This window comes from Anomalospiza imberbis, chromosome 4, assembly GCF_031753505.1.
Source record: "Anomalospiza imberbis isolate Cuckoo-Finch-1a 21T00152 chromosome 4, ASM3175350v1, whole genome shotgun sequence".
NCBI lineage: Eukaryota > Metazoa > Chordata > Aves > Passeriformes > Viduidae > Anomalospiza > Anomalospiza imberbis.
Genome location: NC_089684.1, coordinates 1,443,137 through 1,562,940, shown reverse-complemented (window position 1 = coordinate 1,562,940; position 119,804 = coordinate 1,443,137). Strand labels below are relative to the sequence as shown.

Genomic DNA, 119,804 nt, shown 5'->3' with positions numbered 1-119,804 from the left:
ACTGGTGGTTTGCTATTTACCTCTGAGCTGAGAGATCTGCTGAGAATGCATAGTCCAGGTCACATTGTTCTCCAGAGAGGCTCCTTTCTCAAATATTTTTCCAGCTATGATGTGGCTCAGGTACCTGTGGCTTTGTCTCACAGCTACTCACTGTGCATACAACACCATTCACCCCTTTTGCTGTCCAGTGGGTTGAATTTCTCATACTTAAAATCAGACACCTCATGTATATTTGTGTTGTTTGTTACAACTAATTAGTAGGCAAGGGTTGCAATTCAGGCACCAAAGAGTTCAGTGACTTGTTTGGAAGTTGTTCTTGACCTTGCTAATGAATTGTTAATATTGAAGTTGGGAGCAGCCAACCTGCAGCTTTGAAACTGAAGAGGATTTGCCAGCACTTCAAACCCCAAAACTGCAGTTGACCAATGGCAGGAATACTCTGACTGTAGGAATTGCCTGATAAAACATGAATCTCTGAAGTGGAAGAAAAGAGCAACTGCTGAGGTCAGTTCTGGTAGACTGCCCGGGACATGGCTGTGAGTGAAAATCTTCCCCACCCTGCTGCAGAGCTGAGGACACTTTCAGGAATCTAGTCTTTCCTTCTGCCTGCAAACTCACCAAAATTTCATTTAAAGCTTCCTTTGGGGAGACCAGGTCACATGAAGCACCTTGGCAGCTCCATGTGACCTGCAACCATAAGTACATCACCACTGAAAACCCAACCCTGTCTTTGACACAATGGTACCAGGGGCAGGTTAGGACCATGCTAAGCATTTACAGCATCTCCAACATTCTCTCAGACACCAACTGCTCTCTCTCTCCCCTAGTTATAAGGCACACACATTTTTGTTTCATAGAGCTGAGGACAAGCCTATCTGAAAGGTTTTGTTTCCGTTTTTGTTTTCTTTTTGACTGGATAATTAAACATGCTCCAAATTGTCAGAAGACATGAAACAGTCACAAGAAACCCCACAGTGAATTAATGCCAGACTGCTCTGTACTCTACCCCTTCAAAATGCTTTGCAAATATGCTGAATATTTAAGAAGTGGGTGAATCAGCAATTCTGCTAGCCACATGTCCAACAACTGATAAAAATAGTTTAAGAATTTTGTTTAAATATCTATGTAGGCTAAAGAACATTGGAAAAAAGATTACTACACATTGTAGTAACCTAGTTTCTTTTACAGGCAAGTTTAAATAGCAGTTAAGGTGATTGCCAAGCTACTTGTACTTTCTGAAAGGTCTCTTATTTTACTCCCTTGGAGTCCCCAAGCCTTTCACATTTTCCCAGTTGTGAATTTGACAGATTGTATCACAAAGGTCCTTTTTCCACTGCATTTTTCACTATGCTCATGTTCTACTTTTGGAAAGACTGAATTTCTTTCAAGTCATAATACAGTATGAATAATTGAGTTTCCTTTGCTGCTACCCATCTCTGAAGTTTTTCTCAGAAGTCCTTATACAATAACATTTTCACAATCCACATTTACAGATTGTTCTCCCTTCAGTTAAAAGGAATATCAGGAATGTCAATATCAGGAATGGATTTCAACAAATTCACAGCATGATAGAGATATGGGCTTCAGTCATAGCCATGGCTGAAGGTATTACAGTTTCAAACTTCCATATCACTTCCAAGGGATGTGGGAAAATAGGTGCATCAGTTTATGAGCACTTCTGTTGATAATTCCAGTGATGACACTTCAGAGGCTGTTTATGCTCAAAATAGTTGAATCATCATCTGACTCACTTTCAGAAACCTGACTAAATTACATGAATTATGGATGTGCTGTATCAAAATACAAAGCACTTTTAACAAATCCTTGAACATGCTCTCTCTGAAGATGTGTTGCAACCCAAGTATCATGTTCCAGTTTCAATTGCAATGCACAAATTTTCAAAACTAATTTTTTCATACTGCAACAAAGTTAAATTCCATTTGCTCTTTACTCATTACTCATTCTTGCTGAGGTGTCTGTGTGTGCTAAGGAACTGGGAGATGTGAAACAAATCTCTCAAAGTAGAATGGGACCACTCTGAGCCTATAGGAAGTCTTACTCCTCTCTCATGGAATGCAACAGAGACCCTCTTTGGACCCTCCCTCAGCCATCCCCTGCTATGGATCTATTTAGGATGTGATTTTCCAGCAGTTCTAGGTACCTTAAGTCAGGACTAGCTGAGGTATCACACTTTCTTTATCCTCCACTCCATGTGTTCTCATGACCTCTTTTGTGCCTTAATAGTGGCCACTGTTCACATGAAACAATTCAGAGAAATGTTCTGGTAACAAAATAGCAAAGAACCAAGTTAAAAAAAAAAAAATCCCCCAAAACATCAGAACTCAAAAATCCACACAAATTCCTGGTTCAGCTGATCAAATCATGACAAGTTTCCATGCTAGCTGCATATCTAGGAAGCTGTTGGAAAGAGTCAAACACCAGTCAACATTTACTGCTGTGGGACTGCACCCTTTACTACATCAGAGCATGTGCAGGGACACTTTTGCACAGAATACAATAATGTTGTATTGACACTGGTGGCTGTGATGATTTTAGACCCCATTTTTCTCCAGAGCTATTTCTTCTCCTTAAGACAAATGTGTTATCCCTTAAAAAGGGGAAGCTTTTCCAGAAAGGAATACTGAGACCTCAGCTCTTATATAATCCCATACTGATGCATTACTGAAGTGCAGAAATCTCACACCACCAGTTGCCTCTTTAGAGTGTCATAAATGTTCCTCCCACTCTGATATTAAAGAGTTAGAAATAGAAACTGGAAAATAAAGGGAAAGAATGAGTTGTTCTGTTCTTTTATGTTTGTAGAGACCAAGCCCAAAAAAACCCAGAGTCTCATGACTTTCACTCTTTTAGATTTCCATTAGAAATCAATTCTGTAATCATTAAAGATCAAAGTCGACTTCTTAATATAAAGGCATTTTTAAACAATAAAAAATTTAAAAAGCATGCAAAGCAAGAATTAATTTGGCTTAGCCAGGTATTGACCCTTCATATAATCTCTTCAAAGGAAACTGAGAACCACTTCCCAGAATATTGCTTGAGGGAAATGACAAGTGCAGTCATAGGTTGCCTCTACTTGATGTTTTGTTTTAGAAAAGAAATCTGATTCAACATTTTGCATCTCCCATGAATGTCTCCAGGGCAGCTAGAGATGAAAAACATAAATTGCATTTTCTAGTCATTCCAGTGATGCATTAATACTGTAATAGAGGAAAATGGATTTAATTCTGAGCTGTATTTTTAGTGTCCTCTTTTTCATCTGCTGGAAGGAGAGTTTTGGTTCTAACTCACGTCTGGATGGGGAATATTGTTCATGCTGCAACATGATTCTGAGTTAGAGCTGTGCTCAGACAGCACATGACTTCATTGCATTAACAAGCCCACAAACATGGGCCTCACAGTCTGAACAGACAAAAGAAAAGCTTTTTCAACAGGGAATCTTTTTCATGAACTAAACTTAGAGATCATTTCTGCATTTATTCTAACTCTATATTCATATCACCTTCAGGAACCATTGAATTTCAAGGCACTAACCCTGGGAAAACGGCACAGTCCCCTGTTATGATCCATCCAAGTCCCACTGATGCCCACGATCGGTTGTGTAGCCAGGCTCAGAGCAGCCCTGCTCTCTTCAAAGATATCCCACAGCATTATCTTAATGCAAAGCTCCAGTCTGGTGTCAAGGGACCCGAAACCTATGAACTCACCGTAATTGTATTTTTCTTAGAAGTAGAGATCAAGCCTAGCTTTAAGTAGCTGATGCATCATGCTGATAATATAACTAAAATTATTATAATTAGGGGCATAAAAATACCATGGGAAGTATCAAGGCTCTGAATGCACTAGCAAGCTCTAATGTCCCTGATCAGCCTCATCTGGAGCCTTCACCTGCACACACGGGTCCAGGAGTCCTATTGAAGATCACACTCGAGGCTTTGGTCCCTGCCGGAGCCATGCTGGAGAAGTGCTGGTCTGCAGCTCAGACAAAACTGTGCCTGGTCATGAGCCCTTTGATCCAGAGCTCAGTTTGCAGACCATTTCCCTGGCTTGCCCTTGGCCCTGCCTCCTCAGCTATGGACCTGCAGCATGACCATGGACCCCTCCTGCTGTGGGATCCCCTTGGTGTCCTGCTTGCCTTCCCTGAGGGAGGGGCTCTGCCTTTGCTGCTGCCTGACAAGAAGGTAATTGGGTGGGACTCCACAGTTCTCAACAAATGAATTTTATGTAATTATTCATTAATTGCCTACTCTCAGAAAGTGTCAGCATGTGCAAAGAAAAGCATGACCCTGGTTTACGGTAATTCTGCAAGTGGCTCCTAATGCAGCTTGAGGATGTCAATAATTCACCAGTTGGCATAAAACTATGCAGACTAATAAAAGGAACTGGGCTCTAAATGGTCTAGCTTTCACATTTGACCTGACAATCCACTGCATGTGACACTGTTTTGTCAAATAGCAGCACCTGTTTACACAAAATTTGCTGTGAAATATGGCAAAATGTACAGAAAAGGAAGTGAAAAGTCTACATTAGCCTTGGCAGGAATAGGTGTTATATAGAAACTGCATGTAGCTGATAAGGAAGGAAAAGAAGAGGAAATAAGACAGTGCATTATATTACAGGTGACAAATCTGTTTTATTCAGAGCCCAGCCCTAGACCTCACCAGCTGCAGAAAATTACAGTTGCCATGCAGAGTCTGAAAGGAAAATAAGTACATGATGATTAGGAGGGGGAGTTCAACAAAAACATCCAAAAGGGAGGGAAAAGAGAGGACAAGTGGGCAATGAGACAGCCTAACCTTCCAGGAGAATACAGCAAGACAGCCTATGTGATAGAAGTGAAGACCAGAGTGAAAATGGTTCTGGGATTACTGAGGTGAAAATGAAGCTGGTCATAGCCAGGGCTGAGGACAAAAGACAGGTTAAAAAGGTGAAACAGAGCAGCATCTGATATAAAATGTCAGGACTTGCAGAAACACGCTCTACTGAAGGGCTCTCGGGATCATGTACAAACTTCATGCAGCTTAGCCCTCAAGTAGCAGCTGGAAAAACAAAAGGCAAACTAAAGGCATTTACTGCAAATTTCTACTAAGTGATAAAATTGGAGCAAGTAGTAAAATGTCCCAGATCACACATCTGAGAAGAAATCTTCTGGAGCACAGAGACTTCAGCAAGCTCATAACAGAAAGGAGGAAGTCAAGAACTGAGGTGTCAAGAAAAGCTAAGGTCAGCAGAAATACTGAGTGTGATGTGAGCCCTATGTTCTCTTAAGACACCAGGAACCACTCCAGGAAGGCTTTCCCTTCTCCTCTGCTCTGGCCAGGTGCTACTGAGTACACACCAGAAATGGCATAGGGTGGTTGTGGCTCCTATTTCTGTGCTGCTCGGCTGCAATACAAATTACAAAAAGGGAGAAACAACTCTAATTTCACCAAAGACTGTGATAAAATTTACTTTAAAAAGCCATGCAAATGGAAAACTGCAGCCATAACCTTTTCTGTCCTGGAACATCCTCAACACACCTCATAACCCAGAAATAAGAAACTTTTTTCAGGTGTTTGCATGTCATCTGACACAAGTAAGGAAAATCCAAGGTTTTGTTGGTTTTTTTTTTTTCTGAAATGAAATTTGTTACAATGTCCCTATGTTGCTTTGCTCTGCTTGGGCTTGAAGAGATACTTGCTTAAATCAGAGCTCTGATAAGATGAAGTCTTCAGGAGAAGGTGGACACCAAATACCACAGCAACAAGGCACTTGCACTGGAGTCAAGAAGGCACTCAAAATGAGGCACTTAGAAAGGAAATTAGGACTGGCAAATGCCAATTGCAGAAATACAGTTAATACACAGGAAAAAAAAAGACACCCAGTGTATGAAAAATAGATGTGACAGAGAGGAAGTTTCTTGGGAGCTCTTTGAAACTCCAAGTGTGTAGACAGATCACTTTTTACTGTTGATCTAGATTGCTTCACACAGAACTGCCCAATGCTGCAAGTAAAGGGGTCCCATTTCTGCAGGAGTCACTGTCAAGACACTGAAGTTTGCTCAGAGACTTTTTCCTGGAAGGTCAATGCGGTCACACTTGAGTCCCAAACACCTGACAGATCTAATTCCAGGTCCTTTGAAATACTTCATTCAGCCTAAGGAAAGGTCCTCTACTGTACCCCCAACAAGAGAAACTTAATTCCCCACTGCCTCTGCACATCAAGCCAGAATGACAAACTGCACAGATACCCTTTCAGGTCTGTCTTCACAATGCTTGCTCAGAAGTTGAGTATTTGTCGACTGTGACCAAAAAGACAAATATAAAGTTTTTTAATGTGCCAAATCATTGCCTCAGAACAGAAGCTTCTGGAGACTTCAGTGAAGTTCCACAAACTTGTGGAGATTTCTTGTAGTCAGTACTTCTATCTCCCGGTCCTTATAGTTAGGACAGAAAGTTAATGAATAGTTTTAACTTTGTAAATTCAAGAAGGGCAATATAGAAAAAGGAAAAGGAATTCCAGATAGAGCAAGACAAACTGCAGCAAGAAACTTCCCACCTGGGTATTGCAAAATAACATAGATGAGTAAAGAGGCTGAAGTATGCATACATCAGGACGCCAAGCAAGTTATTTGCATCTGATGAATCCGGGATGTAAGAAAGGATGGACAGGCAGATCTCTCAGGCTGCTTCCAACTCAGCTAGTCAATCTACACCACATGTAGATTACCTAAATTGCTCCGCTGCGGGCACGCCCGCATCAGCCAGTCGGCACAGTCTCCATTAGAGATCCAGGTGTTAGCTGTGAGCAGGCTTGTAAGCCAATACAGCACTAGGTGAAATACTAGCTTAGGTCTTGGAAGCAATACAGATGTCTTCTTTAGCCTACACTCATTCATTTGCTTGTCTCTACCTTCCTGAAGCAGCTTCCTCCCTTGATATATTTTCAAAACAACCGTCTCCTCTCCCCAAAACCAGGCTCAATGTCCACAGGACACATTTGGAGATAATAAATTCATGCACATTGCAGGCTGAGGAAGAAATATAGCTTATTAAAGGAATGGGAACATCCCTGAGTTTTATTGCAAAATTGGAAATTTTATTAAGCTTTTTTTGCTATAAAGTTGTACATTCTGAAAGAATTTGAAGCAAATGGCTTTGCAATACTTCTCAGGATTTTACTTATGTAAATATACTACTAGTTCTTTGTATTTGCTCTAGTCTGTTTCTGTATGAATAGTGGAAAGTATGGCAATGCATTTACTGTTAGGCAACTTGTAAACAATGATGTGTATTATTTTAGGTAGACAGCCTATCTCTGCACTCAATCCATAAATGTTTGAAATTACAGCAAAGACTAAAAAATATAAGGGATGGAAGACGTTGAAAACAGACTGGAGTGGCAAAACTAAGCTCTCAAAGCAATCGAATGCACTGCACTGAACACCTATGCTTGTTGTAAAATGAGTAATGTGGCAAAAACTACCTGCAAACTGAAAATTATCATCAAATCCCACCCACATTTGCACCATGAAACCTGGCAGGAAAAACAGAGCTTTGACTGAGTATTTCTAGCAGGCTAAAACCTCTGAGGAATCACAGAAAGAAATGGTCCATTTGAGATGAGACATGAGCCCCTTCACATTTAATAACCCCCTCAGATTTCAATTGTACAGTCTGATTTTTTCCCCCAGAAGCTAACTTTTAATGCTTTCGTTAATTAGAAAAATTAATAGGTTTAAAAATGCAAACATTTACCAGTCTCAAACAAGGTCTGCCACACCTTCATGTCTCTGCTGAGGAACAGGACAAGTTCCCATATCACTGTTTGTTTCTGGGTGCAGCACTGCACTTTCAGCTGTGCCAAGTGGGAAATGACTGATAGTGAGGTGATGCCATTTAGTTTGCTTGTGAGGGAAAAGGCACTAAAACCTCCTACAGTGCCTTGGCATCGTGCACTCAGGTCATGCATCACAACAGTGCTCAGTCACACCTCCAGCTACAGCGTGGCTATGCTCACTACTGATTTTCCAAAAAAGCTGGGATGAGCAAAAGAGGTGTACAGTGCTACACCACGGAAACCAAAAGGAAACCTAGTACTCGAGGAATTTCACAGAATGGAATAAAAATCCAGAGCTAAAAAAATCCCCCAAATAAATATTTTTTAAAATCATGTCTGCATAGACACCATTAGAAATACTGTTCAGGGTGATGCTTCTGATACACATTTCATTCTCGAGCAGAGGAATTTGGAATAGTTTTTTTACCCTTTCAGAGTTTTTTGTTATGCTTCCAGACATACTTGCCAATGCAGACAGTTCCTTTTCTTCCAAAACAGCAGGCTTTGATCAGGAGTCAGCTAACCTCTCTGAGACGAGCAGTTGGAAAGTGAAACAGGTACTACTGACTTTAGTAGTTTGTGCATCTGCTCTTGGGGCTTTGTTGCTACTGGTGTAAGGGTTTTTTTTGTTCAGGTTTTCTTGTTTCCTTGTTTGGGTTTGTTTGGTTTGGGTTTTTTTTTTTCCTGTTCCTAGTTAGAGATTGCTGACTTGTTTACTCTGCACAGTTTCTTACTCCCACCATCCCCACAGAAAATTCTCATGCTGTCCTGTCATCCTCCATTGTCGCTGGAATATGATCTGATTTTCAGGTGCCTCTCTCCCCTCTCTTGCTTCTTCTACTCTACATTCAAACTGACTCAAAATAAAAGCAGCCTTTTTGTTGACAGTTGCCATGCGAAAATTATTTGGGACACAGTGAAAAGGGTATGTGTCTGTCTCAACCCAAAGATACCACCTTGCAGAGGAATGTGTGCAGTAATGTATCTATAACCGCCAGTTCAAGTTTCTCTTTTTCCAGTTTTAAAAACAGGAGTGCCATTAACACCTCTGCTCCGTGTTCAATCACAGAGCTGGATTCAAACTCATTTCTGCTTCCCCCTGGGATTTCTGATTTGCAGAGCAGCACACGTGCCCCTTAAGCAGCGGGATTTTGCGGTCTAAAGCAGCAGGTGTCGCGTTCAGAGGAAGGAGAGATGCACACGCTTCGTAACAAAGCAACGTACGAACTGCTGCCGCTCAGCAGGGGGAGAATTCGAGTTTAGCTCCGCTAGAAGCAGGGGGAGCCCGCGCAGTGTGCGCAGCGGCTGGCGGCGGCTGTGGGGCACTCACCTCAGCCCGCTGCTCGCCTCGTCATCCCAGGAGAAGGCGCCGCTGCAGATGCTGCCGAAGGAGTGGCTGGGCTTCAGCTTGGGCTCCTCACACTCCGAGGCGGGCTCCCTTTTCTTCCTCTTGCCGAAGAGCTTCTTGAAAGGCTGGAACTTGCCTGCCTTTTTCTTGTCTGCAGATGACAAGACAGAGGGCGCGGGGCTGAGGGCTCAAAGGAGCAGCGGGGTCAGAGAGCGAGGCGGCAGCGCCGCGGCGGTGCCGGGCTGCGGCTCGCTCCCGGCCGTGCCGGGCTGCAGCCCGCTCCCGGCGGTGCCGGGCTGCAGCCCCGGGCTGCGGCTCGTTCCCGGCTGTGCCGGGCTGCGGCTCGCTCCCGGCTGTGCCTGCTCCCGGCCGTGCCGGGCTGCGGCTCGCTCCCGGCCGTGCCGGGCTGCAGCTCGTTCCCGGCTGTGCCGGGCTGCAGCCCCGGGCTGCGGCTCGTTCCCGGCTGTGCCGGGCTGCAGCCCCGGGCTGCGGCTCGTTCCCGGCTGTGCCGGGCTGCAGCCTGCTCCCGGCCGTGCCGGGCTGCGGCTCGTTCCCGGCCGTGCCGGGCTGCAGCCCGCTCCCGGCGGCGCCGCACCGACACGGCGCGGGCAGCAGCGTTCAGACCGCTGCTCTCGGCTCTGAGGATCGGCAGCCAGACTTTCGGACCGGCAGAAGGGACAATTTTGCAAAGCCAGAGCATAACGCTGCAGCGGTTTTAGGGTTTAGAGCACGGTTTTGACCATTTTGGCAATAGGCGAACACCGCTTTGGTCACCTCCCTTTGGAAGGGGATGGCTCCTCTGCCTTGAATTGAAAGCAGCTGAAAGCAAACAGCTGTGTTTTAGTTAAGTGGACTCATAACTAGTTATTTACAAGTTACACAAGCCAATTTACAAAAGGATAAGTTTCTGTTGGTTTGTGTTGGGTTACTTCAATAAACACCCAGCTTTATATCAGCAAAGTCAATACATTTCTCTGACTTTTTTTTCCACAAGCAACTGAGGACAGAATTTGGCCAAGCATTTCTTCCTCGAGACACTGAAATTTTCAAAGCTGCACCAAAAAAAGCACAGCAAAACCACAAAACACACATGAAGGGAGGAACAAGAAATAAAAAAAGTTAACCAGGAAAAAGTAACCTCTTTTCTTCCACCAGTGACTGGAAAAAAATAAAGGCAGCTTCAAACTGCTATCTCCCCATCTATTAAAAAGAAGTACCATTACTTTCTTATTAACCGCTGTCAAGAGTGGGTTAATTTCTCGGGGCTGGGATGAATCAGAGAATGCATAAAACATAATAACTGTTAAAGCACTGTATGCCTCTTAGGCTTTACCTTAATTTTGCATTAAATCTACTTAAAACAAGGTAGTTGGGTTTTTTCTTTGTTTGTTTCTTTCTTTAAACCCCAGCATTCAGCCTCCTATCATAATCTAATTTGAGAAGCATCATGTTGTACTGGTGACAAATATTTTCATGAGCTAATTACGTTCCTGTACGTGCTTTTCTCGCAGGCTGTGTGCACACTGCCTCGGCGTGCTCTACTCTTCCTGAGGACTGGGGCTCAGCAGAAAGCCCTGGTTTAGTTGCAAAGTACATTCATGTAGGAACTTTTGACCAGGAAACCTGGAGTATCTTCTGTAGTGCAATAGCATTCTTTAATTCCAGCTTGGGTTTTACGCTCCACTCTGCTATACCTAAGCAGGGTAAAGCTACATCTGGGTAACCCACCTTTGTAGTCACTGGAGGAGTATCTGCAGGGTTTTCAGAGGGAAAAAATGTGCCCGAGGGTACTTTGACCTGGAAACCAGTGGTTTCCAAACTAGCATAGAACCAGAGAGCCCAAGTTGAACTCAGCGTGGCATCGAACTTGCACACAGTTCATCTATCTGTACCTGATTATGGATGAAGTAAGAAATCTCATTGAAAGTACAGTCAAAGACACAAGAGATAGTAATTCTGCACTTTCTTTACAGACCCATAAGAAGTTCACACAAATGTAATTCTTCTTCCTGGGAAGTCAGAATACACAGCATTTGTGCAAGTTCATTAAAACATCAGAGCATCCAAGTAGCAGCATAAAAATAAAAAGCTGAATTTGAACTTCAAATTCAGGCCCAGCATCAGAACTTTCCAGTCCAGAATCACTGACTCAAAATAAGCAGATGAGAAAAACAACAACTGGAACAGCAGTTTTACCAGTGTAGAAGAAAACAAAAGATATTGAAGATTACCTGTCTCCCAGCTCTGCTTTCCATAAGCATCTCCAGCCAGACCAATTGCTTGCTGCTCAGTTCTGACTTTAGATATATGTAGAATGTATTTATATGTAATAGAATGTATTCCTATATGAAACCCCTAAAAGACAGGCAGGCAATCATCCAGAGAGAGAGAGAAATTATTGCTCGTGGCCACAGCTGCTCTGACCCTTTATGCACTTCAGAAACTGACTGCAAAACACCAAAAATCAAATGGTAGAGAATACAGGACAGAAAGCATCAGTACCAGACACAAGACTGCGTGGAAGAGCTATTTGTTCAGAGTTCTCACCTCGCTTGTTTCCTCAGCTTTCTTCAAAAGGGAAAGCTGCATGATGCCAATTTTGCTGGTTAATGCAATTTACTGCATAAATCAATTCAACTACAGCATTTTTTATAAAAAACTTTCATCATGTCATTCATCCACATTACTCTTGTCCCCTCCTCTATTTGAGATCTTCAGATATAACTGTGAATTGCCTCATTGACTCTAAATCTACAGTACTGATTCACCAGCTCTGAGTCTAGTGTTGAATAAATGTAACAGGTCAAGACAGCTTTCATTTCATCAAAATAGGTGAAAACCAACACACTTATCTGCAGCCAAGATCTGCTTTTCCCCATGTGACATAACATGTCCCTTAGCTGTTTCCTTGCTGCACACCCATCATCACAGCTGTCACATTACTAAGCATGAATTCTTTAATTCAGGCTTTGTGACTCATTCCAAAGCCAAAGAACACCCTGCCCTGTACAGGCTGCACATGCTGTTCTCCATCCTGCCAGGTTTCTAAGGAGTGCCTGACTGCTAAGACGGAGTCTGTTTATGTAAATTTTTCACAAGATCTTATGGAGGAAGATGTGGGATGATATCGCACGGTGAAATGCTTCCTGAAACAGTAAAACAAGTACAAAAAGTATTCCAAACATCACCGATGCAGCAGACAATTCTCTACATAAAAGCCTTTTGAGTCTGTAATTCTCAAACACATCTCATCCCTTCTGTCCATCTCTACTGCTGAGAGAAAAAAGTGGGATAAAAAAGGATTAAAGTTGGGACATTCAACGGTGTCAACTTGCAACAAGGAGAATTGCTGGGAGAGCCAGGAAACAAGTCAGCTTACATATGCCATTTGCTTCTCTCCTTAATCACTTTAATGGAATCCTACAGAAACAGCCCCAGGAGACCGGGGGAAATAAGCAATTAAAACTTTTTTCCTGTCTATTTGACAAGTCTATCTTGCTCAAATCACTGTAAACAGTTAACAGTAAACCAGTTTTGAATCACAGAATAACATAAGGTGTGAAGGCGACAGATAAACAAGGTTGGACGCACCAGCTAGGATAACACAGCACATATGGTAGGCACTCCTTTCTCAGATACCAGAAGAGAAGCAGAGCAGACTAGAATAATCTGTAACCTGTCATATAATTTGTCAGATGCACAAAAACATGCAGTGTGTAACTTAGAGCCAGTTAAAGCGGAGAGAATTGGCATCACGTAGGCAGCACGTGGTGCCTCCACTCCCGATGAGAAAGGGGAGCAGCTTTTCCTCTTGCTGTCTCTCTTTGTGCTCTCCAAGAAGGATGAAGGTGGGTGCAATGGCCTTTATTGCCAGGAAATCAGGCACAGCGTTTGGACTCCAGCTGGCAAAGTCTTATCGACATGCCAGCTGAAAATTCCCCATAAAATAGCTTGCAGTTAAACTGCTCAATTCCATTGGGATTCCCAGGCTGTGCTGCCCTTCAAAAACAGCACAGAATCCTCAACACAAGCACAGGCCAAACAAAGACTTAACTACCATGATTATAGAGGGAAGAGATTTAAACTACTGGAAAGGGAGTGAGCAGCATAATCCAGACAACAGGCACGGGTGAGGTTATGCCACTGAATGGGATACAGGAGAGGTCAATGCCCCTGGAAATAGCTGAAAAACAGTTTTCAAGCAAAGCAAACTTAATATGAGAAACAGAAAGACTCACATAATCCTAGAAGAGACACATAAATATTTAACAGGGTGTTGATTCCTTGCAGCTTTTCCTATTTGCTGCAGTGCTGGGGGCACACACAGCGTGTGGGTGAGGAAGTTATTATGACCAAGATTTTTCAAGCCCCAGTTTTGAAATGGGATTTGTAAAGATTTCACAGAATTTTTTTGCTCATTATATGAAAAGCAGCACCTGTCTATGACACTTCTCATAGTATGAGATATTGCACAGGAGCTGTCTCCAAAATTATGCATTCTTTGTTAGTGAATTTAATGGCTATAAAATATGATGAAATAAGTTAGATTAATGAGAATATGAATTATTTAATGGAATAGACATTTCTATGATGAATTTAGGGAATGGAAATCCATATGGATGTAGCATTAAGAACTGTGTGGCAGAGAGAGGACAAGTGGGTAACTGGGCTGCAGGCTCAATGCAGCAGCCAAGGTGGAAAAGAGGACTTAAAGGTATTGTTAAGACGGTAAGTTGACTGACATTTCTCATTACATCTCTACAACAGAAAAAGGCTGCTATGGTACACATTGCCAGTATAACGTCAAAAAAAAAACACCCAAATTTCAAACTAATGGTTTGACTATTGAGGCTCTTTTTAAAATAACTCGGGATGTATCCCCTACAATAAGCACTGCCCTGTTGAGCCCTGGGATTGCTGGGCATCTGCAAAAACTTCTTTGCTTTTCAGGTCCCCACCAAAAAAGCTACCTTCCCTCCTCCTTTTCCAGTCTGATCTAATAGCATAGAGCTTCTCTGGACAAACTAGGATTGGCACTTGCTTCCACCTTTCCCACCCACTCCACATCTCAGTGCATCCATTTCTGTGAGACGCCAGAGATGTTCGTTTTTGCTGATAAATTTTCAGCGCTCCCTGGAGAAGTGTTTCCACTCCTCCAGAAAAGAGAAATAAAATTGTTTGAGATCAAGGAGGAAAAGAGCAGGCTTTGCTCTGCTTAACCATGTTCCCATATCTTAAAATAGGTGTGAGCTCCTGCACCTGTGGTAGCACATCTGATTTTACAGTGAAAATTGATTTCTGGACATTTTCTGCCTTCATGACCTGCCCTCAATCCATTGCCCTCTCTTCCACAGGTAGCTGGGGCTTATTGATGGACACAGTCCAGATATACAAAGCAGGCAGAAACACGAAAGAACCCAAGGAAACATTTAAGAGAGCACACAGGGAATAAAGACTGACATTAAAAAAAAAAAACAACAAAACTGATGCTCAGATTCAATAATGTAACTTCCAAGAATTGGGTTCACCTCTGTGAGACATTTAGTGATAGCATATAACAGTCATAAAGTTGACAGTGTGCAATAGTCCCATGCTGACAAGGATAATATCACCTGACATAACATCAATACCTGAGAAACATTAAATGAAAGCAAGATTGAGAGGTGTCGAAGGCATCAAATTGGTGTAGCCACAGTGTTCTAATGAAACACCTAGGCAAAGCAAAGGAAAAATAGTGGGCCATTGCTTACCTGTTTTTCCAAGAGTATCAGGTGATCTTACAAGAGATACTATTTCTTGCAAACCTTGTCCCAGAGAGGATGAGGTATTCTTGGATTACCTGATATAAACTAGTAATACTACCTAAAGTATCCATAACACAGCAAGAATGAATCTTACTTTCCAGAAACATCTATTTTCCCTTGCCATCTGCAGAAGCAAAAGCATTTCCACAAAAAACAGCCCATTTTGTGGTTTTTCTTCCTCCCAAAGACCATATTTTCCACAGAAGCCATACACAGATGAGACAGTCAGCTGTTAGGAGACACTTATGAATCATCATAATAGAAGTCTATTAATGTTCAAGCAGCATATAATATGCTTTATCATCCAGAGCAAGGAAAGAGCTATTTTAACACTTCTCTTGATACAACAAGGAAATACCCTCTTGAAGGTAAAAGGACTTAATCTCCACTGCATGAGGTTTGGCACAGTGCTCTTTAGAAGCAACAAAGAAATATGAATGAAGAGGAGGAGTAAATAAAATTTTTAAAATATTTGGATGACAAACATTTCTTCTTAAGAAGAAGAATTAGAGCTAAGTTGTCAGAACCCAAAATGTCCCTTGGACACTCTTGGATGCTCCAGGCCCAGGTCAGAAGCATTTGAGACCCTGGAATGCAGCCACAGACCCCTGTGGCTTTGAACCTGATCCATGGAACAATTTACCAACCTTGCAGGAAGAACAAGAAATCACAAAAGTTCAGATATTACAGTAGAAGTAGTGACAAAGTGAGAGGAAGAGTTTTTGAGTGCTGTACAGGGGGGTTTAGGCCTTGTACAGAGGGGTCTGAGTTTTGTACATGGGGGACAGACGTTCTAAGATGGAGGAACTTGGGTGTGCCCTGTCCTCTTTCCTTCTTCTTCCTAACCTCCATGTTCTTGGTGATGTTGGCACTCACAGAGTGGTTTAGAGTAGAAAGTCACTGTTCAATAGAGGTGATGGGCATTGGGGAAAAGCCATAAACATTTAACATGCAATGTATGATATAAAAGAGGGCACCAGCCCCCTGGGAGTCAGTGTGTGCCTTTGTCTGACTGCTGAACGGACTGCAGCAGCTCAGGGAGAAATCTTTTAGATAACATACAATAAACTACCTTGAGACCGGACGACTGAAGACTACTGAGTCTTTCTTTGGAGGCACAGGTTGGAGGAGAGACTTTTCCACCTTCCCGGGCTCACCCCAACCGGTATTACACTAAGTAAATATCCACTTTCAGTCTCATTTTCTATGGCAAAATTCTCCTTTCATTTCTGAGCTCCTGTTCTCCTCTTTTCCCCACCTTTTAATCAAAGACTTTCCAGCCAGTCTTTGTATTTCTGTGCCTTCTATTTTCATCAAGCCTCACAATGAGTGGTCCTAGATGTCAGAAAGCCTCTTTCATCCAACCCTGAGTTTTAACACTGACATTCTGCCTTCTTAATCCATCCCACTGCCATCCTTGGGCAGCGCCTTTGGGACAGAGAAGACACTGCCCTCCAAAAACCACAACCAGACTTGGAGCAGATAGCTCACTTTGGGAATGTGTGAGGTAGGCTGGGGATAGCGGAGACTCCCATCAGGGAACACAATATGAGAAAATTAGTATAAACGTCAGGAGCAAATCCTACTGCGGCCCAAGAGGTCCCTTCTTCCAGGGGAAAACTCCAGTTAAAGGCTACACAGTGAGTAGCCAGAGGGTGTAAAAATAGCTGGAATTCACATCTGAGGAGAGTAAGAACAGGTAGTGGAGTTCATGCCGTACGGACATTTGAGAAAGGCTTAAGTAAATGGAATAGAAGTTCCCAAGATGCTGGGCTGCATTGCAGAACACACCTGATAAGATAAAACCTGCTTATTATAGCTCTGGGTGCAGTGATGCATGTAAGACTTTTAGAAAGGAAGAGACTACAATAGCTTCTGATTCACCAACAAAATATTACGTAACAGAAGGGAGAAAGCTTTGTTTTACTAGTGCAAGGCTTACTAACTCACGTTATTAATGATGGGAGACCCTTTTGGTGTGCTGGGTTTTACCTGAGGTTTCCAGAGCTGATTTAAACACTTGATGTCAATGCAATAAAGAGATGTTGGATCATTATTTTCTTATCAGAGAAAAAAAAAAAAAAAAGGTAAAACATGGAATTCCCTCGGCAGGTTAATTTCTTACATGGGAAAACTCCTGAAAGAAGTCCTGGCCATGCTGCATGTGAAAAGATAAACTTCCCTAAGGCAAAGCTACCTCCCTGAGGCCCCATGTCAGAGCAGTCCAAAGTCCAAGGAGTACCATGTGCACTGGACAAACAGCTCCCACTGCCCCTCCCCAGCTGCCAGAGGTCATTTATACCTCCTCAAGCCTGGCAGACCGGGCTTCTCCACTCAAATCAAAATGTATAAGATCATTCTTGCAATGGATTTTGTTACATGAACAGTTTCTCATGCCTCTCCAGCTCTAAATAAATCCTGTATTGCACTGGTCAGCATTTTTATATCCCTACCACCTCCAGTTTTCCACTGGTGAGAAGAGGAGCATTTCACCACCAAAGAAACTACTATAGAAAATGTTATTTTCATGAAGAGAGCATGAAACTCAGAGACAAAACTTTTCAGTGGTAAGGCTGAAATGCTACCAGAATGCTGCTGAGTTCTATCAATAAGGAAAAGCAGAAAAGTATCCTGACCTCAAAGGATAGTCAGAGTGCTATGCCAGAAAGTCTGGATGGATGGAGGACTGGGATAACTGGGGTAGAAATGAGCTGAAGTATTATGTACAAACCCATTCCTTTAGGGCCTATTGCTGAGATGTCCCAGATCAGCTAGAAATGGGTGAGAAGACAGATGTGACCACTCCAGCTGATTACAGGATAATTGTAAGCCAGCCCTGTGGTGCTGCTGCAGAAGTTAAATTTCCTCCTTTGGAAAGGGCTCCGGGGAGTGGCAGGGGTTACTGCCCAAGCAGGGGGCTGGAGAGCCCACTAACTAACAGATCACTAGGGGCTAATAAATCAAGGCTGCAAGAAAGCAGGTGCACCCAATATGTTTTAGGTTGGGAATTGGAATTTTTTCCTTTTTTTTAAGGGGAGCAACAAACAAATACATTACTGAGTCATTATGACACAAAACAAATTCTCTCTTCAGTGTCAAATAAAGGCAATATTATTGGATAAAAATTTCATTTCATGATGCAAAACCAGATACATTATTTCTGCTTTTAATGCCTAACACAAACTGAGACCAGTGCAGACAGAGATATTCAGAGTGATATTTTTCACTTTTGCACCGTCTTAGTATAATATACTTCACAACGACAAACATATAAATTTTAAATTTGCAATTCAGATGAACTGCCAGAATATTTTAGATAGGTCAGATTAAATGGAGAGAGTCAATTTTTTGTTTTATGAATTTATTTACTCCCCAATCATAAGAGATATTAGTGGGTATTATTGAAACTATCAATATACCTCTTGAGTTAGGGCAGCTCCATGATGAAGTAAAAATACATCATAAAAAGTTCCAACATAGTTGTGAATGTAGCTCTAAATGAAGGGGAGGGAGATGAGGAGAAGGGGAAACCCCAACAATTCCTTCATGCCTTGTGTTTTCTTTCAAAGTTCCGAGAATTATAAAGCGATATGGAAAACACAGGAGTAAAAGGGGTATTATTCTAAGCAAATTACGGGCCACTCCAGCGGACATATTAATTTAATAAGTTCTTCATTAAATTTTATAGGGGTAAAGCTGAACAGAAGGCAGTAAATCTACCTCCCCTCTCCAGATTTAAGGAACTAAAATATCAGGATCATCTCTAATTTTTGCAACAAATCACAATACCCCTTTATTTGAGCAACCTGAAAACCAAGCCAAATCTGACCTCAGGCTGAATGTGTCTAAAAGAACTGAAACAACTGATCTCTGATTTCATAGAATTAAATCATGCTGTTGTTATTTGCAGCTGCGTAGCAAAATAAAGAAAATAAACAATACCTTAAGAAAAGAGCTGCATAAACCATAGCAATCACAAATTCTCCAGCAAGCTTTGGTAAAAAGCAAAGACCAAAGTCAATGTTTGCGTGGTGAAAACCAGAGCGAAGAGAAGCATGGAGCTGGGAACAGTTCTGTTTTGCTGAGTGCTTGAGGTTGTTTTAACTTCTGAAGGAAGCCAAACCTCAACTTCCTTATTCTGCTGGGCAACGTAGAGAGAAGGAATCGTGGCACTCATTCCCCAGATTGGCATATTCCCCAAGTTTCACAGGAAATAACTTCAGTCAGCAGCGCAGGGGCTGAAGAACCTGCTCTGTGTTCCTCACCAAAGCCTGGAAGCACTGTGCTCTCACATGGAACTATCTCTGCCCCTGGAGCTGTGCAAAGCTGTGGCAGGACACCTTTGGCTCCTCACTGCTCCCCCTGCGCCTTCCCGCTGCACACTTCCCTTTCCCAACCGCCTTGCCAGGCTCACTTGCTCCTTCTGACAAACAAATGCTCTGATATTGACACAAATTGTGGCCACATTAGGATTTGGGGCATCTGTCTTGACTCTGGGCAATTTCCTATTTAACGAACGTCTGGATTTTCGTTGTTTGAGCAGCTTTCACTGCATACACAGGCCCAGATTATCCTGCTCAGGAGGAGCAGAAGAACACTGAGGCATTCTCCAAGTTGTTCAGAGACAAGATTTGCCTTCTGGGCATGTCAGCAGGCGAGGATAGCCAGCCACTTGCATGTAGCCTGCAACTCCTCCTGTCCCTCTCTCATCTCCAGCATCACTGCCTCACCTTGGCACGGCACAGAGAACACCCCTGTGCTGCACTGCCACCTCTCCTGCTGGCACTCCCTTATTCCAGTCTGCACTGCATCTCCCTTTAGAGCACCAGGGTTAGATGGCCACTTACAGGTTTTTCAGAAATTGCTGGTTTTTGTAACATAGACCACTATCAGCTGAAGGGTGAAATTGGTGTCTTAATATTGACTGGAATGCTATTAGAAAAAAAAACAAAAAAACTCCACCTGAGCCAGCACTTAACCAACATTGTTACCAGCAATTTCAGAAACGAGATTTTGAGCAGTTAAACAGACCATGGAGATAAAATTGATCATCAGTATTAATCACTAATTATACTAGCATTGCACACACCTAACCTAGCTGCTCCTTACCCATCACCTGTTCCCACACAGTGAGCAGGCAACAGGCTGAGGCACAAAGGAAAATCTCAAACAACTTTTACACAGAAAGAGCAGATTAAAGACGGGACCAGGAACACGTAGCTGCTTTTCCACATCCACACCGGAGCCCTCAGCCTGGGTTGTCTTCACCACCCAGGCCAAGCACAGACAAAAGTTACAAGTAAGACATTTTTGTGATAGGAAGAGGACTGTAAATCTTCAGGTTGAAGTTCTGGCAACTTTCTCAAACACTAGATCTGCTTTAGAAAAGGACCTCATAATTGACTCAATGCCTCGTCTTGTCATCAATGTACCAAAATATACAGAATAATAAGATTGAGGTGATTGGTTTGCCTTTGCTTTCCAGAATCAAAACTAGAGTGAGACATCATTTGAAGCACTTACTGACTGGAAAACAGAGAAAACTGATGAAATTTTACCTCTTAGACCTACCTACCTATAAATATCTAAGAGATTAAAAGTGTTAAATAGTTTCTTCTGATATTTGCAAAACTTAGAATATTCACATCATAGAACATTCAAATGTATTTTGCCATCACAGTTATCCGGCTGAGTATATTATATTAAGCAGAAGCAGTGTTATTTTAAGTGTTAACCAAGTAAGATTTCTACTCCAAATAGAAATATCAAGAAAGGGCTCTTTATAAACTCGGTAACATCAAAATAGAAAAAAAAATCCATTTTACTACTGTGATGCTAAATGAAATCTCCCCCTCTCTTTTATGTTATGAGGCTAGAATAAAATTAATTGCTCATGAAGAAGCAAAATTAAAGAGGAGAAGAGAAGCAGCTATAAAGAAAAGATACTCAAGCATTTATAAACCTAAACATTTTAAAAAATACCTAAAATGATTCAAATCCAAACGGCTTTTGTACAAAAGCACAATTCTCTCTATTCCTGAACTAAGACAACCATGTATTTCCTTTTAAAACATCTTGCCTTTAGGTAGTGAGAACAAATAGAAGAAACCATTTCCTATTTTCATGCTGTTTTGGTTCCAGGCGAGGATTTGCCAGGCCAGGATGTGACTGATCACACTAATCACACATGGTCTCACTGTGCTGAGAATACAAAGCATTATCATCATCATACTGGTGAAATACAAGAAATTTAGCCGCACAAGATGAACATGATTAAACCTCACTAAAAAAGGAGACAGCACTTTCTCTGAAACATCACTTACCCACATTGGAATTTATTTACCATTTACTATGTGCCAGAACAAAGAACGGAGGGGACACAGGTGGCCAGGCAAATCACAAGGTCCCATGTGCTAGTGAGGATGGTTAAACATTACTATAGCCAAGGGAATTTAATGCGTTGTAGATTGCAGGATATGACATCAAGATGGGCCCTTGAGTGAAAACTATTCAAGTATCCAGTTTGTAAGCCTTGGAAAGACCCTGGGAGTGCAGGTTGTGTCTGTCATTCTCCTAGGGGTGCAGCAGCTGTGACAGTCCCAGGGACCAGCCAAGTGCTATGTCTCATGACGCAACATCACTCCAGAAAATGTTACTTGTTCAGGGTGTCTTTTGGCAGACCAGACACATTCCAGCTGCTCCAGTCCAGTGGCAAGACCAAGGAGCAGAAATTCTGTCCTGGATCTGACTAGTGCCAGGGTCTGTCTGTCTAGCATGGATGGAAGTTGGGGCCCATTTCAGCAGCTCTGAATACTTGTTTCCTAGCTGCTGAAGCAAATTTTGGATCCCTGCAAGCAGCTTGGTACAGGACTGGGAAGCCCTAAGGGAAGTTCACAGTGAGAGTCAGAGGAAGCCCATGTTGACCAAACTGCAATTATCTCCCCTCCTTAACTGCTTCTTTGACATGACACACTTTACACCCTGCATAAACACCCTTCCACCTGTACCCCTGCTCTACTCGTAAAACTCGAGGTCCAAGAGCACTCATTGTAAAAAATATCAGAGAGCAGATTTAGGAAAGGGCTGGGGCCAGAGGAGAGAGGTGAACGCTTACTGAGTTTTAACCCTTTTTACTTGCTTTGTATCTATTCTTAACTTACTGGACTACAAACACTCAGTAGCTGAGTCAATGTTTTTCCATCTCTATAAAGCATCACCTAGAGTTACAGTAACACATGCAGGTTTGAAAAGAATTCTAACAGTACAAATATAATAAACAAGATGAAAGTTTTTTAATGCAATCAGTTTTCATTATGTGACCAAATATCCTCAAGAGATGTTACCATCTCTCTCTGTGACATATTTTGACACTGAGATAATGCAAAGCATCTCAAAGTAAATCCAAGTTCTAATTTATGAAACCTTGCTCACATGAACATTTCTGAAAGATTTGTGAAATATGAGTATGGAAATAACCATAGCTGTTGCTTTGTCCTGTGCGCTTAGAGAAGAGGAAAAGCTACACATCTAAAAGTCCTGGGTGAAGAGAACATTCATTCCAGTGCTCTGTGTTGGCACTCTGTTAGATCCCCAGATCCTCATACCAGGTTTTCTACTGCATTTTCAGAAAAATCCTGATGCTCTAAATGACTGTGCTAATCTTGATCATTCTTCTAAAGAGCAGACTAGAACCCAAAAGCCATATGTGCAGAAACACCCACCCGGGAGAGTCAGAGGAAAGAACCATTTAATTTAGATATATGAAATGACAGTGCTGTCAACAATAGGAGGGGTAACTTTACGCAGTGTACAAGTTAAGCTTAGGCTTCTCCCACCTCTTCACCCTTCTTTTTGACTTTGAGACTAATTCCTACGTTTTATATAGAAGAAATAATAATGCCAGTTGTGGGGCAGGAATAAGTTGTAATACCAATGCAGAATATAATCTCCTCCAGGATTTTCCACCAGAGGATATGTCTCAATTGCAAGAGAAAGCACGTTCCCTCCTTTTCTTTTTCCTGCTCTTACACTGCAGATTTTTTGAAGACAAATCCTAAAATTAACGGACACACCACAACAGAAAAAAATAGAACACTCTCCAAATATTCTGGGTTTTAAATTGGCTTGATTTATCAGGTATGTCTCTATCTGATGGTAGAGATGACATATATTTCACAGGATATGGATTGTTCATACTGTGTTTGCAGAAAACATTACTCTTAACAAATGCAGTTTGTTCTGCTTTAGTTACAGTTAATACTGCACATATCTGCTCTCTGGCTGATGAACTTGCGCAAACAGTTTGAGTTTAAGAGTTTCAGACTGTAAACTGAAAATTAGCTAATGGCAACTGATCTGCTGCATCACCTGAGAAATCACCGGTTTATTGATGTTCAAACAAAGACTGAATTAAAATTAGTGCAGAAACTTACATGTACATAAACGTATCACGTACTTGCATACAGCAGGTCACTGATGAATTTGGAAAAAAAAAACTTCTGGAAGAATGCATACCTGGCATTATATAAATACATATATATGCATTCATTAACAGGAGGGTAGCTGCTACTTAATTTCAAGGTGCCGTTTCAGAAATCACAGTCAAACATGTGACTAAAAAATGTTAAAATAGTTGTACTTGGGTTTAGCAAACTGACTCCTGTAAGGGCACCACCCACATTGTATCCTAAAGCTTTGCTAAGGGTAAGGCAATCCAGATGGTATCTGGACAAACCACTTAACAAACAAGAGAAAATAAGAGAGCAGTGAGATTTTGCAGAATCAGAGATTCATTTAGGTTGGAGAGGACCTTTAAGATCCTCAAGTCTAGCCTATGGCCTAACACCACCTTGTCAACTAGACCTTGGCCCTAAGTGCCACATTCAGTCTTTTCCTTGACACCTCCAGGGTCAGTGACTCCACCACCTCCCTGAATAGCCCATTCTAATGCCCAGTCAACCCTTCTGTGAAGAACTTCTTCCTAATGTCCAGCTTAAACCTCCCCTGGTGCAACTTAAGACTGTCTTCTTGGTCTGTCACTGGTTGCCTGGAAGAAGAGAGCCACCCACACCCAGCTACAGCCTCCACTACTTTGTAATAAACAGATACTTGAATGGCTTTTAAAAATACTCTCATATTTTTACTAAGTTCTTCTAAAAGCAGAGGGAAATGTTTTCAGCAGCTTTACTTAAATAAAACCTTCTGAACAAAGTGCAAGGGGACACTGGATAGAAGCTGAAATGGGCTATCTACCTGTATCTGCTCCTCAAGGTGCCTTGGGGATCTGTACATCCATGCAACTGATAGCCAGCTGCAGGCTTTGCCAGCTGGTCAGTGTTTCAGCCTGGCAGCACTTAAGGCAGTCCACTGCTGCATGGACACCAAATGCACTTGCACATCACTGTAAAAGAGGCCAAAAGCCCATTAACCAAAGGATTTGAAATTAGCTGGGACCAAGAAAGGGGGAAGAAAGCATGGCTGTTAAAACGTGTGCAAAGTCCCAGGAAGGATCAGAAGATACAGCATTCTGTGTTGCTTCCTTATAATAATAGCAAGTGTTTACTTAAACTGTCTGTCACAAAACTTCCTGTAGAAAAGTCCTCAGAGCCCCCAGGAAACAAACTCTCTGAAAGACATGACCCTTTGCAGCCGTGGTGGAAACACAGTGCTTACAGCACAGCGGGATCCCAAGCAGCAGCTCTAAGACCCCTGCCTGGGGAGCACACACAGAGGCATCACCACCATTACTTGCTTTCTACCAGAAGCAGCCCAAACTGAAGGGGGAAGGGGGCTTACTTTGCTTTGTTTCTTTTACTGAAAACAGACTTTGTTCCAAGATCTACAGCACGGAAAACCAAGCTGGCTGTAAGCCCCTCAAGGTGTTCATGGGCAAGGGCACAGTCATCCAGGCAGCCTTGCCAAACCAGGACTTTGCTCTCCTCTGCTGGAACGGGCTCCATGCCATGGCTTGTAAGTGCCGAGGACCTGACCTCACGGAGAACAGCTGTGTCTCCCTGCCCTGCCCTCCTGGACCATGCCACCAGACTGGTAAGGTTTGTCTGTACCTGTTCCTCAGGATACCCCAAGCACCCTCTGCAGTGTCAGCCTCTTATTATCCTCAGCACCCAAGTCATCAGCTGGGGCAAGTGTAGCCACAGAGCAGCTGGTCATCCCTGCTTTGGGCTGTATTGTGAAATGGGACAGATACTCTGCTCCACAGGATAAAGAGGACACCTCCTTTAAGGAAACAGCGTTCCAGAATAAGAATTAAAGGCAGTCTGTAATGGGAGAAGAACATGACGAGATTGCATCTTTGAAATAAGATGACAAGATTTTAATCTCACTATCTAGTAAGAAACCAGTAAACAAGAGGACAAAAGTCAACTGAGTTGAGATATCTAATTAGTTCATGAAGTATAATTTTACAGGTATAGCAAAGCAAGAGGTACTAATTAGTTGAAACTCATTAAGTGTAAGTTGTTTAGTAATTTAGGAAAAATGAATTCAGACATGGCAAGGTTGGTACAGACAAGAATTCCACATAGCTGAGTGTCACATTTCCAACAGCAGCCAGTCTGCTCAAGCACCAGAGGAGTAATTTGCAATTTAGTCCTGACCCATGGGGACAGGCAGGCAGACCATGCATTCCAGCTTCTCTGAAAGAAATATTAAAGGACAAAAATAATGAATGCCTTCATTACAAATTACCAGGTGAGACAACTAGTGTCTGTCTCCACCCAATAGTTATTAAAACTTCATGTTCCATCTATAGCAAGCATTATTATCCTAAGTAGAGAGAACCTGGATAAATAGATCAGCTGTGTTCACATTCTCATCTTTTAGATTTCTGCTAATACTTATGCAGGAGTAAGATAAGTCATACTTACCTCTTTATAAAATGTATCCTTCTTAGGGAAACAGAAACAAAAAAACATCCCAGGCAAGATATTACCAAGATTTTAATTGCATAACATTTTCAAAACTTGCTCTTCACCCGGAGTAAGTTTGTTGAGCGCAAGGGAGCTCAGAAACCATTGCACATACTAGGCTAGAAAAGAGACCTAAAGAAAAGACAAAATAAAGCCCTAGCAGGAAAGCAGGTTTTGTGAACAAGACCACCAAAGCATGCAGAAATGTCATCACTCGCTTCAGCTGGAATGCTGGCAAACTGTAGATATTCTCTACCTTTCTGCTTTTAATCCCATCCATGACACACAATATTCTCAGAGGAAACATATGTAATTTAGCTAATCCTTAGTCAATTACACAAGGCAGTGATTATAGGCAAAGGTTTCCTAGAACAGCAACTTTCAGAGAAGTGTCTCAATGACAGTGGATTAGACTCAACCCCTGCAACTGTCTGCCAGGGCTTTTTAAGCCTCTGTGGTAGTGCTCTACAGAGATCCACCACAAACCCAGTATAAGGCAAGACAGCAATGCACCATTTTATTTGGGGGTAACTGTAGAGCAAATGATTCCCTATAAAAGCAGGCACTAAATTCTGGGAAAGTCTGGGCCTGGAATTTGCAGCTCAGCTATGGCTTAACTAATAATAGCTAACACAAGTGTAAAAGCCACATGAGAAACAGAGTTTCCTTCCCACAATCCACCGGTGAAGCTGCCAACAAAAAGAAAACAAAAAAAGTCTGAAAACTTCACAAAAGTAAATTCTTTTCTTTGTACTGAATGGACACGCTGTTCTCCCACTCCTTTACAAAGGAAGTTAAGAGCTTCTTTGTGTCAAACCTACTCTCTTTTTCTCAACGAAATAGAAATGAAAGAGCCATGTGAATTATTAACAGATGACAACAGAGAGCTAGCCAGGTATTTCAAACACTTGTGTCTCTTCTTCCTACATGAATTCCTCAACAGTACATACAAAGTAAGTCTTCTTACTACTTCCATCATTTAAATCTGTAATTGGAGCTGATTAAATAACTTGGGGAGAAGTAAAGGCTCTTTTTACATTCCTTTATTTCTCTTTTCTTTCCCTGGGGGCTTCATGCCTTGCTCTGAAGGGCACCTGGTGATCAAGTGAGGGTCTTTTCCCCCCTTAATGCCTTTTCAGTACCACAGGCTCACGAGGAACATCATGCAATCCGGAGGAAACAGAGACACCATTTACTTCTGAACTGGAATAGATATATAATGGGGAAATCTGAAAACAGACTAAAGCTTTAGTCATATAACAGTGTTAACCATCATGTCACAGTAAAAGCAAGCCTTGTTTATCATAAACACTTTGGATGGCCCCTTGTCCCCAGACTCTCCCCTCCCCAACCCCCCCAAACAAACAGGTGAACAGGACACCACTACATGAATCCAACGCCATTGCTTGACAGCATGCTTGCTATTTACACAGAAGTGCAAACTTAACACTGCTTCAGTCCATTCACATTTAACTTAAACAAATTCTGAGTTTGTCAAAGAATCCCTGCAAATCCAAAGCAAAAAAATAAAAATGGAATTATGTTAAGTCAGTATCAGAGCAACTGAAAGATACTTGAGAACTGATAGGAAAACCCATCAAAATTAAAACTACAGTATTAAGCTTTAAAATAACCAACTTTTTGACAAGTTTGAAAAAGAATCCAGATGACCATAAAAAAAAGCATGTATTTTTCTATTTACTTAAAAAATTAAATCCATAAATTCTAAACTTTCTTCATTTAAAAGGACCATTTCAAAAGGCATGGTAAAGCACAGCATCTGACGTAACACAAATGGAGGAGTAAAGTTTCCCACAGTGGAGCAGAAACCCCCAAGTGATACCTCAGGGCAAAAACATTAACCAGAATAACCTCTCTGGTTTGAATTTGACTGTGCTTCACACGCACACTGCTTATTCTACCTGCCATAAAAATGGACAAAAGCAGCACATACATTAGCAGCAGCTCCTACTCAGAAACAAGAAGCACAGCGCATTCCCCCCTCAGCCAGCTCCCCGCTGGAAGTGTTCCAGACTAAGCCACAGAAACTTAACAGTGAGCTTTGGAATGACAGGACACCATGTGCTCCAGCAGTCAAGTACTTACAAGGTTTCTTAAACAAATTGATCATGCCTACAATTTCAGACGAAGTCAGAGAAACTTCAGACTTGATCTTCTCTGAGGAAGAAACAGAAGCCATGAAATCACCAAAGAGAAGGACTTGTTTGGCTATTTTTGTTGTGATTTTAAAGAGAACTCTGAAGGACATATTGTAATGTGATAGGAAGCTTGTAGGAACAGCCTTACAAATTAAGCTGGGCATGTTTTTCAGCACTCTGTTCTTATTTAGCACTTTCCCTGTGGAAAATGCTAAGGGAGATTTCAACTAGCAACAGCTGAGATGATTTGAGATTGATAGATAAGACTTCCCAGCTGATCTTTCATTTGGTACATTAATTTATACAACTGCTTTTTTGCTCAGTCTTCCCCAACCACAAAACCAAAAACAGCATTACCTTCCCACAAGGGCAATATGGTAAATTGGGACTACTAGGCAACTCTTTATAAGTGCTGTGAATAATAGCTGTGGTTTTTAACAAAGTAAGAAAAATCCTGATGTTATATTATCCATGTTTTTATCTAGACCAGAACAGCTTAATGTCAATGACTACCATGACATCTGGAGGCTGCATTTTCCAAGAAAATTTATGCTAGACACCAGTATTTCCTGAAGAATCCTACAGTACCATGAAAGGGAGACAAGCACAAGCAGTCTATATTATTTCTCATGAAAGAAGCAACAATGATGCAAATTCCTCTCAGAAAGCAATACAGTTTTTAATAAATCCTAAAAGGGCTTCATTATGCAGTTCTCAGTCAACACTGGCTGAGCCAAATCCTACTTCTCTGTGCTCAGGGTAGAACTTCCCATGGCTCCAGTACCTCCTTTCACAAAGGTGACAGTTTCCACAAACGGACTGTAGCAACCAGGGTTTAAGGGATAATATACCCAGTGAAGGTATGTTCCCAGATCTGTAGTTCGGCAGAGAAATGGGAGATCTGATTTTCAGATCTCCTGGGAACCAGGTACTTATCATGCAGTAAAATCCTCTACAGGAAATTAATGTTTTAGTGATGCCTTTTCGAATCTTGCTTGGTGTTTGTTCAAAATCATGTCCTACAAGTTTTACCCAAAGACCAGGAACAAGTTGCTAAGCTTAGGCCTTCATATCCCAAAAGTGTTTAGACCAAAAAGTTTCTCATAAAATTTAAAATCTAGACAAAATTGTGCTTTCTCAATGTGAAACCAAAGTTTCTGGTTGTCATCTAGTTTCAACAGAGGTCCTTGGCATTTTCATATCAATTGCAGACACTCTTGAAGTAAGATAAAGCCTTCAACAGAGAGGAATTTTAATTAATCTATTGTACATAGTGCATTTAATCGTGTCTCATTTCTCCAATCTCCCTCTGTGCCAATTAAAAACAGTGTATGTGGAGAAACATTGAAGAATCCCAGGCTGCTTAGCAGTCCCTTTTTTTCTAAGCACTGCAAATACTGACATACAGAATAATCCCCCTAAACACAAACAAATGGGATTGAACTGGAAATGAGAGAAGATAAAATAAAGAGCTTGAGAGTAATATCCCCCTGTTGCTTTCTCCTCTGAGGTTTCTCATACAGATTTGTTTTTGGCAGTTATACCAAGATTTATGTGTAAAAATGACTTCAGCAACTTCTTTCTTTAGGGACACTTTTTATTTCACTAATGATGCATTCTCAAGAATCACAACTGTCACCCAATTTAATTTTTAATTAAAAAGGGCTTAAAAAAGAAAAGGATAATAGAAAGATGAAATTGCTCTGGTCTAACAAAATACATGGCTTTTTGACCCATCTATAAGGGCTACTTTCTTCACTCCAACAGCTGACAGACCAAGATTCTCTTCAGCAAATAAATCACTCCACCCAGCCTTCCTCTGCAGCACAACGTGTATCTGGCATCCCTCCAAATAGCCAGCAAGCCAGGGTTAATTAAGACCATAAGAGCTTACAACAGGCCTCAGGACTATCAGAAAGGCTACACAGGTACCTGAGCAAACATCGTCTGGACTCAGGGGTGCTCACTGCCCTGAGCACATTCTGTAGCTATTCAGGTCCTTTGCACTTCAAACCCCATGACTAAGATTCACCTTGGAGACCAACAGATGAATATTGCAATACTGAAAAGCACAGGCGTCGAGAGGTACCTCTCTTAGAGGGACTACCTAATCCAGCATCAAAGTTGGAGGTGCCTAAATGACCACAAAGCAGCCTCCCAGCTGAGGACAATTCGTAGTGTTTAACTGTCACACAGGGTTATCAAAGGACTTTTTGTACCAGCAGCAGGAAAGCAGCATCACTCAGACAACAAGCATGAAGGTAAGTGGTGGAAATCTGGCAATGAAGAGGCAGAAACCACTCCCCTATAACTTCCTATTGTCAGCTTTATCTCAGTCACACCAAAACTGCCTGCTCCCAGTGTCACAGCCTTTCTCTGTTTAAACAGGGATGAAAATTGAAACATAAGCTTCTGTTACACATCACAACATTATATGAAAGGGGATTAAAAGGTGAAGTGACAAAATCAAACAATGCAAAGTTTAAAGAGAAAATGTATTTTCCTTCAATTTTCTTACATGAAAATAGGTTTTAATAGCTGAAAAGTGTAATGCAGTAGACATTTAAATGTCTTAGTTTTTCCCAAACAACTCCAGTTCATGAAAATCCCCTAAAAAAATTAGGCACATAGTGTGTTTTTTCTTTTACATCATCTTCTGCAGACTGCAATTAAATAATTTACATCGCTGAATTGGTAGCAATGTATGATGCCAAACTGAAATTTTTGCATCCTCTTGCCAGCTTAGTTTACTTCAAATTTCATCTCGATTTATTTTCAACGCAACAGGAAATGGAGGCAGTTGGACTTATAAAAGCTTGTAATTGTAGATGTGGCAGTTATTATTGCAAGCATAGATGTGTCACAGGCACTACACCTTTAACTCAAGAAGCACACTTTGTCAGGAAACTTACCTGCTTGTTAAAAACCCCACAGATCACCAACTCACTCAAGCGCTCCAAAGCTACATGCAGTCAGCAGAGAATATTGAAGCTAGTAAAGAAATCAAGAGAGACTGGCAGAGAATGAAAGCAGGCAAAAACCACTGGAGCCAGGAAGTTTCTAATGAGTGGTTGATTGTACAAAAGGTGGGATGCATTATTTAGAGAAACACGTCCCACAGGAACTACTCAGGAGGTGGCAGAGAGTTCTCAAGCAGCGTAGTTGGAATCTTGTTTCGCATGTGGCCCTTAAATGCTGGAGGTCCGAATGGTAAAACTTTCAAGTTAGCATAAGAAACCTGTCATAGCATTTGCAATGTAGTCATCTAATCTCCTTCTTCAAACTAACTCTACTAAGTACGACCAGCAAGGCTGCCTGGAGCCCACTGAGTGAGCTTTGAGAAAGACTTCTTCTGTTTCCTTGAGAGTGAACAGGTGCCCCACTTTCAGATGAACAGTTCCAGCAGCACAGTCCTCAGCAAAAGCAAAAGCATGAAGGGCTGAAGGGAGCAGCATCGCCCTGGAGACGCGCACCTGGAGAGCACAGGCTGCAGAGTGCCTACTAACACTCCCTGTGACACACCCTTCTAAGGCAGGCAAGGAATACCATTTGTCAGAGTTTTCAACACAATACTTCTCTGAAGTGCTGACTCTGTGCAAGCAAAGGCAAAATGATAATTTTTTAAATGTCTTTACCAGAAGTCTCAGCTGGAATGAAGCATGTCTTGCATTAATCAACAGCCTTCCATCAAAGTAAAACCTGTTAAGTATTTCTTCTTATCTTATTAAGCCACAAACCCCGATTAATATTGCTCTATTATTGTCTTATCTATGAGCAGCTAAATCTCTGCCAGGTTGGTTCAACTAACCGACTTATGTTGCCGTGATTCTGACATTTCAAAAAAAATCAGTTACACAACCAGAGCAGAAATAAAAACACTTGAGCAGCTGAAAGAGTAGAGCTGAATAAGGAGTGCTACAAAACAGGAACAGATTTAGGAATAATGAGGTCACCTCACACCTCAACACACATGAAATTATTCTGTTCACTCAAAAAACTTCACGTTTGGTAGTAGCCACAGCACAAAATACCAGATTTTAAAAGAGACAGAAGCATTTTCAATGCTTTGCCTAATTAGAAAATAATTAACACAGAACAATACCATCATGTGTTCCCCTTCCAGGTTTCTCCTGGCTTGACAGATGATGAGACAATTAAGAAGGGTGAAAAATGTTCCCTCCCTCCCCACGTCCTCCAAGTGAGACCTCCCTAATCTTGGCATGTGGCTGCAGCTCCAGGGCATCAAGCAATCATGGCATTTAGGGTGCTTCAGAAACATCATGCCTGCAAGAGCACTCAGCTGTTGCTGTGTTGGCAGCATGAAAGGTCTGCTTCTCATCAGGTATTTTGGATTTTTAGCCTCTCTTATGCCAGATATCTGCGGTTTGTTCTTTATTTAGCAAGGGAGAGACGTACTGTTAGCATCCCTCCAAACTATCAAGTCACACAAGGTAAAATGCAGAGCTATAAGGTCTGGCAGGGTCAGTGTCCAGGGTTTCCTGGCTGTGCAGAAGAGGTGAGGACCAGGGAGAGGTAGGAAGGCAAGGAGACCCATGCTCGAGTGACCACATATGAATGAACAACCAAGAAGTAGACAAGAAAGTGAGGGATCCACACAAGATTAAACCAGTTTGTCTATTCATTGGTGATATCTGTGCAGCAAGATACTGCAAGAACTGGGTTGTTTGTGTTTTGGATTTTTTTAAAAAGCATAGCCAGAGATCCTGCTTTATTTTTGATATAGAGAGGAGTGCAGCAGTCTATATCTAATAAAAGAAAGTTCCAGATGTCAAAATTGTTCAAAAAGCATGACTACCTACTGAGATAAAGCACCATAATGCTATCCCTAAAAGGGAGTTGGTATCTAAGCAAATACAGATTGGAATCACTGACTCATCCACCCTGGGCCTTTAAGGCAAATGGATGAAGGGCTGACAGAAGGAAGAGATGGGGGAGGAAAATAAGGAGGCATAGAGAATTTAAACAATATTAGCTACAAGTGAATCCTAAATAAAGATTAAAATCACTGCCTAGTGGATTTTGGGACTTCTGAAGTCACGGCCATGAAATTAGCAGAAAACTGGCAGTTCATGATGTATGATGACTTTTATGAGGAAAGCTTTCAGCAGTATTTTAACTTTTAAGAGCTACCATTGCATAGCTCTTCCAAGCTTCTTAAAACATAAGGAGAAATTGGCATAGTTCTTCCAAGCTGCTCAAAAACATATGGAGAAACTGGCATTTGGTGGAAGCATCTAAAAATCACCACTCCCATTTCATAATTAACTCAACTATCTATTTTAGTATAAACAAAACGTCTTTGCCAAATTTCTACTGTGTATACATCCTGTTGACTCCGACACAGTCGAGCACTCCTAAGGAAGGCAAATAGGCCAGGTGTTTTCTGTTGCACTCAAGTGATAAATATCATTGGTGGAATGATCTAGGATGATCATGTTTCATCTAGCATTTAGTTAGTTGAATATAGGTACGAATCTTTAAAGCCAGAGAAAGCGCTGTTACGTCTGCTTCTGTAACTAGTTCTCAACACAGGTCAGATTTCTTTGCAGATTAAGAGGCATTTCAAGTCTTCTAAGGAAATGTTTTTTTTGCTTTTCAGCATTAAGGTTTCCACAAGAAAGTTCAGTATTTCTTTATTCATACATATTCTTACAGTCCCTCAATGGACTGAATTATAGACTTTTCCATTTACAACTTCATATAGACATCACAAAGTCTGTATAAATTTCCCTTGTGCACTTAATATGAATTACAAGTAACTAAGCTATTGAGGATGAGGATTGCCTTGCATTTTCATGTGACAGTGTTGCAAAATGTATTTATCAGGCCTGTAACCTCTAAAGTTTTTGGGCCAGTTCCCTTGGAAAAGTCCAAGTATCCATGAGGGCACCCTATTTAATAATTTCAGCAGAAGTGAAATAAATAGCTGGTATTATTTTCATTAACAATTTCTGAAACTAAGACACCAATACCCCAGCTAGCTGAAGAATTCAGTTTAATTTACCCTCAAGCAACTTCCTGAACTGAAATGTAAAAAAAATATTTCGTTCATGATCTAGCTTTCCATAATTCCTTCCTATATTTCTATCACTGGAGATTTCCTTATTGCAGCTTTGTTTTTATACCTTAGCAGAGGAATTCCAATAAATTTGGGAATATAAAAGATTACGTATTGAATCCTTAAAGATAGTTTTGTCTTTCAGTTCTAAACTTTCATTTTTGAAGAGAGACTACAGAAGAATGAAATGAGTAGGGTTGTTTAGGAGTGTCTGAGTGCTGTCTATGACAAAATGTTGCCAGAGAAAGTTTCGATTCAGTATCAGGAAAAGTTTCTAAACAGAGTATATTAAACAACTGGACAGATCCATGAAGTGCAGATACATTCACCTTAACAAGGTACTCAGAAATACAATGAAATTAACAGTTCTACACTTTAAAGAGGAAGACAAGAAACTGAATACCTTATTGCTTGTTAGAGATGGTTTCTAGGACTCTCTTGTTCAAATACTAGAATTAAGCTGATCATTGCTGCAGCTTGAAATAATGGGAAAGAAAAGAGAAAAGGGAAGTAAGGAAGAAAACACTAAATCTGTTCCAGCTGTAAAAGCCCATATCTTAGAATTCCTATTCAAATACTTGGGTCTTGCTATCCCAAGTGTTCAGATATGCTCCAGATTATGTAAGACACTGGGTGACCCACTTGCAGTGAGAAAGAACTGGCAGACCAGCCTGGTCAGATCTACATATTTTAGACACAAGCAGACTCAGACATAAGCAGATCCCTTACAGTAACTTATGAGGAAGGAAGAATTTTCCTCCGTAAATAAACTGAAAATGTGCTCTGTCTCTTTAATTTACAATTTAAAACCCAGTTTATTTTTACAATACCTGAATCATCAGTACCCAGTACCTCAGACTGAACGTTTTGGTTAGTATCATTTTCAGCTGGAGCCCTGTTTTTTTGTGGGTGTCTTTGTTTGGGTTTGGGTTTTGGTTTTGTTTTTGTTTGTTTGTTTGTTTTTGTTTGGTTGGGGTTTTTTTTTGGTTTTTTTTTTTTTGGGTTTTTTTCAAATGTTGCTGAAACAAGAAGTATAGCACAACACATTTATATCACCACTGAGATTTTGAAATCAAATACAAGGTGAATTCTCCCTTAGCTTTAAATCATGCACTAAAGTGTCTTGCATTTTAGGCTGATTTGGAAGAATGCAGCAGCAGCATTGTAAGGGTACAACAGTCATTACATTACGTTAGAGGCCTTTAACCTGTGAAAATTATAGCTGCACTTCATAACAAGGACCTGTTAACCAAAACTCCAGGAACTGCAGAACTCTGTAATAAGAAAGTCACATTGTACAGGACATGTTTTACTTCTTACTGTCTGCATTCCTTCCTCTGATCACTGATGGAAACTAATAACGTTAAATGTTTATTTAATAAACACTTTAATTATAAATAACATTTCTATTTAACACAATAAACAAATAGTGCCATACATGAACACAATATTAGACAGCTTAATAGTATTAAACAGTATTATAGTATAAGCACTGTATTAGCTATCTGAATGCTGAAGCACAAGGATTTACAAGAGCTTATTTTCTTCAGATTACATTATCTAGTTGCACGTTTCCCATACTCTAAATTGCACCAAAGAATAAACAACTACATTAATAGGCTCAATAAAATATACCTTTAGTACCTATGTTACATAGGAGAATTATAATGTCACATTGTATCTTCCAGATCTGAAAATACTACAGCCATTAATAATTACAACATTTGTCCTCTGTAAAACATAGTCAGATTAAAATAACAGTTTAAAAGTCCTTGAAGAGCTTTTCTAGGGAAATTTACCTGTAGGTTATACATCTTTTGTACTCTTGCTTCATCTACAGAACCAATCTTTGGTTTTGGGAAGTCTCATTTTAGACAACAATATATGCAATATAGAAACTACAAAAGACACAAACCAGCACTACAGGATATTGTTTTAGCCTGAGTTTTATCAATAAAAATCAATCATCTCAGTGGGAATCATCCAACAATGACAGGAGAGTTCAGCCCCCCTTCTGACCTAAGGATAAAGATGATGGAGTTGGAGAAGGCCCTTGTCTTGGAGACCCCTCTGTCTACTCTCAGTTCACAACATTACAGATCTCCAAGAAGCTTTTAAAAAGCTGCCTATGTCTTTGAGCTGCATTTTAGCTCAGAGATTCGTTTGGATGCAGTGGAGGAAGGTCACAGGGAATTTTAAGTCCCTGAAGAATACAGACCAGATAGTCAGACCACCGCCATAACAGCATTTAACGTGACATTTCATAATTAGCTGTGATAAATACTTGGGTTTCTTCTCTGTTTAGAATTTCCTGAAGTACTTTACTTCTCTCCATCCTAGTCAACCACTGAAACCCAGTGTTATAGTGAGCTTTCAGCTCAAGAAAGCACTAAATCATATTAAAATTAAGCATATGAGTGTCTTTTCCTGACTTTCTAAGATTAATTAACCACTGTCAGATGCCTGAGGCAGAACATCACAAACACATATATCACATTAGCAAAGTCATATCAGGTTTGTGTCAATTTTTCCTGTCCTAATCCTATGAACCTGAATTCCTAAGTACTCTTAAGATGAAAATTTGAAGTTTGAAAGTGTAATGTAGGAGCAGAAATGAAAAAAGTATTACCATAGATAATCCCTTAATTGACCCAGTTCTAAAAGTAGTAGAGGAAGCATAAATCACCTTTTGCCCTCAGATAATTTTTCCTACAGTACTCTTCATCAATATTCTCTCAGAATTCAGTATAGAAGAAATTAAAACAATGTAGTCTACAGAACTACTAAACCTAAGTCAATTGTTGTTAGCAAGATCCCAAAAATAACAACTAAATATAACACAAAAATAACAACCAAAACAGAAACTAATCCTAATTTTGCAAACATGGCTCCTGGCCTTCTGAAAATACTGGCTTGTCAAAAGAAATTCTGAAAGAAATTCTGAAAACATTGAAAAAATTCAAGAATCATCAAGTTGCACAGTTTGGACCCCATTTTAAGATATAAGCTGCTCCAGAATACTTCTGGTGAGAATGGAAATCTTGCTTAGAACTAGTCACTCTAATTAGGAAAACATAATTTCAATTCCAATTATAACCTGGTGACCAAAAGAAAGAAGCAGATTTAATTACAATCAAGCTATACTTTTGCAATCAAACGACTTCACAAGAATTAGCTCAGCCTTAGAACATATTATATTCATTTTCCTAAAGCTCTTATTCTGTATTAAGCACAAAAATTCAAAAACATACATCTAAATTCAAGGCATTTAGAGGCTGAACATAAATACTCCTCTGATTTTAACATAAACATACCATCCATCTTATCCAAAGGAAGTAAAAGCAGAAAAAACTATTGCAAAATTATCAAGACAAGTTCTTGCATACTGGGCAGCTTCCTCAAGGAACAGAGCAGATGCAAAAGGTAACCAGTTCTGTTATATATTGGGAAGATAAAGAAACATGAAAAAGAGGACATGACAACTTCTTTTGTTCATTGTTGTTTTATGTGGAGCTGTCATACCATTATTTCAAAAGGAGTTGGTCAACTATAACTGTGCTCTTCAGCATGATGGTATTAGCTTTCAGAGGAAATTTCTGCAGAAGGAGCTTGAGCTTTTTGCTTCACTCTCTCCAGGCTCTCTGGAAGATCCCAAAATTGTCAGGTGTAGCTTCCATATTATAACAAATCTACTTACTGCCCTTCCACTTTCCTGCCAGTAATAGTTAAAAAAGCCAAATCTCTCACTGGTTGCCAGCTTGGTAAATATCAGGCATGGATCTCACAACTCTTATCAAGAGAAGGACTTGGTGCTTAGACTGTCAGGCTGGTAACCTCCAGTGCCCTCTGTGATGGCCACAGAGAGAAATACACCCAACCAGCAGATTCCCCACATGGTATATGGAACAATTATTGGATATTTACAGTATAGGTTTCAGATAATCAAAATCTCAAGCATTTTTACTGTAATTATTGCCCTACAACTATTAGCGGATGGATGTAACCACCCCAGTTTTCAACTCCTGCTGCAATGTTCTGCAGACAGTGTGATGTGCTGAAGTTACTAATTAATTGCATATCAGAAAATACTTTCCATGGAACTGTGAACATAATTTCAGATTGTTGCAACTCTCAGGCCGTCTTCTTGGTTGCTCTTCTCAGGTCATGGAGGCAACAAAGGCATTGATTCTTTCTGAGTACCACACAGGGGACAGGTGTGGCTACGGTAAGCACAGGTGAGTTTTTTAGAGGAGTTTTCCACATAGTGTAAGGATGAAGCTATCCAGCTGAGCTCCATACCCCAGGTCCCAGTCCTGCATGGCCAGAAGCACCAGATGAACAAATCATGGACTGAATAAGGAAATTTCTCAGGTGCGTGGGGTCACTCCTTACTGGGCTAGAACATGACACTGTTCTGCACAAAAACAAGCAAAGACTGAATTGCAGAAGAGCATGAAGTCTGAGTCCATTTACAGCGAGAGACTTCCAGGCTGGTTTTGTATTTTAAATTTGAGAAGACAACCCATTTGTTCACATTAATATGCAGAGGATTCACAATTCAAGGGACTTTTCATTTTGAGGCTTATCACTAAAACTCATTGCAAGAATAACACTAGAGAAATTTAAAAGTCTAGAAAATGAATCATGAACAAATGCTGCAATATAACGTTGACTAAACCAAGGTCTCTGTCTTCCTCGCAGGGCCCCTTCTTCATTAAAATAGGAAATAGATTCTTTGCACAGCCAATTACTCAACAGTGACTCATTTCAGACAATCTTTGTTATTTTTACTTCCTCTGGAGTGACTGAAAGTACATAACCAAATGTATCCATAGTCATCAGGTGTTGTAAGAAAGAAATGTGAATTGGGCAAACAAAGAACAGGAGAAGCAAAATTAGGAGAACAAGAAATTGCAGAATAAAGGGGGAAAACTTTGTATGATGCAAATGAAAAAAAACCCAAACCTTAATAGAATAAAAAAGAACAAGATTTTCTGTGCTTCCACTTTTTTGAAGAATGAAAAAAAAAAAAAAACTTAATGGACAATACCTTAAAGGAAATCAGAAGTCTCTGGAAAAGCTGGGTAGGATCACCAGTAAATGTGAGTCTGAAGCCATGAGCATTTTAGCTTAGAAAATGTGAAATTGTGGAATGAATTAGAAAAAAAATTGTCTGCGTTAGGAAAAAAATCAAAATATTAGATTTCAATAAACTTGTTCAAAAGTTGACTAACACTACATTCACAAATGATTTACAGAGAATCTCACAGATTAAGCAAAATCTCTACTACCTGCAAATTACTTTCTAAAAAAGGTTTGGACTTTTTCTGCAGTAAAAAAGCAGACTATTCTAACAACAGGATATGTGGGTGGTTACGAAAGAACATTGGGTACACTGTCAGAAAAAAAAATGTAGGTTTAATTCTCTTGGAAGAAATATTATATGCCAATTCTATACAGAAACCTATGTCTTGCATATTTTAGTTATGAAGTTTGTATTGGTCAGTGTGGACATGCTATTGTACCTGACCACCCTCACAGACTGTTCTTTGAACAGCTGTATTTTGAGCCAATGGGTATTTCTGTATCTTTCTGGGCAAAATATAAAACGTGCTATTTGTAAAAGGCTGTGTTGCTTGCAAAAATTAAGTCTATCCAAAGGAAACAGAAGGCAGTTCAGAATCTGTGATCCTTACATACATACAAACGGTGTGGAAATATGAGGTTAGATGAAGCAGGTAGGAAGCATCCTGTACTCACAGAGCATTTTCCATTGGTGGTTGCACAATTATTACATTTCTGCTTTGAAGAAATAAGAACTTGCCCTGCCTGTAAACATTAACAGACCCCATCTCACAAACGGGTATGTCACAAACACGTTTGTACCCTCCGCTAAGGTGTAGAAGGTTTTTATAGTAGAAAAATGTCAAAATTACTATAATTGTCTCAAGAAAACAGAACCTTTGTTTCTCAGCAGCAAGCCAATGCATTTCAGCTGAGCATTTCAGAAGAGTTGTCAAAGATATCTGCTTGTCATTCATTCTCTTGCCACATAAAACACCAGCCAAACAAACATTTTGGAAAGACAGTCACGAGTCAGGACTTATAGGTGACCAATAGTCTTTTGAATTTACAAGATAATATGGGTTAAACAGCACAGATTCTCTAAAACCACAACAACTTCAATCAGCAGAATCATACTGCTGTGTACAAAAGCAAAGACAGCATTTCTAGGTTAGACACACTCCAAATCAAAATCTATAGGTATGTCCTGTAGGATAGGGCATTCACAAATGTGATGAACACATTTGTCCTGAAACCACGTTACAGAATGGCTGCTATAGAAAATTATCAGAATTTCAACATTCTCTACAGAAAAAAAAAAGTTTTGGCGGGGTTGCACAGAAAATCTGAATGGAAAAGATCCTCAATTGCTGTCACTCCACTTTCAGAGGTAGAGGTGCAGGATACAGTATGTTTTAACTGGTTTTATCTTCTTCCAATACTTTGTAGAACTGAAGCATCTGAGGAAGTTGCAAATATTTTATAAATAACCAGTCAATCCAAAACCCAGCAGAAAGGGAGATAGTGCAGATTTGTTCTGGTAAAAGCACAAATGGCAGAACTACTCCTTAGCATTAATTCCCAAGCAGCAGCATTCTACAAACCCGCTGCGCATGCCTTGGCAAAATGAGAGCTGTGTCGTACACTGGAAGCTACGCAACACTGCACGGTAAGAAAAACTTCTGTGCTTGACATGAAAGATAATGTTTTCTGGTTTACACAGTATTTCTTTTTTCACAATACACACAAAAGCTACAAAACAAATCGTTTTAAGCTCAGGAATACATGAATTACATTCTCCCTTTTAAGCAAAAATAATCCTTTTTTCTAAGAAAGAATATGCAGGTTAAATAAATATTTTAGTGTTCAATTATCTAAATTTTCACTTGTTAAATGAAGACACCACTTCCATTGTTAAAGCATCAGCAGGAATACCTTTCTTACCTGTTTTAAGGTGGTGTGTGGTATTTTCTACTTCCAGGCAGTCTTGCACTCTCTCTGAATGGGTGACTTAAATTCTTCAATATAAGTGATCAGAAGTCAGGATATGCTGCCAGGGACCAGTGGTTAACATTCTCCTCCCAGACTGCCTAGGTGTAAGTGGAAAAGAAAGAACTTTAGTTCAACTTTTCTAGGAAAACCCGAGAGAGAGGGTTTTGTGTTTTCACTCCTTTGAAGGGTGCCTATAAGCTGAGCAATTCCTGCCTGCCACATCTCATGTAAATGGTTTGAGATGTCTGCAGTCTAAAGAAAAAACAAAGGAGAAAGAAAGAAAGAAAAAAAGGTATTGCAACCTGAGAAATTTTTCATTAGCTTTGGATTTCCCTCTGAGACTTTCGTACAAAATGGTCTTTCTTTCCTCTTTCTAACTAGTGAAATGGCAGAACTTTTTTATTTTTCCTTCCAGTCACATCCTGCAGTTCTAAATCAATTATATCTCAAGAAAAATATGTCACTGGTTTTACTGTAGTTCGGCTGAAATAAAAATGCCATATTTATATTGAAATAAAAATGCCATTTTACCAATTTCTCTTAAAATGAAAAACTGGTTACTTCTAAAAACTAAAATGTGAGCTTATAATATCTTTGGTTTTCCCTCTACTAGAGTATGGAGAAATAAGTTTTAACCATTTTTCTGGCAGAAGATAACTAAATACCTTTTTTTAAATTAAAAATATATCTACTGCAAAAAACTTAAAGTAATCTATTTGAATACACTGCAAAAGAGAAAAAATTTAAACAGGTGAAAACAATCTGCAAAACTGAACAAAGCAGCTCGTTTTTTAACAGATTTTTTTCTTTTTTCTCTTTTTTTTTTTTTGTTTTAAAAATTTAACTGCAATTTTGCTATTTTGACCTTGTATTATTCAAAAATTTCCTCAAAAGTTTTTGACTCTTTTCGGGGAATTCTATGCTTCCTTTACATGTAACTAGAAGGATCAGACAGGGAATTTGTAGCAACTATCCTCTTCCTAGACTCTATCAGTTATTTAATAGTATTTGCTATATTCATTCACCCTTACATCCTTAGGCAGCCACAAATAAGGGTATTTTGTTGTAACAATGTAATTAGTGTATAGGCTAAATTATGCCCCATTTGACAAGACACGGGTAAGTGTATATTTTGTTCTTGGTAATCAAATCAAGCTGTTTCCAAGCATTAAATTGTTACTGCTGAGGACTAGATGTTGGTGAGGGCTCTCAGGCTGGCAAGACAGATGATCTAGAATTGTACTTTTGCTAGCAAAGGCACCCGAACAAAGCAAGCTGTTTAAGCTAAGAAATGAGAAATTAGCACTCAGTTGACTCTGCACCACTCATAATATTCAGAATGTCTTGAAGGTGTGAAAAAGAGACAAAAAAGCAATATGAAAACATCCTGAGCTTACCAGGGCAATTCTAAAAAAAAAAAAAAAAGTAAAGAAAGGTTCTCCTAATGCATATTACAAAATTTTAAAGTCTCAAACTGATGCTTGCGTATAACTGGGAACTTCAGATATTAAAATGTCATATATGCACATCAACCTCTAATCTAATTTTCACATGCAGGTTCAGCACTACCCTCTTTTTTCTGGGCACAAGATGCAGCATTGACAATAGGATGTGCAACGGTCTGAGCATGGAAAGTTTGTGGTCTGCATCAGGCCAATGTGGTTCTGGCAAAACAGGTAGGAATACATTTCCTTTGTCACCAGAAAGCATCCCCCAGTAATCAACTGCCAGTGCAAAGATCTCTGTTAGCTCATAGCTTTAAATTCTGCATGCACCCAAAATGCCTGACACAGCCTCTCTGGTGTCCCTGCCCTGCAGACATCGTGCTGTTAACTGGCAGAGCAGAGAATATCTCTCAGTGTGCTAATTTCACATTTCCCTGCCATTTCTGCATCTCAGTGACTTACGGCAGTGGCTATGGCATCACAGAAACAGGAGTTCAGTGCACCTGCAATAAGGAGCCTACTGTAACTGAGAGACTTCAGGTCTGGTGCCTTGCCTGCATCCCAAGGGAACCAGCAAATCTACCAGTCCATTACAGAGAGCCAGTTTTCAGTCTTCTGGGTAAGGTTTGGAGGCATGGGAGCAATGGGACAGCTTCTGAGCTAGTTTATTGTTTTCAAAAATCAGAATTCAAAGCACTTCGAACTCCTGGGTATAAAACAGACCTTCATTGTTCAAGGTGCAAGAAAAAGAAATTTTGCACAGTCAGTGTAAACCACTAAGTTAAAGGTGTGTACAAGGAGATGCCCTGGCAGTAGTAGACAAACAGAAAAGTTATTCCTTCTATTTACTAACACCCTTTTAATTCTCAGAGGAAGACATGAAGACAGATGGATTGGGAAATATTTCAATGAAAAGGAAATTCCTGAAAACAGGCCAGCATGGAAAATTTGGATCCTGAAAGATTATCTCAGGAAATTATTCTTTACTGTCCTTTTCCAATACAGTCATAAAATTGAATGCAGAATTAGAAATACATATTTCCAACATAGAAAGCTAAGCAAATGCACATTCTGCATAGACTTAGGGAAAATTACTGTATCTCACAGTAATAAGTTACCTGATAGAAGCAAGGATTCCAGATCCGTGCAATTCTGAGCAGAACAGAAATCAGGAAATAAAATGTAGCCTCAGGTTTTGTTTGAGAACACAGACCTCTCCATTGTGCATTTTATCTTTTCACAATCTGCACTTTACCTCAAGACATAATAATAGTACAAAACTTTAGAACAGAGAAAGGCCATTATAAAGCAAGTCCCTGAAAATACCTACTGTAAGGCTAGAGTTACAAGTGGTAAATTGATCAACTGGTCTATTTTCAGCATCTCAGACAATAGTTGTTCTTGTACCTAGTCCACATGGTTGCTATTTTGCCACACAACACAAGACTAGTAGACAATTAAGCATGGCAAACCATCAAATATTTGTCCACTAAAGGACCCCACTAGATCTTTTCTCCCTGTTTATTAAGTCCCTATTCCTCTAAAAAGATATTTCAACTTCTCAGGATAACTGAGTAACAGTCCAAAAAGAAATATATTCAGCATATCACAGGTAAATATAATCAACATTACTTACAGAATATTTTTTTAATGCAAAGAAAACTTGTGATTTAAAGAACAAAAATTATTATCAGAGAAAACCAACAGCAACTCCTGAAAAAAGCAGAAGAGTGTAGAGATACCTGCCCGTTAAAATACTGAAAACTATGACTCAATTTTTCGTATCATGAACAAGAAGAACCCTCTATGACTTAAATGGTTTCTTTAGAACATAGTAGATCACTTTTCACTAGAAACAGGGCTAGCACATTTTAAAATTTGACCCTCAAATTAATTTTAATAACACCTAAAATTAATGCATTTAGTACACAGTTAAAATACGTGGCATATCAGTTAAAACATACATGTTTTCCAGACTACTTACTGACAAAAGCTTGCAATGAGTAGTTAGCTGTGAATCCTAAAACCATATGGGTTATGGTTTGGATCAGAAGGGACCTAAAGATCATCGAGTTCCAGCTTGATGCCATGGCCATGGGCAGGGACACCTTCCACTAGGCCAGGTGGCTCAGAGCCCCATCCAACCTGGATGTGAACACTCCCACAGATGGGGCACCCACAGCTTTTCTGGGCAGGCTCTTTCCGTGCCTCACCACCTTCACAGTGAAGGCTTTCTAGCCAATATCCAACCTAAACCTCCCCTCTCTTATCTTAAAGCCATTCCCCCTCGTCCCATCACTACATGCCCTTGCTTTCTAGCCAATATCCAACCTAAACCTCCCCTCTCTTATCTTAAAGCCATTCCCCCTCGTCCCATCACTACATGCCCTTGCTTTCTAGCCAATATCCAACCTAAACCTCCCCTCTCTTATCTTAAAGCCATTCCCCCTCGTCCCATCACTACATGCCCTTGCTTTCTAGCCAATATCCAACCTAAACCTCCCCTCTCTTATCTTAAAGCCATTCCCCCTCGTCCCATCACTACATGCCCTTGCTTTCTAGCCAATATCCAACCTAAACCTCCCCTCTCTTATCTTAAAGCCATTCCCCCTCGTCCCATCACTACATGCCCTTGCTTTCTAGCCAATATCCAACCTAAACCTCCCCTCTCTTATCTTAAAGCCATTCCCCCTCGTCCCATCACTACATGCCCTTGCGAAAAGTCCCCCCCCTTTAGGCTCTGGAAGGGGCTCTAAAGTCTCCCTGGAGCCTTCTCTTTTCCAGGCTTAACAGCACCAAGTCCCTCAGCCTGTCCTCATAGGAAGGTTCTCCTATGAAGTAGGAAAAGCAGAACAATTCAGTAAAACACTTGCAGCATGGTCAGGCTTAGGAAAGAAGTTAGTACTACAAGCTGTTTTACTAGCAAGTTACAGTATATTTTGATATCAAGGTTTAGCTTTAAATTAAACCCAAAACCAAAAGAACACTCATGCACTTCTTTGGTGGCCACTAAAACCTTAATTTCTCTGTGCCAGATACTGACCTTGGTCTGTGTTACACGTGTACAAATCCATTACTTTGGATTGTTGCCTTTGATAATGCATCATTAGTATCCACAACTGCTCAAAGCTGAGAAAGTAAACAAACTCCAGAGATCATATTAGATCAGATTAGCACTTTATCCTGGTGCCAAACTTGGGTTTCCCTCTCCAGCCCCTGCAGTAGCACAATTCCCAAACACGCATGTGCACACCCACACACAGAGCTTTAGATTGGCAAAGTTTATTACTTACATCACTACTTCCTTCCCAAAATCAGAGGTTTGGACTGTTCAAGGGGAATGAACCCCCTCACTACAAATACCAAATCTCATTAAAGGAAAAAAAAAAAAGCCAACAGTTATGATCTGGCCTGCCATTTCTAAGGTTTCTGCAAGATACACATTTATTAACCAAAACACAAGAGGCTGCCAGGACACCATCAAATGTAACTTTCCTATTCATCCCTCCAAATACAGTAGCAAATTATGTTTTTATTCTATATGCAGAAAAAAGTTCCCAAGCATGGTGGGCAAAATGTGTGCTCACTTCTCAGACAAAATTAAACTCACATGTTTGCATGAGATAAGTAAGAAGTTAAGCATTCAGAACTAGTAATTAAAAGAACTGTAAATAACAGAAAATATAAAAATCATGTTTAATAAATAATATCTCAAAAATGAGCACATGAATTCTGGGATAAAAAGAGCTTTAATAACTTAGCATACCTATTATGATTGACATGTATTGTGTCCTGGAACTCCAGGGTATCACAAAATGTCATTTAATTCCTACAGCTGCTTGATGGAAAAACAAGCAGTAAAAATGTTCTGGTCCCAGTATTCAACAGAGGTAGGAGTGGCAGAGGTGGGAGTGGAGAATTCTCCCAGATCTCCTTATACTATTATTTTCAGCCATTCATTGCAAGGAATCCTCTTCTGAGCTGCAAACCCAGGAAAGAAAACAAATAAAGAAAAAAAAATTACCAAAAAACCTCTGGAAAAGATCTGAGCTGACTATCAGCAGTATTCTGCAAGCCTGTATGTCTGAACAATACACACAAGGGCAACAAGGTAGAATGATGTAAAGGATGCAAGGAAGACCTCGCTCTTCCCAGTGGTATCCAGTGACAGCAGAAGGAGCAATGAGCAGAAACTGGAACACAGGAGGTCCCTCTGAACATCAGGAAACACTTTTTAACTGTCAGAGTGACCAGGCACTGACATAAGTTGCCCAGAGAGGTTGTGCAATCTCCATCCTTTGGAGATATCCAAAACCCAAAGGCACGGAGTCCTGGACAACAAGCTCTAGCTGAGCCTGCTTGAGCAGGTGGGTTGGACCAGATGGCTTCCAGAGGTGCCTTGCAAACTCAGACAATCTGTGATTCTGTGAAAATGGAAGGGAAGAAATCAGGAAAATAATTCCCACAATTAGGAAACAAAAAATTGAAAACTTTCCTTTTCTTTTTTTCAAGTACAACCCGATTTATCACAAGCCAAACAACTATATGAGTAAATAGGATGAAACAGGGTTAACAGACCATTGCTGTTGACACTGTAATTTCCCTGGATCATGCTGACACCATTAAAAACTCATCTATCTAGTCAAGGTTATAGAGATAAAATCCAAATGCAAGCAAAGGACTGGGTAAAAAGGAAGCTTTGATCTCCTAAACTACAGGGTAGGAATAGTCTTGTCAGAAAAACCTGTCAGATCTTAATATGAAAAATGCAGATTTTGTGGGGCTGACCACCCCCTGTGTGCCTCTGTGCTCCCTCTCTTCTCTCCAGCACAGCCAGAGGCAGGGAAGGTTAATTATATTGGCACAGGTCAGCCTCAAAGCTGCATCAAAGACACTGGGAGACATCCAGACGGATAAATGAGGCTTTATGATATTCCTGCTGATAAGGCATGGAAAAGGGGAAACTCTCTGGGGCTTAGGGGAGCTTCATGGCACTGCAGTAGGAAGGTGGGTGCACCTCTGCAATGCTAATGCACACAGTCCTGCAGCACAGCCAGGGCACGCTGCAGTTTTACCTTTAACTTCTCTGTCAGACTATCCCATCCGCTCTCTGATCATGCTTGGCTAACCTCAACCTGTCCCTAGCCATGGGGTCTTGCACAAGTGTGAATTGAAGTACACTTTATTGCATGTCAGTTATACTTACACCGGCAGAATTTAGGTGTGAGCTGCCAAGGAATAAATAGAAATCCAGGCTCTCCCTGTGCCTTGGTTTCTTTTCCACACACTTTATATGCAACACTGCCTTAAGAAGACATAGCTTTCTATTTTAAAAACAGTAAACACAATAGATCACGTACTTTAAAAACAATATATCATGTTCTTCTTCAAGTACCACTATTATCTTCAATTAGAAATGCTCCTAATACACTCTGAAAGACAAAAAACATCATCTATTACCATGTCTTTATTTCACTAGCAAGATCTATGATTTTCCTTCTCTGTTTATTGTGCCAAGTACAACCTCTAAAGCTTAGGGGGAAAAAAACTTTGCCTCTTTCTTTTCAGTCCCTTAAATGATAATACAGGCCATCAAACACTGCAAGATTAATTTATGATGGCAAACTCCTCCAGCTACTTTTTGTCCACTAAAAGTTTAATTCAAAACACTGTTCTGTGGTTATGTGTCATTCCTGACTATATAACCACACTACTTCCAGACATGGCTAGAAAAATTATTTGCAATATCATGTGACCAGTTTCCACACTCTTTATTTGATACAAATTGAGTTCTGTGCTACAGGCTGACTTAAATCGGGCTGTAAAATTGTTTGAGGAATAGGATCCTCCTCTACCATAGTAAAAAAATTTTAAAAAGTAAAAAAAAAAAACCCAAACAAACAAACAAAAAAAAAAAACTTCAGTCAAATGAACTTGGAAGAAAAAGGGAACAAAAAAGCCTAAAAGAGACTCCTGTTTGCAGAATGTCATATCACAAAGTGCACAGGCAGCAAATGCCTCATGGAGTAATGATGCCTAACCCTACCTTGTACCTGAGAATATCGAGAAAAGGAAATTTTCTTTGAGGTCTTCAGTCTGTGGAGAAATCACTTAGAGTTTGTTTCAGGCACTCATTCATGCAGATACAAACTTGCCAGCTGCCTTGGAAGCTCTCTGAAGAGAGGCACTATATAATCATAAATCATTAATGAACAGAGTGACCTCATCTTTGGGTAACTAGAGAACCTTAAACCCAACATGCTGTATAGGTAGAAAGTCTTCTAGTCAGCAGTGCCACGCACCAGTGAGCAGTAAACACAAGAGTACCCATCCTGATGTTATTGAAGATTCCTCTTGACAGGCTTTGTGTTTTTGTCTCAACCACAACAGGTCATGGGTGGCAAAAAGCAGAAGCTTCTGAGGACAAAGGAAGTCACAGTTCAATAATTAAGAGTGGGAACCCTGCCTGATCTCTTTGTTTCATCCAAGGCTTGCCTGAAGTGAAGCATTTAACAGATGTAAAAAACATCTTGCTAACTTTAGGAACACAGAAACAGTAATTGTGTCTAAACTGATAAATGATGCGAAGCTGTTAACACAGACCACCAAGGTCCAACCTGCGGCATGCAGCACCATCCTGGAGAAGATGGGGGCCAAACACACAAACAGAAACTCTGCTTAGTAACACCCAGCTCTCCCAGCCCCACCCCGCACCCCACACCATGCCAGGAAGAGCCCAGCTTTTTGGGGCTTTGCATTTTCAGCCCAGATCCCTCACCTTTCACCTGTGACTGCAGCTGCTCCAGCCAAACATGCTCCCTGGCCCATGCACATGGAAGACGCAGGAGGCAAAGGCTGCCAGCAAAAGCCAGGAAAAAAGGGCAGCTGCTGGCATGAAGTCAGACAAGGAAAATGCCCTTTTCACAGGGCTAAAGCTGCTGCTACATGAAATAAGGATCACAGATCCAAAGTACCAGACCCAAGTCATGTGAGATCAAGGTTATGGCATTTGACAGAGACTTTTGCAGTGCCTAGAACAAAAAATTTGGTTATTCCAAATTTTTTCCATAACAACAGGTATCTTAATGTCCTCAAGAGGACAGCAGTCCTTTAAAGAGAATTTAAATGAGACAGGACATTGCAGACTTGGGTGACTGCAAGATCTGACTGCAAGAACAACCCAATGAGGTTGTTCAACATAAAAACATCACCTCTGAGGGAAAAAAAAAAAAAACAAACCCAAAGGCAAAGATTTCTGTGGGGAAAAAAAATAGGTTTTTTTGGCAGAGTAGAAGAGATGTTGTGTCTGGCAAAGTTAGCCAAATGAACCCATGCTGGACAATTCTTTGGGGCCAGCAGTTCTGTGACTGATATGCTGCACTTTTAACACTCTGTAGAGAGAAATTACAGAGGGAGCATCGCACTGGCATCTTCATCGTGCTAACAAAGCAAAAGAACTCAGCTGAGTGCTGTTCCAGCTGCATGCAATGATTCCACCTGACAAATGGCCTAAGCTACACACTTTACAGTACTCATAATAACTTGTTTTCTAGCTAGAAATACAAGCAACTGAAGTATTTTTCCAGCTTGTTCCAGCTAGCTTGTCCTAATATGACAATTTGCCTCTGAAACTGTGGTTGATGGCTACTGGCAGCCCAGTGTCTCATCCTGACAGGTGTTTCAGTTGTTGTCACAAAGCTCACATCTGCTTCTCTCATACTGATGCATCGTTGCTTAGGCACAGAAGGGTCTGTGCTTCTCTCCTCTCTTGTAATCCTGTTATCAGGAAATCAAGAAGAGACATTGCACAGACTCTTGGCACTCTTTCCCTGCAAGAAATCTATATGCAAAAAGCTACGTTGTCTAGATGAGATTAATATCACTTAGGGATAAATCAATAGTTCCACTCCTGAAAAGCTTGTAACCTTTTATATTTTCTCCCTCACGTATAAAAAGAGAGAAGGTAGAAAATGAAGTGCTGAGGACCAACAGTTTCCCTAATTGTTTCTGGTTATCTTGAAGATATAAAACATGAGATGTACTGAATATCAAGAGATGGGAAGGGATAAGGAAAGGAAATAATTTGCTGTACTAAAGTCTGACAGTCTTCTATGAAATACAAGGATATATAATTTTTTGTTTAGGACTTCCAGTGTTTGTTGTGTTCATTTAATAAAGCACTGCATGTAGTGAAAGAGAAATTGCATGGGTGTTTGTGAAAAAAAAATTCTGCAAAACTATAACAAAATCAAAAGACTCAAAGGAAGTAAAAAAAAATCACAAATCTTTACTCTCTAGTTTACTCTTGTCTCTAAATGACCCACAATTCCATTACACTTTCATGAAGAAAATATATAACTTTTCCAGAAAACACATTAATATCTCTCCACTTGACACTGAGAACTGCCCCTTATCAGCAGCAAAGTTCCTAAACTTTTTACTACTGGTGATAAGTAAAACATAAAACTGTAAAACAAATATGCCTGCAAAAATACATCTATTCACCCCCTCAAGCATATACACACAACCAGTTTTTTTATTGTAAAAACCAGGTTTTCAAAGAAATTTCAAAGAATTTCTTAGTTGCATTTCACAACGTGATCTTACCAAAATATAAATAAAAACTCCCCAGCTTTAGTCAGTAGAATTAAATAAAACAGTTAATAGGGCAAGAGACCTTTTACACAGCTTAAAACTAATTAGTATCCATTCAAATATCAAATATTGCCTCAAAAGAAATTACAGCTCTGCTAGAAATTTTGTCTTTTTTCCCCATGTCACCTATTCAGGGGCATATCTCAGAACACATTTGAAAAATGCCAGTTTGACATTTGTTGTTTTGTTGAATTAAACAACAGAAAAAATAAGAAATAATTTTAAAAGCTTCTTTCTCCTCCCCAAACTGTAAGGTCTTCCTGCTACATCTTTTTTAATCTCAAGAAAATGCACGTAGAATTTTATATAGTTATTAAAAAAAGATATCTTTTGGTAATTGTAGTGGGCTACAACTTCAGTTCTAGAATAGATGAATGTGTGCTGCTTATTATTCGGTGCCATGCTGTTCCCTCACTTAAATAGTTCTGTCTCCCAGCAAAGTGAAGAAAGAGATGAATAGCTTTACTCTGTTTATTTTCAATTGGAAAATGCATTTTTTTGCAGAAGCTATTCTTACAAAAAGAAATATATACAAGATGTAAAAGGCCTTTTAAAAAGCAACCAATTATAAAATGAGTTCTTTATTTTAATATGAACTTATTAATAGGATCTATATCACAGCATTTAAAGGATTCTGACTGGATGCTTTTTCTAATTACAAATTATCAGGAAAATCTCCTGGATTAAGTTTGCTGTGGACACCACACATTCTGTCAAGTCAGTGACATTTTAAAGCAGTTCAGATATCCCTTTCCAGGTATGGCTGGTTGTGCCATCAGCACCCCCAGTGTGACAGACAGAAAATGTATGAAGTGAAAGAAAGGTATCTGTGAAAGTACAGCACAGCAACAGCAGTGAGCATTTGTCTTTGTCTTTTGCATTTTTGGGACACTGAATAAGGTTTCACTCCTGCAGATATTTACACTCACTTGAAAACCTCTCTCCATGTGAAAAGATGTATGGATTAGGAAGCTTTCCTATGATTTCAATTTCCTAGGCTGTTGTTGCTCTAATTATACAGTTTGCATTCTCTTCTGGATAAGCATTAAGTCTTTTTCTGAGTTTGAGAAGCATCCAACCTGTTTTTGGAACTGTTATCCCAGCAGTAAGAAGTTGTCACAAGCTCATCCTTTTCATCAACATCCTTAAAAAGGGCACTTCTACCAATGAGATGGTAGAAGGTAAATATGTCAACTGCCAGTAGCAGAGACACTTAAATCTGCTCACTTTCTCTGGGTAAGAAGGTGTTGAGAGTAGGAAAAAGGGCATAAATTTGAAAGAAAATCCATTCAAGTAGCATGCCCTGGAAGGGAGAGGAAAGGAGATGGAAAAAAAAGACTTAAAAAAAGACATCCTATACTGCTGTGGTATTTCCATGGACATGTGTGATCTACCAGGCATTTCCAGCAACACAACAAACCAAGACCACAGCTTCTCTGGAGGAGCAGGTTCTCCTGGCAGGGCTCAGAGAAGCTGGAAAAGCCCACCATCAGCTCAGTTGCAGGCTCCACCATTACATCGTTGGGGCACATCCTGCAGAGCATGCTGTGCAACAAATGCTTATTTCATTGCTATATCAGGATGATTTCTGTGTAATTAGGTACGAGGACAAAAAAAACTGGAGTGTTTTGAGATGTGTATTTGATGTCTGTTTGTGTATGAGGTGAGCCTGGGAAGAAGGGGTTGGGTTGGGAAGTGGCATTTTCTCCCTCTGTCCTGTCAAGAGGGAGGGAGAGAGTAGCTGTGTGGGCAGCGGGCCGAGGTCAACCAGCCACAGGTTATTATTGACAGGAAAAAGGTTCTTCACCACCAAGGAATTATTCCAAGTGTAGACTCACTTTTAGTTGTGCCCTTTTAAACCCAGAGATCCCAACTCCCATAAGACTTTCAGTGCACTGACCTTGTATTTTTTTCTCTTCATTTCCCCCCTGTTCTGATAGCTGGGTAAATATGGCCAAGTGAAAGTGATACTGAGCACTGAAAAGGACCTAGTTACAAACCATTTTTCCAGATGTTTAGAAAGTTTGGTATTTGTGATAGTGGTATGTTGTGACGTCAGAAAATAAAAACTGTTTCAATTACTCTCTGCATTCTTTCACTTCAGTATTTCAGATATTGCCCAGTGATAAATAAATAATTTCTCAGTGGTGGTGGAATGACCAAGATGCTCACTAGGGATTAAGAAATCCAGCTGATGTGAGTAGTTAGATCAGAGAGAACTCTATAGGAAGCACAAACTAGTGAGCGGGGAGGGAAAACTAAAGTGACCTGAATGCCAGCTACAGAAGCTGGACGCATGTACCAAGAGCAGGGAACATGGGGATCTGCTGTGGCAACAAAAGCAGGTGAGCAGATAGAACACCAGTGCTGATACCCCACTGCCAGCAGATGAATCATTTGGCTATAATTGGGAATGCTCTTTTCAACAGCTATTTTTAAATTAAATGTCTAAGAAGCTTTCACAAGATCTTGCATGCTCTATTTCAGTTTCCAAGAAGTACCAAAATACTACCAGAAATTTTGGTCCCAGAATACTGCTGCCAGGATCTCAGAATAGAATGAGAATTTACATAAAATCATGGAGTGAATGTTTCCAGCTTGTTCCATCTTTGGTCTAGGTTCAAGGAGCCTAAATAACCAGTCTAGCATGCATGCCTAAGGCAAATACAACTGCAAATCTTTGATAAGTCCATCTGTTCTTGATATTAAAAAAATTATTACGTATGCTAGAAGGAGTGAATGTTGGAAAATACGCAAAATGTTACCAAAAGATAGCTTGAGAGGGACAAAAGTTCATTTGTTTGAAACAAAAAATGAACAAATCTGAAAAATTCTAAGTTTCAATAGCAACAGAGGCAGTTTAAAGAATAGATTTGATCATCATTAACAAAGATATGCTTTTCCCCCCATCAGTCAGTGTGTCCATTTACCACTAAGAAGTAAAAGCCTAAGAACTGGTCCACAGCTTACTGTACAATAAACCAGATAATACTGTTAGAAAAAGGAAAAAAAAAAAAAAACAGAAAAAAAAAGGAAGGAAATAAAGCAGGAAAAATGTCAAATTCTTAGTTTATATAAAAAACAAACAAGTCCTCAGGTGACAAGTCCTATCCTCCACCCTGAAGCCCTGAGAGCTAGACCTAGCTAATTATGACAGCACAAAAAAATCCCTCTCTGATATGCTCAGGGTCTGTACACAAATTACAAGTTTCTTTTCACTAATAACTCAACCTGTCTCAAATGGGAAGAAGAAGAAATTCAAAGAAGAAATGCAAAGATGTATGCACTGATATTAGTGTATGCACGCTGTCCAGGTGTGCTCAACTGGGTTGAGCAAGTCCACTACAGTAGTTAAATTGTGAGAGCTATATTTATGCTTTAATAGCATGAGTGATTAGTTTAAGCCTTTTGTTGATTAAAAAAAAAAAAACTAAAAAAACAATCTCTCAAATGCTTCCAGAAATTGTTATAAAAGAGAAATCAATCAAAATATTCACATAAGCAAGGTTCACAGTTGTAGCTTTTAACTGAATGAGAAACTGTTCCCTTAGGTGTCTTTAATTTATAAATTGCACCCTCCTGGTTGTATGGAATATCTTCTCTAGGCATGAAGTTATTAATGGAGACAGAACATTGAAGAAGTGCTTTAGAAAGCTTTCTTGCCCCTGGAGACTTGTCCCAAGGGATTGCAGTAACCAAATGCATTAAGGAAGCAGTCAAATACTCTGCAAATGCAACCTGTACATTTCCAAAGAATTCGTTTGCAGCCAGACTACTTTAGCACAAGTTCCTTGTGCCAGAAAAGTTTTGTCTCCTTGCCAGATTGAGCCACCTAATTTTGGAAAGTTCACCACACAAACAAAGGGAACATGTGAAATTGCAAAGGTGGTGTTATCCCCTCTGTTCAACAATAACAGGCTGTGATAGATCCTTTCTCACCAAATTACCTTAGCTTTCCACAGAATTTTAATATGGAAGCAGCTATTTGGATCCTATGGGCAAGTAGGATTTAGAATTGTAAGTCCATGAAACTCTGAACAAATCTCAGATATCAGCAAGCTACAAGGAAATGGTTCCTCTTCTCTAAGACTAGTCTTGTTAGACATTTTTTATTGCTAAAATACAAATTATAGATGCCATCTGGAATGCAATGAAATAACGGTGACTGAGGGTAGTAACACACAAGCAAATAGTTGTGACTCCTAAACATGTCATTATAATGTAAGCCAATTTTTGCCTATTTTGACAAATGGTGATTGTTCAGACTTCTTTCCTTCACTGGCTGAGTCCATTCTCATCTCCCTCACCAGATGCTCACCTCAAATCTGGCAGACTTGGTGCTTCCCCTTCACTGGAGTATGCTCCAAAGTGGAGGCAAAGTTCAGCATAGAGATGGCAACAAGCCATAGGACAAGAAGAGTGAAGCCTAGAGAAGAAACCAAGAACATTCTACTTTTTAAAATGTTTTCCTGCCTTGCCTCCAAACCAGAAACCATAGAGCACACAAGGCAAGTCAAAAAACCCCTTATTCAATTATGAACTTGAGTTGCTATTTCCTAGCAGAAGAATGAGGCAAAGAAATAAGCTATTCTATTGTTGGAATCTGAAATGCAAGGAATTCTCAGAACTTTTGGCCTGTAAGCCAAAGCTTGGAGTTAAACACAAGATTTAATTTGAGACCTTGGAAAAGGCTTCCAAACTTAGGTGCTAAAAGCAAGAACGTAGTTTTATAGCTTGAAGCAGAGACCTGCTAAATAGAGGAAAGTTTAGAGTTTTAGAGTTTAAGATATAAAATCAAAGTAGTCATAGAGGTAAACAAAGAGTTTAGAATACAGTACTGTAGGTTTGTGTGTCATAGCATGACTGGTTAAGAAAGCTTACACTGTAGCATGGATCCATAAGACCCCATAAGACAAAATAGTTAAGGATTGGGTCAAAAACATAAATATCCTTGTTGTCAGTGTTTTATTGGTCAATAAATCCTTAAAAGGTCTTGTAACTAGGGGTCTTGTGACCTTCTGAACTATGCTGTAACGATGTAAGCCGAACTCACCCTTTCTACCTATATAAAAAAGATAAGAAAAATAATCCGCATCATCAAAAATAATTCAGAGGTCCCATCTCAAATTCCTTCCAAAATTCCCCACAAGTAAATGATCACTTTCCATGGACACGGTGAAGGGAACACAACAAGGATGTGCAGGTTGGGAGTTGGGTTTGAAAAGAACACTGCCTACATCTAGGCAGTGAAAATCTCTGAGGAGGAACAGTACTGTCCAGAGCCACATCACACAAATCCCTAGTGACCTGAGTAAAGTAGGGCTCGAGCATCAAGAGTACTTGCAAAAGTGTTTTTTTCCCCCTCTTATTTGGCATATTTTCCCCCTCTTATTTAGCATATCGTGTATCACTCACTCATAGAATCCACTCTAGAGAGAATTATTACATTTTCCTATCTGCTTGCTCTGAAAGTTTGCCTGCAGAGCTGTCCTCACAAAAATCATTATTCTTGAACAGTTATATAAGCTCAAAATTTTAACGATGGTCTTGGTAGCAAAACACCATTAAAATATCTTGCATATTAACTACAGTCTGAAAAAGGTCTGGAAGGTGTAGGAAGCACATCTGAATGCCAGAGCATAAAGCAATATTAGGAGAAAACTCTGCTGAGATCTCTCTGCTCCAGTGTAGTCCATGCACAGATCCACTTAAGAGAGGTTTGAGGAGGAAACTCTTGATGTTCTCTCTGGAGAATATCTCAAGCAGTATCCTAATTACTATTCAGGATTAGTAAATCCTAAATGAATGTTCACAAACTGTGATCTCCAGATATGGAAAGGGAATGTGGCTTTAGCTATTTCTTTTGTGAAGGCATTAGAAAGAGCCATGACATCCTGTCATGCCTCTTACAACATTTGAAATCTGGACTCTAGAAGCAAGTAGACTTTCCATTTCTCCAGTATTTAAAAAAAGGAGAAACCTCCTCCCTGTTGCCCAGATTAAATTTCTCATGAGTGAGAAGCCGGTTTCTTCTGAAAAAGTTCAACATAATCCTCAGCAGAGAACAGGTTGGGTGGAAAGGTCAACCAGGACAAGCAAAGTTGTACAAAACCTTCTTGCCAAGACAGTTTGTGCTAAATTAACCACAGACTAATCAGGACAGAAACAGCCAGACTTCCAGAAGGAAATAAACCTGTTTGAGACTTGCACCCAGTGTTCAGACACAGTTCAGTTACAATAACCAAGTTCTGCACTGGCCCTTCTTCATTCTGAGATTAAGAGTTAATGTTAGGATAGGTTTTTATTTTGTATGTGGGGAGTTTTTTGTTTGTTTTTAAACACTCCAATTTAGATCTCTATTTCATTCTGAAAACTGGTAGGAAGGGAAGGTCAAGGGCAAGAAACATGACATTATAGGTAAAAGGTTTAGTATCTGCCCAAAATAGATGAACCCTTCTCCGTTTTCTGAGCTGAATCTTTCCCAAAACACTGTTGCTAAAATACCTACCATTCAACTGTTTTCATAAGTGTTTTAATTTTTACTTATTTTCAGTTTTAAGAAAAGTAATTAAATTTTTCTTTCAAAACCTTTCCCAAGAGTTTCTGTTGCCTTCATCTCCAGAGGTTACAAGCTCATCTTGGCAGGAAGGAGATATTATCAATGTTGCTTATTTAGGCTAGTAGCAAGATACTTCTGTCACCTCATCCTGAATTAATTTTAGCCAACATGACAGGGGTACCTGGAAACAGCTCTTCAGGAAGAAATCCCCAAATGTATTTACAATGGGAAGGATTTAGCACAAGCACGTTCATCTTCTTTACTGGAAACAAAATAGGAATAGCAGCACTTAAAGACAATATGTAAGGGTATTTAAACAAGAATAGCTCCTGAGTGCAATAAATACTTCATGCTCCCATGAGCTACAAATCAGTTGCGGCCCACTGAACCATCTGCTCTCACAACAGCTTCCAGCCTGCATCTCTCACTGCACTGCAGTGTGGGTTGTGCTGCTCCCAGAAAGGATTGGGGTTGAGCTAGATCAGATAAGGAGAGCCCTAAGTGGCAGGTACATTTAAAACTGTTTTAAACTGCATGTCATATACTTGTCAAATTATCGTGTCCTGTAATTGGAATTACCGAAGTGGAAAAGATAGCAGGTAAACAGTTAAGAGAGAATTTCTGGGTTCCTCTAAATCTTACTTATGATAAAGTCAGTTCTCCCTGCAACTGAAATAAACTGTTCTACTGTCTTCCTGATGTGATCTTGTACAGCTTGGACACGAACAGGGCCCTTCCTTATTCCATCACATCTGAGATAACTGCAGGAAATGTGGCACAAAAACATCTTTGTGCTGACTTGTGGGCTGTGCCAGATGTAGGGAGCATCCAGCTGCTTTCAGCTTCCATGGAGCCTAGCAGAGGGTTAACCAAGATTTATGACACCACAAGGCACTGGCATGCTTTTCCTAAGAAGGTCGTGGCCAAGAATTCTCCCCAGATCCTGAGATGTGACTTTGGTAACTGCTGCAAAACGCTATTTAATAGGTGATAGGATCACCTGGGAAGCTGCCTGTGAGAACAGGGACCAGCCTTGTGCACCTCTGTGTGGCTCCTCTGGATGAGAAGTTCATTGCTGTGGCATAACACTGCTGGTGTGAGATGCTGAATGGTAAGGGCAGGATATGTCAGGACCTGGGGGGATCAGGGTGTGTAACATGACAGAGGCAGGAAGGCAGGACAGCAGTCAAGGCAGCATAAAAAGCAAAGCAGGTGGATAAAATTCTTGTGGTCCCCAGTATCCAGCTAAGCATAAAAGATACTTAGGTACTGTCCCAAAACTCCTGAGGCCAGAAAAGTTGAGACAATTTGTCTCAGATTAGCTTGTCTGAACAACTAAAACACCTCAACAATAGCTAAAACATCACAAAAAATTGTTCAAACTTATTACAACTTAGCTATAATTACAAGATAGATATTGGCCTCCACTAGATGCTTTTCTGCCTCATAGTGAAGTTGCTGGACTTCTGATGGGTATAGCCTTCAACCTGCTATTTCTCTTCTATACTTCAGAAGTAGAGAGGAGAAATAACCCTCTGACCCTCTGGTGTCTGAAGGATCCATTATCAAGGCGGAATTAGACCAACAAACTTAACCCGTTAACATTAAATATTAAAAGGGCACCAGAATGCCACCTTAGATGTCTTCAGTGCTATAAATACATTATTTTGCACAAGAAGCCTGGACATTTCAACAATAAACCATTTCTAGGGGCATCTATATTTTCTTCTGCCATATTAACTATCCCTGAAGACTCAGGACTTCCTCCTGGGTAAAAGCAAATATTTTATATGAGTCAGCAAGCAGCAATTCTACCACAGCATCATGCAAATAAAACCACAACAGGTATCTTTAATGGCTCCATTTCAGTGAATAACAGAGAAAACAATACTTTTCATCAAGGTGATGAATTTTTGATTATCTCTGCGCTATGAAGTTTTTCAGTTCTAAGAAAATAGAATAACATCTATTCTCTAGGCTGTAAAACCATACGGCTAAAGCCTTGTCTCACAGCAGTATTAATTTTGGAGGGAGGGTGGGACAAAAACTGCATTTCACAAGAGTTCCACCTAATATTTTTAACCATCTACATATTGTTTGATATTAGGAAAATAAATGCAATTATCTGTTAGTGTAAAAGAGAACTTTTAAGTTCCCTGATGGCTAACACCAGAAAAGAAACAATTTGAAGATCAGGAAAATAAAAGCTCAAAACAGCAACATCTTTTAGAAATATTGAACTTAACTGCTTGACTAGAAGATATCAGAAGAAATTTTACACCTGGATTGTCCCACCTTAGGATGATGATAAGGATTTTTGCTTTTTGGTTGACTCATTAAAATTGAAAATTTGCATACCACTTTCTGCCAACAGTATGGAGAAGACTACGTTTAGGCGTAATTTTTTTTTTCTTTATGCATTATTCTGCTTCTATACCAACACCTAGCAAATGTCAGTACTCACAAACCTATTTTCATCTTGAGTCACTTACTAATATCTCCTTTTTTAAGACAAAACAGTGCTCCAAAATAGGGGTCCCAGAGCAACAGGCTTCTGATGGTGTCTGTGGCCACAGAACGTTGATGACAGCAAGTAAAGGAATGTACAGCACGTGTAGCAATGAGCTTTGCTCATGAGCCAGTGAACCACAGCACTTTTTAACGTCTGTGTCAGCACTTCAGACTTTTCAATGAAACAGTTGTTGTTTCACAATATTACCAATTTTCCTCCACACAAACAATTTGAAAAATGAAATGCCCATTACTGTCCTGATTACCTGCCTCATCACAGCCTGCTGGACACAAAGACATATTCTTTAGCATTTGATAACAGTACCTTAAAATACTCTATTGCAGCTCTGTCACTTTCCAAAGGTTCTTTAAAAAATATTTCCATAATAAGTCTTCATATAACAGCATGTAACTTTGAAGTGACAGATTTGTGCTTTTCTACATAAAGCAATCTACTGTGCTGCAGAGAAAAAACAAGTCAGACTTTTCTGGGCTACTCAAGCCTTTTGAGGTCTGAGAGTTTGCTATACCACAGCTAGGCAAATAGCAGTAAGGGAACTCTACATTACATTAAAAAAACCTGTGCAAATTTTCAAGCAGTGAGCTGGTTGTGCAGGTCTATTTGTTTTTCATGCATCCAATTCCATTCTCATTTGCACTCTTGAACAAGTTCACTTTGCATATTACCTGTGGTATCTGTAAAGTCCCCGAGCAAACCAAGCTGAACCCATGTCTCGTACAATGAGCAGGCCTTTAAAAGAATAATGCATTTTCATTTAATCTCAGGATTCTAAATATCATGAGGTTAGCATATTTGATATATTTCTGCTGTCCCTATGAACAAACTACAGGATATTTTCAGCTATTCAGCTACATTTATTATGGACAGAGGCTGAACACCCCAAGGAGGGTGGGGGGGAAATTGAAAAACAGATCCAGAAATTGGGAATGAACCAAAACCCTGGGTCAAACTTCAACTTCATTTAAGCAGGTCCTTTTAGTTGAGGTTTTTTTTGGGTTTTTTTTGTTTTTTTGGTTTTTTTTGTTAGCCTATGTTGGAACAGCTATTGATAGGACACCTTCCCAAGTGACAGACACTATATTTTAAAAGATAAAGAAATAAAAATCAAATGCCAGAGAACAGATTCCTTGTTGAGTGGGTGTCAGCACACAAGCCACTGCTTTGGAAGGGAACAGAGTGATCTTGTGGTAGCTAAAGATATTCTGCTTACATATGTTGTCATGAGCAGCAAGAACATACAGTATTTATCTTCAGATTTTGGTGGCACTTCAACAGCCATGTTCTCCCAGCTCTAAACACATCTGCTGAGCACATCATCCAGGTTAGTGGCAGTCCAGAGTCAGTTACGAAACTCCAACCTGGCCACACCACTAATCCTTAAATTGCACGAAAGGATTACTAGCTATGATGTATCTAAGCATTTAAAAGGTGAGGCAGCAAGAAAGGAAGCAAATCTAATCCTCACATTAGCAGCCTAATTATTTTTAGGAGAGCACATCCTTATGCTGCTGCTGTGTCTCCTGCATGGAGACACCCTCTCCCCTGCAACAAGGAGATACATTAGCATGACCATATGTTTTGAGGAAGGCTTGTCAGCTGAGGCACAGAGCTGCTTTGGCTTCTGGAACAGGATACCTCCCTGCCAGCCAAAATCTTTGTGTGTGTGTCTGTTCTGCAGCACACAGTGGGACAGCGGCACAGAAACCCCACATTCTGCAAAGCAGCAAAACTAAAGCAAACATGGAATGGCAGAGAGGTTCTAGAAACACAGAGAAGTAGAAGCTGTAAGAGAAAAGTTAATTTAAGATAACAGGCAGCTTGAATGAGAATATATGAGAATATATGAGTATATACCTACTGGTCATGGAGAAAAAGTCAAATCCACAAAACTTCCTGCCCTCCACCCACACCCCTTCAATGAAAATTTAAGAAAATGGGGAAAGAAAATGCACAATATGTGGAAGCAAAATATTTGTAACCAGTTTCAAAACTGGAGTGAGATGAGCTCATGAAAGAAATGCATGTCATAATTGCCCATCACAGGAGTGGACTGCAACTTGAAGGCTAAGGAAGGCAAAATGCCAAATTACTTCTAAATAGCACCATGACAGTTGTGTATTGAAAACATATGAAAATTGGAAAAAAAAAATGAACCAGTCAGAAAATACAAGTATAAGCATTCTTTAGCAAAGCTGGAATTTGAGTAGCACTCTAAATCAACCCACTAGTAATCCCATCTACATTGAATCAACACACGTTATTTTCTTGGCAAAAACTCCAAGAGTGGCAAAGCAGCGGCTCATGATGACTGTATTATAGTAAGGCAAAAGTCTGAAACTTCTCATTATGCAGCAGCCAAACACCTTTCTGAGCAGCAAGAGAAACCCTTCTGCAACTGACCTCTCGGTCTTTATTCTTTTGCCATTTACTGCTTAACAATAAAACAGTTCATATTCTGCTGGTACTTGCAGCACTGAAGAACATCTAAGGCTTAGTCTTGTTCTGACACTTATTTTGAGCCTTGAAGTAATTTATTCAGACAGTTTTTCTGTTCTTCCATTACCATCTAGGCCAAGCAACAGGATTCTTAACTCCTCCTGCAGAACTGGCTCAGGCAAAAGCAGGCTTTTCCCATCTCCTGGGGCTCTATATCAAGCCAGTATATCATTCCCTATAACACTCTGTTATTTGCTGCAATAACACGAAAGAAAGCAAATGCATGCAGGGGAAAGAATTTCACAGGGTACAGTCATCACATGCAAATTCTATATTCTTCTCTATTTGTTTGAAGGCTAGAAAGGCAAGCTATTTTAAAGCGATAATTGACTTCTATTTCAGCCCTGTAAAGAAAAGAAATGTCATCCACTCTGGGTAATTAATTGCATTACATATTCCCATACACCCACATACATTTGGAGCAGGAAAACACAACTCTCTGACAGCTACACTGGCCTAAAAAATGAAAACTCGACAGAAGCATTTAGAGATTTCAGATCATCCAGATGAAACCAGACCATAATTTTACTGACTAGTGCTGGAGGCAATAACCTTTAACTAATACTTTTCTTTCTAGAAATTTGGTGATGGGCACAAACCAGTTTTTGCATCCTCGCTTCACAGAGCTCAGTCCTTCTATGTCATTGAGGTCCCTACACTTCAGTTAGGAAGAATATCAGTTCTCTGTTTTGGGAGATCGCTGTCTCCAGTTCACTTGAAAGTACTGCTCAGGAGCAAATAAAACAGAGGTTTTCACATCCAGAGTGAAGTAGGTCTTAACATTTCTTACGGTTAGAAAACAAGAATTGGAAAAAGAAATATCAGTTAAAACATAAGCAAATAAACTACAATTTCAGCTGTTGTTACAAAACTGAACTGTCATCCCATGTGCTCTTCATCTTCCTTAATTTTTTGGAAATGGGTAAGATTTGAATACCAAGCAAATTTTCGTAGGAGTAGATTGTTACCACCATTTTCCTTTTCCCATGCCATCTTTTCTCAGGCCCTAATTTACCAAGTCCAACTTCCTACATCTTTTTGAACCATGACACTTTAGAAAGACACCCTGGCTAAATACCATTTTAAAAGACAGGTAATTTACCGCATTGAAATATAAGTAAAGATGTGGTTATCCAGGCAGTCCGTGGAAAACACATGATCCTGCACAGCTGTTTCTATCCTGCCTTCACACAAGGATGCTATCCAGTGGAGCCAGGTCCAACGTGGAGGACTTGGAAAAGCCACAGCCCTGGAAGCACTCACACATGGCAGTCTCTATCCTCCCACTCACTGCTTCCCACTCCCTCCAAGAGCCTTAGGTTCCTGCAAGTGCAAGAAGGTGCTCATCTGGCTGCTGAGTAGCAGAGGAGCAAAAGGACATTAAATCCTCCAGCCTGTTTCCCTTCACTGGGTGCACAGACCCAGTCCATATGCTCTTTTCCTTCTGTAGGGTCTGCGGCAAACAGCTGCAGGTTCTCCCTGGCCACAGTTGCAAGCACCCAAATCATGCTGTAAGACTTATATGGACAAGCATAGCATCTAAATTTAGTTCTAACACTACTTCTTTGTAATTCTTTCCTTCTATAAATGAAGAAAATCTGGGGTTTATAATTTGAATGAAAACATTAAAGCCAAAAAGCATACTAAAATTTTATACAACGAATCAATCTTTCCTTCAAGGAAAGACATCTAGTCTTTAATCTCACCACTTTTGCAGCCAGATCTAAGAGGATATCATGGATACAGGTGGAAATCTTCATTGTGGCAGAGTAGGACAACATTCTAGGCAATACCAACACAGCACATCAGTGCTGCTGCCCAGGCTCTCTTTCACTGAACCCTTGTGCTGTGTTCCCCAAGTCAGCTGTGGCACAAGATCACACTTTGTTTGCCCGCCTAAAGAAATCTCTCATGCCAGCTAACATATATAGGCAGCCCGTCCTCTCATTTTTGAAAATCTGTACTACATTTGATGAGAATGAAATCAAGCATTAAGAATAAGAAACACATCAAAATCCTGTGTCCCAATATGAGGATGAGGCCCACAGAATTATATTCCCAAACAAGAGATGTGGATACATGTTGCTGCTAAGAGACATCAGTGTTTTGGGGAAAATCCTAACACACAAAAGATGCTCAGTGTTCAACACAGAGGATACAGCACAGTTTAAAACAAGTACCCCAAGAAGCTGGAAAGGAACCTGTCACCAAGACAGATGCATTTATAAGATGCATTTAGAAAATAAATCTCAGGAGACAGATTTATGTAGATTGAAAGTATCCAATTTGGATCAAAAGTGTCAGATCTGAACAGAAGCCCAACATAACACTTGAAGTGATACTTGTTCACTCATCTATGTATTATTTTACATTTGCTGCTACTGAAACAAATTGCTAAGCCTCCACCAGAGCAGAACTGGATGAAAGCTCTAAGGCATTCTAGGACACAATAGCAAGGATCAAATCATCACATTTAGAGATGCAATGATTGTCACCTGTCTAAAATCATCTGCGAGTGTAGCCTTGTGAGCAAATGAATGCAGACCAGGAAAACAAAACAGAAACATGGAATGTTTCGGATTCTTTTAGTTGCTGGCCATGATTGGTTTATAATGCCTTTTATATAACCCCACAAATTGTAAGAGCAGAGTCGCATGAAGGCATAATCTTTATTGCTCTATTTCTATTCAAGAAAAAGACACCTATGTTTCATATCTATTTAAATACACCGTTAATTATTGCTACACGATGTCTGTAGCCAAATGCACCCTCATTTAGGTGAGATTTTTGTTGTTGTTCATGATGTTCCTTTTAAGCAGCATTTGGTCTTAGCCTAAACATCTTCTCTGGAAGATAGCCCAACTAAGCAGATTTTCTTATTAAGCATGCTCCAGTTAAGTGATGTACATCACTATCAGCTCAGATCCTTTATGATTTTTACATATTTAGAAGAGCATGGGGCACATTTTAAATTTTTTTCAAGCTAGTCTATCTTTCCACAAAGAAAGTACATGTTTACAGTCATTTTAACAGAACGACATCAAAGGTATGATATCTAACCTAAATAAGAAGACTTCTATCTAGTCCTGGAAAGGTGTTTTTGTTTTTGTTTGTTTTTTGTTTGTTTGTTTGTTTGTTTTTAATGAAACTACCCAATTTCCCTTTTAAGTATTTTACTAAGTGAGTCTCTGAAGAGAAACTGACTTCTGACACCCCAGCACTCTCAGCAGCACATCTCTATGGAAGCGGGAAGGGGCTCTCTTTCCCTGGGCATCTGGAAATCACCTTTGTGCTCCAGTACTACATAAAACTTTTTAACAGTTAATTTAATTAAGCTTAATTGCATTAAATTAATTACTACTTTTTTTTTTTTTTTCCTGTGGGAAAGAGCAATTCAATGATGGCCCTACAGTCATTTCCTAAGGTTGTATTTCTGGCACCTGGCAAGGAATCTGAAACAAGTGTTGGACTTGTGTCTTATTTTCACAAGAAGATTACAGTTAAAATCAACAACCCTTGTATGTTATATTAGATTACAATACCAGTCCTTCTGCAGCAATGAAATTAAAAATAAATGCTGAAAAAGTAATCTAATTAAAAGCTGTTACATGCTTTAAAGAGTGTTTAGGTGTGCTGTGAGCATTCCTCAGTACTGACCTAAAGTCCTTATGTGTTGTTTCAGTACCAAATTAGATTTTCTAAACCAACTGCAGTCAAACAACTGGGATCATTTTGCAATCTACATTAAAAAAAAATTAATGAATGTTAGAAATACTAAAGAAGTTATGACATAAAACAATTTTCTGATTTGATTTTCCCATCAATTGCAAATAAAATGGTACTAGGGAAGAAAACCTGACTGTCACTATGAATTGTTGTTGTTTTCTGAAGTGTGTATTAATTTCCAATTTAACATCCTTATGTGGCTATATTAGTCCAGTTTTCTCATTTTGTAATAATGGTTCAAGTTTTAATTCCAAACATTATTTTTGAGTTTGCAAAGGTGCAGCCCTTGTGCCAAAAAGTTAAATGAATTACTTTTGTACCATCAGAGGTTGAAACACAACCATCTGGTCCACCAAAATTGGTCTGAATTTTTCAGTATTCTTTAAATGGCACATGCTGAGAAAAAGCCTGCTCCAACTGAAGTAAGTGGCATAACGCCCACTAATTTATATAAAGCCAGGATTTCTTCCAACATGTCCTAGTGAGAACATTTTGCTTTTCTGGACTATGCACAGATTTTATACTGGCTACAACTGTGTTGGTTGGGTGAGATATTTTTTTTTCTTTCCACAGAAACAATAAAATCAGTTTGTGAAGAAATATTCAAGGTGGACTGATACCAACACTGGCAAAGCAGCATGTTTTCTTGCTGGTGTTTGAATAGCAGGAGATGGAGGATTATTCCCCTGAAGGTACAGGGAAAGGAACACACATTTCTTATTTTTTGCCAAGTCCAAAGTATTGTCAAGTCCAAAGTATTGACTGAGAAATCTATTTTCCTGGTGTAATACAGTACCTTATTGACTGTCAGCAATGTGTGGAACTCACATTTCCTGAACTGGACAACTACTGTACCACACTTCTGGTAATATACTTCTTTTAAAATCTCACATCTCACCAAATGATCACAGCTTTTAGGAAAGAAAATTATATATTCTGTAGTAAGGCAGTGATGTTTTCACAAGAAATACTCTGCCAGAGGAGTAATACCTGCAGTTGTTTCACTTAATCTAATTCTGGCTTTACTTTATTTACAGAGAAAATGCTGCAACTAGATGGCAAAAAGGTTAAGTGAGCAGTGATTTCATATGCAGTGGCACCATTTCCAGTGACTTTATCCAATGCTTCACAGCAATGGGACAAAGTCAGGCAGCCATGCTGGCACAAAAATATTTTGTGGAATCACAATAAATGGACCAAGACAGAAACCTGTGATTTCCATGTTCAGTTGTGGTTCATTACCCAAATATGTAAACTATCTAGAGGTTATTTATTTTACTGCTTCTGCTAGAAAGAAGGTAGCAGCTGCTTAGATGTATATAAGCAGGCACACACACACATTTAGAAGTATATCTACACAAGTTGGATTGCTTTGTAAATAAGGTTACTCTGAATATTTTTAGATGCAAATCAATTCTATTTTCCACTCTAGCAGTAGGATTAAATTTCTGACATTGATGAAATCCAAAGACGCTAAATTTAACTTGGTGATTTGAGAATGATTCATAATGAAACCCTTCTTTTTCATAGCAGTGGGATGCCACCTATTTTATTCTGCTTTATTCTGGAGATAGACATTAGAGTGTACCCATGATGAGTGGTAATAAGTCAGATTTTAGTAAGCCTACCAGGTAATGATACTTCAGCTGTGTTCTGGGGGAAGTGGAGAGGCTGAAACTCTTAGCTAGAGGATTCCACACCTATTGCAGAAGCACAATGTGAAAGAGCTTATTTGCACAAGTGTACATTTTTGACATAAATAATTTGTAAAAAAACAGATCTGGGAGCTTTTCAGAAAAGAGAAAAATAAATATCATGTCTTTACACATTAAAGAACTACTGAATTTCTCTCAAAGATTAAAAAGGAGAAAAAAAAAAAAGAAGCTGAGTCTTGAGGAGTAATCTGACCTTTCTTTACAGTACTTTTTTTTCTAGATAAATATTTCTATTCCTGTTACAGGTCAAAAATTCCAAATGTACTTACCACAGTGTCATGAGTCTGTGGCCATTAGTGAAGTGTCTCATAATGAATATGTCTACTGTTGCCTAGCAAGTACATATGTGGAACATTTGCATGTCATCAACAAACAATTATATTCGTTTTCTGTTATCATATTTTATGTTTTTGAATTCAGGACTTTTATGCACTAGGATTAAACAAGTGAATTTTCCTCAACATGACAGAAAGTTTGACTTAAGCTGTTTTCCCTGAGGAAAAAAGTTGAAACAGTTAAAAAGATATACTTCCATAAATTTTTCTTAATTAAAATAGACAACAGTTATTTTTCCTGCTAGTTTTACACTTGAACAACATCCTTTTTTTCTCTGCAGACAGTTGTCATACAGAATCAGAGAATATGCTGAGTTGGAAGGGATCATGGAGTCCAGCTCCCGGCCCTGTTCACATACCTCAGCTGATGTTTACGATACTAGAAAATTCAGTCTGTAATCAATTATGGAAATGAATGGTTTCCGGCCCCCCCTCAATTAATTACATCATATAAATAACATTTATATTAATTTATAACCTATATAAATACATTTTCATATATACACTACACTCATTTCTTAGGAACTGGAATTCTACAAATGAATGCATACTGTATTAGACCAGTTTCCTATGCTTAATCAAGATATACAAGAAATTCTTCTCATGTAAAATATATGGCAGTCCTGAATAATTTAAAAAGGCTCAAGTGCTTCACTCTCCTTGATATCTAAATATTGCCTGTCAGAGGAAAATACAAAGAATATCTCTCCCCCTCTTTGAAATTAAAAAAAAAGTAGCTTTAGTGGAACCTGAATTTTATTTAGACCACATACACACAATTTGAGGGAGAGAGGAGAGGGCGAGCTGCTCGGGCATTTTATGATTCTTCCCAGAAAAAACATTATGCTCCCAGAATTTTTAAATAAGAGACACCTTTAGTAATGGTCCAGTCATGTTAATAGAAAGATACTGATAACTCTAGCCTGAAATGACAGAGTAGCAGGAAAATCAGGACATGTTTAAATTAGTGCTTTTCTTATTATGTATTGCACAGTATTCTATCCATATCATATTTTTCACTTAAATCTCAGTTTCTAGATTTTCTTCCATCTACTGTCACTATTTTTCATAATTGAAGATCATTAGTATGTTAAATGTTAACCATTTGGGATTGTATTACTCTTTTAATAGTAATCTGTGGAATAATTTATGGTGAATAATAATTTATTAAAAGTAAATTATTCAAAGTCAATAACCTATCATCCTCGCACCCAAAAAGTTCAGACCCTAAAGAGACAAGAAAGATTTTAAAGGAAGGGATTTAAGTAATTTTGAAATGCTGCCACCTTCAAATCCATTTTTTTTCTCTAGGCAGGGACACCTTCCTCTATACCAGGCTGCTCAAAATCTTGTTCAACCTGGCCTTTAACGAGAATGAGGCATCCACATTTTCTCTGGGCAATCTGTTCCACTTCCTCACCACCCTCACAGAAAAGAATTTCTCCCCTGTATCCAATGTAAGCCTACTCTCACTTCAAAGCCACTCCCCCTTGTTCTAACACCACATGCAGAAACGTCACTACATAAAGAATCATCTGTATTATTTATTTTTATAATAAGGACCTGTTTAAAAATAATTCAGTGTTTTTATCACTCTCTTGCCCTTCACAGGCTGATATATATCATTCAAAAAATTAGATAATAAACTAGAATCATCGTGAATAAATGGCTGCTAAGTGAAACATTTAATTACGGCTTTTAAAGGCAAAAGAAAAAATTTTGTCACTGGCTTATAAAAAAAAACCCAAATTTATTCCCAGAAGTGCTGACAGAGTACTCTGAATTATGAACAGTTTGTTTTGAAACAGGAACTCTGAGAAGAGTAAGAATCTGACATTGAAGGAACATTTAAGTTCAATTTAAGGATGAGAAACTGGGCAAGCATTGTGACAAAGCAAGGTTCAGACAAGCCTTCAGAACCAATTTTATTGTAATCTGCATAGGCCTTTGCATCACTGAATCATCACATTTCTTGTAGAAAAAAGGCAACAAACTCCTTCATACACATCTGCTGACAGCCAATGGAGACATCTTAAAAAAACATCCAGAAGTGGAGAAATGTACAGAGAGGAAAAACGACACATCTTCCCGCAGCTCGTGCCAGTGCTCTCAATATCCATTACACTTTTAGGACCAGAGGGTACCCTGAACTAGAGCTACGGCTCTGGTTCATTACTCCTACTAGGGTGCAAGGCAAGTTCAGAACAGCACCCTGCATCAGCACATAATGGTAGCTCGACAGCCAAGGGACACCACACGTCACTTCCACGCAGGCACCAACAGAGCTGGTCAAAGGCACAGTTCCTGTTCCAAAAGCAGCTCCACAATTAGGACAAAAATCCCACATACAAGCAGAAGCAAAAGTCACTTGTAACTATTTTCAGACTAAATATTTTTAAGCATTTCAGCACTAAATATCCCCAAACACATAGCCTGGACTACCACTCCCCTAAAATCCTATCTCTGAGTGGCAGTCCTGAACTCCCTGCTCATCTCACAGGCTCCTGGTCCCGCTTCCCTCGCAGCAGAGAGCTGATGGAGTACAGGCAGTGGCTGGGCCAGATCACAGGGGTGCTCCTGTGCTTCCAGCTCTGCAGGCACGGATCCCATCAACCTCAAGGCAAAAAAAAAAGCCAATGTTTCCCAAGAACAGGCTCTTGTGTCAACTGCTGGGATGATAATCCAAGGGGAGCCGTAAGAGGCAGTATCTCCTTAGCTAGTCTGCTCCAGATGGGTTGGCTCTCAACAGCCTCCCACAGGCTTTTGGAAAACTGTGCTTTCTCACAGAAGAAAACATGAGTGTGCTAGTTCTTAAAAGCAGGACAGGATGCTGCCCCACCTAGTGGGAGCACCACTGTCCTCACCTCTGCTCGCCGGGCAGACCAGGAGAACTTTGTATAAAGACACATTGTGTATTTCTAATCGTTTGCAAAATTGTTAAAAATATCCTGACAAACAGATGTGGGAAGGATTCCACAAGTGGTTCAAATTAAAACATATTGAGAGTCTAAAAGCTTAGAAAAGCCTTTAATGGAGAGGAAAGTATTAAATAAATGCTTCTTACATCTTAAATGTTTTCATGTGCAAATACTAACTTGTTGCCTATTAAATTATGTTAAGCAAATGTAATTGGAGAAGGAAACCGCAGCATAAAAAGATAAACCTTCTATCTTTAATGCAGAAATTAATCCATGTTTATTGGCCAGAAATTAGATGCATTCTCATGTTTACTACAAATTACAGGTAAAAATATCTTTTTTAGCTCTTTGAGTTGGTACCATTTGCCTATTCCAGGCTTTCATACATTTTATCAGTGCGGCTGAAAATAAAAGACCAAAACTCTGCCAGTTCTATGCAAGTCACAGAGAGCTGACTCCAGTCTTTCATTTTCATCTCCAAGCTGCATCTAATGCCAAATCTGTTACCTGCATGGCTGCCCTCTCAGAGAACTGGGTATTTTTTGGGTGAGCTAGATATTTTTTCCCCACATTTCATTTGGCTTTTTCTTTCCAAAAACCAGAAAATCTCTACATTTTTTGTGTCTGAAAGACAAAACCAATAGCTGTTTCTAAGTCAAAATTTCACTAACCACTCTACCTGGCACAGTAGAACTGCTACCTCTCTGTCTTGAACTGCTATTGTCCTAATACACTTCACACAGAGCCTGAACAGAAATTAATTCCACGTCCAGGTGTGTCTTTTTAGACACTTAATATTTAACTGCTGAATTTTTCAAAACCTACACTGGCTTTTATTTAAAGATACAGTCTTAAGAACACCCTAAAGACTAATACATTTTGCAACTTTGCAAAGCAAGTCCTTGATGGTCTGTCTTACCCTCACAGAATGACAGCATGGCAGATGGAGAGAGACACCCTCCCCTAAGATGCTCAGAAGTACAACAGGTCTTGGATGCAATCCTCCAGCATAAGAAATGTTCCCCAAAAAGAAGAGAACCCAGTCTTTTGACTCCAGCCTGTCAGTTCTAAAAGTCCCCAAATCAAAAAGCTGCATTAAAGAACACCAAGCTTACTAAAGTTTACCTGAACAGCTAAACGCAATTTAACTACTTAACTCCCAGGACTGCCTGACAGCTTAACTAAAACAACATAATTTATAGCAACATCTTAGAAGAAGATGCTACGAGAATTCAAGCATTTCCTACCCAGACTAACAAAAGTAATACTTCTCAAGAGGAGATTGTTCTCTTCCTAGTGTTTTGGTCAGCTCAATGCCTATCCAGTAATGTCTACCCCCAGCAATGACTTCCCAGCACATGGCTGGCATGGCTGGCACATGCTCTCCTGGACTCTCCAGCCATGCTGGTGCACAGCTCTCCCGAAGTGACTCAAGGGACAGTCCATACCAAATGATGTCTGCTCAGATGTAAAAGCTAAGGGACTAGAGGCATTTCTTACCTACAAAACAAGTTTGTCTTTTGGAGCAATACTACACGTACTGAAACCCTGCTTCCGGGGAAGTGGATGAACATCTCCTCTCGATGGGAAGTAGGGAATAAGTCTCTTGTTTTCCTTTGCTTTCCACACATGGCATTTGCTTTATTAAACTGTCCATGAGATTTTTTTCCATCTTACTTTCTCCTTTCCCTTGTCTTGCAGAGGAAGGGATGGATAGAGCTATTTGGTGGGCACATGGCATCCAGCCAAAGTCAATGCACCACAGTCCTTTCTGGCACCCAGTGTGTGGCATGAGGACTTTGAGATAAGGACTGTGAAGAGTCCTGTTCCTGAAGACAAAGGAATGGCAGAGTTAGGAAGTGATGACCTGAGCCCCTACTCTGTATCCCCCTGTGCCTCTGAAGGGAAGGAGGTAGAGAATGGAGGGGTGAGGGGAAGGTGTTTGAACATTTGGTTTTTATTTTCTCACTATCCTACTCAAATCTGATTGGTAATAAATTAAATGAATTTTCACGAAATTGAGGTCTGTTTTGCCCATGACAGTCATTGGTGAGTGATGTCTCTCTGCCCTTATCTTGACCCATAAGCCTTATATTTTCTCTCCCCTGTCCATATGAGGAGGGGAGTTACAGAGCAGTTTTTGTGGGTAACAAGTGTCCAGTGTCCAGCCGGGGTCAACCCATAATAGGAGAAGCAATGGAGGCACCTGGACACAGAATATCCTCTTGCACCTGAATGGAAAAATCTGTTTCAATTTATAGGACAATTTGGATGATCCTCATAGTTTTATGTGAGGAGCTGTACTCTCAGCATGCTGCTCCCACCACAATGTCCCAGAGCACGAGGCAGTGCACCAAGCTGAGAAACTGTGAGCAAGAACAGCACAGTGTGCCCTGGAAATACAGGGATTTGGAAAGGCCACCTGCAGATATTGTGGTGCATTTTGTCGGCTGCCTCTTAGCAATGTCCAGCTGCGGGTCAAAATCAACAAGGATGAACATTTGACAGTTCACTTCATCCAGAGCCAAGGGCAAATGCAGAGTGGATCCATCGCTTTGGCCTGTATTCCAGTAGCTGAATGGCTGACAGGAAAGACGAGTCCTTCACATATTAAGTATGACAGAGAGCCACCAGCAAGGCAGTCACATTAAGCCTGGCATTTTGATCCCAAGATGTGGGATATTTTCAGTTCTCTCAGTGACAGAAGCCCCCACCAGGCACAGCTTTCTCATGGCAAAAAGCATGCAAAGACTTTGTGCTGCTTCCAATAGGGAGATGCTTTCTAGAAGTGACAGCTATTCAAACTGTAATAAACTACTACTATGCAGTAAAAATGAAGGGTAGTCTAGTAGATGGGAAGGAAGACATTGATAAAATAATAAAATTTATCAAAGCAAACTCAAAAAGAGCCAGACAAACTCATTGAAGTATCTGTGTGGAATATCAGATCTAAAGAAAAGTTCAGAGTGGATTTACTGGCCCCTGACATCCAAGTACGTGCAACCACACCAGATCATTCTGTTCCACAAAGGATTTCCCTTTCCTTGTCCGAGACACCACTAAGGAAAGCATTGCTTTTTCCTGTGTGTTTTCTAGTTACTGAGATCTTAAGACTTTTTCCTTCCATGAATCATTCCAAACAGAAAAATTTCTAAAACCAGAGCCTGTTCACTTGACCTACAAAGAGACTGTAAGACCACATATTTACAGAAATCTTAAGACCTATGAGATTTTCTCATCACCAGAACACAGACTTTTCCAAAACTGGGCTGTAAGTAGGTGTTGGAATCACCAACTCCAAATAAAATCCACAGAAGCTCTCCAATCTCCAAAGTACACCCTGGCAACTGGCTGGCTGTAAGGATCTCTGTCCCCCAGAGCTGTTCTTGCAGACTTGTGAAGGACTTTGTGGGTTACAACTGCTGTGTCAGCCTGGACCTGTCCCTCTACTATCAGTGAGAGCCAGCAGCAGGTGGGGGTTCCTCCTGCTCTGGGATGGAAAAGGAAACGAGAGGAACACAGAAAGAATGGCATCCCAGGGATGACTTTCCAGAGAAGTGCATAACTTGGATCCTGCAAGCAGGATTAACACCATCCAAGGACTGTTACCAAGCAGGATTTGCAGATGAGCTTTTCTAGGGTCTTCACTTAGTCTCCCAACAATGCATCATAATTAGATTAGAGAAGACGTTTGGATAGCCCGACTGCACAACTTGGTCAGCTGCACAAACTGTATCTCCCCTTTCAGTCCTCATTCTTTAACCAAAGACAGACATTTGAAAAAGCAATGTTAACTGTTTGTGAGCATGCAAACAGCTTTCAAGTCTGGACTTTCTATTATTGCCCAATAGGTTGTTTTGTTCATATCCTCCATTTTCTAAAAACAAAAACATAATTTCTTTAAGCTGAATAGTTTTCTGGACTTTTAGCTGATCTTCCTATAACCATTATTGTTCCAAGATTCTGCTTTCAGGAAAGAGAAACAACACTGCAACTCTAAAGCATGTTGAAGTATAAATGGATTCCCATACATCCAGTCTAAGAGCACCTCTGAATCACTTAACCCATGATCTTCCAGACCTGTTCTGTGTCCTACACAGTGCAGGCAGAAATGGTGACTGCTTTTCCAGTTGCTGTTGTTAATTGAAACTAACAGCCTGATACAATCATGACACCCTGTATATATTTATTATTTTGGTGTGGAACCATCATTCTAGTAAAAACATTTCACACCTGGGTGAAAAATCAGATATGGCTTTTTATGAGATGGTAATGACTTCATAATTCTTACAAAGACAATTCTCCCTAATGAACAGAAAATAAACTCATTTTTCTAATCCAAAAGACAAAAGTACAACACAGCATTTGTTTAAATAAAGAATTTCCTACTTGGGAGTGTTTGTGCTTGCAAGAACATAGAGCAGTAATAGAGGCAAAGGAGAGTCAAGAAGAATGATTAGCACAGAATAAGATACAATACCTCTGCTGCATGTTTGCTTTCTTTAAGGAGGTTTTAAAGCTTTTATGAATTTTCAGTGGCTTGTTATGCTGGAAGAGCATCATTCTGACACTTGAATTTACAAGATAAAAAACCCCAAAATACTTCTTTAAGGATTTGTTGAGGTTATTCTATCATGTATTCAAAAATTCTCTATATGCACAGATGGTGTTATCCAGAGTTAGTACATTCTAGCATCCTGCAAGCATAAGAAAGAGCAAAAAAGTTGTTTCAAGAACAGTTCCAGATTTGGAAATAGGCATAATCTAAGTGCAGATACTGCGTCTTAATAATTAAACTTACTGAACACTTTATTGAAAATTCTTCCACAGCAGAGATGTGAGCTCTGTTGAAAACATCAGTGCTTATGGAAAGGGAGGCACAGCAATATGCAGCAATATTTAGCAAGGGGATGTGAAAGTAAATGAAACCTGTGGTCTGGAAAAGGACTCTCATAGCCTGATGGAACCACTGGGTGCCTAATGACATTGTGTGACTCTTACTTTTATGTTATCCCCCCTCATTTTCACTGATAGTTATGCGTATAAAAGTATTCGTGATGAAATATTCCCACCCACGATAATATATTAAGGACACATTACTTATCACTTACATAACACCAGGATTATTTTTTTCAAAAGAGGATTGTATAATACAAAGGATTACCATTCTTCAAAACAGAAAGTATGTGCAGAGCAACAGCAGTTAGAGGCAGACTGATCAAATGCTTCTTCTGCCTGGAGTGCCATTATATGTTAATTTAACACAGCAATGAGTAAGCTGGGACTAAAGGAAGGTACACAAGGCAACCACTATAAAAGGCTGAAAATCTACTTGTTCTGCTAATAAATGTTTAAATTATATCAATAATAATAAATCAATGAAGCATTTAAACTGTTAGGGTCTTTTGAACCACCATTGATGTCACTAAATATTCTGCTGTGAAAATGCAGTTTGGTTAATAAAACAATATAAGTTTACCTCTCCCATCAGGTTGTGGGTGGTTATTTCAACATCCTTCCTCCCTGCTGGGGCAGTGGCAGCTCTGTGCCTGTGGCTTGCTGGAATTTCAGCAATTTCAGCTGACAGAAAGCATTACAGTGAACAAGGCTTTATAACCTCTCTGAATTCTTCCACTTTCTAGCAAAAGCTTTGCACTCACCCACCTTTATTTTTGTCACAGTTGCTAGGATGCCTTGGCGACAGACACCAGAAATATCTATGATTTGGAGACAAAGCTGGAGGCAGGTGTAATCCACACCAGACCAAAAGGAGGGCAGGAGGCCCCTGCCAACAATCACTTCACCAGCAGAGATTCCCTGCAGCAGCAAAAGCACTGCCTGGGATAGAGCACATTCACTTGCTGACATCTCGGACTCTGCATCTCCCCTGCCTCACAAGGAACACAAGGAACAGATCCAGCCTCCCACCACCGGGGAGGAAGGAAAAGTGCGTCTCAGTTTGGACACCCACCTCACCTCAGCCATAGCACTGGTTACACCCTGCAGGTTTTCCCCTCCTTGCTCTTGGTCATCCTACTGAAGTAGTAACAGTGGATCCTGGACCTTATTGCCCAGGGCTGGGCTAGCTTCAACTGCAAAATCTGCCTCTTGCATGGGGTGTTACAAACAGACACCACAAGCCTTTACAGAGGATCAGAGCTGGCCGGAATTGCTTCCAAAGACGCCGGTGATGCTTCCTTGGTAAAGCTCACACAGATGCTGGCAGAGACTGTGCTAGAAACAAAGCACAAATGATGTAGGCACTTGTTTGAAAAGCTCACACAAAGAAGGCTTTTTCTTTTAAATGTTGCTCATAGACTTCTTCATTTTAAAAGTCAATCACAATCAGGCAATTATTTAGAAAAAAATGTAATTTTTCTGCGTGATTAATGAAAATAGTTTCATTAAGGATTAAGCATCTGTTTGAAGGAACTGCCCCTTATTTACATAAAATCTGTGTCATTCTACAAAATGAATGCTTTCTCTCTTAACAGTGTTGTGGAGAAAGAGGTTTGTTGCACTGGATTCATACAAACGACCTTGCTTTCTTCACTTTCTCATTGAAAGAAATTTTGCTGCCAGACTGACTGTAGTAGGAAAATTACAATGTAATGCTACACCATAGTTAAAAATTCTTTTGGCCTTTAATGTTAGATGGAAAAATTATTCTGAGAATAAAAGAACAGATGCTGACAGCCATAGCAATCCTCGATGCTCATGCCAGGAAGCCTTTTTTTGAAAAGGCTATTCATAATGTGAATAGTGCTTCACGTGAAGAGAAGTCTATTATAAAAGACAGTATTTATTTGTAGCTAAAGGGACCCCCCCCAAACACACTCATTGATATTTTTCCCCCTTTATCCAGATTTACTTGTTTTACAATCTCTTTTTGTTACATTAGCTGCTTCAGTGCTCTGAACACTTCTTGTTTACACATGTTGCCTAAACCAACAAACACTAAGCAATTCTTAATATAAATGGGGAAATGTATAAGCACACTGGTATAAGAATCCATGAAATGTAAACTTTTAGAGGACAAAATTCCAATAAATCTGACTATATATTCCTTTATGAACTAGTTTTTGCCCTATAGGCTCCTGCTGTTGCTGATCCCCTCACGTCCTGAAACAAGCATGAGTTGTAGCGCTAGTGTAGATAGACCACTGGAGCCTTGACAGTGTTCTCAGTCATGATGTCCAGACTAGACAGCAATGACAAAAATACCAGATTTTCCCAATCTACAAAGAAGACAAACATTGCCAGGTACTTTGTCATTAGAAGGTGCATCCTGCACTCGGTGCAAAATAGGACCCTACTCTATTACCAAGCTGTACCTCAGACACAGAGAGCGTTCCTCCTGCCCACATCTGTGCTGTCTGTGCTCCTGGCAGCAGAAGGAGCCTTTCCAGCTTCTGGCACCATCCAGACCTTGACAACAGGCTGGTGCAGGTCAGAGAGCCCAGAGGTGGCAGCCCACAGAGGTGGGGTGAGGTTCACCACCCAGACAGCAGAAGGAGGTTCATCGCCTTGGTGAAAAGAAGAGGGAACGTCCTTGTTACACTAACTGAAAATGTCCTGCCATGCGACATTGCCATCAGCTGCTAATATGCATGGGCAGCCATGGAGCAAACCAGCTGGGCTTGGCCATCGCTGCCATGCACACACTGCTTTTTAAAAGTTGCAGCAGGTTAGGAGGGTACCTCCAAGCTTTGCTGCTCCAGCATCTCTTCCCCAGTCAAAGCTGGAGACAAACCTCCTTGTTTCCCACACTCAAACACCAGAGCAAAACACTCTTCTTTCCTGCACAGCCCTTGCAGCTGCATCTGCAAGATTCCACTCCTAAGCAAGAGTGCTGCAGGAGTCTCATGGCTAAAAGAATCACTGAAAGAGTTTCAATGCATAAGGAACCAACAACTTCATAAGGGCTGAATAATGGCAGCTGAGACAGGATTCAAGTACATATTTAAAAGAAAGTAGCGTCATGTTGAGGTAGCATTTTTGAAAAGACTCACTTATAGGAACTGAGCTGAATTGTATAGGATATTAAAAATTCTCGCACAAAGTCTTTCGCTCTTTCATCTTCTCCAGTAACTTTACATTTCCTTCTTTACTTTCACACTAGAAATCACTAGGAAAAACTGAAATGCACAGAAAAACCTAACTAAATATTTGTTTCTCTGAACCTGCTGAAGATTTCTGTCCTACTTCTTTAAATACACAGAAAAACTTACTAGAAGGATTTTCCCTCATAGAAGAAAAGCTGTCTTCATAAACTTTTACCATGCTGAAATCAAGCCAGCAAAAAGCCCAGAAACATGTATCTGGTTCATCATAAATAACTTCTGTTTCATACTAGCTAACAATTATGCAAAGTGGACACGAGGGCGTTCCCTATTCTCTGTCACATAAGCATGCATTTTCTACTGAATTCTGAGATGCCATGTTCACTGCAAAACAGACAGCATGCTTTCTTTTTCAAAAGTTCTTTTGTGGAAAAGCAGCCTATTAGTCTGCACTTGAAATGTAGCATTTTACCGAAGCTAAAAAAACATCAAAAATCATCTCTCGTTTATCTGGATAGAAAACTGACGATGTTGGTAATTGTTGAGTAAGGTTGATAAACTTTTATAAAGCTCAGGCAAACAAAAGGTTTGAACAACCTAGTTGCCCACCAAGAACAGAAACATAATTTTTATTTGGCACATTTTTGATGCCTGCACTGATATGCTACCCAAGCCTGCAGTCCATACAAGTGGCATTGTGACTTTGTCCTTGGGGCGACAGAATGCATTTATTTGGATTCTAACTTGTCATACAGCACGGTCTCGTGCCACAGAATGGCTTGACTTAGTCTGTTTTCTAGCACAGTACAATGGCTGCTTTCAACAACAAAACTGTTTTCTGACATTACATTTTGTTAACTCGGTTTGCAAAGAGCCAGCTTGAAGTGGTTGCTGTGGATGGAAAGCACACAGGACAAATGGGGCCTGCTTGACAGCAAGCCTTCCCTTGAGAGCCAGGTTACACACACGCTCCAAATTTTGTAGTGTGTCACATTTAATCTGTAATGTGCATAGCAAATCACTTAAGCACAAAAAATGTCATATAAAACCAGTAATGGCTTACAAAGTCAGTTATAAAATCTGCTGGTTATCCCCACAGTTTTGAAAGCTCTTCACTTGCAATGGGCAGCTTCTGTGACTCATTTGTTATCTTGCACCATTTTCTTTTTGTACCTTTGTCTTATTCATTGCCTACATTAGATAGCTGTCTAGGGCACTAAAAAGTAAAAACAGAGTGTTTCAGTAGTCCAGCAATGTGGATATCTGGTATCTGTGAAAACATACTCTTTATACGAGGCAGTATCACTAATCCATGGAAGTCCTGGGGACCATTCCAAATCTTTTCAGAGTAGGAAATCTTCAGAAATTAAGCTAAAACACAGATGTTTGAATGAATCTTTCAATACCAGTAAATCTGTGAGTGAAAAATAAATAAATCACTGTTATTACCAATAAGAATCCAACGCAAATACTCACTGGCCTTTAACATATGCCAGGATACTGTGTTGGCAGGAAAATATACCATGCTTATTATGAAGATAGGAAGAGGGGATGCCAGTTTTTGCACAGAAATTACTAAGAGGGCTAGGGATTAATTTTCAGAAATTTGATGCTCTTCTGAATTTAAGGCTTAAAGCTGATGCTCCAAGTTTTCTGCCTTAATCTAGATTTGCTTAGTCAACTCATGAATCCTTCAGCAAGACAAAAGAACAGTTTCTAGGAAGTTTGTTTCTTTTTTGCTTTGTCTTCACAGAGACAAAGTCATCTTGAGGTCAGCATAGCTCAGATGACTTCTTGCTCCCAGGCTTATCACTAAGACCTCTTTTTTTTTGTTTTAGACAATAAATTTAAAATCTGTCTTGGACTGTCATAACTAAGCCATCACTTCTTGTAAGTCCTAGCAAGGAGCAGATCCCTCTTCATCTACAAACCCAGAATTCTTGTCTGAGTCAAGCCTTGTTATCTCCTGTACTGGCCAGAGAGGGCTGCTGTTTTACTGGTCTGGCCCAATGCAGTTCCAGCCTCACTGCTGTCAGTGGCCATGCTGGCAGGCTGGACACTACCAGAACAAATACGTCATGCATATTAAACACGGGCACGCACAAACAGATAGCCTAAGATGCAGGAACATCTCCAGGATCCTCTCTGCTCTTATGTATGTCTTCAAGAGAAATCTAACTCCAGCTGTACATCACCAACAGATGACTTTGAGAAGCTGAGGAGCACAAAGGCATTAAACAATGTAATCAAATTGCTGAGTTACCAGATGAAGCAGTACAGATGTTGCTGCATATATTTTCACAGATAATCAAGCAGAAGAACAATTGTTAGCTGCGTGGTCTAAAACTACACGTGCATAAAAGCCAAAGCTACAAAAGAGTCTTTTGACTCTAACCTGGTGCTGCATTTGTCAGTGTTTGGTCATGACCTGCCTGATATTCCTCATCTGTTGACTTAATGTCGTGAGTCCTTTGCCATCCCCCACCAGGCATTAAATCACTTGTATTGCTTTTCTTGAGTGTACACACACTTGTCTGCAAGAAAAGGAAAAAAATAGGATAAACAGTGTATGTACTTTAAATTTTATGCAATCTAGATCAGTTACAAAACAACTTCAAGTACAAAAGACAACAGAAATAAAAAATATTCATGCTACTTTTCAATTTAATCAGCTTTAAAATATCTTCTCAGATCAAACTGGCACCCACTTTTCTGAAAGCTTTTTTCTGAAGCAGGATAAGATAGATCTGTGTGAGTATTAGTCTTCAGCAATTAGTAGGTGCAGAAAAAAAGGCACCACTTTTCTGAAAGAGTAGACCTATTTAATGTGATAACCATTTCAATTTTCCTTTTTTTTTAATAAGTGTTTGGCTTTTCCAAGAATCCCACCACTATCCCTCTAATGAAAAAAAAAAAAATCTAAATAGTCTTCATGGTTAGATTAATAATGTGGGGAAAAAAGGGTAATGTTTAGAAAACAGCTCTTTAAGCCCACACACACACAAGCACAGGAGACTCCAGGAGTTCTATATATGGTACGTCCTAGAGTTCTATATCATTCTGTATTTTCTAATGCGTTGGAAACCTCTTTTCACAATTCCAAATGTCAGCAACCTCCACAATTGCTCTTCCTTACTCTAGTACCTTAATCCCAGGCCCATGTCAATGGGAGATCTGCCAGCTGAGAGAAAGCAGAGTACTGCCTTACAGAGGTAAGCGAGAAGAGGAGCATGCCTTCCCGTAACTGGGCACACAATATGACCAGATCCCACTGCCGATGAGGTGTCCATGGCTTTCAGTCCAGACAAGGTTAGGGGAAAAAAGGATGTATACACTTATGCTCCTACCAGTAAATGGCTGGGTTAAACTTTCCACACAAGAGGAAAGGCTGCCATTTTGCAATGAACGTGAAACTGCATACAAACATCAAAGCCAACTCCAATAACTCAGAGAGGACCAGCAAATGAGAAGAGATTGAGATCAGAAGTTGGACGGCCTGGCTACAGGACACAAAGCATCCCTCACACTGCCTCAGCTGCCCCATCCAGGCATCAGACAAGCAGAGAAAGGTTCTCTTTTTCTGATAGACCAGGACAGCCCATTGTGTTTGCTGTATTTCCTCTGCAGAATAAAGATCTTCAATCAGAAATGTTTTAATTGGACAGTGTGAATGACAGGTCCAAATTCTTTCACAGGTAGTTTCCCAATGGATCCAACACTTCTGATGATTAGCAGAGCGCTACCCTAAAAATGTCTGCATAGCCTTTGAGATAAGTCACTCATAATTGGGAACATCACAACACCGGACAGCTGTGAACCCAGCTGTGCTTGTCCCCCTCCTTAGCACAGTGTCCACAACCTGAGGCTGTAGAAATCACAGAATTATGAAGATAACAAAAGACCTCTGGGATCATCAAGTCCAACCTTGGACTGGTCACCACCTTTTCAACTACACTATGGCACTGAGTGCCACATCCAGCTCTTTCTTGAACACCTCCACAGATGGTGGCTCCATCACCTCCCTGTGTGCAGCCTGCTCCAACGCTTAGGAACCCTTTCTGTAAAGAAAGTCTTCCTGATGTCCAACCTGAACCTCCCCTGGTGGAGCTCAAAACCATTTCCTCTGTCCTATTGGACTCATCCTCTAGTCACTTGGGAGAAGAGGCCAACCCCCACCTGGCTACACTCTCCTTTCAGGCACTTGCAGACAGAAAAATGGTCTCCTCTGACCCTCTTTTACTTCAAGATGAACAACCCCAGCTCCCTCAGTCACTCCCTACCAACCTGGAGACCAGCTAGAGTTCACATTTAATTACAAAAAACTGCAAATTACCTGAAATTTTAATTTTCATGTTCCCTTTGCTAACAGTGAAAACATAATTTATATTGTGGAGGAAAATATTTCTATATTTTTTCTTATTTTTCATTATGACAATAACTGGCATGATACTTGCTATATTCAACTGTTCATGATTAAAACACAGAAGGAGATGCACAGAGCAAAAAAAACCATCTGTTTCTTTTGGGAAAAAGGGGATAAAATTTGATTAGGTACAGTCTACTTGATTTTTTAATGAAGTTTATGAATCTTGTCAGAAAAGATTTTCTAATCTTGTCAGAATAGATTTTCCTATTCTATATTACAATAGAAAAGGAGCTTTGAGTGACAGATGCACCTAAACAGATGTGTATATATATATATATATATATATATATATATACAAACCCATGCCTTTTACAAGACACAGTAATTATGCAGGTGATCAGGAAAGTATTTGCAGAAAGCAATGCTTATTAGTGCCTTTGGTGGACAGGTCTGTTATACCTTATCGTGACAATTATCTAAGACTACTAAAGCCAAGCCTGTGTCCTACATAGCGTGTGTGACCCGAGAATGCTCTTTATATCCTTCAGATATGAAAGCAATCCGTAAAGAACTCATTTTAAATGGCTTTATGAATGGCTCTGTAACAGCACGTGAAATATTCAGATGTGAATTTAGTAGTCCTCTAACATACATTAGAATTTGTAAAGAAAAAATGCTGTTCTCCATATTCTGTGTTATTTTCTACATATACTCTACACATAGAATTTTTTCTATTCTAATGTCTCCCTGGCAGACATTAGAATTTATAGAGAAAAATTCTTTTTCCTAAAGCAAAATATTTTTCCTTACCCATCTGCTATCTGATATAATAGTCATATGATATAACAATGTCTGCTATAATAGTTATCTGATATAATAATCAAGGCCAGGTTGGACAGGACTGTGAGCAACCTGGTTTAGTGGAAGATGTCCCTGCCCATGGCAGGGCACTTGGAACTGGATGATCCTTAAGGTCCCTTTCAACCCAAACTAGTCTATAATTCTGTGATCACAATGTGCTAGAGTTAGAAGTGTCAAATCACTCTGGCATGTATTTAGCTATAATTTGTTAGAATATGAAAAAGCCAGTGTAATAAGTACAGTATTAATGCATTAAGCAATAGCTGAGCAAAAATACAGCAGTAGAGAGATAATCAATGAGTTAAATTTGCCTTAGGCACTACTTTATTACACTCTCTTGCAAAGTGTTTTCATGTGAAGCAAAAGAACAAATAACTTTCATAGCGAAAACATTTCATTTCATGCCATGAACAAGTTTTGCATTTCTCCTCCAGATATGCTGCATAAAAACCAAAGAGAAAATATCTCCTTTGTAAACAGATGTGAATTTCTATTGGCCTTGCTATTTACTGTGAAGTCTACTGTGAGGCACAGTGTTTATTTACACACTAAAGCACTGGGAAGAACCTGAGTTTCACTGTCAGTCCCAGGGTTTCCTCCATTAGAAAATAATTTGGGTTTAGATCAACCCATCTCCCCAGGCACAGAACAGATGTACACATTGAAAATAGAAAATACTAATGAATAAGTTTGCATGGCAGAATTAATGACTGTTGATGAACATTAGTTCTTTAAATATTTAGAAAATAAGGAATATTTTGCAAGGAAAATGAGGGATATTTACTTGCGTCTTCCTAAATAAAAAAAAAAAAAAAAGTTGAGTATTTTGAAACTGGAATCCAAGGGGAGATGCAAAATATTAGTGCAGCCTGTAGGAGATAAAAGAAAAACAAGAATACCAATTATTTTTTGAGAAAAGTCCATGTCAAATATGACTAAATTGTATGAAAACTTAAAGAATGAGGCAGTACATACAGCACATTGGCAAGAGCTTAGGCATTCCCCCATCAGAAAAAGGGAAAAGAACAAATTAGGGACAAGTTATAAGAATAATAGCAGCTCAGAAAAAGAGCAAAAGTAGGTCAGTCAGGTGGACACAACATATTTGGCTGACAAGAAAGCAAATCTCTGTGCAGCACAGTGTTGCTTCTCCTTTTAATCTTTCACAAAGTTAGCAGAGCGTTTTGTGGGGAGGATAAAAGCCACTGACCGGTGGAGCCACCCCAGCAGAGGCATTCCGTCACGCTCGGCAGCACTTCACCGCTTCTCCATCAGCTGGGGACTGGGCCACTGGGCCAGCAGCTGCCCATGCCAGGACTGTGGGGGTCTGTGCAAGGACAGAAAGGTGTCCTGTGCTTTACTGTCATATCAGAATTGTTGCCATTTAAGCAAGAAAGATGTCATGTCATTTATTGTGCACTTCTGCATTTTGTCCACATGTAAAATGAATATAGCATTTATCAGGGGGATCCAGATTCAGCAGCACAGACCCAGAGATTACCTCGAGAATTACCTGAAGTGGCAAACTGCTGTTTTAAAGCCCGGTCTCTGTGCTTTCACGCTGATTTCTCCCCAGTCTGACCACGCACAACAGATTACATGACTATCAACTGAATGAAAAGCCATTCTTAAACTGTAGGAATGATGAAGGACCAAACAGACCACGCAAAATTTAAAGCCTCTTTCTTGTACATTACCTTGTGCAAGTGAGGCTGTCCTCCCTACTCTTTAAACCTACAAAGCAGCTGCAAGTTCATTTATTTACTTCTGACATTATTTTAATATCACTGATCAAGCAGCCTTCCAGATCTTGGCAACGGTTAAAAAAGCCCAACAAAAAATACCTAGGAGCCAGACCTCTGTCCAAGCACAAAATGTCTCTCTAACCTGTTCAAGAGGCTCTTGACAAGGAGTAAAATGAAAGGACAAAGTTGATGCCACCGTCACCCACATCTAGGATCCACAAACGGAAGCTGCTGTCCTTCACACCACTAACAGCTCTGGTAGAAGATTTTTGCAAAAGTATCAAAGAATAAAACACTATACTTTCCTGAAGTTCAAAGCCACGAGGTATTCATTCTACTACTAAATCCAAAAACTCACAAAATGCCGTCACTTAAACCTATGGATTCATCACATAAGCATTTCAGCATATCAGTGACATTTCATTCCTGCTCCAACAACCTTCAAGAGAAGTCAAGAGCTGACTACCAAACACCTGCAGTTGTTTGCAGCCATCTGTATCTACTTCCCGCTTCACAGGAGATCTCTGGTAGTGTTTAACAGGAATATCAAAGGTAAACATCACTGGAATGTTTTTGAGGGCAATCTTTGAACAGTGAAAGAAGAAAAGAATTCACTTTCTTTGGTTACCAGATACAGAAGATTACAAAGTGACAACACATGGCATAATCAGTCTGTATTTTCCTGACTGACATCACCCAGTGAAAAGCCTGGAAACAGCTATTGAGGTTTTAATTGCTCTCCTATTTTATTGAAACAGAAGATTGGTTCCCATCCCCATATACCAAGATGTTAAAAAAAAAAATAAAAATTAAAGTTTCTTGAAGAAATTAATATTTTCAGCTTCTTACCTCTCTAAGAAAAGCCTGACATCAGTTATCTACTCACCCATATTGTGGTAACCACTACATAATTATAACCAATGTAGCTTATTACTTACCATGCAGCCCCACTAAATATTTTTGGTTTATTTTTAATATTATAAATTATTGCAAGTTTAGGGCTTACTTATTGACATTCTATAGCTTGCTTATTGAAATTTGATAACTCGTTATAACAATGAGGTTTTTGTGCAACTTTATAAGATAGTTTAGAAAAAAGGACCAAGCTGCCTTTTTTTCTGCTGGCTGAGACCAAGAATGCAAGGTCCTACAGATGTAACTAAAGGGGATTTTAAAAAAATCATGGTTGCACTCAGGAAAGGGCATAAAACAAATGCATTTTTTGGATAGAAGGTATCCAAATGTCCTCTTTTTTTGCAGACTGATAGGTTAGCAAAAATTTCCAAGCTCAAAGTCACAGGAGAGAGTTGAAACTTGTAAGAGACAAGAGATCAATGAGTAACTGCAATTAATTGCGAGAAGAGCAAAGCTGGCACTGCGGTCCCCGCAGGCGTGAGGAGCGGAGGCAGAATTCAGCACGAGCTCCAGCCATGGAGCACAGAGACCAAAGCAAACACACAAATCAGCCCACGTGAAGGTCACCAGATAACAGTCTGAATGATTAAACGCAGCTAGAGCCCTTCCCAGCACCAGTCCCCAAGCCGCCTTGCCTTGCCACCCTTTGTAGGTTTACTTGTGGTGGTACAGCTGTCTACTCCTTTAAATTTTGACGCCAGCCGCCTTCCCCACCGGATCAAATTTCTCAGCTGTGAAACCACTGATGCTCTTCAAGACACGACAACAAACATGCACATAGAGGAGTAACTCATGCTCCCCAGGGGCCGAGCTGACTCCACCACGTCCTCACGGACTTCATTTTGAAGTGTGTCATGGAAACACACACTCCTTTTGCCTCCTTCCTCAAGCAAATCTGGCACCGCTCCAGTGAACATGCAGTGAAACCTTGCATGCTGCTCCCATGCTGGCATGCATTTCTCCCTGCTGAAATCCTTTCTCCCAGCACTGGCACTTTGGGATGGCAGCGCAGTGGGGTTGCTCTTTAAGCAGGTGCTGTAAGGCTGATATTTACACAAGGACTGCAGAAATCAGATTAGGCAGGCTAGCGCTGGTCTACAAAATTATGATGCATTGAGTGGTTTCCTTAATTTGTTATTTGGGATAAAAATGAATTCTATTGTGTTTTATATTATATTCAACAACATACTTGTGAATTTATACACACACACACCTTTACTGTGTTATATTTTAATAAATATATTTTTCTATAATTCAACATCTCCTAATAATTAGAACCACAGATGTAGGACCAACTTTTACAAAACTACTATTAGTGCCAGAATTTTTTCTGCACTTGTATCTTTTTTGAAGATAAAAAGAAAAAAAAGTAGGCTTCTTAGGGAGTGGTTGTTATTTGTTCATTTGGAAGAGAGGATTGAAGAGAATTAAGATGATTCACAAAATGACAAAAAACAAAGCCAAGTCAAAGCATTTCCTAAGGTGTTTCTCCTATTATCCTCATTTTCCTTCTGTTTCATAGTGAATCAAGCAGCTTCATTGTCCAAAAATGCTGAATTTACAGTATTCTAAAGCTTTAAATTATGAATTCAATATTTTATCCTAAACCATACAGCACTGCAAAGATGAAATGAATATTTTAAAAAAAAATTGTCAATAGTGTTTTGTTTTGGTTAGATTTTCTTCTCTCCCTACTAGTAATCAAGGTTGAGATTTGGGGGTTGCTTTAAGAAATATTTTTTTTTTAAACAATCCAGTCCAATTTCCCTCATATTCACTTAGAGCCATCTAATTAAAAAAAAAAAAAAAAAAAACTCTTATTTTAACATTTTGTTGTAATAAAAATCCTAAATGTCTCAGTTTAGTTATTTAGAACATCAACTGCTTTTCAAAATAAGTAAGAATATTCTTTATTTGGCTATGTCATTCTGAGGTTTGAAGCCTTTCGACAGCAGAAGAGGACACAGCCTCAAGCCATGCCAGGTTTGACATCAGGAAGAATTTTTTCCTTCAAACAGTCATCAAGGATTAGAATGGATTAGAGCCCAGGGAGGCAGTGGAGCTACTGTCCCTGGAAGTGTTCAAGAAGCGACTGGGCGTGACACTTAGTGGTACGATATAGTCGACAAGCCAGTCAACTAGCTGTGGTGTTCAGTTAAAGACTGGACTCAAGGTCCTTTCCAGCTTTGATAATTCTATGATTCTATGGCCCAAATAAAGCAAATGCATTAGAGGAAGAGTAAAGTCAATTATAGGCAGCGCCTATAAAGAGCATAAGACATCTTCTTGGCATGCTCTGCCCAAAAAAAGCAAAACACTGCACAAATGCATCCAATGGCATACATACAAAATATTGCACTCAAAACACTACTTAAAAATTATTATTATTGTTATTATTATTGTTATTATTGTTATTATTGCTATTATTGCTATTATTGCTGTTATTGCTGTTATTGCTGTTATTGCTGTTATTGCTGTTATTGCTGTTATTAATGTTATAAGAATTAACAGGTTAGAGAACTGAAAAACTAAAGCTGACTTAATGGGCAGTTAGACAACATTTTTTCTTCTTTTTCAGAAACAAAGGCTTGATTGACAACACAGCAGCCATGCTCTGCTCTGCAGACCAAATGATTCATTTCCTCACAAAACTTTCTGGTGCAGTCAGTATTGTATCCTCAGAATGCCACATGCAGGCTCCAGCCATGCAGATCTAGTCACAGGTCTACAGTATAAAAATACTTAGAATTTATGGAACATGTCTTTATCTCAATAGAAACAAATATTAAATTATGCTACTTATTAAAACTCTCCAACTAAAGCAGGGTCAAACCTAAGAGAATAACACCTTCTAACAGCTACGAAACATGAAAAAGCAGCAGTGCTACTAATATGGGGAACTTGCATTAGTGGTTTACATGTGGTAAAAGTAGTGAATGAAAATTTGTAAAAGCTACACAATAATCACAATCATAATCAACAGCAGAGTCCATAACACCATCTGTAAAGAACTGATGCATATACATAACAGAGCAGTTGCTTGGGCTTTTGTGGATTTACTGCTAGACACCTGGGACCCTGCCACAAATTACTTTTCTTTGCTTTTCTTGCCGTGGGCAATAAAGTTTTGCTTAAACAAATGCACATGACAAATTTGATATGCAGTTTAGTTGTGTGTCTGGGCAAAACTGAGTCTGGTCCCTGGAAGAAATGGGGTTAGACACCTGTGGCCAGTTGTGTCCATGCCACAAATGAGTAGCAACACAAAATAGTGCAAATCTCAGAGAGTCAAAGGTTCCCAAAGTTCAGAAGTCATCAGTGGGACAGACTGGACATGGGGCCAAAAAACCTCCAAGGGAAGGTTTAACACTGCAGAGCACACTGGAGGCAAGGAGGATGTTTTTAACCCACCTGACAGAAGTAAATGCATGAGATTATAGCAAAAGCAGGGTCACTAATATTTAATGTCCAACTTAAAATATCTACACTTGCTTTTTTGTGACTACTTAATGTTATGTAGTTGTTGACACATTTAAAATGCAACTGTTAACTGCAGTCAGTTATGATGTTCAGCAATGCTATTAATTGGATTTGATTAAAATTAGCTACAACTTCTAACTGAGGCACGTACAAAGTGAAGGATGTGGAATTTAGGACCACATGAACAGGTTAGCTCAAGGGATGCAGAGAGGTACACAGAAAATCCATGGAGATGGAAAGTCACTGCAGCAACAACAGGAGTTTCTTTAAGGTATAGAGCCTTACATGCACATTCATGTACTCCATGTACATATAAGACACTCATAGAATGGCATGGGTAGAAAAGGACCTTAAAGATCACCTAGTTCCAACCGCTCTGCCATGGGCAGAGGCACCTTCCACGAGACCAGGTTGCTCAGAGTCCCATCCAAACTGACCTTGAACACTTCCAGGGTTGGAGCATCCACAACTTCTCTGGGCAACCTGTTCCCAGTGCCTCACCACCCTCACAGGAAAGGTTTTTTTTCCGAATATCTAATTTAAACCTACTCTCAGTTTGATGCTATTCCCATTTTTCTTATCACTACATGCTCTTGTAAGACATCCCTCTCCATCATTCTTGTAGGCTTCCTTCAGGTGCTGGAAAGCCAAAATTAGGTCTCCCTAAAGCCACCTCTTCTTCAAGATAAACCACCCCAATTGTCTCAGCCTTTCCTTGTATGAGAGGTGCTCCCTCCCTCTACCCATCTTGGTGGCCCTCCTCTAAGTGTTGGGGACCACACTGCTTTGGATGCAGCCCAGGACACATTTGGCTTTCTGGGCTGTGAGTGCCCATGGCTGGGTCCATGCCCAGCATCTCCTCCACCAACACAGCCTCAAGTCTCTCTCAGCAGGGCTGCTCTGGGTCTGTTCATCCCCAGCCTGTGTGGATACACAGGGGTTGTGCTGACCCAGGTGCAGCACCTTGCACTTGGGCGTGTTAAATTGCGTGAGATTCCCATGGGCCCCCTTGGAATGTCCTGGTCCCTTTGGACGGCATCCTATCCTCCAGGTGTGAACAGCACAACTAAGCTTGCTGGCATCTGCAAATTTGCTGAGACTGCATTAGATCCTATGGTCTATATCATTAATGAAGATAATAAATAGCACTGGTTCCCATATAGACCACTGAGGGCCACCACTGGTCACTGATGCCCATCAGGACTCTGGATGAAATGGTCCAACACATTCCTTATTCATCTAGCACTCCCCGCCATCAAATCCATCTCTTCCCAGTCTAGATGTTGTGAGGGATCATGTCAAAGGCTTTACAGAAGTCCACATATGTAAAAAAACCCTTCAGCAAAAAAAAAAAAAAACCCTTTGACTGCAGTAGTGAAGGTTTTGGGAGATAGGAGGAATGACTGACTGGCTTAAACCAACTGGGAAGTGCTGGGGGACAGAGTGAGTTCTGTGTACGTGGAACCATGTGCTGCTCCACACCCCAACAATACTGAGTCTTAGTCAGCCTCTGGTCTGGTCCAAAACTGTGGCCTGACCTCATGGCCTGTGGTGAGCCCCAAAATGATGCCAGCCACGTTCAGGAAACACTAAAGTGCAGGTCTGGGGGAGGGCCCAGGAGACCAGAGCAGAAAAAAGGACAGCAACACGTGTGCTGAGCTGGCACGATCCACTGGACCCTAGGGTGGTGATTATACACCTTCCTTCCTTTCTTCCTTTCTTTCTTCCTTTATTTCCTCTCTTTCTTTTCTTTCTTTCTTCTCAAAATATAATGGGAACCAGACTAAAAAATTCCTGTCAATGCCTTAGTGCCTTGTTGTGTCTGGATAAGTTACCATTCACCAAGTTTACTTGGTAAACTTAGTTTGGTTTACTTAGTAAAGTTTAAACTTAGTTTACTTAGGGAAGTTTACTAAGTTTGTGAAGTGCCTTACTTTGTCTGGATGTTGTTTTAAAATTTGCCAAGTACATTATTCTACCTGAAAGTTCTAAAATTTACAAGTAAAAATTTGCTGTCAAATTCCCTGAGAATTTTGTTCTTTCTCTCATGTATCACCCAGAGTGAATGAAATTGCCTTCCACTAAACCTGCTGAGTGGGCCAGGGCATTACAAACCAGACAAGCTGCAATTTGTAAATAAACACAGTGCACATAAAATGAGGCAAAATGCAGACTAGCAACTTATGCTACTGTCACAGTCCTGCTTGACAAACAACAGCACTCGACATCTTGTCAGAGTCAAAAATGGGTCTTCAGCTTCTCGTTCACTCTGACAATGTCGAATAGTCCCACAAAAACACCTGGGCAGAGAAAGAATTACTTCAGTGACCCTTCTGGCTTACAGCCCATCTGCCTCTTACTGATGCAGCCTCTGTCTGGAAAAGCTCCTGAAGAGTGCCAGGATCGGGGAACTTTAAGGCATTGGGAATCTATCCTTTAACTGCTGGGAAGGGTGTTCCAGGAGGCAGGTGCATGAGGGGATGCAACCTTGGGCCAAATGGAACCTTCACTTCACATCTGAAGTAACCGTTGTGTGCTCCAAAGCTTACCTACATTGGTTTGTTTTTTTTTTCTGGCCTCCTATCCAAGGAAACACAATAACCTGGAGCACACAGTTTGTCAGATATCAGGTGTTGGTATCAGGCTACCAGATCCCAGCAACTCGTGGCAGTGTTCAGCAGGCAGTGTAGGTGGCTGAAAGATTAATCTACTTGCCAGAAAAAACACAGCAGGGCTCTTTAGTGCAACCCACCCTTGTGCTGTCAACAGGGGATGTTGGAACAGGGTGGCTGGGAAGAACATCAAAACCCACATGTATGAACGGAGGGTGTTTGTCCTTCCTCCAAACACGAACAGTGGATGAAGCAATGACTGCCAAAGCTTCAGGGCTGAGAGCAGCATGGCACTGTTCATCGTCATAGCCCCCAGATGGGCCAGCATAGGCTACTGCAAAATATCTACCAAGCCTGGAACAGGATCCGGAAAGGACAAAATATCAGCTTTTTTCTTCCTCTTCTTAGTAACTTGCAACTCTGACAGCTCTGTGTAGTTCTGGCACTTCCTTTCTTTCACTTGCAAACTTGTCAACCTCAAAAAATACCCAACAAACAAAAAACCCAAGAAAACCAAAATAAATTGAAAAATGCTCTTTTACATCATTTATTTTGCTCACCCACCTAAGACCAGTATGGTACAGAATAGTCTCTATTCTATTCTCTATTCCCAGCACTGATCTCTGGAGTAACAGGTGGTCATTCTCCATTTGAAAAGACCAAGAAATCATTTATGATGGGTCTCCTAAAGCACAAATGCTAAGATTTAGAAGACAATGTAATCTTAAGAAGACTCTGCCATTTTCTTTCAGCTTTTAGTTACTGCTGTCCCATAGTCTCCACCATAACTTTTCCAGTCATTCATTTCGTCTCCTTTGGCTCTTTGTTGTCTTCTTACTACGTCAATCCCAGTTTGCAATTGTCAAGGCTCCTGGTATTCTGGAGTCCCTACCAGTAACCCACCTTCCCACCGACTAGTTCACTCTGTATCCTCCTCTTTCTCAAGTCCCAGTCACCTGTCCCTAAGTCTTACCTCCCCTTCCCATTCGTCACGTCCCATGTTCATGTGCTAGCCTACTAGCCCAGTTCTTTGTGAAATCAGTGCCCGTGCTCTCCAAACCCGGTCTTCCCTATGTCAGCTGCATCTCAGGCTCCCCCCAGGATCCCATGGTACTTTCTTCCCTCACAATTCCTGCCCAAGCACCAGCAGAGGAATCACTATGAAAGGAGAGAGGAGGGGATGCCACAGCTGATCTGAATCAAGAGATCACAGCAAAAGCTCTGACCTGCTCTGCTCAGAACCCTGTTCACTTTAGAGAAATCACATACAGGCAATTCTGCCACATGCAGCACTGATGAGGGAACAAGGTGTGATCTGATCAACACCGGGGTGCACAGATGTTAAAGATTAAGGAGACTACAAGAGACCTCAAAGAGTAATCCATTCCATACACTGCTCCAGAAAGAATTCAAGTATATTTGTCATTCCTGATTAATAGTCAAACGAGGTTTAATGATGCTAAAATCATGAAAATCCAAACTCAGTAATCCATTCTATTGCTTCAACCTCATTACTGCTGAGCCCACTACATATCATCTGGTTGGGCACAGGCATGGACAACGTTGCTTCACAACAGCTTTGTGACATTAGAAAGTTATCATGTCTTGTTAACCATTACAGTCTTCATTCTTTGAGCTGAAACAACTCCAGACATTTCAGCATTCATTCATAAGCCACATATTCTAATTTTTAAATTATTTTCATTCCTCTCCTCTGGATACTCTCCAATTCATACACATTTTTGTTGAAGTGTGTAGCCTACCTGGACATGGTGTTACAGTTGAGGAGGACTTCTCATGTCTTCCATGCTGTTGTTCTGTCTTAGGTATCACCATATAATGTTTGTTTCTATTGCAGCAGCAACTTGAGTAATCTACCATAAACCACAGCTCTTCCAAAGAATTACTGCCAAACCCCTTCCTTACAGAGTTCGTAACTACAACATCTTTGTCCTGTTGAAAACCTTAATTTTAATTCTGTCTCCAGCATAGTCACGGTCTCACTTCAATTGCTACTGCAGATATAGCAAGTACCACTGAGGTCACTGTTAAAAACACTCTGTAGCACTGGGTGTGCTACAGAGTCATCTCTCATTTTATTTGCTAAAATTTTCACAGGTATGTGAAAATTAGTGTTGAAAGTGTATGGAAACTACAATAGTTTGTAGATTTAGTATTTTAACTTTATTTGTAGACTAGCATTTTGTAGACTTAGGACAGAAAATATGGGCAGGCTTTCATGAAGACGGTAAAAATGAAGATCAGACAAAAGGACACTGCCTTAGCAGGATCTGGAGCCTAGCTAAAAAACAGAGCAGTACTATGTTTCTGAACTGTCTTAGGATTTTTTAGCAAGGCAAAACAACTACTCTAATTCTCAACTAATTAATTACAGTAAAAATTAACATGAGTCACAAATATATGTGATGAACTACAGAGCACATGGCTAAAATTTGCCAAAGTTTTAAGCAACAGAAAAAAGAGGTTCTACAACATGGAAGGCAGTTTGGTTTTGTTGGCAGATGAATCCACTCAACCCAGCTATCTCACATATGTGCCAACAGATACCCAAAGAAAACACAGATTCACAGGGCTTCCTATCACTATCTTTCTCATCTGGCCCAAACTGTTCCACAGATAACTGTAATTGTACCTTTTTCTCTTCTTTTCTGTGTTGAAGTTTCAAATGCAGCTTTCTTAAAAGCCACAGAGAAAGACAGCATGCTACTTTGAAGAAAATCAACTTTCTTTGAAGAGCAACATGAAAGTCAGATTTTTGTATGGTTCATTTCACTTCAATTCTTCTCATCACACTCCCTCCACATTTCAACTTAACAGTAAACATAATCTTTAATGTGCAGCATCCTCCTACAAAAGCCTTACTACAAATCACTAGACTGAAATGCTTTATGGAGCTGCCCAAGTCTGACAGCTGACTTTCAAAACATGCTGAGCAATGAAAGAGATGGTCAAGAATGCCAGCAAAATGCACAGCAGTTTGCACTCCCAAACACTAAAGTGTGAGGAAAGTTTTTACTTATTTCGATCATTTTCTTACTGTTTTTCTTAAGGCAATAATAGAGAAGAAAAGAAAGCTTTCACATGTGTGAGCATTAAAACAATAAGCCATTTCCAAGCAATGTTTGGATGTGAATGAAATGAACTAAAGTCATCTGCATATTACAGTATTTTCTTAAATGGCCTTGTTAGAGGCATGAAACTTTTACTCCCATAATTTGGTACACAGCCTACATATATAAAGAGGAAGTTGAACTATGTTTAAAAATGTACTGATGTACTTTACACATTTGTAGTCGCATCTGAATCAGCTTCACTGAGTGTGTGCTAAAACAGCACTCTAAGCCACTTAGCCAGGATAATATGCAGCAAGATCTCTACATTTTTCTTCCCACCAAACTTAATTACCAAATCATTGTGATTTCGCTCGTGTGATGCACCAGTCTTGAACAGCATTAATTAAAAAATATTTGTTACAAGTCAATTTTATTTCTTTGTAAGGCTTCACCAATATAAGTGAAAATGCTGAATGTGAAGCAAGGGTAAATGCTGTGTGTTTCTGACAAAATATATTTTAGCTCTTAAAGAGAGAAGTCGTGTGATGCAGAGAGTCAAAAGGAGTGAAAGTTCCTTCAGGAAATTATGGGAAAAAATAAGTGTAAGATCTACAAAACAACTGATTGTTCCCTAGAGGCAGAACTCATGGAGTCTCCATGGAAACAAGCATAATTTTTATCCATCACTAACTAATTCAAATAACAGATAAAAAAAAAATTTGGCCCCTCCAGTAGAAGCAGTAATGTAATTAAAGTTAACCCTATAACTTTAGTTTGCCTTCTATCATACTACTTAACACCAATTAATTCTATTTTACAGTGCACTTTATGTAACTTTATTATATCTTCTTCAAATGCATTGCCTTGATGTCAACATGCAGGTGTTTAGAGCATCTCAACATTTAGAGCATCTCCACATTTACATCATACTGATGGCAGGTATTATGCAACTACATTGCCCTGAGTCTGTTGATTCCAAAAAAACTGACTGTATTTTTCCAACATGCCAATATTAGGCTTATCCATTTTTGCCATGATTATCTTATTTGGGCCTTTTTGGAATAAAGACTGCATTGATTTTATGGGAGGGAAAAAAAATCCCTCTCAACAATCAAAGTCAGCAATTTTAAAATATGAATAATTCAGAATATGAAAAAAAGTCTTGTCTCTTGGCTTGTGAGGACTGAAAGTCAAAACATAGTCATTAAAGATAACACTATCTATAAAAATTCTGTTTGTGTTAGATTTCATTCTAAAACAACAACCAAATATATTCATAAATTCATCATCACATTTCACTCAACACTTATTATGCCGTGTGTTTCTTATTTAAAAAGAGCTTACCTGACACATCTATAATAGGAATATTGAAATAACTCTAAACTACATTAGTCACAGACAAATCCATTTTTAGTGACTGAGATACCTGGCAAAACACTATTCAGAGTGACTAAGAGCCTAAGCAGAAGAAACTGCAAAAGTTACTTTGATTGCTGTAATCAGAAGTGTGAAACCAAAACAGCTGCTTTTCTAGTATCTGTATTTAAAGTGAAATATTATTCCCAAACAATATTTTTAACAGTTAATACATTTTGTTAAGGTTTTAAGGAACTGTATGTTAAAAAAAAAAAAAAAAAGTCAATGTCTTAGCACAGGACCCAGCAAGCCATTCATACTTCAGACCAACTGTGTGCTACCAGTGCACTTTTAAAAATTCTGTTATACAGTACATAAATAATATTTGCTTGTAAGTGTGAAGCAATTCTCTCTAAAATGCAGGATTGCCCAAGTGGGTATTCAAAAATGGCCCTTAATTTTAGAACAGGGTGTACTAAGACAATTTTCCTATTGGAGAAAAGTAGACCCAATACCAACCAGAAGCAACCTCTTTGCTATCTACCATCTTTACCAATAAATATTTCCACAGAAATTCTTGCAATTATCCAACTGGAGCACAAATAAATATACAAATCACTTTCATATAAAATTTCAATGCACTTCACAATGCGCAATTCAAGCTAATTGTTGCAATGAAATATTCAACCCCAAACACAACATCTAATCTGATAAACTGATAGCAGTTTAACAAGGAAGAGTTGAATCTGTCTATTTGATGAATTCCTGACCTGGATTCAAACCATCCAAAGCAAGTAATACACAGAGCTGCTAGCTACTGCAGTATCAATGGCTTTGTTAAAGAAACTCATGATAACATTTATGCCTATTGATTAATGTTTTGATATAGTTACAAGCCTTAATTGTCTATGCAAGGAACAATTAGATTTATTTCAGTGGTGGGAATTTACTGAGCATGCATTACTGAATACCAAATAAAAGTCAGCTCTGGCTCAAATTTACCATCTTTAATTTGTTAAAACATGTTACTGCTATCAGCTATCTTAAATAATCCAGAGTCTAAGAAAAGAGCTCTTTTCATACAATACCGTTTAAGGTATGTGCAGAAAATAACAAAGTATTTTAATAATTTGGGAAGATAACAAATTATATTATCTGTGTATCTATTATTGACAGAATATCTATTATTAGGCCTGTGGTTGCAAATTACTCTTCCCTTTCTCCATGGTCCCATCCCCCCAACAGCAGATCATTTTCAGTGCCATTATTGTCAGGCATATTAAATTTTCAGGATGCACAGTTGTGGTTTCCAGGTCTCTATTTACTTCTTGAACTGTGTTTTAACCGGGCATTTTTACACTTAAAATAACAGAGCAGAGGTGTAATAACGTTTTACATACTACAGCCACGGAGACCCAGATTTGTAACTGACTAGTGGCAATACCAGCAAAATTAATTAAAAGCCCCCAAGCCGTCATTCATTAAAAATCACTCCGTGACATAGAAAAGATGCGCGTTACACACATTTCTGTCGCTGAAACAGACGTTTTCTAACAGAGGAGATGGCGGAACTAAGGAGATGGATTTCCCGTGTGAAATGGTATTCCCTCGGGCTTACCTGCTCCAGCTGTTGGGAAAGGCTGAGGGAGAGGGACGCGGCCCCGCCGCCCGCCCGGCGCGGAGCGGCGCGGAGCGGCGCGGAGCGGAGCGGAGCCCGCTCGTTACGGTAGCGCGGCGGCACCCGTGTGACAAATGGCTCACGGGAGCCTGAACAAAGCCATGCTGCTCTAGGGAAGCATCGCGGGAAACAAAGTCATCTCTTTGACAGCTCCTGCTTTTTTTCAGTGAAGCTGAAACAATACGGGACTCCCTGGGAAAACGCTAACAAAGGGGAAGCGGAATGAATCGGAGAGAACCAGCCCAGCCATTGAATTCCGCGGCAGCAGCGAAGTGACAGCTTCTGAAAAATCACCCGCACGCCTCCCTACACCTTCCACCGAACAAAGGCAGCCCAGCAGCGGCAGGGAACTACTTACGGGGGGTTTTGCGGCCGTCCTCCCGGCGCAGCCTCCTGCCCCTGGGCTGCTCGCCGCTGGCGCTGCAGAGCCAGGGGGCACATGTAGCACAGAGCGGGCAGCAAAAGCGGCGGGGACACCCCGCACGGCCCCGCACGACAGCGGGCGGCTCCGCACGGCGAACGCTCCCGGAGCGGCGCGGCCGGGCTGCGGAGCCCCGCGGGAGGCTGCGGAGCTCGGTCTACGGCGAGGCTCCCTCCCGCCACCGCAGCGGCCCTGGCGAGGGGAGAAGGGGTGGGGCGCAGGGTCCTACCTGTGCTCCCTCTCCGTGCTGCCAGAAGGAAGCGCCGGTGGCTGCTGCGGGCGCGGTGCCGCCCAGCCCGTCGGATGCCGCCCCCGCGGCGGCCGCCCCATGGCAGCGCGGCCGCCGCCGCTCACGGGCGCCCCGCAGCGCCGCGCCCGCATCCCTGCCGGCATCACTGCCCGCACCCCTGCCGGCATCACTGCCGGCATCACTGCCCGCATGCCTGCCGGCATCACTGCCCGCACGCCTGTCCGCATCCCTGCCGGCATCACTGCCCGCACCCCTGCCGGCATCACTGCCCGCATCCCTGCCGGCATCACTGCCCGCATGCCTGCCCGCACCCCTGCCCGCATCACTGCCCGCATCCCTGCCGGCATCACTGCCCGCATGCCTGCCCGCACCCCTGCCCGCATCACTGCCCGCATCCCTGCCGGCATCACTGCCCGCATGCCTGCCCGCACCCCTGCCCGCATGCCTGCCCGCATCCCTGCCGGCATCCCTGCCCGCACCCCTGCCCGCACCCCTGCCCGCACCCCTGCCGGCATCACTGCCCGCACCCCTGCCCGCACCCCTGCCCGCATGCCTGCCCGCACCCCTGCCCGCACCCCTGCCCGCATCCCTGCCCGCATCACTGCCCGCATCCCTGCCCGCATCCCTGCCCGCATCCCTGCCCGCACCCCTGCCCGCATCCCTGCCCGCACCCCTGCCCGCACCCCTGCCCGCATCCCTGCCCGCACCACTGCCCGCATCCCTGCCCGCACCCCTGCCCGCGCCCCGCAGCGAGCGGCGCTCGACCCCTGCTTTTGGCAAGGAAGAGGTGAACCCGGGTTTATCCGCATTCACCGGGACCCAGCGCCGTAGCGCTGGCCGAGGAGGAGAGGTCCGCCTCTCCAGATGCACCGCGCTCTGATCCGCCGTTTGTTCTCTTCTCGCAGCAAGACCGAAGTCTGAGCCCAGCGCCTAGCCCGTGCTGTAGCTAGGCAAATATTTATCCCCTTAATTTACTGAAAAATAGGAAAAACTGCAAGAAACAAAACCAAAACCAACTGTCCCCCAACACAGAAGCACAAAAATCAGCCTCCCTTCTTTCTCATAGCCTTAAATCTGGAATTTGTATCAGCTCTTCTGGGGCCCCACTCTTCCAATTCAGCTCTCTACTGCAAAATTTTACCAGTGCTGGACTCCTGGTTCCTGAGTTTCCCATGGTAAAAGCACATGCTGCACTTAGTCCCATCCAGACTCTTCCACTTTTGGAACCAACATTGATCACACGATTCATGATCCTCCATCACTGACACAGATATGTTTTGTCAGCCAGCTCTCCAGATTCAGATGGCCCCTGGAGAAAAAGACCTTGAAGCTTTAGATCTTGTCTGCTCCTTAATTTTTTGGTCCAGTCAGAAGTGGTCCTTCTGATATTCTTAAAAGGAAAAGGTAAGACCCATGCTGGGTTGGACCAAAGAGCTATCTTCCCCTTTTATTTTTGTCTCTGACTGTGCCTGATACCAGAGGTTTTAAAGGAAGAATATAAGTTTAGCTGGGCATTAACTGGTATTCTTCCACTCCTTAGTGAGCTGTTGCTCAGTGAATTCATGCGTGCAAGTGATACTTGTGAGAAACGCTAAAACTAAACACTAAAACTAAACACTAATTGCTAGGAATCACTTTTTCACCGGCAGTCTTCTAGAGATGACTAGTCATACAAGCCCTGGGAGGCACCGTCTGCTCCCTGTTCTGTCCCATCACAACTGATACCACAGTGTACAGGGCACCGATAATTCAGAAGTTTAAGTTCACGCACCAGGTCTGTTTAGATGGCTGTTAGGTATATTGACTGCTACTTTTAACTTTAGGTATTATATATATACATACGGATTTATACCCAAAATATACAGATACAAAGCACCTTGATTACCAGAGCGGAATTTTGTAGCAATCCTCCAAAAGATTCAGGTGTTTTGCTGTGTTTGGCTTTACTGTTCTCTGCAGCACTTCCATGTTTTTAAGAGGTAGAATTAGGTGGTAGAGAGAGAAAACTTCAGAAGTAGCCACTAAGAAAGAGGTGAATCCAGCTTTTGCCAGCTCCTTCAGATTGATCAAATTGCTCAATTACATCAGACCTATGTTGGCAAAGGTCAAACTTTTCTCTTTCCTGGAGCAGAAAATAAGTAAAAGTGTTGTTTTGGTTTTTTTTGGTGTTTTTTTTTTTTTTTTTTTTTTTTTGTTTTTTGTTTTTTTTCTTAAGAACCAACAATTTCTGGAAAGTGATGCAATCACAGATCTCAGCAGCAAAATGATGAATGAGCTTCAGGCATGCACAGCTTTATTAGCAAGTCTTGTACTTTAAGTTTAGTATATCTTATTATAGAAATATTAAAAATCTAGAATTTCTGTGGAGAAATCCAAACATTTCCAGGATGTGCCATGATCACTGGAAAAGACCCAGGTCCACTAGGTGGCACAAAGAGGCCATGTAAAAGCCAGCAGCAAGCCGGGAGTGCCTTTCTTTCTGTTCAACATCTTTATGTATTTATGCAAAGCCACTGGGAACAGATAAAGATTGAAGACACAACTATATTCCAGCAACCCACACATGTCTTTTCATAAAGACAAGTTCAGATGTCAACGGGCTCCTTTGGACTAGAAGCTCAGTGAAAATCTCCCCGAAGAGCAGTATCTGCTCCTGCAGACCTTGACTGACTCACAGCTGAGTAACCATGCTGAAACTCATTTCTGTGTTTGTATTCATGAAAATACAGCAATCTCTGCTCAGGAGGAATTAAACTGAGAAGATGCTACCAATAATTTCATTTCCCCCTCTTTCATCCATTTGCCATCACGCTGTTCTACTTAGTTTAATTCCTGTGCCATCACCTTGAAATGGTAAAGGACATAGTGACAACACTGCTGGGGCAGCTCTGCTTGGATGATGTTGAGCTTGCAGCACACACAGGTGGGAGAGGCAACCACCATGATAAATTCCAAAACTCACCCAAGCTCTAACACAGATATAAGTAATGCTGAGACAAAACAATGGCAATTATTTTTATACTTGTAGTTTTTAAAATGTCAAATATCATAATACAGATAATAAGGGTCAATTTCACCACAGGTGGGTAAGCACTTACCTGATCACACCATGGGGATTTGTTGGAAAGTTTCCCACAGCCTTCAAAGGGTTGTTGCCCCTTTGAAGACTGCCTAATCCAACCAACTCTTGCTCAAAACAGGGTCACCTACAGCTGTCCAGGACTGTTTCCAAGTGGGTTTTGAATACCTCTGTGGAGGAGACTCTACAACTTCTCTGGGCAGCCTGTTGCACTGTTTGATCACCCTCATGGGAAAATAAATTTGTATGTTTCAGTTGAATTCCCTGCATTTCAATTTGTGCTCATTGTCTTGTACCTCCCCTAGATACAACCAAGAGATGTTTTACTCCCACTCTCACCCACTGTTACACATGGGCCCTGCTTGAGTTTTTTCTTCTCAAGGCTCAACACCCCCAGCTTGCTCAGACTGTCCTCATGTGAGAGATGCTGCAATCCCTTAATCATCTTTGGGCTCTTTTCCGCGCTTCCCAAGAACATCCGTGTCCATGTTGTCTTGGGAGCCTAATGGAACTCTGTATGCTGGGAGTTGGTTACCTTGGGCAAGCCACATCTGCAGCCCAAATGCAGGCAGGGGCTGCCACGGTGCAGGGGATCTGATCTGCTGGAGCCCCCCGTGCCAGCTCAGTGCTGCGCTGGGGCAGAGACAACCCTGAGCCTGGCAGGAGGTGGATGGGCTGGTTCTTTGCCTCTGTGGCCAAAGCCCTGAGGTAGCTCAGCAGCCCCTGACACCACGCAGCTATTGCTGATCAGTGCTTGCCCAGCATCAAGGCTTTCTCTCCCCCACACCATTTACAGTGCAGCATGAATGGTAAGGCTTTAGGACCAGGAATGAATACTGCTGCAGCTACTACGATCTTTGTGTGGCCTATGAGGGGTCAGAGGATGAAATGAAACTGGAATATCTTTTTATATAAAGTTGCAAGACTAGGGTACCAAAACCACACACCCCTGGTTTCTTACACTGCTAGCAAAGACAAAGAAGTATAAAGTTCTCTCCCAAGGAATGATCTAAACCCCCCCAAAATCTGCAGGTTTCATTAAGGAATAACAGCATTGCCTAGGTCAGGCTGCCATATATACATCAATTTCTATATAAAATATTTTAAATTGGAATACTGAATCTCTCAACTTTTTTTTTAATTAGCATCACACAGGAATGTCAGCATTTATCAGATTTAGGGTAACAAAAAAAGAATAAATTGGACTTTCCAACTGAACCCTAGAATTACTTATCTATAGATTAATTACCTAAATTTTAGGGACAAAATGTAAGACACAAAAACCCCCAAACCAGCTAATTCTAAAAATTTCTCAAAAACACATAATGATGTTTAATTGAGAAATTCAGGTTTTAATAAATTGAAAACACCTGCCCTTTTATTGTCTCTAGATTTCCCTGCTTCTGATGCTAGACTCATTGTTTTGTAGAAAAACAGCGGGTTTTTCTAACACTTACTGTTCTCCTTTATTATTTCTCTAAAGCTATTTTCCCCCGCCCCCAACTGCAGACAGGAAGACAGACAACTTGAGTATATGGAGTTTTAGCACGATTTCATGTCTGCCACTCTCCCCCTGCAACCGACCCCAGCTGAGGACTACACACAGCAGCCAAGGGTGCTTTTGATCTTCCAGAAGGCAAGAACAGCATGGAAGCCTCTGAGAGCAGAGTCCAGGTGAGCCACATTAACATCCTGCCCACACAAGGCTCGTTTCGTACAAGGCATACGCAGTAGTCCACGGATTTAAATCTTTCATAAATTTATGCTGGTTTTCTACCTCACTAATTGAAATACTTGATTTAAAAGCAAAGTTGTTTAAAAATTACTTTTGTTTTACTCTCGTTGCTTATAAAAATGTATATAAAATAATAGTAACAAGAAGGCAAATTGACAGCTATACTACAGTCTGAATATTAGCACTGTTTTAATACTAGAAATCCGCAAAGGCTTTGGTCACTACAATGATACCAATTTTATTATAACACCTGTGTTCAATGAGGTCTTAATTCTTTGTAATTGTTATATCCATGTGGGAATTACTATTAATTGAAGTGTTACAGTTTTAATTGTAATGCCAAAATATGCATTTTTCAGTAAGATGAAATACACTGTTTTCAATAAAGTGGAACACTAGCTTTCAAAAAACTATTTACAGTTTAAAAGGGTTTAGTTACAAAATAGGATATTTAAAAGTCACCACTGAAGACATCAAGACCAGGACATGAGTTTTCTCCTTCTTACTAAATCAACCTGAATAATTAACACCAATTAGCATCAGTGAAAACTACTGACTTAATTACAAAAAAGTATTAATAGGTAAGTAACAGCTAGAGACAAAATCCTCCTCATTCCTGTAACTGGCAAATGAATGACCTAGAAAGTAAAATGTATAAGATGCACCCACCATGAATACACAGTTCCCTACATGGCTAAGAAATCTCAAGTGATACAAGTATTTTCAAGTACTTCTGAATTGGTGTTCTAAGTTGGCTTTAATCAGTAAAATTTAATATATAATACAATATTTTCAGTTAACACAATATTTTTCATAATTTTAAAGTGGTACCATCTTGTTGCAAACTAGATAAAATCTAAGCAAAAAAAAAAAATTTTCCCACGTTATTTAATGTGATGTTTGCACCTTAGAGATGCCTGTAATGTTTGCTGATTATCACAGGTTTTTACTGGATGTTAGGCAAGCAGAACAGGACCTTTTGGCCAGTGCAAGGATGTGCAGCAATGCATCCTCCCATTTCTAGTGCTCTGTATAATTCTTATGAATGCACATCATGTCCCCCTGCTAGCATGTAATTATTCAGAAAACTGTATTGTTGTACTGTGTTTTTATCTCTCCGTAACAGTTCTGTAATGGTTTGCGCCTTCACCCCCCGTTTTCTCCCAGTGGTTCCACCCCGAGCTTTCCTGCCTTTCCCTCAATGCCAATCTCCCTGAAAATGCTCAGTCATTCCCCTGTCCCCTCCCTGCTACCCTGTCCATCACTCGGCTCTCCATCGCGCTCTCCCAGAATCTTCCACCTTGGGCGTCGAGTGAGTGGACGAGGGCCGGGGGTCCCTCCCTTGAACTTCCTCCATTGGTTTGTGTGTCTGTCTGTCCGTCTGCCTTCCCCTCCCCGAAATCCCCCCATTGGTTAATGGGCGTCCCTTCCCCCCGGTTAAGATGTTGCGAAGGCCTCCAAGGCGCTTTCGGCTGTCGGATACAATGGCGCTCAGAGCTCCTCGGAGCTCGGATTAAACCTGAGACTTTTCCCCGGCCGTGAGTCGACTCCCTCATTACCTCTCGGCCGCTGCCTCTCCTCCATACAAGGCAGACAGCGAAGCGCTCTGTCTGAGCCGCTCCCCGAATCCGCCACGAGACACAGGGGAGAGTCCCTCACTGCTGACCCAGGCGAAGCCAGGGGCTTCAGAATAGGCACGGCGGCAGGGTATGCTCCTAATTGCATCTTACTTCAAAACCCAAGTTTGAAATGCTCCTCTGCTAAACACACCAGATATTTTCAAGATTGGTTCTCTCTTCATTTACCTAATATGTATGTCACAACATAAAGTCCTGTGTCACCTCTCCAGCAACTTGAGCTAAACTGTGTGAATGACTCCAGGTGTTGCTCTGAACTTTTAAAACCAAAATTTGAAAAACATCTCCAGCTATGATTCGAATGTTTGAATATAAAATACTTCAAGAATTTTTAAATGTTTAAAGTATTTCAATACATCTTTAAAAATTTTTGTCTTCAGTTTTCATTAAATATGGGGATATTTAAAATGCAATTTCACACAAAGGTTAAACAAAGGGAGATGGATAGAAACAATAATAAAGAATAACTGATATATATTTTTTATTAAGAAAAGGTACAGCAAACAAAATGCATTCACAAAATAGATAATCAGTACTTTTAAATACCACAAAGAATAACCTGAAAACACTTGTTAGAAGCACAAACATAGGAAATCATCATGAGTAGAAAACATACAGTGGCTCAGCATTTTTAACACAGCTGGGGATATCTTATTCTATGTTAGCTCACATTAAGTTGAATAAACTTCTCAAATCATATGAGATAAGCAAACAAATAAAATAGAAAAATGAAAACAAGAGATTGTCAAATCCATACTCATTTCCTTCTTTTAATTATTATGTTTCCAAAATAGTAACAAAACTTAGCCAGGCTTGATATAAAACCTGTCAAACAGCCAGCAAAAAATCAGTCACTCCTGCCGGTTGGCAAAGCAGAATTTTGCAAAGTTGATTACTACACCTGTTCTCAGAGGCTTCAAAGGTAATCACAGATTTGAAGAAAACAAAGGTAAAATACAAGTATTCATAGTTTTTTTTTAAAAAGTCATTGTAACAAGGTAATGCTTCAGTTACTCAAGTACTAGTCATTCCTTCCTTGAAGGTCACATTTCTGAGGAGAAAGAAAAGATGTCAAAATAAAGGTAACTATTATATTTTACTAATTAATCCTAGAATAAAAAGTAGTAATTAGCTTTAGCCATCTCAGATGATCTTCTATTATTCCCAAATATCAACTATTAGCATATTACTTAAAACTCTACACCACTGACCCATTGCTGAAGTGATTTACAGAAGTAAAAGTGAGATGAGGAAGAAGAGAAAATTTCTTGCCAAGATGAAATCAGGTCAGAGAGAGACTGCTGTAACACTACAGAACAGTAATTACAGAGTGCACTACTCTGGTAAGCTCCCAAGAAGGAATAAACAAGAAGGATGAAAGATGGTAACAGCACTGCTGAGATCACTCCACTGTAATTGATACATTTAAAAGGCAAGATATGCATAACAACCGCATGGGAATTCAGTTGTTAAAAACCACGATCTTTAAAAATACACGCTTCATGAAAATGGGCTATTTTCTGGTAAGATATGGTGCACAGTTGACATTGTTAAAACTAGGGATACAAATATTAGATAAAAATAGTGCACGACACGGTATCCTCCAAGCATAGCAACTGGACTTTTTATTGCTCTCAGGACTCACTGTAAGGCAAGGAAGACTAAAGACAATACTCTACTGATGATACTCATTCTCAGAAACATATCATCTGTCATCATCTCAGTCAAAATGTTGTCTTAAAACATAACAGGGTATGCCTAGGGGCTCACCAGTAAAGCAAAAGGCATATCTGCTGTTTCATCCCCACTGTCAGTATCTCATTTGCTACAGTTTCCACTTTTTGCTTTGCCCAAAAATTCGCAGAAGAGAAAAATTGCTGACAATGTGGGTTCATGCCAGGCTGAGCTCAGTTCTCAAGAAACCTGTGTTTTTGTTAACAAAAGTAAGCTTAGAACAAGCCATATGTATTTACCAGCAAAAATAAACTTTAAAATCTGTTCGATTCATCAGCTGTCACAGCACACATATTTCCTAAACCAATCACTCTTTATCTCTCCCTGTCCTTCCTCTTCTCACTACAATTCAATACAGGACAAGTGGGATATCCAGTCAATAATCAGGCCTGTAACACTTAACTGGCATCATCAAAACCAACAATGATCTCTAAAAGAATAAACATGACAGTGAAAATGAACAGGTAAGAGGCCGATTTTGATTTATTTTTTTAAGGACTATAGTGATCACGATTAAAGACATTCACAGATTCAAGCACTAACAGTGAAAAAATATATTAATTATTTTTATGCACTTGTTTTGGAGATAGTTTATCTAGTGTAGGGTTCAAATGCATTTGAGTTGGACTCTTCTGTGGAGTGTCTTTCCTTCATTGCTGTACTTGGGAGAATTTCGTGGCATTCCTCTTAATATGAACCATTCATTGTTTGGAAATAACAATTAACAATAATAAACTGGTAAAGTATATTTGGGTATAATAAACCTTTGTAATATGCAGGCAACATATATTTGAAAGTTGTCAGGTGGTGTAAGACCATTAAAGAAAAAGAGGAATGAGAATCCATTATATTATATGGTCTTTGGAGAGCACTTTGCATTTATTGGTTGCAATCAATATTTTATAGCAGGAGAGACAGCAAAAGCAGAACTTTGAAACATCTGAAGTGTGTTAGAGTTTCATATAATCACAAAGGTATTATTTAGAAACAGTTTAAACCTAACTCTTAAATAGAAAAACCTGCTAAACTCAAGTCACTTACTTTTCAGCTGCTGCTTGATCAGTTGTTCTTGCAGCGCTGCGCTCTGGAGAATGCGAGGGAGACCTCAGTGTGGAGCTGAGCGGAGGCGAAGCCCGGAGTGAGGACGTGGAGAGGCCGTGCCGACGCATCTCCTGAATCGCTCGCTCCCTGCCAACACACAGCAGCCTCAGCTACACAACGCTTTGGTATGGTACCATGGTAAAGGACCCCTGCAAAAAGTCTCACTTTCTTGTAAAACCCCTCAATTCTACTTCTGTTTGCATGAGAAGGGATTTTTTTTATTTTTAGAGGCAGTGGTAAATTCACAAAACTTACGAAGAAATTCAGAAGCTGTATAAGATTTTTTCTTTAAGCAGTTTTCAAGACGAAAATATTAAATTTTGTATGACAAGAGGAAGAGTTTTCCATAAAAGTTTCTCACTATTCAAAAAAGCAACATTTTTAAAAGTGAGAAAGAAGAAATAAGGAGGGAGAGTCAACTCACTGACAAACTGGCATCTTACCGTTCAAATCGCTCAGTGGTCAGTTTCCTTTTTAAAATATCAGAGTCAGTCTGCATCTCTGCAAGTTTACTTCGAAGCATGGAAACCTCTCTATTATTGCTGCTTCTAAAAAAAATCATGAGAAGCAACAAAGTTTTCTTTGAACAATGTCAGCTAGGAGCTTAGAGAAGTCAGAGAAAGATAAAACAAAACCAAATACTGAACATGTTGTTTCACAGACTAAATCAAAGACAAATTAGAAGCAGCAAGAACCAAATGAATTCAACAGAATGTTTCTGGAAGAACCTAAGGTTAGAATGAAGCAAGCTGGCATGCCTCTCACTACATCCTGACATCACCACACTCTTTTTCAGACAAAGGTAAACACAAACATGTTTGATAAAAACAGACAAAACAATTAAATAATTAGTTTATTGCTTTACTGTTCTCCGTTGCAATTTGAGATAGTCTTTGTGTAAAAAAATAATAAAAAGGCAGTAAATACCCACAAAAAATTACAAACTTAACAGACAATGGCTTCAGTAAAAATTTTATCAAGTAGGCTGGAACTATCTGGCTAGCCATGAACACAGCTGAACCAAATAGAAGTAAAATTTGTATTAAAGCAAATACCAGATGAGCAAAACCCTGAAAGCTTGTTAACTACACCCTTGGTATCTGAGTCCAACTGTTTCAAGTGCAAGAATCAAAATTAAAAGGAGCCTTGAAAATCTTCAGAAACATGATTAATATACTTCTCAGGAAATCATCAGCTTGGCTTATTCAATGCTTGGCTGCAAAATGCCATCAATTACATTATAAAGGAAGAAAAATAAATGGTTGCAAGTAAAATAAGTTGTCTAATCAAGAAACTGGACAGCTATGTCATTCTATACAGTCTTCAAAGCCACTGTGAGGTGGAGTACTCAAAAGTCTCTTCTGGAGAAGCAAAGTTTTACTAGTTTATTGCTAAAGCTCTGGACTGGACTTCTGAAAAATGAGTTCCACTCCCAGCTCAGTCACAGACTTCCTGTCTGGCACTCGTTGGTCTTTGACTCCAGGAAGATGAAAACTACTCAAGAGATTTGTTCCAAATAAAACCGCAGAATATTTTTTTCCCATGTTCCCTATTCATCAGTAAAATTCCTAGAATGGTATCTTGATCCAGTATGTTGAGAACAGATGCAGAAGACAAGACATCTTGATGATATTTTACATGTCCTTCAAAGACAGGCATATGCTTTCAGGATGGAGGTAAGAATTCAGGGCCCAATATCATTATTGTAAAATAAAGAAAGAAAGCAAACAGTTTGTGAGTTCTGAGGTTATTCCGTGTCAATGACATTTAAACAAAATTAAGAGCATTAAGTAAATCACTCCAAAATTTAGAAATATTTTTAAACCCTTTATGCAAAGCAATCATCATATAAGTTTACACGGTGATACACAATTTTCAGAGGACATCTCTCTCTTTCACAGTAGATACATATAGCTCTCAAGAAGTAGTTTACCTATTCCATATTCTCTGTGTATTTAATTCTTTAATCACTCTAAAGCATCCAGACATCATTTACTGTACTATCACCCATGCAGTACTCGAAGTAACAACTACTTATTCTTTACACAACTCATAATTTCAGCACTGGAGAACTTCACAATTCTGAGAATCCTTCTAATGTCAGAGGTTGTAGCAGTGCCATTTTCTAAATAAAGCAGAGGGGCAGGTAATATAAAGTTAAAAATTTAAATAATGTTCAAAAATATTGGCACATGATTTTTGTCAGTTAGAGCTGAAATTCTGCCAAGCCAAATGAATTTCTGTATTTTGCAAGACACAAATAATTGTCATACTTCAGTCACAGCTGTGAGCATCTAAAGTTCCTGTTCTTTAGACTGCAACTACCACAAACCAAATAGTAGAAAATAAGATATATACAACTAGTTCTCACACCTGAGCACTTGCCTAGTAATATGCAGAACCTTTGAGAGAAACAGTGGAAAGCAATTCAACAGAATGGCCACTCTTCCTCCAAGAGAACATTTTCCTTCTTCCTGCAAATATCTCACCCTATTAACACTGCAAGTATTGACATTTACAAAAAGCAATTAACCCTACAATGTGTGCAAAAGAAAAATAGTGAAAAAAATACTATGCACATAGTTAAACAGTTTTATAATGTTTGTACACAAAGTAACTGGATTCAATTTAATAATTTAATTTTAAAAATTCAATTTAATTTAAAAACTCCTTTCCCTTTGGTTTTTGTTTGTTTGTTTTTGGGATTTAGTTGGTTTGTGTTTTTTGTAAATTTCACATTGAACTTTGTAATCAGGGTATTCTATTAGCTTATGTTTGTTGTATGCAATTAGCATTTTTTTTCCCCAAGTAAACAAAAATCAACAATACTAAAGCATGAAGCAATTAGTTGCACAGGGGCAATAATAATGTCATCATCTCCAGATTCACTGAGAACATTGCTACTTGAGGTGGACCATCATAAGCCACAAGTTGTAACCTCTACATCAATCAACCAAAAGCGTATTTCTTGCACATCTGTGACGCCAAGTTCCAGACAGTTTAAGCTGGCTATATTCCATATCTCACAAGGAGTATAACCTGTTCCATTAACTTCCACATGTTTCTTTTCTCTCCCTACGTTAGTGTTTACTAAATGGGTGGAGGTGGACTTCTACACCTGAAATTCTGCTTTGACTTTACTCTTCACCACCATCTGCACTCAGCTGCTTCTCGTCCTCCTTGCTATTTAATGCAGAGCTACTACTAGTTCCTGCTGATGTATCCTGAGGAGAATTTCACACACACAAAGCAACTCCCCTCTTAACTTCGTTGTTACAAATAGATCACTCTTTTTTATATAAAAGTGTTGCTAAAAGCTATTGCTTCTTTAGGCAGATCCACAGAAAAAGTTGCTGGCCACATTTAGTGGAGGCGTCAGGTTTACTTCTGTTTGTATTTCAAAGGAATAATAAGTGACACAGAACTTTTTCCTCAACAGTTAATATCAACAGCAGCAAAAGTACTTTTGCTTTTTTTAAAGCACTATGACTTCACTATTTATTATGTAAGTGATGCTTTAATCAAAGCAAGGACAACAGGCATCTTCAGTAGATAAGCAATTCACATTTACCATGAATTTAATATACTTGGGGTTTTTTTTGTGAACAGTAAACACATGTTGAAAATTTGCGCAGAGGATGTTTCCTTTGGAACTCCTGTTTAAGTTTACTGCTTGCACTAAACTGATGTCCACCAAAGCAACATTAATTGATAGCAATATGAAAGACCTGTAAAGAAACTTTAAGTAAATGATGCCATGAAAGGCCAAAAGACATTCCTGCAAAAATCTACTCAGCCATACTGAACACCCGATTTTGTGAGTAAGTATTGTCATATTGAAATAGTTCTTTTGCAAACCACATAACACACACACACATTTGTTAAAACTTACAGTTTGCTCTCAGCCAGTGTTAGCTTGTCTTTCAGTAGCTGAATTTCGGTATCTTTGTCTTGGGACATTAATTGATTCTGAAATTCTTTGTCTCTACTAGTAGCCAATAACGTTTCAAGATTCTGAACTGTAAGTCTCTCACTGGATAGCTGCTTTTTCAGCAACTCTCCTTCTGATTTTGTATCTTCTAATTCTCCTAGAACCTAAGGCACAAATTTTATATGTTATTAATACACTAATTAACAAACACAGAGAATTGTATTTTGTGAAGAGTTGTTAAAAAAACTGAAATTATCTGAAGTTTCATAAAAAAGAACAGGAAACTGAGCTCACAAAATAATGTAAAGCCTACAGTTATTTTAAACTATACTTAATTTAAAACTATTCAAAACTTCTATCAATGTTTTACTAGGAGCTGCATTATTGAGTGCTGGAAATGTTTAGGTAAGTACCTGGAACACAAATTGGCTTTTAACAGTAGAACTTTGCACAAGAATAAAAATAGTATTGACTATACTTCATTCTATTTGACTAGGTCGGCCCACAATTAGCCTCTTGGCTTTTGCTGGAAATGTAGGAATACTTGTTTTCCTCTTCAGTTCTGTGAATGTAAACAAATTTTACTTTTCTCAAGGTCTTGAATATTACAGTCCCAGAAAGGCTGACCAGTCACTAAATGAGGACAAAATCAGCTGTAAAGAAAAAGGTTCAGAAAATATGAATATTTAGAACTTTTTAAACTTTCAAAATATTCGAAGAATTCCAGCTGTATCTAAATTTCTTAATCAAAAAGAAGCCATTAGGGTAGGGTCTTTACTATTTAAATAAGAAGTGCACTACTGGCTTTTTATTAAGTTTGAGTAAATTAAAAAACCAAAAAGAAATATAATCTGTCTGTGGTACAGCTAAAACTACACCTGCAACATTTTGCAGTGATAATGATTCAAAGAAACTCCCTCTTTTTGGACAAAATCCATAGCTACAGACCTGTATATTGTAAAATTTATAATTTATATAAAAACACAAAACTAAAGCTGTAAATTAACTTACCTTGCTCTAAGAAGTAATAATTTTCTCCAAAACCTATTAAAAGCAAAGGAAGTTACTTTGTTACAGCAAATTAAATTTGCCTTTGTTGCTTACCCTTTCATAATCCATGCTTTTGGATGTCAGCTGTCGAGCTAAAAGTTCTTTGCTAGCCTCAAGTTTCACACAGAGTTCTCTCACAGAAGCGAGGTCTGCCAACACAGAAGCCTTATCCTGATTTTCACGTTTAAGATCCTCTTCCAATCTGGACATATTTTTGGTTATGGAGGAGATCTGAGATTCATACACTTGATGTGCAACAATATGCTGAACAAAACCAAATATGGATACATTTTCAGTGTTAAATTTAAGAGTTTCCTGTTGAATAACCTGGGTTTTTTTATACTTTATTTTCCCTTCAAAGTTAATTTTCCCTATAAAATTACTTAATATTTCTTCCCTCTCCCTAAAATATAGCTAAGGGCAACTAATAAAACAGCTCTGCAATTTTTAATCACCAACTTGAGTAATTAGACAGGTACTATAGAAGGGTGGAGCAAGAATTAAAAAAGCTTAAACCTTAAACATACAACCTATTTTTTAACTCAGCTTGCAATATAGTCTCTAACTCTTTGTGGCTAATTAGAAGTATGGGACAAAATGTAGTTAGTCCACCACAATTATGCTCTAGAACTTCTCTTATTGCTTCTAAAATATAAACCTCTGCTTCTAAAATATAAACCTTATGTTCTACAACATTGGTCTAGGATTCAGTATTATGGAATCCTGATTCTGAATTTGGATGTCTACCAGATTTTTACCTTGAGTCCAGCCACCAATGCCTCAAATACTTAATTCAAAGCTTCAAAGAAACATGAAAACTAAGCTTGCAAAATATTCATAAAGCTATATGCAAATGTTCTGAAGCAACTAAAAAGTTACTTACAATGTCATAGTAACAGTGATAACCCAACAGAAGAGATCTACTATGAAAATATATGCCACGATTCTAATTTTGGGCAAGCAGGGGTGAAGCAAAGCACATCTAAACAAAATCAGGTACTGTATCAAAACCTCCAGTGTTTGTATTTGAACATTCACATATAGAAATTATTTTCCATTAAGGCGTTAAAAATCGTAAATCGACTTTATTAAAAAGCACTTGAATGTATCCCACTTTCCTAGATGGAATTTCACTGCACAAGTTATTACCCCTTGAATCTCTTTTTCCAGCAATTCTACTCTCTCTCGAAGATGTCTGCGATCTGTATCTACTGAAAGGAGTTCCAGTCGTATGGAGCTGCTTTCTCCTTCAGCTTGATGAGCCTTCATTTCCCAGCCTTCAGCTTCTGTATGCAGCATCCGGAACTTCTCTAACAATTCTTGGTTTTCTTTTTCCTAATGAAACAGTAAATTGCTCTTCAATGATCAACATGCCCTCAAGTTGTTTGATGTCATTTCATGCCTATTCCTTACAATATCTCTTCTTTTTTTCCCCCCAGAAAGCAGAACTTCCTTCATTTTCTTAATCCCACTATCCGGCAACTACTAAAATTCATCATCCCTTTTCCAAGTCGAAATAGCAAATAAATATAGTGATGGCATTCAGTTTTATTAAAATGGAAGTACTTACACTTAGAAGTTGTTAATGAGTTTTAAGGCTCCCAGGAGAGGGGTGATTTTGCATCTCTCTGCATTGTCAAGCGTCATGTTACTGTGATACACTGCATGCTGCCCTTTCCAAGAATTTCTGTTTTCAGCTCTTTTAGTTACCACACCCTTATAAATATTTGTATTACAGCAGTGCCTCAATCACTGGTAATCTAGTAGAGCATATATGCCTAAGGAGTCTATCACAGAGGTACAAAAATGCAAGCTTTGGTGCTCACCATTTGTGCAGTGATAGAACAAATGTTGCTTGTGAATTTTACTCTGGCCAAGTGTGTATTATAAGGCAGGGATAAATTTTTCTTATTTACCTCCATTCCCTGCTCACATAATGTGCAGTGGGATATGCACGTTGGTAGTATAAATCAGAATTATCTCATGAGAAAGGCAACTGTTTCTGAAATTCTTTCTGTGTATCCTGCAGAACTTAGAAAGTGCAGACAGGATCAGGTGGAGCATTAGGAAACAGAAACTTGTGATATACCAAGTGAACACTGTGCAGAAAAGTAAATCCTTGTTTCCACAGGCATTATTGATATCATACTAGAAAAATCCCTGAAATCAAGCATTCATGACTGGTTGCTGGCTGTGTATTCTATAGCTTCCTGGTACCCAACTTGAATAGCTGGATTATCATTTGCCAAAGACGTAGTCACGTCTGTAGCTGAAATACTTTGAAGACATTGTAAAATTCTTAAAAAACAAACTTTGAATATTTTAGATTGATGGTTCTATGCTAACCTACTACTGACCTTAGCTTTTTCTCCATGCTTCAGTTTCTACTTGTAAAAAGTGGTTAAATTTACCTGCATTCATCTAGACGTGCAAGTCAGATCAAAACTTATTCTTCCCTTCAAAGTCACATAATAAATTTGCCAGTTTATGTTGTCTTGACCCAAATCCTATTTGTTCCAAATGATTTTTAGTTTTAACTCACATACATCATGCTTTTGAATCCAAGTATCAGGTTAAAGGACATTTAACCAGAGCACTATTTTAACAGTACTATTTTAACAATTTTATGCTGAACAACAGATAAATTTTTTTGTTTTCCAAAGGAGTAAAATAATTAAAATCATTGTATAAGCTGCTTGCTGCCTACAATCATGAAACAGTACCCATTATTTTACTGATTGCCTGGTCAAAACCCAAAAAGCCAAACATTCAAACATGACATGTTTGTCAATCTCTAGCATTATGGCAAACTGAAATATGATCGATGAAATTGTGATGTGCTAGAATTAATCAGTGCTTCAGATCTAACAAGGTGTTATATGAACCCCCCACTAATAGCTTTAAACATTGCAGAGAAAATAAGGAAAAATAAAAGAAGGAAATGGGACAGGCAGGGAGAACAGCACCCTAACCATGCAATTCTTACTTTGTTTTACTGAATGCAGTAATGATTGCCTTTGGATTATATTTTTACCTTTGAAGCTATCAAGTTCTCAAATCTGGAGACTTCAGTTATGTAACTATGAACCCTGGTTTTCATTTCTTCTTTTTCACGTATTGCATCTTCAAGCTCAGTACTGATAGCCTAGAGAAATTGCATAAAGGCAAAATTGTGCTTTGCAGTAAATTAATCACTATATAATACTCTATCAGATTAAATCAAAGTAACGGTATATGCCCTAGATTTCTTTCTATTCTACTTACAAAGCTCTTCGGGATTTGTAGGGTTCAGAAATATTCCCTGCTACCTTAGATACACCAAAGAGTTTCCAGGCAAGAATAATCACAAAAAACAATGACTATCCCACCAGTTCATAAAACATGCAGCTTCCCTGATGACACATCCTACTGATCTTAGGAAAATTTGACATACTGATGTTTGGGAGCTCGAATTTTTATAGCTTTAAGATTCACTATGCCTGAGTAAAGGAAAGTTTAAGATCAATAGAAAGCCAATTTTATAACAAAATAACATTTATTTTAAAGTAGAATTGCAAGACTAAATAACTAAATGCACTACTAAGATCATATTTAAACATCAAATATGCACCATGGAATTTGTTTGAGATATTTGAACTGCTAATTCTGTCCCTCTCAGGTTCAGCTCTCATCTCCTTCCGAGTCCTCTAGCCCAGAGAGCCAAAACTGCAAGTATCTTTTTCTATCTCCATGATCAAATGTGGGGAAATAAAGGATGCTGCCTTATTTCTTCCCCTTCTGTTTTTTGTGTCATATTACTATTCATTAGCCTTTTTACTGTATGCCTTATTTAACATGTGATAAAATCAGTCTGCTTGTCTCTGTGATAGCCTTCCCAAACACTGGGAAAACTTTCATCCTCACATTATGATAACATTCAATACTTCATCTTCTTAGACACCTGTGAAGAGCAGGTCTCATTTCAATAGTACATCCACATATTTATATATTGCACTATAGGTTTTGCAAGAACTGTTCAAGGTCCTACATCACTTTCTTGAAACATGTTGCTATATTATACTTTGTGGCATCAGACTCAGCCAGGGTGACTGAGGGGAATTGAAATAAATGGTTTAGTTAAAAATGTCCTGATTGTTTTTAGTACTGGCACTTACAGTGAATTCAAACAAACATTTGTATTTCAGGATGAAAATTCTGAAAGGCATTTGAGTCTCATGAGGAGCTGTAATAGTTGTATTTGCTATAGAAGATGAATGAGTTGCAACAAAATTCCAGGTTCCCTCTAAAGATAACTCTCACATACTCTCTACACAGACTTTCTAATGCTCAGCCCAATAAAAGATGCTACTTACCCTATAAAACACTGAACATTTTTGTTATATATTTTCCATAGAGACATTATATACACCACAGGGACATCCATGTCATGCACTTGGAACTGGGAGGCTTTTGGTCAGCAATAACCAGCTGCTGCATGAACCCAACTCATTATTGCTCCAACACTCTAATCTCCAAAACACCCTAATCTCAAATATGGCATACCTCACTCAATAAATCCAGTGCTTCATGGAAACTAGATGGATGAAATTAATGAATCACTTCACCAGAACAAATTCAGATGTGCTACCAATCTCCCTCCTCTCCCTCTCACTTTCACCTGATAATCTGATGTCTGCTTTTGGAGTTTCTTTCTTTCTCTCAATAATCGCTTCCACAGGTAATAAAACCCAATCTTTACCAACTGAGTACCAATTGCCAAGTGATATAACCAATTAACATAATTTCATTCTATTATAAACAATAAAGTTCTAGATTTATTTTATTTAGATTTCTTTTTTTATCTGAGGAAGGGTTACCAAACTGAAAGCTCGCCCATTTCTCCCTCACTGCATTGACTACACTTAAGTATCTGAAGTATTGCTTTTACAATTTCTGCCCAGTGATTTGCAACATCCCAGTGCTCAAGAAATACCAGTAATGAAACACATCAATCAAAATTGAGGATGTAGCAGTTTTTATGCAAGCAAGCAATAAATGGTTTAACACATCAGTATCATGTGCTGTCTTCATACCTGGTTTTCTCTGGCCATTGTAGCCAGGTCATCTTGCAGTCGCCTGTTTTCT

At 39.8% G+C, this 119,804-nt stretch overlaps 1 protein-coding gene and 1 long non-coding RNA gene across 10 annotated transcripts in view; both read right to left on the bottom strand.

The window, feature by feature from the left end:
* Positions 1-9,210: 9,210 nt before the first annotated feature.
* On the bottom strand, positions 9,211-100,507 carry LOC137472089 (uncharacterized). Of its 5 annotated transcripts, XR_010998010.1 has the most exons (7): positions 100,393-100,507; positions 41,163-41,308; positions 30,988-31,066; positions 28,023-28,094; positions 25,053-26,030; positions 14,815-14,895; positions 9,219-9,335 (listed from the first exon to the last, which is right to left on the bottom strand). It is a non-coding gene; the product is annotated as an uncharacterized lncRNA (long non-coding RNA). The 5 variants fall into 5 exon arrangements; XR_010998013.1 differs by lacking the exons at positions 9,219-9,335; positions 14,815-14,895 and having other exon boundaries at positions 24,834-25,265; positions 25,875-26,030; XR_010998009.1 differs by lacking the exons at positions 9,219-9,335; positions 14,815-14,895 and having other exon boundaries at positions 24,834-26,030.
* An 8,438-nt stretch (positions 100,508-108,945) lies between these two features.
* Positions 108,946-119,804, bottom strand: part of CEP135 (centrosomal protein 135) — a 30,945-nt gene continuing 20,086 nt past the window's right edge. For 3 of the 5 annotated variants that reach the window (XM_068186781.1, XM_068186780.1, XM_068186784.1), the window contains 7 exons: positions 119,753-119,804; positions 117,715-117,825; positions 115,830-116,015; positions 114,735-114,944; positions 113,592-113,794; positions 110,143-110,247; positions 108,946-109,786 (listed from right to left, as the gene is read on the bottom strand). The exon at positions 119,753-119,804 is cut by the window's right edge and continues 117 nt beyond it. In XM_068186781.1, coding sequence (XP_068042882.1) covers positions 109,636-109,786; positions 110,143-110,247; positions 113,592-113,794; positions 114,735-114,944; positions 115,830-116,015; positions 117,715-117,825; positions 119,753-119,804 — 1,018 coding nt within the window. In that variant the 3' untranslated portion in view covers positions 108,946-109,635. Of the gene's footprint in view, positions 109,787-110,142; positions 110,248-110,555; positions 111,362-112,759; positions 112,924-113,591; positions 113,795-114,734; positions 114,945-115,829; positions 116,016-117,714; positions 117,826-119,752 lie in introns of those variants that run through there. The other 2 variants (XM_068186783.1, XM_068186782.1) reach the window with 2 other exon arrangements.